Genomic DNA, 144,179 nt, shown 5'->3' on the forward strand with positions numbered 1-144,179 from the left:
GTTTGTTATTTTATAGGACTCTGTAAAGTATCTCTTCAATAGTTTGATTGGCATAGCATTAAAACTTTAAGTTAACTTTGGTAGTGTTGTCATTTGTATCATATAGGCATGGCCCAACCAAGAGCATTGAATATTCCTCTAGCTATTTAAATTGTTCTTTATTTCTTTAAGGAGGCCTTTGCAATTTTGTTGTTGTTCAGTTGTTTTCAGTGGTGTCCAACTCTCTGTAACCACATTTGGGCTTTTCTTCGTGGAGATACTGGAGTGGTTTGCCATTTCCTTCTCCAGCTCATTTACAGATGAAAAAAAAAAAAAAAAACAAGGCAAACTGGGATAAGTGACTTGCCCAGGCTCATACAGCTGGTGAGTGTCTATGAACAGATTTGAACTCAGGAAGATGAGTCTTCCTGACTCCAGGCCCATTGCTCTATCCACCATGTCATCTACCTGCCCATATTTTAACACTGAATCTATAAAAATAGTGTATGTGCTTTGGTAGATTGACATCCTCCCTAAATATTTTATATATTTTGTAGTTATTTTAAATGTTATCCCCTTTCTATTATTGCCTCTTGGATTTTCTTCTTTTTATTATTATTATATAGAAATGATGTTGATTTTGTAGCCCGAAACTTAGCTGAAGCTATTGTCTCAATTAGTATCTTTGCTGGTGCTCTAAGACTTTCTCAGTAAAACATCATCATCAACAAATAGGGATGGTTTTATCTCTGCTTCTTTAACTTTTTTTCCCCATCTTATTCCTATTGCTTACATTTCCAGAATTGTATCTAATAATAGTAGAGAAAGTGAGCATCTTTGCTTTACTCCTGTACTTAGTAAGAAAACTCTAGTCTATCCCCATTGCATATGATGTCTGTTTTTAGTTTTAGAAAGAAACTTTTTATGACATTGAAAAGGTCCCCTTGTGTCTACATTTTGTAGAGTTTTTAGCATAAGTGAATGTTGTATTTTATCAAAGACTTTTTCTGCCTCTATTGAACTAGATAATCATGTGGTTTGGGATGTTTTTGTTTTTAACATGATTATGATACTTGTTTTCCTAATACTGAACCATCCTTGCATCCTCAATATAAATCCAACTTGGTCATAATGAATAATTCCTTGAATGAATTGTTGCAGTCTATTTACAAGGATTTTATTTAAATCTTTTAAATATTTATTAATAATGTGGGTATAGTTCTCCTCCTGGTCTTATCCTTCCCTTGTTTAGACACTGGGACTATATTATCTCATAATAGAAGTTTAATAGAGTGCTTTCTTTCTCAATTTTTAAGACTAATTTGTGTAATATTGGTACTAACTTATTTAAAAGTTGAATAGAATTCTCCTGTGAATCCATCTGGACCAGGAAGTTTTTTTCTTTGGTAGTTCTATTTCTTTTTCTGGATTATGTAAGATCTCTATTGATCTGTGAATCTAGATATTTTATATTTTTAAAGATATTCTCTAATTCGTTTGTGTTCTCAGTTTTGTTAGTATATAACTGTTTCGATGTTTCGATCATTCTTTTTTGCTTCTTCTGATTTTGTGATGATTTCACGTGATTCATTAGTGATTTTCTCTATCTGATTTTTGCTCTCTTATTTTTAGTCAGGTTGGCTAAAGTTTTACCACCTTTGTTAGTCCTTGTAAAGAACCAGCTTTTAGTTTTGTCTACCATTTCTATAATCTTTATGGTTTCTTGCTTATCTATAATCTCTATTACCTTCATTGCTACTAGTCAAGCATTTAAAGCATAACAAATATAACACAAAACTTTTTAAAATGTTTGTTTTTCTTCCCTATTTTTCAGCTAGTCCTTTACGGAGTCACAAGGACACCACATACAGAAGCCATACATAAATACCATTTACAGAATGGCATCACATAGATACTTACCATATATAGAATCTATGCAAGAGTGACACAAAATCAGGAAATAGCCTACATCAAATAAATGAATTGAATACATTCTGCTGGGCTCTAGGGAGGAGGGGGAAGAGTGAATTAGTACTGTTTTTCTTTGCCTGTGGTTCATGCTTCATTGATTCTTTTGTGGCACAGCCGTTTTCCCTGACCTATCTATGACTAAACCAGCTGCTATTCTTGGAGGTACATACAGCGTGCTCATCTCTACAATGCCTGTCACAGTTCTGTTGTATCTCCTGGGGGCAAAAAAAAAATGCCTAACAAGTATTGCTCTCTTTTAGAAATTATAAAATGCTTAAATAATTTTTTTTGTGTCTTCTCCCTCATTTTATTTATTTTATAGGTTTTTGATGTTTTATTGATGTCTTTGGTTTTTACTTCATAATCATTTCTGGGGGTAGTGGGAAGGCCTTTTTTCTCCACTCTCAACCAAATCCTCAATGAAGAAAAAATAGTCCATATAGTGACTGCATAAGAAGATAATGCATAAAGCATTCTGCCCTGATAATTCAGTGCCTATTATCTCCTATTTACTTCATGTTTTGTAGGTACTTATATAAATATGTTATGTACTTATATATAACACTTATATAATTACTTATATAATAATAGCTATCATTTATATATAGTGTTTTAAGGTACTTTGCCTATGTTACCTCATTTGATCCTCAATAACCTCAACAACCCTGGAAAGAAGGTACTATTATCCCCGTTTAACAGATGAGAAAATTGAGGCTGAGAGGTCAAGTCACTTACACAGAGTCACAGACCTAAGAAAGGTCTAAGGCAGAACATGAACTCATTTCCTGACTTTCAGTACAACCCTTCATCCACCGTGCTACTTACCTTATATGGGAATATATTATTTCTGCCGATTGAAAATAAGCTTCTTGAGGGCAGGTACTATTTGTCATTTTGGGCTTTTTTGTCTTTCTAGTCTCAGCATGCTCACCTCTACAATGCCTGTCACAATTCTATTCTATCTCTTGGAGCAAAAAAATACCTATTGTGCCTACCATATAGGCTCAATATATACTTGCCGATTGATTGATTCCTGTAAGGAGGTATGTTTATCTGTTTCCTGGGTTTCTTTGGAGGTTTTTCCCCCATCTTTGGTTTTTTGGGAGGTTACTCAGTGTTTTATTTCATTTTATTGATATTTTATGACATTCATAAATTACAAATTTTTCAGTCATTCTCCAATTGATAGGTACCTAAACTTAGTTTCCAGTTCTTGGCTACTACAAAGAGCCCAGCTAGGAATATTTTCCCCTTCTGGATTGTAGCAGCGGGGCTTGCATAACTCAATGAACTATGAGCTACACTGTGCAGGGTTACCCAAGATAGGTCAGAGTGTAGAGTTCGGACAAAAGGTGATCCACTGGAGAGGCAGCTGGCAAACTACTCTCGTATCTGTGCCAAGAAAACCCCATGGCCAGTAGTAAAATGCTTATAGAAGGGCCTGGAGTTCTTTGGTCCATAGGGTCATGAAGAATGCAACACAGCTGAACAACTAAAAAGTGACAAATGAATATTTTGGGCCTTGGTTTGTCTTTCATTTCCTGGAGGCCAATAGTAGGATCTCTGGGTGAAAGAGAATGGACAATTTAGTGGAGGCCTGCACAACCTAAGGCCCACAGGTTGCTTGCGGCCCACCAATCAATTTTGGGTGGCCTGCTAAAAATTAGAGTTGCCACTATGCACTATGCATTTGTCATGTGTACCCGTGACTACCAAACCTTGTCAGTCTGTCTCAAATCTAATCTAACTGCTGCCCAAAGTTTAGCCTATTTTAATTTTGGCCCCTACTTACTGCCACATTGTGTAAGTCTGGTTTTCTTTTCTTGCATAATTTCACACTGATATCAAGCAATACTGGATGAATTTATGAGTCTAGCAACAGTATGTTAGTGTGCCTAACTCTACATAGCACCTCCAACATTGACTATTCCCTTTTTTTGTCAACTTCACCAATTTGCAAAAGGGAGAAGGGAATAAGCATTTATAAAGCACCTTTACAATTGTTCTTTAGAAAACTTTGTTCATGTCCCTTGACCCCTTACCTATTGAAGAATGCTATATATTTACTTCAATTCCGTGCCTATCTTACATAGTGAACTTTTATCAGTAATATATGATGCAAATAGATTTCCCAATAGGTATCTCTTTAGTTTTCATTGATTCCCTCAGTGCAAAAAGGGTTTAATTTTATGCAATCAAAACTGTCTAGTTTGCCTTTTATGATCTCCTCTATCCCTTGTTTGGTTAAGAACTCTCCCCTTCAGCATTGTTGCAAAAGATATTTCCACTTATTTTATTTCTTTAAAAGATAATGACCTTTTACATTCAAGTCATGTACCTACTAGTTTTTTTGTAGCATGTGATTTAAGACATTGATCTAAACCTAATTTCTGCTAAACTGTTATTCAACTTTCTCAGAAATTCTTGTCAAAAAGGCTACCTCTCCCTCCCAATCCCCAGTAATTTTGTCCCCACAAAAGGTGGGTGGAAAATGCAGGTGGGCAAATACAGGCTTCTTGTAAGGAGAAACTTCCAAACCATTAGAGCTGCCTCAGGAAGGAGCGGGCTCTCCCTTGTCAAAGGTCTTCAAGTAGAGGTGATCATTTGGAAGGATATTGTAAAGGATATCTTTGTTCAGATATATATTGGACTAACTGGCCTCTGGGCTCCCTTCCAACTCAGATATAAGTGAAAAGAATTTGTTCTTCAGTCATGAACACTCTTCATGACCTCATTTGGGGTTTTCTTGACAAAGATACTGGAGTGTTTTGCCATTTCCTTCTCCAGTTTATTTTACAGATGAGGAAACAGGCATACAGGGTTAAGTGGCTTGCCCAGAGTCACACAGCTAGTGAACATCTGAAGCCACATTTGAACTCATCTTCCTGTCTCCAGGCCTGGAGCTCTATCCACTGCACTACCTACCTACCCAGTGCTTCCTCTACTACACCACTCAGCCGTCTCTGGCATAAGTATTATCCCTATTTTATAGATTATAATGGACTGCAAACTCAAGAAGTCAATGGTATTTTGTGGCCAAAAAACCCAACGTGTTCTTAGAGCACATCCAAAGAGGCTTGGTGTCCTTCATGAAGAAAGTGATTATATTCTGCCTTGGCAGTCAGGCAAACCATATTTGGAGTATTGTATTTTGGGAAAGGACACTGGGAGGAGGGTGAGCAGGATGGAGAAGAGCCAAGGTGATGTCACATGGAGATCAGTTGAATGAATTGGACATTTACCCTGGAGAATACCTAGAAAGGGCTCTGTGGATGTATCTGAAGGGTCATCTTGTGTAAAAGGGATTAGCCTCATTTGTTTAGCCCAGGCAAGTAAAACTAGAAACAACGGGTAGAAGTTGCATATAGACCAACTTAGGTTTGATGTAAGGAAATGCTTCCAAAAGATTACAGCCATTCCAAAGGGGGAGACTCTGATTCACCCCTTCCACCCACAGATCATCAGATAAAGGTTGGATGACCACTTCGAGGAAATTCGTAGAAAAGAATCTTGGTCAAATGCAGGTTGAACAAGATGGCCTGAGGTCCTGTGACATAAGTAACCCATTATACCTCACCATTCAGAAGCGATGCTACTGTGTCGGTGCTATGGAACTGGATTACTCAATTACTGGTCCATAATATTAAGTCAACAAGCATTTATTAAGCCCTTACTCATTATGTCAGGCCTTGAGCTGAGGAAGACCTGGGAGTATAAATACAAGACAGTCCCTGGCTTCAGGGACCTTACGTTCTAATGGAGGGAGAAAACACATAAAAGGAAGCTGAAAAATCCAGGGGGATGGGAGGAGGCAGGTACACTTGGGGTAGGAGTGAATAGCAGACAAAGTTCAGAGAGTGAAGAGTGAAACCTGGAGAGAAATAAAGGCTGAGTGACCTTTTTAGTGACCACATCTAGCAGCCACGAGGTTTAATACTTTTTTTTCTAAAACACCATTTAAAAGTGTCCTGAGGAGAAAAAAGGTATGAAACTTATTTTGGTATAAAGGGATTAAAGACTGTTTAATAGAGACAAGTTCAGTTACTTGAAGCCTTTCCCAACTCCTGCCCCTATCCCCCAGCTGCTAGGGCAGCCCCCTCCTCAAATTACCTTCTATTTTTAAATATGTATGTATATATGTACATGTTGTTTCCCCTAATAAAGTGTAAGCTCTTTGAAAGCAGGGCCTTTTTTTTTTGTCTTTGAATATCCAGTACCTAGCACACTGCCTGGAGCATAGTAAGGGACTGGACCTGTAGAACTTCCTCTACCACTAAACGCTGGCACCTTTGGAACTAACTTAAGAGTCAAGAGACTTGCCTGGATGTTAAATGACTTGACCAGGGTCACACAGCTAGTAAATGTCAGAGGTGGCATTTGGACTTGGATCTTTCTGGTTGGAGGTAGACTGTGAGCTCCTTGAGAGCAATGCTTGTCTTGGGCCTGTCCTTGTATGCTTAGCACAGTGCCTGGCACATCAGAGCTTAAAGATTGATTATAAAATGGAGTCTAGAGAAACAAATGAAAATACTATGCTGCCTTTTTTAATGATAACAAAAACTGTAAAGTGAGAGTCTAAATGTAAAATGGTTAACTCCTCAATGGTTATTCATGCAGCATATGAACAGAATGGAATATTATTACACCTTGAGAAGTTACAAATAAGACGAGTTCAGAGAAACACAGGGGCATTTGAATTAAGAATCAGGAGAAAAATGTACAACTGAAAAGAAGCCAACTACTATATACACAACAATAATAATAGCTAACTTTTACATAATGCTTACTACATGGGCCAGGTACTACACTAAGGGCTTTACAATTAAAGATAATTGTAATTTGATCCTCACAACTCTGGGAGGTAGGTGTTTGTTATTATCCCCATGAGGAAGCTGAGGCAAACAGGTTGAGTGACACAATTACTAAGTGTCTGAATTGATTTAAACTCAGGTCTTCTGGACTCTGGGCCAAGTTCTAAGATGCTCTATCCACTATGCCAACTACTAAACTATAACCAAAAGGAGAATGTTTGAAAAAAAAATTATGGAAAATGATTAATCCTGGTTCAAAAGAACAGATGGAACAACACATTTTTGTCCTCTTGGTCAAGAGATGGGGCACTAAGGGGGCAGAATATTGCATATGCAGTTATGTTCTCTCTATATCCCTAGGTTTTGCTATTTGTTACAAGGTGGGGAGAAAGGAACTGGTACATTGGGAAATGACTAGTGTAGAAAACCAAGGAGCATCATTTAAAAAGGAGTTTTTTTAAAGAAAAAAGTTGGCTAAGTATTTCCTCTCTAGTCATTAGATTTAGACTATATTCTAGACATTTGATCCCACTTCACCTTTTAGATAGTGAAGATTCTAACCAATGACATTTGACATTTCTTTGTTCTTGTTGCTATTGGCCTTGCTGGTATCCTCCATTCTAGAATAGGAGATAATCTAATTTCTATCTAATAATCTATTTCTCTCCAACCGGGCAGCAGGAAACACATGTGTAATGCTGACTCACAAAGAGGTACTGTCATTCCAGGTGAAGGTTGAGGGTGGTCCTGGTTAAGGGAGCAGATTTTGGCATCCTTCCCCTGCTACACCTGAAGAGTCTCCCTTATCAAGCACTGCAATAAGCTTCAGATGTTTCCTTTCTCCTTAATTCATGTACATAGGTCAGCTCTTCCTTCGAAGAGTGAGCATGGGATTGTAGATAGACTGGATTGCTCAGAATCATAAAACTAGCCTGGGGACCAACTCCTACATCAAGTCCACACCTCAGCCTGGTTTCTTAGGATCAGAGGTTCTGCCATATCTTAACTTTGTATTTCATTACCTCCACCCTCCAGCTCGGGGCTGAGCAAATGGATTTCCAAATTTCTAGTCCCTAATCTTTGGGCAAGTTTAAGGATGGAGAGGGAGGGAGAGAAGGAAGGAGAAGGGAGAAAAATAATTTTGGATCATGGAAAAATTTTGGAAGATGGTGGGAGGTTAGTTTCACTCCAGAGCAGTTTGGGATCATCTCACTTATATTTCTGCATTTCTTTAAGACACCCAGTGTCTTAAAACCAAACTTCACCTACTTTGCAATTTGGGCCTTTACAACCTGTATGAAATTGACTTAAATTTCAACAGTATAAAAATGAGCCTATGAACAGTCTATCTGGCATATAGTAGGCCCTTAATACTTGTTGAATCAAATGTCATATTCTTCCTAAAATTCAGGTACCTAACTAATGCTTCTGTAACATTACTAATGTTTCTAATGTGTTTCTGTAAAGCCCAGAGAGGCTTGAAGAATTTTAGCTCCAAGAGAAGAACTGTCAAGTCTGGTATTCCAGCACAGGATAATCAGTGCTTCTTAAAATAATAACAGTAACAGTAATAACAACAAAACACATTTTTTCAAATGAAAATCAGATATATTTGACAGTATACTTTATTTGCAACTGCAAAATATACAAATTTCTGAAAGGCATACCCTGTTTACAAGCTAGCAGAGTTTTATCCCAGGTGATTATTTAAGACAAACATAAAGCACACCTAATAAGTCACAAGCTTAGAAACCCCCCCCCCAACCCCTCCAAACATCTCTCTCTCACCTGGCGCCATCATACATATTAAATAAATAAATAGCACTTTGCTATCAAAATAATATTAAAAAAATAAATTTCAAGTATTACAAATAAAAACAGTATCATGGATGTGGTTCAATCAGTTTCTCCCCCTTCTTAATTCTTAAAAAGAGTTCTGCCACTGTCAAGATAGAATGGGGGGAAATAGCTGTGTCCCCCAAACAAATATACAAAGTTCAGAAAAACTGGTTCCAGTGGAACACGGTAAAAATAAAAGTCAGTAGTCCCAGCAAGACCTCCTCCACTGTGTGTTAAGCACACCCGTTAATGAAATGTTTCAGTGTAGTTCAGGCTACTATTACTACCAGGCTTCTAAAGTAAGTAGCATCATCTCCAGGATCTCTGGATGTATTCAAGCCTCCTCACTCTGCCCAAATTAAAATCTTCTGGTTAGGTAAAACTAGATTGTTGTTTAAAATTTTAAGAAGAGAGAAAATAACACTACAGATAGAGACCCTTACGATGAAATAATTAAACAAAATTCTATTCTTGGCCCTTTTTTTGTCCATTAAAAACAGAAATGAGTCCAAGAAAGCAGATTACCAGCAAACCTATAATAAAAAACAAAGTGAATCCAAAACTATATGGTTCACATATAAACATGCACTTGTGCCTGCTTACACATCCACAAGGAGAGGTGGGTGGGTGGCTGACATGACTCAGGGTGGTTAAAAAAAAGGGGTGGGGGGAGATCTTAGGCTTATGACAATCTATGCATATGTCTACTTGTCAACGGGCTGCCAATAAACATGTCTTTGCAGGGTCTCGTATGAGCTCCACGCATCCCCACTGATAGAGTTTTTTGGTGACTGAGGAACAATTCTGAGCACACACGAACTAAACTTTCCATTATCTTTTGCCTCTTTTTATATCCCCAGTGCTGAACAGAGTGAATGGCACAGAGTAAGTGCTTAAGAAACGTTTACCGATTAAAGTATGAGGCACTGTGGTCTGTCGCTTCCTCTGCCCACCCATTTTTACCTCCTTCCTGAAGCAGAATGCATTCCCCATACAGTCTCCTCTTTCTCTGTTCCCACTTGCGGCACATTGGGCAAAGAGGAAATGCCATTTGAAAAGTCTTCCCCACCACCCCCTACACTCCAAACAGCATAGGCTCTATCATGACAGAGATGTCAAACTTCTATAGCCATCCCCATCTCTTCTGTCCTCGGCACCTAGCCCAATGCTAGACACACAGCAGATGCTCGATGAAGACTGAACTGAAACCAGGCAGTCTTCTTCCTCATACTAGCTATTCTGTCCAGCCTGAAAGAGAGGGTGATGAGAAGAGAATCCTAGGGAGAGGATCTCTTCTGACCCTAACCTTCCAGAGTCAGTCGTCTACTTTAGAACAAGCAGACAACAGCCAGCTGGTTTTATACCAAGCCAGTCTCAAATCAGTACTATACAACTCTTTGGGAAACAAGCCTTGCCCTGCAGATGTTTCCTAACCCTGTCGGTATTTCCAGTTCCTCATGCTTCCTTCACAATCTGACATAGCTCCTATGATGCAGACTCAAAGTCCAACTTCCATGGCACAAATTTCTCATCCTACTTCTTCCAGAAAAGGTGCAAATATAAGCAGTTCAAACAGAAAGGTATCTTGCTAAACTCAGAAAAACATCCCTCCTGTGCAAGGGGTGATGGGTGTCCATCCTCACATTTGGCTTACAGAAAAGAACAGAGACTCTGAATGAAAACATATACATGGAGAGTAATGTCCTTGCTTTAGTCAAGGCAGATTTCTGACTCAGGAATTCCTGAAGAGGTCTACTTCTCCAAATGCAGATTTTGATTGGGTACACCACCTCCAAGCCATTATTTGCTAGTTCCACTTCTAATGAAGTATTGTCTTCAGAGGCCAAGACAAAAAAAGCAGATGGTTTCTTTAGGAGGCCAGCCATCTTGGATTTTCTTGTAACCTTAAGAAATTCAGACCTGCCATTCTGAAACATCTCCTGGTTAAGGCAGAAAGGGGGAAAAGCAGAGACATTCTCTTCTCAGCTAATTTTCCCTTCCCCACACTTCCAAAGTCTATTCATAAAGGTTGCCATAGATATCCACTGAAAATGAAGAATGGGATGATGAGAAAAAATAGGAAAGAAGTAAAATGAAAAACGGTGGGTTCTTTTACATTAGGAGAGCTATACACTGCCTTTAAGTCACCACAACATGGCTGGATGATCAGAGTCAAGAGTACTGAATTTTCATTTGATAAGCCCCGCCCTCACCCCAACAGTTTATGGAAGAAGCAGCTGGGATTATCTGGGCCTCAGGTTAAATGGAGGAGCACAAGCCAAGCTTCAGAAATGGCAACGGAATGCAACTGGTTTCATTTGTTTCAGATTTCCAGGAAGAGTCAAGATTGGTTCTGTGAGTTATTCAGGTTCTGTTTTGAAGGGGAAGAGAAAAGAAAGAATTAGTTTATTTCCACTCAAGCCCCTATAAAGCAAGACTCATTATCATGCAGGTGAGACCCCTCCCACACACAGAAAAAAAAATAGCCCTGTAGAGCATCAGTAGGCAAAGTGGGCCCAAATAGGCCAGGGCATCCCAGGGAGCCCATGTAAATTTATTATCAAAAGTCAAAAAAGTAGTAGAGTTACCCAAGGACACATATGCTTTAAAAACAAACAAAAAGAAAAAGAAAAGAAACACACACAAGGCCTTTCTTCTGGCCATAAGAGAAAAGGAAAAGGCAGGAAAAGTCATGAAGCTTAGAGGATAAAACCAAACAGTTAAAAATATATTAGAAAAGATCCTCTGGAGGGAGTGTGCCTGTCCACAGACTGGTTGCTCCAAAGGAAAATTTCTCCCCTTGTGTCATTTAGTGGTTCCAAAGCTATGCTGACAATTTGGTTGGGAGGAGCACTAGAATGTTAAAATACCCATAATAATCTGTAACAGGCTTAGAATATAGGGTAAAATTCTATGGATTTAGGTGTGAATGCCCAAAATGGAAGGCTATGTCCTGGGTGAGAGGAGATGGAAGAAAAATGCAGAAAGTCAGCGACAATGCCAGGAGGGAGATTTCAGGAGGCATTTCAACTAGGGCCCCAAATCACTAGGGCTCACTTTATCAATTTTGACTAGGATGGTCTTGACCCTAGTCAAGAAGCACCACTGCCACACACAAACCTCAAAAACAAAAAACAACACAGCAGCCACAGATCGGGGTAGACTGCTAAACCCTATGGACCTTTTCTCAGAATATTTCTAAATATATAAAATAAAATATATAGGATTACAAAAGAAATCAACTACACTCAAATATATCAAACTGTTTTTTAAGACAAGCTCACAGCCCCCAGGTTAATTTAGGGTTAGATGCTTACTATAGATTCTTTCCCACCATTTAGCATGAGTCACGTCAACCTAGTCAATCTAATTCTTTTCCAAAGGGTCTCAAAAACAAAACAAAATAATTAACAAAAGAAACAAACCACAAGACTACTCCTTAAGATGCTTGGTCTCTTTCCACTCAGGTTGTTTTGGGGTTTTTTTAAGGAGTGTGTGGGGGCAAGGGAAGAAGGTGATGAGGAAAGTACATACATTTATGGCAGGTATGACTTTGAGCCTGCCTTAGTGGTCAAACAAAAAAACAAAACCAGAATCCTAAAGATCACAGTTTTCTTAGTTTCATATATGGATCACCTTCCAATCTACTAGTCCTATACAGAAGCAAAGTGACTTCGTATTCTACTGTCCTGAGACTTAAATGATTCTTTCCTCAACCCTAAGACAAAACCTGGACTGAGTAGGCTGTCTTGGCAAGCCTCAGGTGACCTAAGCAAAAGAATCCCTGGAAGGTATGGTCAGTTCTGGGGACAACTTAAGAGTTTGAGCCTTTTATGCTAAGCCTAAGAATACAAGATGCCATGGATCTCAATCCAAGGAAGCAAGACAGCCTTCCCAAAGACAGGGATTAAGACGAAAACTCCCAAGTCCACTTTGTAAATCTGCCAAGAACTGTAACACCTGTTTTCTGGAGTTTGGGATTTGGCCCTTGGGTAGACAAAGTTTAATTTATAAATCTGTGCCAAGACAAGACCATAACATTCAAAGCTGAAAAGTCACGGGAAACAAAAAACTTAAGGTCCAGAAAAATGAAGGTGATTTTACGAAGGTCATATAGATTTGGTTACTTCCAAAGCATCACTCTGGGGAGGGAGGGGTAAAGGGGAATGGTCCAGATGCCTCTTGTATGAGCCTAGAACTCTGCATCTTAAGAGGCAAAGCTACTGTAGTCCTCTCATAAACCAGGTCCCTAAAACAAACAAGGCCTTGTGGAAAGCATTACACGTACAATGATACTCCAGGAAGCCACCAAGCATAGGGGACACACACACACACACACACACACACACACACACACACACACACACACACACACCACTTATGATATACTTCCACAGAACACACTGAGAAAAGAAGGGACAGAAGGACCGGAGGGAAATGGTGGAGAAGCTCTCCATACAACACTACCCCAAACAGCTGCATCACGTTCCTTTGGAACAGCTAATCCTAACACAAGCCAAGATGCTGCCACTCAAGGATGCCAGGGAAGGAGAAAAGGGGGGTATACTGAGCCATGTTTCTCTATTCAAATGTTAGTAAGGAGAACATGTGACAGACAATCTGTCTTTTAAACTTAGGGTAGGGGCACAGGAAGGAAAAATAGAATGGGAAGAAAATGATCTTTTAGACTATTTCCTTTTGTAAAGCATATTGGAAATTTTAAAATACCAGCAGAGATTATAAATAAGTGTCAGAGGTGAGACTCTGTATACAATGTATACAATGCATAAGTCCTATTTGTAAGGCCCAGACACAAAGCTTAGCTAAAATAGTTCCTACCATCATGGAGGTTATTGTTTAAAGGGAGGTAAAACGGAAACATTGTGGCCTAAGCACAAATAAACTGAGCCTAGATCACAAATACTATATGTAGCGGACCCTCCTCCTTTTAAGAAGGAAGGAAGAAATGATCTACTGTTCTAAGTTTCAGGCAGAAATCTTAATCCCTTTTTAATTTTGCATATTCAACAAAGTGACCTGACTCATTAAATAAGGGAATAGGCAAGGAAGAGTCAGGTGGCCATATAGGTTGCCACTGAAATACTGAACTTCCCAGGGTCTGCTACTAGAACCTGCCTGACAGATAGCCAAGAAAAAGGAGGTTAACACAAAAGGTTAAACGCTCATGGAAGTGGTTAATTTGCTATTTTCACACAGAAATGGGCCTTTTAAAAGAATCACACAACATGCTTGATGAAACAGCAGCAATGGAAAACCTAAAGTCGATTCCTTAACTACTAAAGCTTACAGATTCTGAAAGAAGGCAATGTGGACAGATGCGTAGGTTGGGAATCATTCCCCAACACCCAACACCCAGGTGGTGTTCAATATTATCACCAAGAGCAAACAGAAACCCAAGAGACCAACTAGGAAAGGGAAGATCAAGAGCAGCCAATAGGAAAGCGATGGCGGTAACAGAGGCAGCTTTATGATAAAGAAAATCATAAATTGATAAAGAAAATAACTTGAATCCTAAGATGCTCCAACTTTTCCAAAAGCCTTTCTTCTCTTCTCTCCCCAAATCCCCCCACCCACAGGCCTTACTTAGTATGAGGCTCACAAGTCACAGACTCCAAACTGTATAGCACCCAAAAGAAGGGAGAACAGGGGGAATGGGAGGAGGGAAAAAGGGATTATAAATAGCTCAGAGAAAAATACTTACAAACAGGCTTTCCCTAGTAAAGGCTGCAGAGAGAAGAAAAGTAGAGAGAAAGGTCAGTAGAAAAAGAAGGGAAAGACACAAAAACAGCATTTGAAATCAGGAATTAGTGTCATCATGGCAAACTCTATTGCTACCAGGATAGCCTGTGCCTTCAAGTTTAGCCTGCTGATCGCTAGCAATTCCAAATACTACACAACTAGACAATGTCCTTTAAAAAACCAAAAAGGCCAGGCATGACCCTATGGGCTTCTAGCAAACTGCTTGAGTTTGGGATTTCTGAGCTGCAATAGAGAGAAAGAAAGATGTCAGTCAAGTGCCTGCACTAAATATGAGACAGGCATGGTGAGCCATTGTAAGCAGGCTGCCTAAGGAGGGATCAACCAGCAGCCCAGGTCAATGGGGTGGGTTAAAGTTTCTCTGGTGCTGACTGGTACTGGAATGGGGCCAGACGGGAAGACTGAGCCTCCCCTCCACCTCTCCCCAAAAAGCTATAGTACCAAATCTAAATCTGAAGGGGAAGTGGAAGAAAGTGCACATTGCATCATCTGTACTTTATAACATACATCTAAGGCATATCCCTGACAGTCTTGTTCCCTCTCCAAGTCCTATAAATCATTTTCACAGGAATGCCAAATATCATACATTTTATTTTAAAAAAAGAAAGTTTTGTAAAAAAAAAAAAGTTGAGATTATAACGGGGTAGAACCAGGGAGCTTGATGAAGGCTAATGCTGGGAGTGATCTGTAGCTAACAAAGCAAAAATTCAACTCAAAATGTGAGCCATTCAAATATAAACCTTGTTCTCAATCACAGATTTAGAAAATGTTGGGTGCTTTTGAAGACTGGCTTAACTCTTGGCAGGGGAGGAAAATAAGAAAGGGCTGAGCTCAGAAGGAAGGGGATGGTGGTTCTAGATGGTAAGACTGGCGCTACCTACATTTACAGGGAGAGATTCACAATGGGTTTTCAAATGGCTTTAAGAGGCTGTCTTTTAGGGAAGGAGAAAAAAAAATTTTCAGCCCCTAGCTGAAACGCATGGCCCTCACCCCCATCACCCTCCGTCCCTTATAGCTAACAGTCAGAAGTCAATGACAGGGTTAGTTTGGTAAGCCAGTTACTGATTCACTAGCTACTACTGATTCACTAGCAAGTGGGGCTTCTGCTACCACAATAAAGTCTACCACTCACCGTTGCCCCAAAAAGGTGGCCTTGGTCAGTGATTCCAAATGCTTTCCTCAGCCATACCTCAGGCAGACACACCCAGGACAGAGAAGGAAAGACCAGCACTAAATGGGATTTGGCCAGTCAGCAAAGCACAAAATACCTTTTAGGCTAATGTCCTCTGGTCAGATGAGGCCCTCCTGGGAGGTGTTCCATATTTCAACCACAGGTCCATTATAGAACCAGCAACCATGTAACCCTAACCTCTCCAGGAGTGAAGAGTACAAAATGCACTAATTCCTTGCTTTCTTCCTGCTCTGCCTGACTCTGCCAAGTAAAGGAACTTGCATGGAAAGCAGGTGTCTATACAGTTCTATCAGCACCAAATGAGAGGATGCTACCACGCTACTCCAGAGGATCGTGCACAAAGGACTTCTGTGTTCTCCCCTTAAAAAGGGGTTACAGAAAGGCATATTAGAAAGAAGATAATAGCTGAATCTCAATAGGGCTGTTGTCTTCTCTATGCAATAGTATTAGAAAGTGACAGGAGAAAAGAGTCAACTAACTTGTGTGGATACCTCCCGGGACAGGCAGCTGGGCAGGGAAGTAGAAGAAGAAGCCACGTGTTCCTCAAAGCTGTTGATGCGAGGCTTTTTGGTGGGCTCAGGGCTGGCTAGTGGGGTAACACTATTGCGTCTCATGAGCGGGTTAGGTCCCTTCTTTGCTTCCTAATCAAGACAAAGACAAAAGAGATAAGGCGATAGTTATGGGGGTAGATTGAAGGGAGGAAGGGACAGGGTGGGGAAGGAAGCAATAGTAAAAAAAAAAGTTTGTAGTTTCTAGACCTTGATCAACCATAATAATATTAATAATGATGATGATGATAGCTAACATTAATTTACATAGCACTTAGTATGTGCCAGGCTCATCCCCTTTGATCCCCAAAACAACCTGGGAGGTAAGTGCTATTATCATCCCCATGTTAAAGTTGAGGCAAACAGAGGTCAAGTGACTTGCCCAGGGTCATACTGCTAGTAAGAATCTGAGGCTGGATTTGAACTCAGGTCTTCCTGATTACAGGCCCCATATTCTATCCACAGCACCACTGAGCCGCTGATTACACAGCAAGTCACCAAGAAAAAAAAGGCTAGAGTTATCCCAGGTAAAAATCAGAGAAATACAGTAGTAAGAGGGAAAAAATATTTTCTTTAGCCTCCCAGCAACCAACTAGGGATGCTGGAAATCCAGCGTCAAGGAATCTTTCCCACCAGGACATGAGAGGGTTGACTATGGTACTGATGATTTTGTCGGTAGAGGTAGAAGTCAGCCAGCCAGGACCAACAGTGCAAGTTATATATGTTAACCTTAGAACCAGCTGAAGAAGTTCCTGACAGAAAGGACGGAATTTCCATCCATAAGACTTTTTTTTTAAAAAACAGAGCTAGACCCTACTTATATTTGGGATGGTTTAGGTTCTGGCTTGGGGTCAGGAGTCAGTTTCAGGCCTGAGTCATCATCACCCAAAACCAGGAACTTGTCCTTCAACCTAACTGGACCTAGGAACCTCAACAGGGACCCGATAAAACATCTGGTGAATGGCTCTTGAGGCCATACTACTGCAGATATTTTTCTTTCTGCTCAGTCATGGGCCCAGGCCAAGCTCTTCATTTAAGAATGTGGTAGGATGGCTTTTCCAGCATCTAATTTTATTCAGACCCAGCTACGTTAAATTCCCCACTGTACACCAGGAAGTGTTTTGAACAAACACCTCAAGCTAAGGTCCTAAGACGAGATTCCTCCTCAGGGGTAGGTCTGTTATGAGGAATAATGCCATTAGGGTGCCCTGCTGGGAAAGAGGAATCTAAAATCATATCCCTGGCAAAAGGATATTATATATTGATAGAGACTGGACCTGTAATTTCAAGGGGCCAATCTCTACCAGTGCAGAGTATAAACCATTTTTGCAACTTCTGAATTTAGAAATTTGCTTTAGAAGGTTAGTAGTTCAGTAATTTGCCTCCAATCCCACAGCCAGTATATACATTATATACAAGTAAACTGAGGACTTCTTGTGACCAGTTCTCTTTATCCTCCGTAACACACTGTCTCTAGACAGAGAAACTTACATAAAAGTGGGTTCAAACTTTCAAGTTAGTCCCAATCTGATTTCTCCTGTCAGAGACCCAACCTAATTGGTTTCAAATCTCAATGAAGCAGAAATCAGCCAAGTCCCAGAGTACACAGACTTGGAGACTAATGGTTTTGGAAAAGTTTCTCTCCATTCTCTACAACTTTTTTTCTATTCCTAGTCATTCTACACCTAAGTCCAAATTCTGATTACCAATGTTGATTCAACCAATGAATTCTAAAACCTAGTATTGCAATCTATCTGAAGAAACAGAAGAAAGAAGATAATGGGAAGTTATTTTAATTCTCAGGTCAGGTGTTATCAACAGGGAGGTAAAAATAAAATGTGAAAAGATTGTGAGATCATGACACAGATGGGGTTGGGGGCGGGGCAAAGATGATAAGTCTATACCCAAGAAAAAAGAGAGGGCAAAAAGCCACCTGAGCCTCTTTCAAACAAAAAGTTACCACAAGAGCCAACTCAAGTGTACATTAACGCTGAATACACAAACCAACAATGATGACTTTATTTGGAGTTATTTAATGTTGACTAGTCCCTTCCCACTCCATAAAAGTCCACTGCAACTGCCCCTAGAAAAGTCCTTTGCTTCCCAAACCAACTCTCCTGGGCTGAAGCCAGAGGCATCAAGGTAGGTACTCACATCTGACCTTTCCCGGTGTGTGTTTACTGCTTCCACATTCAAATAAATAGATTCCACTCGGCAACCTAAGGGATAGGGAAATAAAATGTTTAAAAGAACACAGGTTCAGCTAATTAGGAATGCCCCCCCCCCCGCCCCACTAAAAGTGTAAGGTATAGGGTGCAAGGTCTTCTGACCATTGGGAAGCCACTTACCATATGCCACAGGTGTCAATTTCAACACTGTGTGGAGGGGACATTTCAAATACGGCATTTCATCTGAGGAGAGGAAAACAAACATGATCATCATGGCGCCATATACAATAGGCCTTAAAATAAGACATCTCAAAGACCTACTCTCCCTACAGCAGAGAAGGGCCTAAAAGTCACAGAAAACTCTTGTGAGACGGACGATGTTGGAGACTCAGCCAAAACTCCAGTAACAACTCTCCAGATGGCTTTACGATATGACAAAGTACTGGAGACCACTTGTTCTCCATATATACACGGCCAAGGAGTTCACAGAAAGCAACTTTGCTGAACTCAAAAAGGTATAGGAAAAACATGTACTACATAAAAGGTTTAAACATAGAGCTTCCTACAGGAGAGGAACTAAGTGCATATGGGCATCATGAGGGCACATGGGCTAGTAGTTAGGACACTGGGATTCTGAATTACAAAATACAAACACCACTGTCTTGAAACTGCTGGATGCCAATGTCAAAAATAATACTTCCCATCCCCACGTAAAAGGAAAAAAAAAAGGAAATACCTGCACTCTTATCCAGAAAATAGGCCAAAAGGCAACGCATGACAGCTTGGTGGCAAATCACCAATACGTTCTCCTGTCTCTCCAACTCCATGATCACTGGCTCCAAGCGCTGAACTAGGTCTTGGTAAGACTGCAAGACAAAAGGGATATATATTAAGAGAAGCTTCATCCAAGGCAAGGACATCAGAACAACTGCATCTATAAATGTTAGGGGGCTAAATCATACACTATGAGGAGAAAGCATGAATGAAATGAACATTTGTCAGGGTGATGTAGAAGGAATTCTTATTCAGGTAGGATCTCTTGAGGTCTCAATTCTCATGGTCAAGGTTAAGCCTCTGGGCCTGTCACAAACGGGTGAGGGGGAAAGGGGAAGAGAAGCTAATCCCTTTCCAGAATTAAGTAAAAAATGGCTTTCTAGAAAAGGCAAGTTGCTTGGGTATCATTAAAAATTTGGTGTGGCTATTTTCTATAGGAGTACACTAGCTATCATTTTTGGTTAGCCTCTTTTCTCTGTACTGGAGGATCCCACCTGTCACTTCCAGGAATAAAAGGCATGCCAGGTTGTTGTCCAATCTGGCATCTGTAGCATCAAATGAGACAGGTGGGAATAATCTGTTCTTATTCAGGTTAAATAGGATATCCACAGTAATGGATCAGTTAGAATCTGGGGTTTATACTAGGTGGGTCATTTCCTCTCATTTCCTCCCAGGTACTGCCACATGTTGGGCTCCACGGTTGAAGGGAAAATGTCCACAGACTTTCCCCAATGCAGAATGATCTGAGACAGAATTTGTCTCCGAGGAACCTAGACCAACTCCTTCTCTCCACTTTTGGAGGAGGGGAGGGGATGGGACTTGTATTTTCATTAGTGAAGGGACATTCCATGTGGAAACTCCCTTCCTGGATGCAGATCTGTAATGTATTGTTTTAGGGAGCTGCTTGGAGAACTGAAAGGTTTGGAAAGGAGGCAATATAAAAATCAAATCTAAGTGGAAAAGTTTTTTAAAAAAATCAAAATCTTGAGACAAATTGTGAAAGTTATGTTTTATATGATTAATTGCACTTGATCATTTTCTCTATCAGCCAGATTTTTCTCCATCAATTTTGCTCAAAATGGGAGAAATCCATCCACTGAAACTTTCCTTCAGCCCATTCGGAGGACACAAGGACAGCAAACCTATCTCTCCCTTTAAGTTCCATATCCTTGTGTTTGGTCTAAGCTCCTATAATCATACTATCTTATTATATGCAAAGTACAGACTGAAATACCCAAAACGAGCTTTGCTCTGAGCCTGATCCAAGGCCCAGTGAGCACATCTAGCTACACACTGTACATCATAGCATTCAAAAAACAGTTGGTGAATGAGGGAATGAATGCATATTAAGAAAGGCGGTTTGCCAAAAAAAGGCGACCCAGGTATTTTCAAGGAGAAAGCCACGCCCCAATAAATATACCTCTCCAGTAGGGTAGCGGTAATAATATTTGTCCTGATCACGGAGAGCATATTCCTCAGGATAAGTCTCCTTGATTTCCTCATAGGTCATCTCTTCACAGACTCCCTGGAGAAAAACAATCAGATGTCACATACACAGCCACAAAAAGGCACCACTATGAAACTATCAGGGCCAAGTTTGTAGGCCAAAGCTGAGATGACTTGTTAGAACATCTCAAGATTACTTGTATGGATACATGCCCTCCTCGCTTGCCCTCTTTCTAACCGAGCTAAATTAAGAACGCCCTTCGAATGCAGAAAAATGGGGGGGAAAATTCTCACGATCTCCCAGATAGAATGTGACTGGGTTAGATTATTGTGGTGCAGGAAATGATGAGCTGATAGATTTAGGAAAAAGAAGCAAAGAAATGGAGAGTTTTGAAAATTATAGTATTTATTACAGAGGTCTTCTTAAAAATGGAAATTTACTGCTTTACTACTGAATCCTCTCATGTTCTGCTGCGTACATGGCAATGTTTTTCCTTTTCTCATTTTGTAAAAGAAAGAAAACACCCTTCTCCACTAGATCTAACCGCAACGGCCAAACAAATACACTTACAGCATCAATTTCATTGAGGGCCTTCCACTGTTCATAAGGTAGCTTAAGGGCTTCTGCTGTCTGGATGGTCCTTTTAAGCTGACTGGTCCATACCTTAAGGTCCTTCAAATTCTGCTCCTCAAGGAACTTGCACAGGGCAACGGAGAACTGAAATTTTTCAAGGAGCAACATGGAGAGCTTGGACACTGGAGCACGGCACTACTTTCCAACCTCGAGAAGCTGAAAATTCACCTTTCATAGTCTGCCACCCAGCACTGCCTCTCATGGGTGTGGCTAACCAAAGAACCAGAGCCCCAGAGTCAGGGCACACCCCTAGCACACACACCTTGTGCTCCTCAGCCCCAGAAATCTATTGCTTCCCTGTCTCTCATACACAGTGTAGGAAAATTCACCATCCCACCTACCCCTATCAGACTATATGACTAGCTCCCTTAAAGGAGAAGCATGCCCACTCTCCTCTTGGCTCCTACCTTCTTCCCCCGGACAGACAAGCCAGAGTCACCACCAATCCTCCCTAGGATGTTGTACTCGCTCTCCCCATGGCGACATAAGTAGATGGTCCGGGGCTGGACGTGGATGTTCATCAGGTAATAGACTATCCTGCTCTGGATGTAATCTTGGACTCGGTTTACCAGGAATCGTCGGCCAACATCAAGCACCTTGATCAGTGACAGATCCCTGCGTAGAAACCCAAACCACGAGGAGAATGAACCAAAGCAGGATTATGTATCAACATCTCAATCTCCTGTAAAAAGCCTTTTCAATGTGTGAATTTGTTATGAGGTAGGTTTTTTTGCCTGTGGCAGGGCAAGAGCTGAGAACTAATGATACTACTATTTTTAAAATAGAAGAAAAGCAAATCAATAAATCGTTTAAGGGGTCAGGAGATTCAAAAGGGCAAAACACAAATATCCAATGTTAGAATTATAATATTAAATTTAAAGCCCATCCTATTCAATTATCAATATTAACATTAAGTTTAACAATAACAATAATCACATTAAATTTAAAATGTAAGAAAAACAAAGCTATAAACAGTGAATGAATGAATAAAGTATTTGTTAAGCACTTGGTATATGCAAAAAGAACTCACCAATCTCTGCTCTCAAAGAACTAATACTCTAACAGAAGACAGACAACACATATGGGATGTTTTAGTTGCAAGTCAAATGGAAAGTTCGCATGGTGTTTAGGGTTCTACTATGATGTCATTTCCACTGATGCTGAGCCATGACTGTGCTAAGGACTTTTGGTGACAATAACTTTCTTTTCCAGGTCTTTGGTAACTATGGCTATAGAATCTGTACGGGCGGTTGTTGGTCTCTGCATCTGTATCCCTGTCACTACAGGGATGGCTCCCCGGGATGATGGCAGGGAGGGCTGGCCTAAGAGCAGGCCCAATAGGTCTCAGGGTTCTTACGCTGGCCAACAATTACTGCCAGTGGTTACTGAGGAAGGTGGGCTCCTTCTCCACAATGATTTCTTCCCTCAGTGATGGCTGTGGGGAATGGGCTGGCAGCAGGTTTGGAGGCTCTTAGGCTGTCTCCATCAGGGGCTGAGAAGAGATAGTGGCAGTCTGACTTGCCTGGATATACTGCTTCCCTCTTTCCCCCAAGGGTATCTTGCTTCACTTTGGCTGGGCTGCCTGCCCCATGAATGGCAGTTAGGGGAGATTATTCAATCTTTTTGTTCTTCTTAGTATATGGAAATATTCATGTTGGTGTTTTTATAAAATTCTTTCTTGAGGGAATTCAAGAATTAGGCTGTAAGTTCCTTGAGAACAGAGGAATTCTTTTATTCTATTTTTTAACATGGGCACTATAGTGTTATGTACCCTGTTCCTTCAGAGAAGGAGTAAAATCACAGTGACACTACTACTTCTATGAAATGAGCAACAGCTTCTCTCAGAAGAATTACAATTGCCAGTTACTAAAAGGCAATGAAAATATACTCACAGAGTGGGTGATGATGATAGGAGGAAGCATATGACCAATTTTGACTTTTATATCACAAGGACACATGACTAAAAAGTCGAGGTGAGACACTGATGTAGTAAGAGCAAGGAATAGATATAAATCAACGCACAGCCCGAGTGTTTTACCCATGAAACATTAGAGGAAGCCTTCCCATACATTGGATAGCTATTCTATGGGGGATTTATGGAAATGTATAGGCAAAAATCATGCAGGAGTAAAAAAGTTTTGTTATGCACTAGTGGAGAGATGAACGCAAATCCATCACAGTATGGGTCCTATGTCCTTGCTCATATAAGAAACCCTGCTCCCTTTTCAGATCCCAAATGTGCCGCATGATGGCTATTTCTCTCTCAACACCCTCATTTAGCTAAAACAGTGGCCAGGATAACCCCAAAAGCCCAAGAGGTCTGAGCCTGGCATGTTGCAGACATCAATCCCAGAGTTCCCAAGTCCAAACAAAGACACTGTTTAATACAGGCAGAATACAGACAGGCTTCTCCTTTCAAGGGAACTAAGATATAGTCTAAGGTTTTAGAATTAATAATTATGCTAAGAATAACATGCCTTAAGATCATCGCACACAGAAGTAAATATCAAGATGGGGCTATTTCAAGGAGAATGAGAATTTCCTTGGGTTACCTATCATCGTTATCTGGGTCAAGAGGCTGGTAGTTGACTTGATAGCAATCAATTCTCTTCATGAAGTCCTCGACGGCTTCTGCTGAGCTGCAATCTCTATAATCGGGGCTGGAGAGTTTAACTTCCTGCAACAACACAAAAAAAGCAGCTGATGAGTCATACAGAAAGGCTTTCGGTTCAGATTAATCAGGATTTGGGGCTCTCAATAGGGGAAAGCGCAGAAGGCCTCGGGATAAAAAAAAGATTATCCTAATACCCAGTGTTGAAAAAAAATTGGGTAGAGAGTCAGAAAGTGAATATAAAGAGGGTGAGGGCACTGAGGGTAGGACGACGGACAGGTGGCTGGAGGGCACATCTTCCACATAGCCCTTACTGAAGATCGGAAAAGGCATCCAGAGATTCAGTAATGACCACGTATGGATGCCTCTGATGATTTAACGTTTCATTATGAACTCAGTGGCTAAGTCACCAGACAGTCTGACCCTCCAGTTAACTTAATAAGTATGTACTGTGTGCCTACTATGTGCCCAGAACTAATAAGCAGGCTACTAAAAGGAAGTAATTCAGGAGGCACCCCCGGCCCCTGCCTCTGAGTCCCATTTCCTTCTCCTATCCCACAAACAAAGCCTAGTGTTGTTCACTCTGTAAGTTATTCTGACAATGAATACCCAAGTTTGTGGGTCACTGAGCTCATCTGCCTGCTTCCTTCTGTTTATCACCAAGGCAAGATAAAGGAGAAAAGTGAGAAACTCAACCAGTAACACCCTATTTCTTAACTATATTACTGATTAAAACTTGCTAAGTGAAAAAATTTAAATAAATGGCCAAAATAAGACTAGGATGACCAAAGGATTTATGTAAATACTGCCTTCTTTTCATCATCAACTTCAAAGGAAAGTAACATCAACTTCAATGAAAGTAAAAGATGCTCCTCAAAATTTGGTCCAGTTTTCCTCCTATTTCCACTTTACAAATATCTCACTCTGGCTATGTGATACTTTTATATTAAGAGCACCTCAGTCATGGCTGACTCATCATGACCCTTTTTTGGAGGTTTTCTTGGCAAAGATACTAGAGTGGTTTGCCATTTCCTTCTCCAGCTCATTTTACAGATGAGAAAACTGAGGTTAAAAAGAATTAATTAAGTGACTTGTCCAGGGTCACACAGCTAGTAATGTCTAAGGCCAGATTTGAACTTAGCGAGATGAACAGTCTTGGAGCCAGGAAGTCAATTAAAAAGGCATATATTTAGCATCTAAAATGTGCCAGGCACTGTACATGGGTTCAATGTCTTGCCTCTGATACATTCTGGCTATGTGACCCAGGGCAAGTCACTCTGTTCTCCAGGAAACTCCTTAAGACAATAAGCTGCCAAAAAAAAAAAAAAAAAGGTCTGGCCTGCAATGGTAGAGGGAGCCGCTCGCTAAATCAGTGACTCAATCACTAAATCAATGTACCTTTTGTAAAGGTAGAGAAACAGAGTGGTATGGGTGCCATCTTGTTATTACGCCCAAAATATGCTGATAGCTGACTGAATGATTTAATGAATGAAAAATAAATCCTGAGTTTATAAACAATACAGAAAAGATGATTCATTACTTAAAAGCTACTGAAACTTGGCTCTATTTCCAGGTGGAACTTCAAAGGATAAGAACAAGGAAATTCAGTGAAACTCTTGATTTAAATTACTACGCCACAAACCTTATGGTTTCCACTCTTTCCTTTCATTAACAATCCACCATAGAAGTTCCCAGGCTTTTTTTGACTGAATAGCTTAGTAATGGACCCCTTTTCTCAGAATAATGTCTTTTATGTTCACAATTTTTTAAAAAATACTACAAAAGAAACCAATTGTACAGAAATATGAGGTATGAAAATGTTTTTTAAAAAACCTAAGTTCACAGACCCCAGGTTAAGAACCCCTGTTCTATGAGATAGCAGTTTATAAGTAACTGCTCTCACTTTTAGGGATACCTCCAGGTCTACTTTCTAACAAGAAGGCCAATATCAGTTCCTTCATCTGGGATGGAGGGTCTATTGTGACTCCTTTATTTGGTGCCATCAGTATAACAAATACTATCACATCGAAATTGAAAGAGTCCAGTGGATTACTCATTTCATTTCCACTTATCTACTACAGTATTTTTCCCCAAGCAGAAAGTGTGGAAGAAGTTTCACTATACGTGATGTACTTGAGGGGAGACAGTTTAACTGGATCTCACAATCTCATGTGAACCTGACATTGAATCTGAATCCTACAAAACATGGCATGGATATACATGTGAGCATGTTTCTGTTACCTGAGATTTTAACTGTAAATACATTAGATCATTCTCACTCCCTCTGAGGGCTATTCTATTAATTTGTTGTTGTTCAGTTGTTTTCAATCGTGTCCTTCAGTAGGGGATTCTGTGGCCCGTTTGGGGTTTTCTTGGCAAAGATACTGGAATGGTTTGCCATTTTCCTCTCCAGCTCATTTTATAGATGAAGAAACGGAGACAAACAGGGTTAAGTGATTTGCCCAGGGCCACATAGCTAAGTGTCTGAGGCCAGATTTGAGCTCAGGTCTTCCTGATTCTAGGCCTGGTGCTCTATCCACTTTACCACCTAGGTTACAGATTGCTTAACTGATGCATGAATCCTGCCTACAATCCCCAGGAGACTTGCTTATTTGAACCACTCCTCTCCCCAGGGCTCCTTTAAGACACTCTCCTCTGGAAGCTCCTCTTAAAGTATTCTGGTCTGAAACAGGCCTGCCACACATGTCTTTCTCTGAAAGTCAAAGAATCTTGCCTCCCAGCACTGGGGCAAACTTTCTGCTCTTACCATAATGTTGGAGGCGACTACAGAAGGGTCATCACACACAGACTCGATGAAAAACACCTAGGGGGGAAAAAAACCTGAATGTAAATGTAAACAATCAGGGATGCTATCAATCAATCAAGAAACACTTATTAAGCACCAACTATGTGCCTTCCAGGCACCATGTGTTAGATGGTAGGGATACGATACAAAAACAAAACCGTCCCTGCCTTCATGGAGCGTTGTAAGGAAACAACGTGTACATTAACACACACAAGGTAATTTTAGTAGAGGGGAGGCATGAGCTGGGGAGAAGGGATCAGGAAAGGTCTCATATAGAAGGTGGTACTAGAGTTAGGCTTGGAAGGAAGTTACAGATTCGAAGAGGTTCATCCTCTCCTCTCCCATCTCAGAACTCCCAACTCACTCACAGGGTGAACACTTCCATAGAAATGTTCATTCAATAAGGCGTTCTGATAAACAGCCCCATGGGGAAACTGTAGATTAAGTTAAGCTGGGTTTAGACCTGACAATCAAGAGAGCCTCCAGGCTTTATTACCCCCACGCTTCTAGGTCATATGGTGAGAGGTATGGGCTCACCTTAAAGTCATTTTCTTTTGCAAAATCAAGGATCATATCTCTTCTCTCTTTTGTGGTATTGGTAGCATCAAAAACCTGTATGTACGTTTAAAGGAGAGAAAAGAACATTTTTTTATCATTTTTCATTATTTCACTATATCTACTCCTGACTAGCTTTTCTAGACAAAATCATAAGCTAATAACTCCCAGCAGGAAGCTTCATATCCCAAGACAGCCCGCTTCTTTGGGTTTTATTCATCACTCAGATATTTTCACTCAAAAGACAACCTGAATCTCAGCTAAGAATGCAAATTGGTTCTCTATGCTCAATCTGTGAAATGCAATTTTTATTTCTTCTGCACAAACACAGTTCTGAAAGCAGATATACTTGGAGAATGAAAGGCTAAACCTTCAAGGGAACTAGAAGATATACTCTAAGGTTTTAGAATTAACAATAATAGGTGAGTGTTCCTGTGAGCACTACACGCTTGTAATAAAATGCCTTCCTCTGCAAAAAAAAAAAAAAAAAAAAGAATTAACAATAATTATGCTAACAATAACATGCCTTAAGATCATCTTAGGCTGGGGAACCTGTGGCCTGGAGGCCATGTGGCCCTCTAGGTCCTCAAGTGCAGCCCTCTGACTGAATTCAAACTTCATTGTGAACACTAAGCTGAGAGGTCCAACCTGTTCTTGAGGTTTCAAATCCTGTAAGCAGGTGAAGCAATTAACTTCATTTGGTGTTCAAGATATTCCAATTTTTGCTCATCCTTAAATGTCAAGTACAAATGCCAACATGAAGAGGTTATCCCTCAATAAGCATTTATTAAGCACCCACTATGCGTCAAGCACTGTGCTAGGTACTTTATAAATATAATCTCAATTTAATCTTTTGCAACCACTCTGAATAAGTTGAGGCAAACAGAAATTAAGTGACTTACCCAAGGTCACACAGCTATTGTCTGAGGCCAGATTTGAACTCCACTGAGGCTGTCATTCTCTGTATATGAACACCTATGGTCTTGTTGACCATCGACAAGCAGTACACTACCACTTCCCTGCTACCTGATCCCTGACCTGCTGACTCTGCCTGAGACACTGCACAGTTCTTTCCATCTAGTCCTCCAAAGGGTAAAGATGAAGCAAACTGCTTTAACCTTAGGGGAACCTCTGACGATGAACAAAACAAAACACCTTTCTGGGACTCAAGCCTGTGAGGAAATACCCTCCAAGCCTGGGATCAGAGACAGGAAAACCGCGGTCTCAACTTACTGCAATCTGACCGCCTTCTTCTTTCAGATACAGCTGGACATCTTTCAAGGCAGCTATCGCGCATTGTCTGCAAGACACAAGAACACAGAAGGTGAACATCACAAGGTGGTCTTGCCCAGATACTCCTGAGCACCTCCTCCCTGCCTCTATTCCTAGGACTTCTGTTTCTGGGTTAAAATGAAAGCTTCAAATGAAAAGTAAAGCACTCTACAAATATCACCTCATTTGATCCTCATAACAGCCACAGGAGGGAGGTGCTATTGCTGATCCATTTTACAGATGAGGAAACTGAGGCAGGGGTTAAGTGACTTTCCCAAGATCACACAACTAGTAAATGTCTGAGGCTACATTTCAACTTGGGTCTTCTTGATTCCAAGTCTACTGCTCTGCCCACTGCACCACCTAACTGCCTAGCTATGCCCAATGAACGGGAAATAGCTACAAAGTATGGTACAGAATGCAATGGAATATTACTGGGGCATAAGAAGCTACAAATATGAAGACTACAGAAAAGCAGGTGACTGATGTAAAGTGATAAGGAGAAACAAGGCCCAGAATAAATTCATAGGTGTATTTCTGAAGTCCCCAAGACCAAAATGCTTTATTTAATAGCACTTATTCTAGGACTGTCCACCCTGACAAAAAGGGAGATAAATAAAAAGGGAGATAATATGAGAAAGTAGCTCTAAAGAATTCTTGACCGTTCCCTGGACAAAACAAAGACCCCATGCAAAATTATCCTTATACAAATCCCAACCCAGGTTTTGACAATCACCTCTTTGTGGGTTTTTTTTTAATTTAGCAAATGAAAATACATGCATTTTTCCAAATATAAAACATGAATGGAATATAAGTTACAAATTTCTACCCATCAGTTATCTAAGGTTCATTAACAGAGGAAAATCTGGATGACAGGTATTAAAAGTTGTGACCCAGGGGCAGCTAGGTGGCGTGGTAAATAGAGCACTGGCACTGGAGTCAGGAGGACCTGAGTTCAAATCCGGTCTCAGATACTTGACACACTAGCTGTGTGACCTTGGGCAAATCATTGCCTTGCCTTCCCCCCTCCAAAAAATAAAATAGAATGAAGAAGTTGTGACCCAGAGAGGATGCATGATTTGAGGAATATCACCACCGGTTTCGTGGTCCTTGATCCTCCCCTTTAGACTTCAGGCCAAAAGAGCCATTGCATTCCACTTTTTCTCCATCCCCTTAAACAAACAGGATGATGAAAATAAGACCCAGGAGGATGGTTTGAAGGAAATGCCCTAAAGGAGAAACCCAGATGAAGAGAACAGTTCAAGCGGAGGAGGGGAGACAAAATACATTTACTCCCCAACTTACTTCCGAACTTTCATGGCCTCTTCGTTGTCAGGATGAAAGAAACTATAAGAACTGAATGCCTTCACGGTTTCCCGGCGGTACTCCCCGACATTGAAAACTACAAAATAGGGAAAAGGGACAAGAACATCAGAGAAAACAGAAAGGCTCCAACACACAGAGGAGGTAGGGTAAATAATTTGTGAAGGCACAGAATTGAAACATACATCCTCTCCCAGCCCCCTACCCCTGCAATCTCCATCCATTCCTGTGAAAGGAAAGATTCCAACCAGAATCCTATGACCATTTTATCTAGTCAACCCTGACTGTACATAGAGTGATAAGACTTGGTGGACATGCCTTCACACTGGCTACTCCCCATGCCTGGAAGATATTTTCGTTATCTTAGAATCTCCATTTTCTGCAAATACACAACATAAGGGTCACATGAAGACTTTCCTGATTCCCCTGGCTTCTAGTACCTTATCCTCCCCAAATTAGCTCATATTGATTTTGTAACTTCCCACATATGTACATATTGTCCCTCCTAACAGGATATAAGCACCTGTGTTTCATTCTCTGTATATGCTCCAGTCCCAACCACAGAACCTTATGGAGAATATTTACTGACTGATTACCCAATACCATCATCAACTGAGACCTCCCACAGTCAAGGATGTGAAAAGACAAAGGTGTGGTCACACAACCATGATCCCACATACAGGGGTAGAGTCCCAGAGAAGTAAAAAACATCCAGAGAAAATCTGGAAATGACGGATGTGGAGCAGCCTAATAAACAGAAGATGCAGGTTCACGTCCCACTCTGACATATAATGGCTGTGTGACGCTGGGAGATTCACTGAATCTCTTAACATTCCAGGGAATTCTAAAATTTTATTTCGCAAAACAGGCATCTCTCTATATATATATCTAAGACATATATAACCCAGGCCCTACCTACTACATAAACCTGATACTTCCCATTCCTCGCCCCTAGCTGTGAGTACACTCTCCTATATTAAATTACTTTGGATATATACTGTGTAAAGGTTGGATCCCCCAGGAATGGGGAATCTTTGAGGCAGGGGCTCCCCAGCATCTTGCACAAAGTAGGTAATAAATGTCTGAGGAGTTTTACTTTCAAAGCATTTTATAGATATTCTCATTTATGCCTGGGAGGTAACACAGGCATCACGATGCCCAGTTTATAAAGAGGAAACCTCAGAAATGTTAAGTGAATTGCCCATGGTCACATAACTTGTAAGTATCACGAGCAGAATAAGGAGGACCCAGGCCTTTCTGAACTCCACCAACTCCCCCACAGCTGCTGCTAGTCAGCAGTAAAACCTTCAGCAAGTTTGATCCCTCCCCGCCAAGTTAAACCCAGTCTTACCTTTTGTGGGGACACCAATCCAGTTGAGGTAGCGTGTCAACTTCTTGGACATGTAAGTCTTTCCCCTAGCTGGGAGTCCAACCATGACAATCACCGTAGGGGAATTGGTCAGCTGAGGTCCACAGGCTGAAATAAGGAAGAAGACCATAAATCTACACCTGAATCTCCTAATCAAATCAGCACAGTTGCAGATGTACACAGCTGCACAGCTTAATGCAAAGACCCTTCCAGATAAAATTTTTGTTTACCCCGCCATACTTGAATGGCACAACTCTACGCCCCTAGTTGTCCCAAGAGAAAAGAACACCCAGAAAGTGTGAAAGCCGCAAGTTTGGAAAGTTGCTCAAAATTCAGCGTTAACATTTTATTTATCCTGATTCCCTCCCCCTTGATTATTTCAAATTTAACCTATATATAGTATCGTGTAATTGTACATAGTTGTAATGTCTCCCCATTAGACTGAACTCCCTGTCTTTTACTTTTTTTTAATCTCCTGAGCTTTGCACAGTGCCTGGCATATAACAGGCCTTTAATAAATGTTTATTGAACAACTAATGTGATTTCTAACAATTAATAGCTAAGATACCACTCGAAGTTTCTTAAAGACATAACTAGGAGTGCAAGGGACCAGATGCCTCCCTGCCTAATCTCAGGTTCATTAGATAAACATTTATTCACTCATTCTCTACATTCCAGGCACATGCTAAAACTCTGGGGATATGAAGAGGTAAAAGATATTCCCTGCCCTCAAGAAGCTTATAATCTTTTCCACCCGAGACAATCCAGGTTAAGTGACTTGTCCAGGATCATACAGCTAGTAAGAGTCTGAGGCCACATTTGAACTCTGGTCCTGATTTTACTTTGACTTAGCTGCACCCTAAGGAGTTTTAGCTAACATAAAGACGTGAAAAGGGCAGGAAACCTTAGTACTCTTTATCCCTTAACCCTCTACTATGCAGGACATCAAAAGCCAGGTAGCCCTGGTCACTAGGATAAGCTTCCTCCCATGGCTTTGCTTCACTTTCAGTCTTTGTATCCTCAGAACAGCGCCAGGCAAATAGTAGGTTCTTAATTAATGCTTGTTGATTGGTGATGACTGAAGGGGAGGGCCTATTCCCTGACACTGAAGAGGAAGGTTAAGTAAACCAAAAGAAATGCTTTCTTCCAATTTTACAATCAATCAAAAAAAAGTTTTTGTGCCAGACACTGTGCTAAGCATGAACAGGGATACAAAGAGACAGTCTTGCCCTCAAGGAGCCTACAATCTAATGAATGTCCCTTATATTCATGAGCTAGTTCTCAATGGAAGCAAAGGCAAGCAGCCAGAAAGATCCCAAACCAAGGAGGAGAGGCCTGGTCCTCAAATGAGCTGACTGGCTGGCGAGAGTCTCACCTCAGCTATGCCTTAGCAACTACAGAAAATCTATTCATGTTAAAAGGAGCAGCTGCCAAAATGCACAGGTTGCTATAAGGCCTGCTTAGCCTCCCCCTTCAATCTTTACTATTAAGTTTTACTGCTCCATCCAGATGGACTTTAATATGCAGTTCTAAGGTGTCTAAGTGTCAGAATGGAGATACAAACAGCCTAACAGGCACCAAACAGGCACCTTGTTTCCGGGCCAAGGAAAGGAGCAACCTTTCATTTATACTGGGCATCTCAATTCCATCTAAATATGGTAGTGCCTGTTTTAATAGGCTGAGATCAAGTGTTTCCAACACCCACTTAGCTATTCTCAGACTTGCTTTCTAGTTCTTTAAGGGGTCAAAGTGCTAACCAATGGGCCAGCAGAGGAACCAGGTCACTGGAGAAAAGAGCTGATTAGTAAGTATCTCTGTTGGAATTTCACAGCACGGACCTCTTAACAAATCATTTAACCCAGAATCACAGGACCTTCAAGTTAGAGCTAGTGTGTACTAGGGGGTGTACTAGATGGTGTACTAGACTTGGCACTGGGTTTGAACACCACTTCTATCATTAAAGTAGCATGACTGTGGTCAAGTCACTCAACCTTTCTGAGTCTCAGTTTCCCCACCTGAAAAATACACAAAGAATAACTTTAAAAATTTTTTACAACTATTACAAAATAATTGATTTTTCTTGTAATTTTTTGTGCATTTTATCTTATGCATATAAAACCATTATTCTGGAAAGGGGACCATAGGTTTTACTACACTACTAAAGTGGTTCACAATGCAAAAATGGTTAAAAGCACCTCTGCCCCAAGGGTTATTTTACTGTGATGATCAAATGAGATAAAGTATTCAGAATGCTTTATAAGCCTTAAAGTATTATACGAATGTCAGGTACCCATTATATGTTTTGGCCACTGATTAACCAGAGAACTGGCATCCAGTGACTTGGTTGAGGTCTGTGGCCAAATTTGTAGTTACTAAGTCCCAGGTCCTGGTTCCAAACACAAAAGCAATGCTTTATCATCCCTTACTAGATATGGCCACCAGGCAATAAGTATCCTCTTTGAGGAGATCAACTGGCATTTAAAGATATGCCCAGAGATACACATAGGCACACATGTGAGAATTCTCTCTGCCCCACCTAAGGACAGAATGATCAAAATGGAGACCTAGACTTTCTACTATTCAACTAATCTCAAAAATAAATCTCTGGAATCATACTCCAAAAGGGAAAATTAAACCTTCCAGGAGAAGGAAACAATACTAAATTTCAAACCCAGGTGGACCCCTATTCCCTCATCAGTGCCAATGCTAAAGGCAATTTTCCATCACCACAAAAACATGTCATTATATTTTATATATATATATATATATATATATATATATATATGTATAATTTGAGGAGTTAGGCTTGTTGCTTCTTTGGAAGGTTTTAAGCTACAGAGAATATTATTTAATAATAATAACTAATGTTTCTATAGCACTGTGCTAAGTGTTTTACGATTATCTCATTTGATCATCACAACAACCCTGGGAGGTAGGGGCTATTAAGACAGTGCTGTGTAGTGGCAAGAGCTCTGCATTTGGTGGGGTCACCAACTGGACCATCACACATCCTAGTGTGACTCCTTGTTGCATAAATACTGAGTGGAACGGTGGTTAGATTAAAATCTAATCACTAAATGATCTCTCTAAGGTCCTGTCCATCTCTAAATCTATGAACCTATGTATGATCTTGTAAATTTGGTTTCTTCTATATGAAGAGTCCAAATAGTTTGCCAAACATTTGAGACAGCAGCCATTTGTCACTACCTCCCCACTTCATTCCCTAGACCAGGGGAATTCTTAACCTGGGATTTATGAACTTATTTTAATATTTTGATAATTAAACACATACAATTATAAACACATGTAATTTCTTTTGTAATCCTCTGCATTTTATTTTATATTTATTTTGTGCTTTTAAAAACACTTAAATGTCCAAACAGTAAACACACAAAATATTAAGTGTATAAAACTGGTCAAAAAACATTTAAATGCATAAAATGCACAAGATTACAAAGGAAACCACACATAAAAACATGCCTATGTATGTATATATAAATGCACAAAATATGTAGGGTTACAAAAAAAACCAATTACATAATGTGTGTATGTATGCACATACAGTATAATGTATTCTGAGAATACATTTATGCATTTAATGCTTGGTACATTAGGCTTCATCCACTACCAAAGGCATTTGACACAAAAAAACCCACCGTTCTGGTTTGACTTCTGGAAGAACAGAGGAAACTTCCTTTTCCTATTTCCTGATCTTCTACACACCTTACATCACCATCACCTCACATTCTCCTACCACACATTTAAACTGGGTTCTCAAACTCCCCTTGCCTCAATTTCTCTTCTTTCATCATTCTTTAACAACTGGACAGCTGAGGCATCTCTCTTGTCCATCTCCCTTCCCCTTTCCCTCTTTAGGGAGCCCTCAATTTCCTGTGACCTCAGAACTGATGACAGGCTGTGACAAACAACAAGTGTAATCATCTCTCCTCTGGGTTATTATCCTCCTCCCCGTCGCCTCCAAATTCCTCTTCCTTCTCCAACAGACAACTGAAGCCTGGTAACCATTTAGTCTAACAGACTAAACACCTTTACTTCCAGGTAAATGGATGCTAACCTCGAAAAAAAAAAAAAAAGGGTTCACACAGGGCCCCCAAGCCAGGGCAAGCAGGAAAGGCAATGGATCACTCAGTGATTGTTTAATGGAATCTAACTGCTTAATCCTATCATGATCACAGTAACCAAGAGAAACAGTTCAAAGTTAGGGAGTGGCAAAAATGAAAGCTAAAGTGAAAAACCTACCTGCCTTAACCTCGCTGGTATGTAATCACCCCCCTCAGCAGTCTATGGAAAACAGGTAAGTCTCCTGCCTAGGCCCTTATCATAATGGAATGCAGGAAACACCAGGTAAGAACAGCCAAGTAGGAATAAAACAGGTGATGGAAGGTTACTGCTGGGCATCCAGATTTCATTGTATCAAATCCCTAAGTATAAAAAGACCCTGGATCAGAGCAGTGAATGGTCCATCCAAACCCAGAGTTCAGTCTCTGACAGCAACAGTGGGGGGATGTGTTGTAAGGGAACAAATTATGGCATAGTAGAGTCAGAAGGCTTGGGTTTCCATTTTAGCGCTGGCTCTATTCTTTATAAGCTATTCATAGGATCACAACTCTAACCCTGGAGGTAACTTCAGGGGTCATCCAGTCCAACCTGCTGATTTTTACAGTCAAGAAAACTGAAACCTGTTAGGCAACCTTGGACCGAAAGTTCAATTTTCCTCACAATTCTCAATTTTTCTCATCTGTAAAATGGGGGGCAGGGGGAGGGACCTGTTTTGCTTGCCTGAGAAGACTGATATGATGATCTAAGAAGAAAAGAAAGCATTTTTTTAAATGGAGAGATACCATTATTGTGGTAGCTGTCCTGCAATGCCACCCTCAAAGTCTAGGAATAAGCCCATGAACTCTGCTAACGTGGCTTCAGTAGTAGTCCTTTTCTATATAATATTTGTTGCTGTTCAGCCGTTTTCAGTCGTGTCCAACTCTTTGTGGCCCCATTTGGGGTTTTCTTGGCATAGATATTTGGAGGGGTTTGTTATTTCTTTCTCTAACTCATTTTACAAATGAAGAAACTGAGGCAAACAAGGTTAAATAACTTGCCCAAGGTCACACGGCTAGGATCAGGCCAGATCTAAACCCAGGAAGATAAGTCTTCCTGACTCCAGGCCTGGCACTCTACCCGCTGCACCATCAAACTGCCCCTTCTCTATAATAAAGGGACACTAAATCTCAAAAGACTCAGTCTCATTTTTCTCCTATTGGATGCTATTATCAGTATTAGTTTTGCCCTCTGCAAATGAAGAAACTGAGGCTCAGAAGTTAAGTGACTATGAAGGCAACATTTGAATCTAGGCCTTCCTGATCGCCAGACCACCACTGTTATATCATTATGTCCTGTAATCCTATAAAGACCCTATAAAGAACACAGTGGGAGCTAGGATGGGTCTTCATAAAAGATAGCAGTTACCAAATATAGTTCCCTCAATTATCTATCACCTCTAAACATTTGTGCCTAGACATTTGTTTCTCTGAAAAAATAAAAAAATTAAAGGCTTGAACACTACCCAGTACACCACACATTTCACTCTAAATTACAGGTGCCTCTGAGACAGAGGGAGGAGACCCATGACTAGACCATGGCCCCTTATTCAAAAGAAATAAGCAAAGTTAAGCCATGAGGAAATGGGAATACTTTAATATGGTGTATTTTTAAAGAAATCTGCAATCAAGAGGGGATACAGGTACACATTTCGGTGAAAACCAAGGGGGGGGGCACAGCAAAAAACGGAAGACTTGTTCAGTGACCACTACAGATCCAACAAAAAAGATGTGTTCAGGAAACAGATCACAAGCCTGGCTGGCACAGAGATCATATACTGGTAGCAAGGGACTTCAATCATGTAACTATGTGTTGAGCCCTCTTTTTCCCAAAACAGAAAAGATAATAATCTCTTGATTTCCTTCCATGATAATTTCATCCTTCAAAAAAAGGTAAACCAAGCAACATGGGCAACTTTTATTATGGACCTGACACCACCAAGGAGCAACTTCTTTTTAGAGTTGAAAAGTCAGGAGCTTTGCAAGCTAGTGATCACTCCCCACCATGGAATTTGTGATGGAGAAGAGAAAAGCTGAGAATAGTCTAACATGCACCCTAGATTTGGGGAGAGACTTCAGAAGGTTCAGAGGAAGGTTAAATAGGAACACATTCCAAAGATGTTATCCCAAGAGGGATAAGGAAGTTCTGAACAATGAAATTCTATAGACACAAGAGAGGAGAGGAAAATGGGAGTTCTCCAAAGAGATAGATATGTCTACATACCACTAACCAATGTGGAAATCACTAACCCAATTTGAGATTTCTTTTTTCATGTGGAAGCAAGGGAAGGTAATAGAATAGAGGATGAACACAAAAGCTAGACCTGATGCCATAAAGGGTACCAAAAGTAAACATTCAGAAGATGAGGCTGGTGAGGAAAGCTAGGGATAATTTTTTTTAAATGGTGGGTGGGTGGGCAGTGTTAAAAATTATACTAGAGGAAAAAAAGAGGCAGCATGTGTAGATGCTGAGCTGGGGTTGGAGCCATGAAGACCCCAATTCAATTCCCAATACACACTGGCTGTAAATTCCTAACTGTTGATTTCAGTCGTGTCTGACTTTTCATGACCCCTTTGGGGGTTTTCTTGGCAAAGATACTAGAGTAGTTTGCTATTTCCTTCTCCACCTCTTTTTTACAGGTAAGGAAACAGAGGCAAACAGCGTGAAGTGATTTGCCCAGGGTCACATAGCCCTTAAGTGTCTGAGGCCAGATCTGAACTCAGGAAGACGAGTCTTCTTGACTCCAGGCCCAGTGTCCTACCCACCTTGCCACCTAGCTGCCTTGTAAATTTCTAGGTGAGTTAATTAATCTCAAGATCCCAAACAATTCTCTAAGACTTAAATTGAGCAAAGTTGACTTGTCAATTTCCATAGACAGAGGACTTCTCAAACCAATGTTATTAAAGGCCCAATCCCTATCCTATGGAGATAAAAAAGGGAATCAGAAAAGGGAGAATACTGATGCTTATAAAGGAGAAAAGATAAAACCATTCAACCTTTATTTTCTTTATTGTGGTTTTTCTTCCCCTATCAAGGAAACTGATCTTTGGACTGTATAAAGCATAACAAAAATAGCTAATAGTTTATACCCAAGATAAGGTATCTGCCCTTCAAGTTCTAGTCATCCATTACAAATGAAAGAATTGGTGGATGTGATTGCTGAACTATAGTCAGTGACCTCTGAAAGACACCCAATATAAGAGGTACCAAAGGAAGATATCCAAATTTTCCACAAAAAAAATTAAATTCAAGAGTGTATTCTACACTCTTTGTAGATTTCAACTGATTTCAATTCCTGGCCAAATTCTAAAGCTCAGCACTAAGTGACATTAATATGGTGGGCAAGGGAATGGGCAAACTCCAGCAGGCGGCCAACAGAGCAGAATGGGATTGATTGGCCTGTGAGTAGCCCCTATACTTGCAGGGTCAGCAAGCCAAAGGGATTTTTCTTTTTTAAAATAAAAAACACAATTAGAGCTACACAAGAAGCCAGTGAACTCCCCCTATCACTTAAGGTCTTCAATCAAAGGGTGGGTTGACTCAGATTACAGGTTGGGCTAAGTTGCTAGCTTTTAAAGTCTATTCCATCTCTGGCTCAATTGTCTGGAATGTTGTGGAGGGGATTCTTGCTCAGGTATGGCTAGAATGCCCTGGATCAGTGGAGTCAAACTCAATCCTGGAAGTGTAATGATTTAGAAAATTAAAAATTAACAAATTGTGTTCATTTTGTTAAACATTTCCCTCCCCCCACCTTTTTTGGTTCAGTCACATCCAACTCTTTGTGACCCCATTTGGGATTTTCTTGGCTGACACTGAAGTGGTTTGATATTTCCTTCTCCAGCTCATTTGACAGAGGAGGAAACGGAGGCAAACAGTGTAAAAGTGACTTGCCCAGGGTCAGCCAGCCAGGAAGCTTCTGAGGCCAGTCTTGATGAGTCTTCCTGACTCCAAGACTGGCACTCTATCCACTTGGCCACCTAGCTGCGCCCATTTACGTGCCAGCTTTATGTGCCCATTTTATATGCCCAAATGTGCCCTAGCTGCGCATTTCCCAATTAAAACTTTAATCTGTTTCTGGGAGCACTGGTTGCCAGCCAACTTTGAGAATTTTATATTTCTATGTAATTATGAGCTATTATTGTATATGTTTTCCCCATACATTTCTGTGTGTTTATGCACATCCCTGATATTCCCAACCCTCTCCCTAATTCTGATAAATTCTGGGGTCAGTCTTTTATTATGCCATCCCATATTTAGAGATAGGGAAAAAAATTAATCAACATTTATGAACTGCCTATTACATGTCAGGCACTGTGCTAAGTGCTCGGTATATAAAAGAGTTTTAGTCCCTGTTCTCAAGGAGGTTACAATCTAAACCTGGAACATGCAAATATATTCAAAGCAAACTATAAACGCGATAAAGAGGAGATAATTAACAGAAGGCCGGCACTGGAAATTAAGAGGGATTAGGGAAGCCTTCCTTTAGGTGAGATTTTAGTCGGGGCTAAAGCAGCCAGACAGTCTAGACGGGGAGGTAAAGAGTTCCAGGCAAGACAGGCAGGAGTGATACCTGTGAGAAAAAGGACAAGTTGGCTGAATTCTAGAGCTCCAAAATTCGTGTGAGCCCCGTTCCGAAGCATCTTAAAAGCCAAATGGGGGAGAACACGATATACAAGGACAGTAAGTCCTCCTTTTCTGTGTCACACAAATGAGGCTCTTTTGATATTTTGCCTGTGAAGAGATATTAAGCTAGGTGACGGGCAAAGATAAGTAAATTAAAGGGCTCGGAGAGATAATTTGAGATCTCGAATTTATGAAGCTGCACACTCCCAAGAGATTTCAAAGGGAAAGGGAAAGACAATCCATCTGCTTTCAAGAATGCCCCTCCTCAGCGGCACTGCACGCTGGCTTCCCCGGTGCTTTGAATGCCTAAGAATGCAATTGAGCTTTAAGAGATATTTTCTCTTCGTGTGAGACGTGCAGGTCCATGGAAGTGTAATGGTGACCCAAATAAAAAAAAAATGACTCGCACTCTCCAAAACTCAAACAATTCAAGGAGTTATTCCGTCAATGCTGAAAAGACCCTTAGAATTCTTCCGTGAACCCCAATATGAATATATCCACCTTTCTATAGGTACTGCATTATTCAAATGCCCCATAGAGTCAATGAAAAAAATTTAAAAATACACTTTTATGCCCGAAACTGCCCTTTCCCAACTGAGAGCTTTAGAATCTGGCTTTATTCGAAATGGAGAAAATGTATTCCAAATTACACTGGAAAGTTTCCACAGACACTCAATTACACTAGATACTTAAGTCTAAGACCAAGGTTCTCTCGAGCCTAAGCAATGCAGAGGCTAATTTAAAATACAAACCCTATCATCTATCTGACTACAGAATATAAATGCCACTCCCAGGCAGGAACCTAGTTCTCTAGAGACTAGCAGGTAACAAAAGGACTCATCACCTGCTGCAGCAATCAAATTTTTGTCCCCACCAAACTATCTGCAGCTATGAAAGCCAGAAAGGAAACATAAGATTAAATACAAGGAATTGTATTCTAACGTTCTTAAAGAAGCACCTTCCCCCACCCCACCCACTCTAGAATGGATTGCCAAGTGATCAAATCCCTTAGGGTGAGAATAAAGGCAAAGCAAAGTTTCCATCTCCAAGATGGTCAGTTATTAAGTGCAAGGCACTGTAAGCTAAGAAGTAAAGAACGGGACCCGATTTCACAATTACTAGACCCCCACTTAAAGCCAAACCTGAGGTGGGAAGCATGAAACTAGAAGGCAGGACAAGAATGCATCAGATACCATCTACAAGTGCCTGGGTGCTCTTTCCTTTCGGAGCTGACCGAGCAGAAGATACGCCTGGACATCTTACAAGATGAGATATCTGAGGAGAACATAGTCCAAGAAACCCAGGAATATCTCCCAAACTCTGAAATGCTTTGGACCCCATTAAAGAACAGAAGACGCTGTAAAGCGTTTACAATTACAGTGAGAATGAGGAAGATGTATTTGCTTTATGGAAAAAAAGTACTAGAAAAGTCAGCTTTATTTGTCTGGTGGATTCAAGCCACTCTCTTTAGTATTCAGGAACAGGTCCTGACGGTGACCTAACTAATGAGAGGATATGTACCAGTTGATTTTAATCATTCTGAATTGACTCTAAGATGTGTATCTCTTCAAACGAATCTGGGAAAGGGGAGAAGGGTATTATTAAAGTGGAAGGAACACTGCAAAGGAGAATAGAGTATTGCAAAGGGGAAGGGGGTATTGCAGAGCGGAGCAGGGTACCGCAGAGGGGAGGAGGGAGTGCAAGTACATTTTGGAATAAGGGTTAAAAACGAGACACAGGAGAGAGCCCTATTCCAAAGCCGGCGGGTCCCCAGGGAGCTGCCGCGCTCCCCCCGCCCCTCGGTTCAGGATTTCGGCTTTTTCTAGCTCTCCCACGTCCATGCAAGCCCGCCCTCGGTAGGCAGCTCGGCGGCCCCGCTCCTCCAGTGGCGCTATGCGCTCGCGTGATGCGCCTTGCATCAGCTACCAGCTGAGCGGGGGTGGGGTGAGGGCAGAGCCCGAGCCCGGCAAAGTCACGAGACCTTTTTCGGGCCCCAGCTGTACAATCAAGTTCAAAGTAGGGCCAGATTAAGTCAGACCCTGCGAGGAGGAGGCGGCGGCACCAGAGGGGCATGGACAAGCGCGCTCCAGCTTTGCCTGTACGTGACCACCAGCCCCGGGCAAAGAGAAAGCCGGCATCGGCCTCTTCCGAAAGATCCTGCTCTCCGGGTTTTCCTCTCGTCCTCGCTTTTCTGAATGAGCCGCAGGGTTGGACACGCCCGCGACGCCCCCTTTCCCGCCCGGGAGGCGCACGTGGAGGGGAACTAGCTTTAACCCCCACCCCCTACGCCTCCCAGCTATCTTCCCTCCTCCCGCTGGAATTTCCCTCCTCCATCCCTCCCTCTACAGACACACACCCAGGCGCAGCGGAGACGCTGGGCTCCAGCCTAGGACGGTATCAGGTTGCGCCAACCCTCTCCGCCCTCTCCGTCGCCCCCCACGGAGAGAGGAGGAGCAGCCGCTGCAGTCAGAGCTCTGCCCGGATGCAACGAATCTAACCCCTGCCCTTTCGCCGCAGGCGAGGCACCCCCCCCCCCCCAACCCGATACCCCTCCTCCATCCTCCCGGAGCACCTAGGACCAAAGCTACCGCTGGCTCCGGAGTCGGAAAGGAGCTTGACCACCTGCCGCTCTCGAACTACGGGAACCCCTCCCCCCAAAGCCCTCCTCCAGTGGACTCCTCCTTCCACACTCCAACTCCCCACCCGCAACAGATCCCGGGACCACCCGAGCAGCAGCCCGCCTCGAACACAAAAGCGTGCTTCTCCCGTCGCAGTCACACAATGGCTCTTTCCAAAGGGTTCACGTTTAAACAAACCAAGACACAAAGGCTGAGAGGCGTACGTACACGCCGTAGGTCCCTCCCATCCCCCTGGGGGCTAGAATTCCCGCACCTCGGTACCTACGTCTTGGCAGCGAAGGACGGTGATCGATAGGAATCCATATCTTTTGCACCCGACTCTGAGTCAGCTCCATGGGCATCTTCACTGCGAGGTTTCGGTGTGGCACCACCCCTTCCCTGTCCAAACTCACTAAATTTACAGGTCAAATTTGAAATCAAAAGACCTCACAAGACAAAGCGGGAAGAGGGGGTGGAGGATGCGTACCGGTAGATACAACCACACTCTTTGATCTTTAAAAACAACCCCCAAAAAAGTCTTGCAAAACACGAGTCTTGCAACGCGTAGGCAAAAATTCTAAACCTGAGCTTTCTTCCCAGATCTCAGACTAATTAATCGTCCCCACCCTCGGAGCGGCTGCACGAGCAACGCTGAGTTAGGGGGCTGCCCCGTGGCTCTGGTGACGGATGCTACAAAGGCTTCGCGAGGTTCCAAGATGACTGTGAGCAAACCAGCTGTCCCCACCCGACCTTTTTGCCTGAAGACGCACGCCTGCAAGCGAGCTTTCAGTGCCAGAGAATGTCAGCCTGCCGAGTCTCTCCTTTTCGTTTCTCTCTCTGGTACTGCACTGATGCCTCGCCGACTGAGGCTATTTCTAAGACTTGACGCCGGCCGGCATCCACGCCCACCGACCGCCCCTGGGCGGGGAGAACATTCTTTCTGTCCAGGCTAGGGAGGAGAGAAGAAAAAAAAAAAAAGGGTAGTGAAGGAGGGAGGAGAGCGTTCAGCTGCTGCCCCCTCCCGGCTGCCCAGTTACTCTCCCGGCCTATTTCACCCCCACTCACCCTGGTTTATTAAATGAAAAATAAAATAAGGTGCCCCATAGGTCCACCCCTCCCCCTCTTGCTATCAGAAAGGTACACAATCTAGCCACCTCTTTTTGTAATTTCCCATCACCTTCCTTCCCCAAATGGCAACTGACATCGCAGCCCTTGTAAAAATGAATGCGGCTTCCTAGCAATCAAAGTTAGTAACTGGGGTAGGGAGAGACTTTGGTAATTTCAACAGACTAATCTCTGTAAGGTGAGTCATGGATGCGAGAATGTAGAATGAGAAAGATTACGCTTCTTTAAAGACGAATGGAAGTTTTCTATGTTATGCTAAATGTGTGCGATGATTTAAGGGGAATGCGAAAAGCGATCACTCCTCTCCCCACAGACCCCGTCCCCCAAGAAACCATTTAGCCCCTTTCCTACCAAGCTCTGGGGCCCTACTTGAAGATTCTCATCTCAGATGTTACCTATGCCCCAAACCTTAAGTCTTGCTAGTGAGGGTACCGGGCTGATGCGATCATCATGATCCCCAATCCCACCCCTACCCCATCTTCCTATTCCTTATCCCAGTCGCCTCCCGGATTCTAGCGGCTTTGAGACTACCCTCCCCATCCCTTCAGGTCACAATGACACTGGAACCTTGGCGAAGAACTCACAAAGTGGGTAGTGGGTAGAGGGTGGGTGCTGAGCAGAAAGGAAAAGTGACAAGGCCCCTCGAAGGAATTTGTTAATGAAATGAGAATTGGGAACACAGCTTTGGCATTTCGTCTCATTTGGAATGAATTCTCCATACGTTACAATTATACACCCTTCAGAAACTTTACAATTAGATTATCAGTAGAACGTAAATACTTTGAGGGCTTTTTGCATTCTGAAGACTTAGTACATTGTCTTGCAGTTAGCGCTTAGTTAATACTTAATAAATTTAATTTTCAAATTACTGACTTTATTAAAAAACCACATGTACCATATATGTATATCCCTTTTCTACAACAGTGCAAAGCAGTATTGGCAATAGTTTATCGATATGAGGGCCATATAAATATTATCAATAATTTTCATAATTTTATATAAATAATTTTCATAATATTGGTTACATCTCAAAATATATCGACGTTGATAGAAGTGAAACAACCTGATATAAAACAAAGCTGTTTACATCAATCAAACAGGGAGGGTAAAGAATCACAGAAACTGCTTCACGAAGCTGGAATTTCAGACAGAAAAGTATGCGCTGCTGCTTCCACACGTCCGACACGTCCCGCATGACTCCACTGGGAAGTCACTCTCCCTCCCTTGGCTTGCCAGTTTCTCTCCAGCGCCCCATCCGCCGCTGGAGGCATCAGTTGGTCCAGATGTCTCCCTAGCGTCTGCTCCGCCCCGCCTGACTTCCTTAGACCCTCTCCTCCCCGGGCTCCCACCTTCACCTCGGCAAGCGGGAGCCACCTGGCTGGCTAACCAGTCTTTTCCCTTGGCTGTACCTAACACTCCTTCTCTATGTCCTTTTACTAGTTTCCTGTGTAGCCGCCTCTGTTCAGAAACCTGAATCCAACATTGGACTCGTTTTTAATGCATTTCAAACAAATACTGCTGAATATACCCCAGGACCCTAGAGGAAAGTCCCACTCCAACAGAGCCAAATTGTAAAAGGGCGGAGAGTGAAACACAAGGCAAGCTTTTATGTGTATTCGATTAGATAGTTCGCCCGTGGGGGCCAGAGGGTAGTTGATTGGGAGGGAGAGGAATTTAAGTGCTTCGGGGCTTTAAATCAAATCAATCGCTCAAAGACCTACTCCACATTCCTTTCTAAAACTAGATAACGGACTAAGCAAGACCAGGGTTCAAATCGCATTTACTAGTTGTGGGTCCCTAGGTAAGTCATTCAACCTCTCTGCCTCCGTTTCCTCGTCTGTAAAATGAGATTCGGCTCTAACTCTATTTTGCTTTGATTCCCTCATTTTACATAAGGGGAAACAGACCAAAAGAGGTCATGTGACTTTCCCAACATCATCTCACTAGTTCCATGGCAGAACCAGGCTCAAACCAAGTTCACAGGTTCGTAGCACGAAAGTTGGAAGGACCGTCAAAGGTCATCTGAGTCCAATCTCCTCATTTTTCATATATGAAACCTGAGGATGGTTAAGTGATGTGCCTAAAGAGGCCGCTAGGTGGCGCAGTGGCTAGAAGGCCTTTAGTCAGGAGAATTTAAGTTAATTTTACCTTAGGAGGTGATATGGAAGGTGGGTGGGAATGGTGCATTGGTAATTAAGATAGGCTTTTAGCACTTATTCAATCAAGTGCCCTTGAAGAGTTTGGCCTTTATTTCCTTGATTAAATTAGGAGTCCTTGATGACCTCCTTGCCTCAAGGGAAAGCCTAATTTACCCTCCCTATTTCTTCCCCCCTTCCCAAACACACACTTTGGAGACCACTGTTCTAGAAAACAAAATGATAGTTTAAGATATGAATATTCCTTGGTAGATAGACCTGGTGGGTCAGCTTTCCAATTAGAAAGGAAACTCAAATTTCATGTAAAAAACAGAATGAAACAGTAGAAGGAATATTGGATTTGGAGTCCAACCAACAGGCTTTGAAATCCTAGTTCTTCTATTTACTATGTGACTTTAGGCAGTTAACTTAATTTCTCAGTTGCCCATCTGTAAAATAAGCAGCTGTAATTTTTTAGGCAGCATGGCATAGGGAAGTCCTGGACTTGTAATCAGTCAGACCTGGGTACAAAGCCCACCTCCCATGCTTTATCTATGAAGCTGGGCAATCTCTTCACTTCTCAGTTTCCTCATCTGTAAAACTACAGGGTTATACTAGATGGCCTCTAAGATCCCTTTCAATTCTTATCTATGACCTATTATGGTCATAATAGCAGTTGATGTGATTTCAAAGTATGCCTAGGCAGTGAGTTTGAAAGACAAATTGGGTCAAGAGATGTTCTGTGCTTTTAAGTCAATATTTAACCCATGCAGGTTATTTATAGCTCACCAACATATATTCTATATATATGTACTTAAAGACTATTTAGGTATTTTTACAGCCATTCTTAGCACAGACACACCATAAGCAACCTAAAAATGTCATTCCTACAAATTCTTTAGAGGTTTGGAAAACAGTCAACAGTAAGCCCCAAAAGAAAAACCAACAGCCCTCAAACAGTATAAACAAAGGGACCACATGAACATGTCAAAGATCAAAGGGAAAGATGTAAAGGGGAGTGAGTAGACTTTCATAGGTGAGACATTTATGGAGACAGAAATGATGATGAGGGCGCAGCAAACAGCCTGTTGATAAACAGAGAGCCTATGTTGGGGAAGAAAGTACAGGCACTTTTTACATGAAAGAATTACAGAAGAAATAAGAATCCCATTAACAGAGCAGGAAAACAATCATCCAAACTAGCAGCTGTGGGCAGAACAAGAGTTTTTTTCTAGCCAAAAGGTGGGGGTAGCCTGGAAATGTTAACAGTTGGGTTAAGCATATGACCTCCAGTACTACCTCCAGGGTTTGTGTCACTCTACTGAGAGATAGATGAAAATGTTTACCTAACACTCCCCAGCAGTCCCTTCCTCCATAACACCATATCCAATTTCATTGTACCATTGTCATATTCCCTAGAGCTGCAAATCAAAATAGGAGGTAAGACTTACAGAAATATATTACCCCAAATAAACGGTACCCCTAACTGAAGGTGCCATTTTTGAACAGACAATAATAAGAGATCTACACAATACACCCTGGAGAAGAGTAAATACCAAAATCTCTCTGAAGTTGAATATCTACATTAGTTTGGGCAAAAAAAAATTATTGAGGTAAAGCTTGGATATGCATTTGTGTTGTAACAGGTTATGGCAAACCTGTTGGTGGGGAGGAGCCCTTCGGCTTCATTAGAAGGGGCATTATTAGAGGGCAAAGAATGGACACTTGGAGTGCCCATGGATGTGCCAATCACCAGGGCTCCACACCCTGCCAACATGAAAGCTGCTTTTAACTCCCTGTACGTGTATACATGTACATGATGTGACATCAACTATCTGAGGATTCCTGGATTCCTTTATGGAGTGTCTCTACATCGGAAGGAGCCACTGGCAGGTGAATCCCACTTAAGACAAACCCTCAGCATGCGTTCCTGTGTAAGCATCACCTCAGCACCAGCACCACTGAAAAAAAAGACAGACCAAAACATACCGTTCCATTTCACTAGTGGAGGAGTGAGGAGATCAAGAGTCTAGGTCTACTGATGCCTGGCTGGAAAAGACAGTACATTTTTAGAGGGAAAATGGTATTCTTGAAAGATGATGAAAACCCACATAGACTATTATTTCTACAAGGTACAGATAAGGAATAGATTAAAGGATTTTCAAGGTACCTTGGCAATGAATGCAGCAGATATAATATAGGTGGGATATTTTGGAGTCTTTTGAAAGTCAGTGCCCCTTTCCACAAGGCTTCTAGGGAACCCAAGAATATGCCAGGTCTGGGCTGGATCCATTTCAGCTATTAGCTACACAAACTTGCATCAAGATAACTATTTATGTGCTGGCTATAAAATAAAATATTTCTGTGCTATATTCAAATCTTCCCCCCTGGAATTTTGCAAAGCTGGGAATACTGAGAATTACATTATTTAGATCTGAAGAGCACCTTGCTCTCCATCAGTTTCAAAAGCAGGAAAGAAGATGGCATGGACTTGAATAGGGAACAGATATGGAATTGCTCAGCTGCCTTTATTTTCATATAATTGGATGTGATCCTGTGTGACTGCCTTATCCTGTACAGCAACAAGCCTTACTGGGCTTTCACTGAGTCACTGTGCAACTATAGCAAAGTCACCTGGGCAGCATAGTTTCTAGAAGAGGGATTTTACAAGGATATACCAGGGTATTCCTGAAGAAATAAACTCAGAGCACTGTTCTTAAACCTTTTCTGTCATGGATCCTTTGGGCGGTCTGGAGGCCTGCTCAGAATAATATTTTAAATAAATGAAGGAAATGCTAAAATTTTAGTTAGAGGTTAATGAAAATAAAAACACAATTACTTTCCCATTCAAGTTCACAGACCCTACAGAGAAGTAATGAGGGTTTTCTGAACTGGGAACAGCTGACAGCAGGCGACAGAAAATTAGAGCTTCTGGGCAAATCTGTACAGTGACCTGGGTTTGTTGTACCAAGTGTGTATCACATCAAGGCCCTGTTTATCTCCAATGCCAGGTGCCCAGGGTCTGCATGGAGATCACGTGTTCAGTACCTCAAGAGAAAGATATACCTGTGACCAAAGAACCTTTTCCTAAAGCAGCTGCCTTTGGTGGGAATTATGCTTCAACTTCAAACATGGCAGTGATCAGTCAATTTTATGACTCTGTATGTAGCTGGTGGACACGATCTCTCCCACTAAACCTGATACAAAGCCAGAAACTGTATTAAAGAATAGGTGAACCTGGTGTAGGCTCCAAAGGAGCACATAAAGAAGGATCCTGTGTTCCTAGTGGACAAGGAAGCATATTACCAAGGACACACAATTTTTGCCTTTGATTTGTCTCCAGACCACAAATGTTTAGACCATTATATGCCTATTAAAACAGGGAACCTTGAGGGCAAGGAAACACTTTGCCAAAGGCATCATTCCCACTTCTAAGATAATTGTGTATGGAGTGTTTGGCAATGTTATGGAAATTAACTGGAAGTTCAATGAGTTCTTCTCCTACATAGTGATATGGTGGATACATTACAGCTTTTCAATCACTGTATCAAACCATCCTCATGCACAAAGCAGCTTCTGGGATGTTTGTCACTATGACTCCCAGCCAATAAAGCGGTTACTCTGAAGACACTTGGGGTTGATGTTTAACAGCCATTTCTGCACCAAACCTGAGTTTTGAGGATATCTGCTTCACTGAAGACACCAAGTGGGAATTTTTTCGACATTTCCAGGCACTCACCAGAATCCCACCTTACTGTTCCTAAATCTGATCACCTTCCTTGAGAAAAGTGCTGAAAAACGTTTCAGCAAAAGAGACATCTCCAAGGCGGCTTAGTAACCTGTTGTTTCCTTCGTGTGTTTTAATTCAAACCGCTTGGGGTTATCCTTCAACTATGTTGTAAACATATAATCTGAAGATGTTAGTCAACATAACAGGGTGATTGTGATGATATTTGTAAATAAAGCACTGTATCCTAGAGACCCGATGGCCCTCAGATCAGCTTTCTTAAACCCTCCTTACACTTGAATCTTTTGTCAAGATTTTCATTAGTATCAACTATCAACTGAAAATAAATTTATGTACACATAGTTTCTTATACAAATCTCTTTCTTCTTTGTTGAATATTAACATCAACAAACACCAAAAAATGTTAAAATATGTATTAGTGTTTGTTGATGCTTAACTTCACAACAGGACAAAGACAAAAACAGGAACTGTGGTTTCACTGATATGGGGCAGAGGTGACAAACACTTGACCCACAATAATTCCCAGTGGGGTCAGGACCAGATTAAAATGTAATTGGTAAATATTTAACAAAGTAAAATAAAAACAAAATAGAACATAAGTAATGTTAATATGTGGTTAATATGCAGCCTGGAGAGATCTTTATGCATGGTTTATTGGCCCCCTGTTTCTATTTGAGTTAGACACTACTGCCATAGGAAGCCCACCATGAGAAATTCTCACTTACTGGCACCTTCTGGGTACCTAGAGAAATGGTGTCAAACTTAAATAGAAATGGATCCCTGCAGTACACATAACTGACTTAGAAAACCACAAATCAACATTACTTTATTGTGTTGTATTTTTACTTATTTTGATAAACAATCCTCAACTACCTTTTAATTCGATTCTGTGCACTCGGGAGTTTTGTGGGACCCTTGTAATTCAGCCCCAGGACTGTGAGCTTGACCCTAGAGCGTTAAGAGTTTAAATGACCCACCTAAGATCACACAGCTATTATCTGTCCAATAAACCACTTGAACTCAAGTCTTCTTGGCCTCTCAACTAGCTTTCTAAGCACCACACAACTCTGTCTCTCAAGTTTACAAGCCAAAACAGGAAAATTTAAACAAATTTTTAATGATATTATGTATCAGCAATTTTTTTCTCACTCTGAATTCAATCCCAAACCACACTCATACTTTCATCTCACCCCCAAATCAAATAAACAGAGCATGATTCTTGTGTGAAGAAAATCTTTACAATTCAAGCCAAACTTATCTCTTGAGTTTTTTGGGTTTTTTTTTTCCAGAAATCGTGCACATCCTCAGGTGTGGTCAGCACCTTCCTTTTCAAGGATGGTAAGATAGTCACTTGGTGGTAGAGATTCTCCATTCTGGTCACTCTGAGGGGATGTGATTTTCAGATGACTCAGTTGTGACCTAGGAGGGGTAGGCATTTCCAATGAGGACTCTACTAGGCCCCACAGGGAAAGAGGGAGAGGAGGAGGCAGAAGAAAAAGGGGGGAGGGAGGGGGAAAGGAAAGTATAGAAAGAGTTAGACAGAGAGGAGGGAAGAGAAAGAAAGGGGAAAGGCAGCGAAAATGTATTATGTGCTTACTAAGTGGCCAACTATATGTTAAATGGTGTTAGGGATGCAAATACAAGCACAGTATGAAAACACAAATACAAGCAGTACTTGCTCTTAAGGAGTTTATATTCTATTTTTTTAAGGCAATCTATATATAAAAGGGTTCTGGAAAGCAAGGGGGAATTCATTAGCAAGGTGTGGAAATGGTTGGAAAGTGCGTTGGAGGACTGGTTCTGGGCAAGGCAAGGTAAAAGCTCCCCTATTAAAGCTAGGGGACCCAGGAGTGGAGTCCAAGGCTGCAGTGAGGACAGACAAGTAGTATAAAGCTCCTTAACTATTTAAAGTATAGAAGGTCCAACTTCAGGGCAAATAAACTGGAAGGGTAGATGGAAGGGATCTTAATTTTTTTCCTACCTCCAGCTAAATCAGGTGCCACCATTCCCCACCCATACATGCTGTCACAACAAAACAACCCCAGGTTAGCCCAATGATAGATGACCTGATATAAGCTCTAATAATACCTCATCTGCTCCCAACTCACCAGGATGTGAACATAACTTTCCATCAGTGGATTAGAGAATAATCAGGAGATATTTGCTTATTAGACCCAAACTATCATTATTTGCTCTACCAAAGTTACAGGGTAAAGTGAATTAGAACCTGCTCCAGACAGAAACTAGCCCCTCTATTCCTCTACTAGCCCTCCAAATAAAATGGTAATGCTTTTTTAAAAATTTATTTAAAAAAATAATGACCTCAGCAGAGGCTGACTACTGCTTCTACTGGGCCCAACTGTTTGAAAAAAAAAAATGAAAAATTAGTTAAATTGTTCTTCTACAAATGCCAGGTCACTTCTTTTGAAGACAAAGACAGAAATGTCCAGTTGCTTGGGAAGTCATTGTCCCAGACTAGCCATGGATATAGTGACCCCCAAAAAATGACCCAAGGCTTATCAAACCCTCTCAGCCAAGCCTGATTCCCTATGCCCCAGTTCATCTGAGTCATTTTTTTCATCTGAGTCAGCAGCTGTCCTGTTGAGCTTCTTGTTTTAAAAAGACACTCTTAAGCTTGAACCAGAATTCATAAACTTGTCCATTTCACATTCCTGGTCTAATCTCCTAACAGGCTAATCATCTGCATTGATTGTTACTGTCTCCCCACCCTGCTCCCTACCTATTCAGCCAACAGAAATAGTACTTCTTTACTTCTGTGGCACATTTTTGGCTGCTTTTCTGATGAGGTAGTTAGGATTTTGCTTTCCCAAACTCATTAATAGGCAAATTCAGGACCAAAGGGAGGACAATGAGGAGCAAAGGAGTCAGCCTACAACTAAGGGAAAATTTTCATATGTTCCCAGCACCTTTGCTACCTGCAAATTCATAGAACCAAAATCTGCATGAGATATGAACCTAGGAGATGCAGAATAATAGGGCTCACGTCGTGTCTTTATTGGAAGATGACTTAGGAACACTAATATTTTCAGGACAAACTAAAAGAAAAACCCTCCTGGCTCCAGCCTCAGAGCTGTCTTGGCCTGCTGCTGTAAGCACTTGTCACTGTCTTTTTCTGCTTCATTGAAAAAAGAAGGAGAAGGCAGGGAAGGATCTACTTCTCATTTCTCTGACAATTCTCTCATTCCCTTTGGTTGCTCTCTGATGGGCATGAGCAGGACCACAAATGCTCTCCCAAGAAGAACCACGGGCTCCAGAGAACACCCAGAGAGGCTAATGGGCCTCAAATTTTTATTGCGTTCATGTTCATGTAGCCTGGAGGGAAAGGCCCAATCAACTATCAATAAACAATATGGTGTGAGGGAGGATCAAGGACTGACTCCAAGTTCTGTCACTAGCTACCTATGTGACCTTCCATGGGTTATTTCATATCTGTAGTCAACCATTTCTTGGGTACTTGTATAAGATATCTATTATTTCCCATTGGAAACATGGTCTAAGGAGAGCACAAACTGTTAATAACAATGGGGGGAATCATCAGGGAAAATAGGCAAATTTAAACAAATTCAGAATACATCACAAGTTGGGGGAAATAGCTAAAAGAAATAAAATTCAAAATTGGTAAGAATTCAGGGTAAAGAATACTCTATTGTATTATTGGCAGGACTTTAAATTCGTACTTGTTTCTGGGTGAGCAATATGGCAATATACAATAAGAGTTCAAAATACATCCCACTCTTTGACTCAGCAATATTATTAGGACTATATATAACCTAAAGTTGGGGTTTCTAACTTTTTTATATAATGCACCCCCCCTTGGCAGTCTGGTAAAGCCAAGGGACCCATTCTCAGAAGAAAGGTTTTAAATGTATTAAATAAAATAAAATACAGAGGTTAACCAGAGAAACCCAACTTTATTGAAATAATAAAAAATTTTAAATATTTTTTAAAAATTCATGGATCCCAGATTAAGAACCTTAGTCCTAAAGGGCATTTTAGTTTTAAATTTAAATTTTAAATTTAATATTAAATTTAAATTTTAAATATTTTTTAAAAAAACTAATTCATGGATCCCAGATTAAGAACTTTAGTCCTAAAAGATATCTAAAAAGAGAGAAAAAAAAGACCCCAGTGTAAGGGAATCTAATTCACTTGCTGAGCATACAGGGAGAATGTAACTGTGTTTGGAATTTTAATTGTATTTTCCTCTGGAGCATACAGACATGCCTATTGACACCTAGTTGAGAAGATTTAGGTATCTTCTTTGGTATCATAGAATAGAGAAGATTCATTGGTTGGTCCCCAAGTAGAAGAGATTTAAGGAGATGAAGTCAATCTTCTGAGGTGCCAGGGCACATGTCCACACCCTCCAAGAGAAAATATAAAAAAGGCTGACTCATCAAGATTCCACTGATCAACATGTACGAAAATATTCATAGCTCCTTTATTTGTAATAGCAACAACTCCCTATCAGTAAAGATCAAGGAGTGGCTGGATATGCAATGGTTTCTCAATATAATAGAATACTATTGTGTAAGGAAAAAAAATGGCCAATGTGGAAAATGCAAAGACATATACAAAGTGAAGCTAGCAGGGTTAGAATAACATCCACCTTGACAAAGACTACATAAAAGTAGTATCATCAAACACAGGTCATGTCAGACTAACCTCATTTCCTTTTTGACATGATTTCTTAACTAGTAAATTAGGAGAATATCACTAGTACAATTTTCCTAGATTTTAGCCAAGTTTTTATTTTTAAAAAAAGTGTCTCATATGTAGAGATGTAAATGAAAGGGTAACACATTTAGATGGATTCATAAATGGCTGGACGTGTAGATTCAAAAAAGTAGTTACTAATAGTGCAACGTCAATGCGGCAGAAGATCTCCAGTGGAGTACTACAGAGACCTATGGCTGGCCCTATGCATTATCCACTTTTTTAATCAAATGACTTAAGGCAGATGTGCCATGCTCATCAAAATTTCAGACACAAGGCTCAGAAGAATGGCTAACACACAGCATCACAGAGTCAGGATCCAAAAACATCTTAAAGAATGAGAACATTGGGCTAAATATAATATGACAGAATTCAGCAGGGATAAATGTAAAGTCTTATACTTGGTTACAAAAAAAAATAAACTTTAGCGGTACAAAATGGAGAAGGTATAGATAGATAGCAGTACTGAAAAAAAGCTGGAGGTTTTAGTGGACACAGGTTTAATGTGAGTCAGTACTATTACATGGCAGCCAAAAAAAAAAAGATAACATAATCTGTTTTCTGCTATTTGTGGATGTAATGAAGCCGGTCACTCAAAGGAGCTCCTACATTAACACATTTGTTAAGATAGACAAGAAGCAATAGTATTAACTCTGTTCAACAATAAAAGCCAAAAATCAGTATCAAGGGTGGCTTTAGAGAGATAGGCTCACCCAGTATTTTCACCACTGTCATGGAGAATGTCCCATGTGAGTCTGATGAGGGTACAGTCTCTGGGAACCCCCTTGAACTCTCCTTGATCTTCCCACTTGATCTGGCTAGTTTCCACCCTTGATCTTGTCAAAGTGTCATATATGCCCAAATCTGCTACCCTTAAACTAGCCTATCCCTACGTTGTCTTGTTATCTCCTTCAGCTACTTCCCACCTTTAATCCCATTCTCTTGGTTCCTGGACTCTTCCTCAAGACCCTCCCTAAACCCCTCCTCCCATCATCCCAGGACCACCCTAGCTCCCTCCTACAATCTTTGTGTGTATAAGTCTCATCCTGTCTCCATGAAGGTTCTCAGATTCAATCTAGCTCAGTTCAGACTGAGTCTGGCCCACTTGTGAAAACTGGCATCACAAAGGTTGGGATTTCTTAAGACAACTCATTGTGGTAAACCCTTAATAAACTTTGTCATTTCCCTTGGCTGAGAAGGCTTGAGTCATTCTTTCGGTAGGACCTGGCGTGTCATAGTTTTGGGGTCTCGAGCACCCCTCAACCCCAAACCTCATCAAGTCCAAACAGAACAGGGGATGCTTCTTTTTCCTTGGCAAGGTTTTCTTGATACTCTCATTTATGGATGAGATTCTGCTGCTTGAACCAAACGAAGAAATTCTAAAAGATCTTAATGAGAGATCTGTGGATATTCCCAAGAGATGTAGGCCTCCAAGTGTGTTAGTTAGACTATACAGAGAAGATTTAAGGAAAGGCAAGAATGAGAAGGTATATATGGATAGCAATCTGAAGCAGTGGAATAAGTACACATACTGAGGGGATTTGAGGTCCTTTGGTATTACTTGCCCACATGAAACTAAAAGAGAGTAATAAAAATAGGACAGGGTGAAAACTTGATTCCTTGATAGACAACTATAAGCTTTGGTCTTCAAAACTCTCCCGATATTTTAAAAAATTAGTAAAAAGAAGCAGGATGGAGAATCAGGTTGAGATGCTATCCCTATCCCCTGACAGAAAAGTGTGTCTGCTCTAATTTTTTATAGACACCCACACAAAATTAGTAGAGGGAACTACCAAAAGCAGATAAACCTGGAAGTGCCAAGAAATCAGTTGTCAACTGGTATAAAATAAATAAAGATTCGTTTAGGCTTGGGGAGCTCCCATCACTGGTAGAAGGGATCAGAAGCAGATGGTAGATGTTTCAAACTAACCCAGTGCTACCCTTACCATGGCATCTATTCTAGAGACATCAGCACTGTGTCAAAGGGTAGCTAAATTTGATTACAGCCCATGCAATACTGAAAAGATAGACATTTGCTGGCTACAATCCCTTGGACAGCTCAGGCTGTCTGATCACCAGTGAAATAGAGAGAATACTGCCACTAGGCCAAGAGTCATCGTGAGCAAAGGCCTGGAGGAGCAGAAGGGGGCCAGTAGTCCAGATGGACCTGTGTCATCTCTCCAAAGGAATGAGTGACTAAGACTATTTAAGGGAAAACCAGTTACAAGGAAGGATATGGATAACCTAGGCTTAGATTCCAATTTCTTATCTAAGGTATAGATTATAAAGCTTTATAGATTAACTGTATCTAAATCTTCCTGATTTCATGCAGTTCAAAAGGGAAAAACAGTGAAATCTAAAAGGGAGAGAGCAGTCCTACAGAGTATGTTGTAATCCCAGCCCTGTGACCCTGGATGAATCACCAGAACTAAACTATCTTATCTGTAAAACAAGGGGATAGATGACCCGTGAAGTGGTAGTCCATTCTACTGGACAGCCTGCTGGATTTAGTCAGGTTCAAATCCTGCCTCTGACGTTAGATGAGTAACATGAATTAATTACTTAAACTCCCTGAGCCTCAATTCCTCATGTGTAAAAATAGGGCTAATAATACCTCTACCATTCACCTCACAAGGTTGTAGTGAGGTATTCATTTCATTGTATACAGACTCAGATGGGTGTGCATTTTTTCCCTGATTAGGATCGTAGGTCCTTGAAGGCAGGGACAATTTCACTTTCCTCTTTGTATCTCTAAGGATTAATACAAGGCCTCTCACTTAGTAAGGGCTTAATAAATGCTTGTTGAATGATTGATTGATCATTAAAGCTCTTAAAAACTCTAAAGTGGTTGTCATTTAGTAGCACTGGTAGTAGTAGTGGTCATACTGACATTGTCCCAGCTCTGAAAATTCTTTGATTTTTGAATGCTCCCACATGAATATGAAAAGGGACCTAGATGGATCAACTGCATTCACAGTTATGCAGCCACCCACAGGGCACCCCACAACACTGACAAGAACCTGTGTCTGTCAGGAATAGCCTTTTAAAAATTAGTTTTATTGATTTATTTTGTTTTTGCATCACCTACATGTCATAAATAATCTTTTTCCCTTTCTCCTTCAGAGAGTCAGCTTATATAACAAAAAATTTAAAAGGGGGGGGAGAGAGAAGGATGCTGGGGGACAGGGGGAGTTTAATAAAACTAGCCAAAATATTGAAAAAGTCTGACATTTTATATTATGTTCCAAATCCATAGACCCCCACTGCTACAAAGAAACAGCAGGAGGAACCTTCTCATATCTGGTCCTTGGATCCAAACTTAGTCGTTACAATTTTTCAGCATTCAATTTCAAACAATGCTGCTGTTGTTCTTTACACTTCCATTTCCATCACTGTAATCATTTTATGTACTGTTTCCCTAGTTCTGCATATTTCACTTTATAACAGTTTATATAAATCTTCCCTGTGCTTCTCTGTCTTCATCATATTTATTATTTACTATAGAACAGTAATATTTCATCACATTCATGCACTGTGACCTGTTTAATCATCATCCAATCAATGGACAATTCCACTGTTTCTCGGTTTTTTGTTTTGTTTTTGTTTTTTTCCTACTAGAAGAAGTGCTACTAAAAACATTTTGGTGTATATATATATACATATATATATATATATATATATATATATATATATATATATATATATATATATATATGAGAGTCTCTCTGCTTGTCATTGATCTTGTTGGGGTATACCTCATAGTGGAATCTGAGTCAAAGAAAATGGGTATTTAGATATTTGGGGGTTTTGTTCTTGTTGTTGTTTTGGTTTTTGTTGTGTCATCTTTCAGTTGTGTCCAACTATTTGTGACTCCATTTAGGATTTTCTTGGCAAAGATACTAGAATGGTTTTCCATTTCCTTCTCTATCTCATTTTACAGATGAGGAAACTGAGGCAAACAAGGCTAAGTGACTTGCCCAGGGTCATATAGCTAGTAAGTATCTGAGGACAGACTGGAACTCAGGAAGATGAGTTCTCCTGATCCCAGGACTGGCACTCTATCTCCACTGTGCCACCTAGCTGCCCAAGTCACTTTCTTTATACAATGCCAAAATGCCTCCTAAAGTAGTTGGATCAATTCACCATTCCACCAATAATGTATTATCTCTCTTTCTACAACCCCTGTAGCATCGACCATTCCCATCTTTTGTCACCTTTTTCAATTTGTGGGATGTGATACAACCTTAAGGCTGTCTTAATTCGCATCTCTCTTATCATTAGTGATTTGGAGCATTCTCTATTGTAAATAATTGGCAATTCTTTTGAGAACTGTTTGTTCCTCTTGTTTGGCCCCTTAACTATTGAGGAATGAGCTTTGCTCTTATATATTCCTGTTAGGTGCTTATATATCTTGTATATCGGACTATCATCATCGATATTTGATACAATGATTGTTTCCCAGTCCACTGCTTCTTTTCATATCCTATTCACATTGTGTTCATGTGAAAGCTTTTTAGTTTCCTATCATCCAAATGATCTACTTCACCTTTTGTAATTACCTCTATCCCAGCTAAGTGGATGAGGAGAGTGTTAGTCTTAAAGCAAAGAAGACCTGAGTTGAAATCCTGCCTCAGACACTAAGTTACCTAGAAGTTATTTAACCTCTTTCAGCCTCAGCTTTCTCATCTGTAAAAGGAGAGGGGTTTGACTCATTAGCCTCTAATCATCCAACTATATCAACAACATAATTGCCTATCTCTAAATCTATGATTATATGATCTTTGTTTGGTTAAGAATTCAACCCTTAGCCATGGTTGTCAAAGGTACTAGGCCAGCTTCTTTATTTTTTTAAATATGTTTTTATTTATTTCATTATATATTTCTCAATTACATGTATAAAAATTTTAACATTTGTTTTTTAAAATTTTGAGTTCCAAATTCTCTCCCAACTTCCTACCCCTCCTCCACCCCTTGAGAAGGCAAAGCAATATGATATTGTGTGAAGCCATGCAAAACATGTTTTTCACATTAGTCATACTGCAAAGAAAACACACACACACACACACACACACACACACACACACACACAAACCAAGAAAAATAAAGAAAATTTTAAAAAGTCAGCTTCAATCTATACTCAGAGTTCATTAGTACTGGACTAGTTTCTTAAAGGTTCTAAATGAGCCAGTGACAGAAAGGTCTGGGACAGAAAGGTCTGGGACAGAAAGGTTTAGGACAGAAAGTTCCAGCTGAGAAACACTTATCTTTGTTGATTTAGTATAATCCAGGCCATGTTGTATCTTAGATTTCTTACCCAAGAAGACTACAACATGCAGGAACAAAGAAGACCTAGGAGGTGTTGGGAAATTTTTGAGTCAAGGTTATGGTGAGGACCAGGAAGTGCTAACTAGATCTGGGTTTTTTTAGTTCAAAATGATACCTCCTGCTAAATATAAGAAAAGGCCTATCTATTGAGAAAGTGGGGAACAGGCCCTATGTTGCAAGCCTTGATTATGAGATAGAATGTGACCGATATTCAGTGGTGTAACTCTCTGATGAACCACTAAGAATTGGCACATATCTCTTCTTTTACTCCTTCCCTACCACCAAGATGCATGCATGCCTGCATGCATATGCATATGCATGTGTGTGTGTGTGTGTGTGTGTGTGTGTGTGTGTGTGTGTGTCTAAGTATGGCAATAACAACAAAAAATCAAAATCTAGGACATTTACTTGTATTCCTTAAAAGAAGACAGAAGACTCTTTTTAAGAAAGGCTCTGACGGATAATAGTTTTATCTTTACTTAAAAAAAAAAAAACTAACAAAACCATGGTGTGATATGGTTGCTTAAAAAAAAAAGCTGATGCAATTTCAGGCTCTTCATTAGAAGTATTAGTGTTGAAATGACGGGAAATGAAAGACCTCCCATTCTCTAGGGTGGTCAGAGCCTATCTAGAACACAATTTTAAGATGAATTCTGACCAATCTTCTAGGAGAGGGGACGACCAGGATGGTGAGCAGTATGTAAAACACTTCATAAGAGGAACTTTTAAGAAGCTGGGGATGCTGGGTGGAAAAGAGACTAGAAGTTTTCTGTTCCCTGAAAACGTACGATCACTCTGTGCCTTTCCTCATGCTGTAACCTCTACCTAAGCTGCCTTGCCTGGCTTTCCTCCCAACAAGGCTCCCCAGAACTGCCATCCTCACTGAAGCCTTTGCTGATCCCTCCAACCAGGTGGGATCCCTCTGCTCCTCTGAGCCCCCTCGGCACTGCGTCAGTCTCCATTATGGCATTGATATACTACATAACATAACAAAAATAGTTATTTGTGCACTTGTCTTACTCCTCCTACTAGAATGTCATAATTCTGAGCACAGAAGCTATGTCTACTCATCTTTGTGTCCCTTGAAGGGACGCAGGGATGGGACAAAGGGGTAGAAGATAGTTGGTGGCAAACTGAGGCTGTGATCACTGGTGCTGGCCAACAATAGAGAGGAAGTCACAGAGGCTAGTACTGGAAGGGCCTTAAAGATCAGGCCAACCCCCTCATTTTATAGATGAAGACACTGAAGACCAGAGAGGCAAAGTGGTGTGATGGGAAAGAACATTAAAATGAGAACCAAAATGTCTAGGTTTAAATCTTAGCTTTGGGGTAAGTCATTTTATTTCTAAAGGTCCAGCGTCATAAAATAATTTTTCTGGTTTAGCTCTAATGCTGCCATTTCTTTAGGACAGCATCACATCCCTACCTAGAACATGGTAGAATGTAGCTGAGCCATCAAACTTTAGCACCAGTGATTAAGTGGTTAGCGATAAAAGAATTTCTGGCTCATCTTTATTACTTCTATTTACTTAAAACAAGCCATGTCAAGTAACTAGGTATAGCTCTGGTATTAATGGTTATTCTGTAAATTCCAGCTATATCCCTAGTGTTTACTAGCCAGTTTATTATTTTCTGTCATGAAGATCTTCCCCTTCTTCTATCTATTCCTCGATGTGTAAATTTTTACCTTCCCCTTCCACACTATATCAAATTTCATTGTTCCCATCCTGCCTATGTAACTAAGACCTATACAAGGTTTCTGGAAACTGCTGCTCTGAGCCCACATGGGTCTATGCTTTAAGCACATAATAAACCAGTTATTAAATGTTAATAAGCATGATTGGCAGCAGTACCTATCAACAAATCCATGCACAATTTTTACATCACCAATTTTCTCATCTATAAAACAAGGGGATTAGAACAGGTGATTTTTTAAGGTCCTTTTCAACCCTAAAATTCTACTATGATATAATGGTCAACAAGCTAATTAAGGGCAGCACAAGAATTAAAACCCCTGTCCTAGACCACGGCCCTATCCATTACAGTAGTAGTAAGCTACATCACTGAATTATTCAGGCAGAAGCTGAAAGCCTACCTGTTGGATATACCGCAGAGGCAATTACCACTTCAGACTAGCTAGCTGGTACCAACTCTAAGATTCTATGGAAACCTGAATTAGAATCTTAGAGCTGCCACTATTCTGTGATTCTATTATAGGATATTGGGCAACCTTGAGCAAATCATTTCACTTCTCTGAGCTCCATTTTACAGAATTACATAACCCCAGAACTGAAAAGGTCATCAGAGATCATTGATCTGCTGGCCTCTTACCTACTTCCTACAAAATGGTCGTCTCCCCATACTCAAAAAACCTACCAATTCCAACATCATCCTCTGTCTCCCCTCCACTTCTTGAGAAAGCCATCTATCATCTAAGAACCTATTTTCTCTCCTCCTCTCTTTTAAATCCTCTTAAGTCTGGTTTCCAAACTCATCATTCAACAGAAACTGATCTCTCCAAAGTTAGCAATGATCTCCTAGTTGCCAAATCTAATGGCCTTTCCTCAATCCCCATCCCTCTTGATCTTTCTGAAGAGTTTTATATTGCTGATCACCTTCTGCTCCTGTCCTCGCTAGTTTTTCATGGCATTTCTCTCTGCTGGTCCTTCTACTTGTCAGCCTCTCTTGAAGAGTTTATCATCTGTGTAATGCCCACTATCGACAGGTGTCCCCAAAGAGTTTGCTATGATTCCTCCTCCTCTTTTCACTCCATATTACCCCATTTGGCGATCTCATCAGCAACTCAGGTTCAATTATCACCTCCCTGGAGATTATTCCCACGCCTATGTCTCCAGCCTTAGCTTTCTGAGCTACAATCCTGTTTTTACTAACTACCTTTTGGACATCTCAAACTGGATGTCCCATATTTTATATACATTCAGTATATTCAAAACAGAACTCATTTTCTCTTCCTAAAAATCATCCCTTCTTCTAACCTTCCTTATTACTGATGAGGTATCATCACCATACCCCTAGTCAGCCAGATTCCTTGTCTTTATCCTGGCAGAATGTCTCCACGCCTGGAATATTATGCTCTCTCAACCCTTGCCTCAATTTCCTTGGCTTTCTTCAAAATTCAGCTCAAATCATGCTTTCTGCAAAAAGCCTTTCTCTGTCCCCCCCAGTTGCTAATGCCTTCTACTCTTATATAATTTGTATGGACCTAATTGTTTGTGTCATTTCCTCGATAAGAATGTGAGTCCCTTGGTTTTTGCCTTTCTTTGTATCTCCAAGGCTGAGCAAATTGCTTGGCACATAGTAAGTACTTAATAAATGCTTGTTGACTACATACCAGAAGCCAATGATAAAGGACACTGGCTCCTATATCCTCACCAGTTCTCAAGAATAGGACCTACAGCAGCCACAGCAAATCCAGTTCCATTTAACGTCCCTCAGTTTCCTCATCTGTAAATTCAGCTGGAGAAGGAAATGGCAAATCACTCTGGTATCTTTCCAAAAAAACCAAACCAAACCAAACCAAAAAAAAAACCCTAACAAACCCAAATGGGGTCACAAAGAGTCAGACAAGAAACGACTGAGCCACAACAAAATGTAACAGACTTTTCAGAAGCCCCCTGTGCCCTGCCGGCTCACTGAACACAGACCCTTACCAGGAGTTAATCAGATTTATCCTCAGGGCCAACAGGGATTTCAGCTCCAGTCACCTGCCTGTTGAACCCTGAAATTCCTTTAACAAAAAATAAACCCTTTCATGCCACAATTAGAAACAAAAAGCTTAGAAAACAAAGGCTAGAAGAAGAAAATAAGCTCCAAGTAATCTGCACTAAAATATAATCACTCAGTCAACAAATGAAAAGACAGGTATTGCTCCCCTTTCTGTTTTTGATTGGGGATGGGGGGTGAGGCTGTTGGGAAGGAAGATGTAAGAAGAGTAAGGGATTAACGGCCCCTGAAAAGGGAGAGTGGGAGGAGGAAGGGCTGACGCTAAGGAAAAGGTGCAGAAAGAGGAGAAAGAGATTGGAAATTTTAAGCTTATCGTCACCGTAAAGCTTTGTGCTCTCGCATGGATATCCACAAAATATTCACTATAGGATCTATGATTTTTCCACCACAGGAAATCCTTGATAGGGGAAGTATACCTCCAGCAGAGAGAAGTCAAATGATTTGCCCAGAGTCAAACTGAGGGCAGCCATGATGCCTCTACAGCGACAAAACAGTAAAAGTAAGAGTAGTCATATAAGTCAGGAAGACCTGTGTTCAAATCTAGTCTCAGATACTAGCTGGGTGACCCCGGGCAAGTCACTTAAAAAATAAAAAATCACCACCTGCCTCAGTTTCGTCATCTGTAAAATGGGATCATAATAGCACCTTCTCCTCCCCAGCCCCTTTGTTGTGAAGATCAAATTAGATAATATCTCTAAGGCATTTTACAAACCTTAAACTGCTATATAAATGCTAAATATTATAAGGAAGACAGAACATACAAAATATTATAGTTTGCAAAAGTTTTCATATATCATCATCATCATCATCACAGTTCACATTAGTGGATCCTTTGTGGAGGACTTCCAGAAAGATAAGCAAGAATTACCCAAGATGAGAAGAAGAAATAAACACTCCAACAAAAGTATCCAAGTGAGGGAAGGAAGGAATAAATATCTGTTAAACATCGACTGCATACCAGGCATTGCGCTAAGTGCTTTATAAACATTGTCTCATTTGATGGGAAATATGGTCCAGTGAAAAGTGTGCCGGAACGGGAGTCAAGACAGATGGGACTTTGAATTCCACTTCTAATATGCCCTGTAAAGACAAGAGCAATTTCCAACCTATCTGAAACCTCAATGTCCTCACATTATTTATTTTTTGGGGGGGGTAGGTGAACTTTTTTTTTTTTTTTTAGTTTACAACACACAGTTCTACATAATTTTGAGTTCCAGATTTTCTCCCCTCCCTCCCAGTTCCCTCCCCAAGACGGCATGGAGTCTCCTATAACTACCACATATAACTTCGTATTGAATTAATTTATACACTAGTCAAGTTGCGGAGAAGAATTATGAGCAATGGAATGAACCGCCTCACGTTATTTAGACATAATGATTCCTATCATTTGTTGTGAGGACCAAGAGAGTGATGTGTAAGTGAATTAAATGTCACTTCTTATTTGGGATAAGGAGATCTGGGAGAATACCCCAGCCAGCTACTGACTGTGTGATTTTGTGTAACTCATTTCTCTATGAGTCTTAATTTTTCTTATTGGTAAAAGAAGAGTTGGATCAGATAACTGGTGAGCTCCTTTGAGTTTGTGATCCTATAAACTCTTCTTCGGGTAGGATTTATTAATTTAGGTATTGCTATATAATAGTTCACAAGCTATGAAAGGGTGCGTATGGCATTTCAGCCAAGTATGCATGGAGCAGTGTGGCATGCTGGATAAAGAGCTGGCCTCAAAACCAGAGCAAGGATCAAGTTCTCCCTCAGATGTGCAAGGGGAGTGGGGCATGAGGCGAATCATTTAACTTCTCAGTACCCTAGGCAAAGTGACAAACGCGTTGCAATCTGCATTGGTGGAAGTGGTTTCCGTTGCAAGTGCTTCCTATGTGGATGAAATCACAGGTCCTGCCCACACTCCCTCACCCCAAAGAACAAGCTGTTCCTAACCCAAATCATAAACTCTTCGTATTTAACGAAAGGGCTCAGTATTACAAGAATTCAAACTACACTTCAAGGTGGTGATCATCAAAGTTATTTGGTACCAGTTCAACAGTAGAAAATGGCACCATAAATGACACCAAGTAGGTAAACAAGACTCAGAAGCAAATGAACATAGAGGCCTGGTATTAGATAAACATAAGGACAACAATTAGGGGTAAGGACTCTCTATTCAATGAAAAATGCTAGAAAAAAATTGGAACCGTGTGTAGCAGAAATTAGGTTTAGATAGTCACTTTACAATATATGCAACAATAACCAGCAAATGAATACATGATCTAAATATAAAAGGTCACATTCTAAAAAAAATTAGACAATGAAGGAAGTACCTTTAACAGCTATGGAGGGGAAGGATGTTCTTAGCTAAGCAAGATATAGAGGTAATCACAGAAAATAAAGTAGACAATTTTAATTACACCAAATTGAAAGCTTATGCACAGACAAATCAACGCAGCTTGACTATGAAGAGAAATAGTTACTTGGGGAAAAACTTTGCAGCAAATATCTCTGACAAATGTTCACCAGCCTAGATACACAGGGAATTGGTACAAATACAAAAACAAGGGGGCAGCTAGGTGGCACACTGAGTAGAGTACCAGCCCTGGAGTCAGGAAGACCTGAGTTCAAATCTGGCATCAGACACTTGACACTTCCTAGCTGTGTGACCTTGGGCAAGTCACTTAACCCCAACTTCCTTGCCTTCCCCCTTCAAAAAAAAAAACCCTAATATAAAAACAAGAGCCATTCTAGACACTCCCTAGTGGACAAGTGGTCAAAGGATATGAACAGGCAGTTTTTGAAAGAAGAAATGCAAGTTTGTGGCAACTAAAAGAAAGAATATTCCAAATCACAAATCAAAAGCGAAATTAAAATTTAAACAATTTTACCTCACACTCAACAGTGTGGCAAAGATGACAAAAGACAAAAATGGTAAATGTGGAGAGACTATAAGAAGGTAGGTACACTAATAACGCACTATTAATGGAGCTGTGATTTGGTCCAACCACACAAGAAATTGATTTGTAATTTTCCTTTAAAACTAACTAAAATGTTCATACACTTTAACCAGATATCCTACTACTAGACATCTACTCTGACAGAGATCAAAGACAGAAGGGTCCTATCGTACCCCAAAATATTCCTGGCAATACTTTTTGTGGTAGCAAAGAATTGGAAATGAAATAAGTGACTACTGATTGGGGAATAGTTAAATAAATTGTAGGCCACAAATGTACTGAGCCATTGCTGCACTGTGAGAAATTACAAAGAATTCAGATAAGTATGGGAAGACTGGACAGAACCATGAGAACAATTTACAGAATGACCACAATATTATAAAGGAAAACATAACTGAAAGATTTCAGAACTCTGATCAATGCAGAACTAATTATGAATTCAGTCAGCAAGCATGTACTATATAAATGCTAGTAATTATAATTTTAATATCATATGTGACATTAATTATAACTATATTATATAATTATAATGCTTATAAAATTAATCATATAATATCACACTAGCATTCATACAGTAAATGCTATTGACTGAATTCACAATTGGTCACTGCATTGATCAAAGTTTTGAAGTATCATTAATATTATTATTAGTCTACTATGTGCCATACATTATGCTAAGCTCTGGGGTTACAAAGAGAGGCAATCTTTGAAGAGTAGATAAGATATGAATGAGCACCAAAGACTATAGAGGCATATGGTCTTTTCCCTGGTCAAATGACATATGAAATATTATCTTCAGTTCTGAAGAACAGTAATAAGCTGGAGGGTAGCCGGAGGAAAACAACCAAGGGGATAGCCCATGAGATCATGCTATACAAAGATCTCTTGAAGGAGCTGGGGACTAGTACCACGCAAAGAGCATTTACTTTGGAGTCAAAAGATGGGTTCAAATACTCACTTTCGATACTAACTACCTATGTGACCTTGGGCAGGTAATGATTTTACTGAACGGCAGTGATGGAAGACAGAAGGTAAAGCAGAGGTTAATTGTGACATCCATTACCATCAAGCTATGCAGTCCTATCCACTTCTGGGAAATATCAATCAAACTATGAACTATCTGCCAGGTAGGTATAAATAAGCCAACTGGGTGGCACAGTGGATAGAGTTCTGGACCTGGAGTCAAGATGACCTAAGTTCAAATCTGGCTTCAGACACTAACTAGCTGTGTGATCCTGGGCAAGTCACTTAACCTCTGTTTGCCTTAATTTGTTCATCTGTAAAATAGGGATAATAACAGTAACTGCCTTACAAGGTTGTCGTGAGGACCAAATGAGATAATAATTGTAGGCACATAATGAGTGCTATGTAAATGTTAGCTATTCTTGCCATAGGTTTTGTCTGATTACTCTTCATTTCTGCTCAGAGTAGGTGTTTTGTTGATCAGGTATAATGGTCCTTAGCCCACAGCTTTGCAAAATAAACTAAAAAAGAATACACTTAACTATCATTTGATTGCCTCAAGTAGACTTGTCTCTCATCTGCTTTCAACCTGGTTCTCTAGTACCATGGATTTCCAAAGAATTCACTGCTATGTTGTCCGTAACATCAGAAAGGGGTTGATTAGACCCTATCTTCCTGTTGGTGATTTCCCCACCTTTATCCTTCAGTACTATGACCTTAGTTAGGTCTACCATTAGGGATCTAATCCTTTATGGACACGAGTAAGAATGGTCTTTTCCCCTTCTTTATCTGTTGTCTCCTTACTTACCCTATTTTGGGAGACTTTCTGACTTTCCTCCCCACATGTCCCCTCCAAATCCTCCATAGAAACAATTGATGGCAACATCGCAGCATGAAGAAAAGGGGAGAAAAATATATCCTCTGGTTCTCCAAAGGCTTGCTGATGCTAGAGATCTGATCTGAGTGATAAGTATTTTTTTAATCCTTTAATTAGATATGGCACAAAGCAAAAGGAATTGCTAAATAAAAAGGTGATCTAGGAGACACTGAGCAAAGAACAAGCCTGGCCTTTTGTAAACAGCTTAAGAAACTCAGCAGGCACACTGCTCCTTAACAGTCAAAATTCTCTAATCACGCTCAGGTTTTGGCAAAGCTTCCATTTACTTTAGACTCATCAGCTGTTCCTCCCCAAAACCTCCAGAGTCAGTGATAAGGCATTATTCAACGTGGAGCAGGAGGAAACTAGGGCATAAGTAAATCACTTCCCAAGAGCTTCAAAACTGGGATAGTCAGGAACGATAGCTAGCATTTATTAAGCAAAACGCTTTATACTTACAGTCTTACTTAATCCTTACAACAATGTGAGACAGGTGCTACTAACGTCTTCATCTCACAGTTGAGGAAAATGAGGCTGAGGCAGACAGAAGTTGTTAAGCTAGCAGAGATCTGAGGTCATACTTGAACTCGAGTTTTCCTGACCCCAGGTCCCGCTCTACCCACTGCAACACCTGGCTGCACCCTTTATCACCTGGGTGACCCAGAAAGACCACCTGAGAGTTGTGCATGCAGAGCAGGGCAGCACACTCTGGAATCCTACATCTACCCCCAATCCCTGCCCGCCCCCCACACACACACACCTCATACTTCCTTGCTGTTGCCCGAAATTTAACATGAGATCTTACAAGTTCTGGGCCCTGGATCAGTATTTGCAACCAACCAGTTACCAAACCTAAATCTGTCCCCTTCTCACTGTTCACACAAAGACCGCCCTAGTCCAGGCCCTTACCTACTCTCCCTGGGACTAGGGCAACAGCCTTCAAATAATTCTCCCTGCCTGCAGCCCCATCCCCTGTCTGACCCATCCTCCCCACAGCTGCCAAAGGGACATTCCTGAAGCATTAGCTGGTCCATGTCCCTCCTAAGAAGCTCCCTCCTGCCTCCAGGATAAAACAGCTTATCAGCATTCTAAGCGCTTCACAATCAGGCTCCGAACCACTTTCCTAGGTTTGTTGCCTAAAATGCTCCTTCATGCATTCTACACTCTAGCCAGACTATCCTGTTTGCTGTTCCCTATACATGACATTCAGTCTCCCATATCTGTGCCTTTACATAGACCGTCTCATCCCCCAATCCACCCCCAATACCTAGGATGGACTCCTTCCTCATCTTTGCCTCATAAGAGTCCATCCAGGTTTAAAGTTCAGGTCAAGTGATATCTTCCACAGAAAGCTTATCTTACACTCTCAAGTTACTTGTGCCCCCTTTCTAAACTCCTTTATGTAAATCTTCTACAACCTAGTCTTTCCCAACCCCTCTTCATTCTAGTGCTTTCCCTCTTTTAATTATTTCCTACTTATCCTGTGTTAATTATTTCCTGTATTATCCTTGCTCATGCATATTTATTTGCTAATTATTGCCCTTAGATGGTAAGCTCCTTGAGGGCAAGGACTGTCTTTGCCTCTTTTTGTATCCTGGGAAGTGCCTGGTACATAATTTTCTATGTACATGTTCCCTCCCAACAATAGAATGTAAGCTCCTAGAGGGAAAGTCCTGCTCTATATTTTTCTTTGTATTAGCATTGCCCAGTACAGGACCAGGGCTGTAATAAATTCTTGTTGATTTGGATTTAATCATGTCACCTCCCATAGCTACCAAGTCTTCTCTCTTTCCAGCTGAACATGCCTAGTTCCCTCAGCCCATCTTAGAAGAGCGTGCTTTCTGGTCCCCTCATTATACTGGTTTTCCTCCATACAGAGATGTTTGTCAATGCCCTTTTAAAGTGCTATACTCAGAACCAATCACAGTGATCTGGGTGTTTCTGGTTTGTTAACCATGTTCGATTCAATAAGTATTTTATTCAGGGCCTGCTAGCTGCAAAGTACTGAGTTAGGTACTGAAGATAGTCAAAATGGAAAACACTCCTGCGGCTTACCTTCTACTGAAATAAATAGTAATAATAACTCATACTTACATAGGAGTTCTTAAAGTATTTTTTTGAATAAATGGTGTCATTTGAACTTCATAACAACCCTTAAGTAATTTAATAGATGGAGAAGCTTGAGGCCCAGAGTAGGTAGTGACTTGCCCATGGAAAACAGATGCAGGTTAATTTCTGGTACCATTTTAAGCAGTATAATGCAGTGGAACATTTTACTTGGGAGAAATACGGAAATAGAGAAGGTATCAGGGAGTAAGTGATCATCCACTCTACTGGAAGTTAGGCCACGGGAATAGTGAAGATGTCATGATACTGGTACATTTGAGAAGGGCTGGTAAAAACCTTTCTAACCCCTCCAGTCTAACCCAGTTAAAAACAAACAAGCCAAAACAACGACAACAACTCAAAATACCTACTGATGGTGTCCAAGTTTTCTGCAATTACAGATAGATATAAATACCATCAAAGCAATCCTTGCTTTGCGGTGAAGTAAGAGGCCCCTTTCCATCAGATTTATAAATTATTATATGTATCACATCATGTCATAATATATTACATATGATTTGTTATAAATTATTTTATAGATATCAAAAGATAAGGCCTCTTTCTAAAATTTTGTTCTGAAGGATCCCAGAATATAAACATAAAGCCCAGTGTCCAGAATTCCTTTCCTTCCCACCAAATTAAAGCTCAGATTTCAGAGAAAGTAGTACAATGAGTTAAAAAAAAAATCCCCTTACTTTGAGGCTCTTCCCAGCCCCATGTTACCTATAGTCAACAACCAGTTTCCTGTAATAATACCAGGTCAACAGTCCCATATCACTAGGCACTTGTCCAACAGAAAGCAAGCTAAGGGAGACATCCAGGACACAGTTTCCTATTTCCAAACACTCATGTTTTCTTGGCTAAGTGACTTCAGGTGGCCCTAAGCCAGTAGCTCCCAGTAAATCACTCAGGAATGGTAATCCTAACCCCACCAAGTTGATCTAGGGCTGAATGTTCTCTGCTTTTATGATCTGTCGTTGGGAGTGTCATGGACCACAGAGTCTAGAATAGGGTTTGTTTATTATTGATAACTTTTTCTAAGAACGAATGAACAACATAAGAAAGCCAACTGGCTTGTTTGGTTATTTGGGGGAGAGATAGGGAGCTGATTCAAGTTTTTCTAGCAAACATGGCTGGGTCATCGGGGGAAGGGAAAGGAAGGCAATAAGTAATCATACAGCCCTACCACATACCAGGCACTGGGCTAAATACTTTCCTGCTATCTCATTTGATCCTCACAACAAGGTAGGCAAAGTAGGCGCTATTATCAGCCCCATTTTAGAGGTGAGCAAACAAAGACCTCATATAACAACAGAGGCCTCAGGAAAGGCCTCCTGTAACAACAGGTAGCAAGCACTTTAGCGGAGCTCTGAAGAAAGCTAAGGATTCTCAGATTATAGCTTACACATGGAAGATTAAAGTGATTTGCCCAACACGACAATAGCAGGTCTGTGGCAATGCTAGAGACTAGACCCAGGGCTTTCGTTCTCCCACCAGACTACTTCCCTTTGGCACTAAGCCTCCTCTTGATCTAAGATGCCAATAAACAATAACAAGGAAAACGCTTTTTTCTTTAAGTTCCTCTGATGACATCAAAGCATTTTGCTCCGCCTGGCTGGCTCAACCAAGCTCAATCAACCTCTCTGATGAAAGCTTTGGAAGCTGCGTGGATCAAGAAGCATGTGTAAGAATCACATAACATTACCGAGTAGGAAGAAACCCTGGCATCACTCTCGGATGAGCCCAAACCAAGAGCTTCTTTGCTATCTCCAGTGTAATGCTAGGGTATTCCCAGGGAAAATCCCATACCTTTTCTTATCACTCGGTTGTCACTCTATTTTTCTCTCTTATGACTAAGCCTCTGAATGGAACCCAGAAACAAAAAAGGGAGGAAAATCATAATCATTTGCTTTATCTTATGATCAATCATGGTGCAGAAGGAAAGAATGACTAATCTGGAGTCAGGAAATTCCTAACTATATCTATCCATTATCCATTTTACAGATCTATTTTATATCCTCTACATTTCCCAATGTTATCCCTCACTCTTGCCACTCCTATAGAGCTGTCCGTATGACAAAAAAAGAAAAAGTAAAGAGAAACGGGGAAAGTTTAGCAAAGTTTTAAAAATATAAAAATAATCTAGTATTATATGTAGTCTCCTTACCCACGGTCTTCCACCTCTATAAAGATGTAAGGGAGATGTCTTCTCATATCTCTTCCTTCGGGCTAAGCATGGTCATTATAATTATTAAAGCATTAAATTCTGATTGCTTTCTTGTTATATCCATTTCAGTTTTTGTAGTCATTATATATATTGTTAACCTAGTTCTGTTTACTTTACTTTGCATCATTTCATGTAAGTCTTTCCATTCTTCTCTTATTTAGCGTTTCTTACAGTATAATAGTATTTCATTATATTCACATACCACAACTTGTTTGTTGTTGTTGTTCAGTCATGTCAGACTCTCCGTGACCCCATTTGGGGTTTTCTTGGCAAAGACCCTGGAGTGATCTGCTATTTCCTTCTCCAGCTCATTTTACAGATGAGAAAACTGAGGCAAAAAGGGTTAAGTGACTTGCTCAGGGTCACACAGCTAGTAAGTGTCTGGGCCTGATTTACACTTAGGAAGATGAGACTTCCTGATTCTAAGCCCAACACTCTATCTACTGTGCTACCTAGCTGCCTTTACCTAGTTCATGGGCACCCACTTCTAGTGAAAATTCAGAGAAGTCTTAGAATCAGAGAATTGAGAACTGAAAGGGATCTCAGAAGCCATCCAGCCAATGAGACCAGAATCCTCTACATGTACAGTATGTACATCCTGTACATACTCTCAGAGTTCATTTATGCGTTGGTTGGTTTTGCTGAAATTTCTTTTTCTCTAAACTTTTTTTGTTGTTATAAGGAATGGCTCACTGTGGTCATATAGGGAATATATTCAGAAATGAAAATGATAAAAACAAAAGCTTTGTGTAAAAAAAATTTATGTAAAAAGAAGTTATTAAATTCAACCACCAACCAAAGCATGAATTCCATCCAGGAGGCTAGTGGGTAGAGCGCTGAACCTGGAGTCAGGAAGGTACAAATTCGAATCCCACCTCAGACACTTGCTGGTTCTCTGACTCTGGGCAAGTCACTTAATCTCTGTTTGCCTGTTTCCTCAACTGCAAAAAGGGGCTAATAATACTACCTACCTCCCAGGATTGTTGTTAGGATCAAATGAGATGATATTCGTAAAGCACTTGGCACAGCACCTGGCGCACAGTAAGCACTATGTAAATATTGTTGTTATTATTATTATTTCAAATGGTTTGATCACTCCGCTGGTAAGCAGCAGAACCGGAATTCAAAACCCAAGTACCGGTGCTTTGAATCTTGTGCTGTTCCTGCAGGCTGTTGCTGACCTAAGAACATAGTTGTGGAAACCAGCACCATTTTGTCACAAAGAAAATTTCCTCTCTAATTTGCTACTTGAGAACTCCTCAAAATGAAGATGCCTCAAATCTCTCAAAACTTCCTTAGCAGGTAATGAATTTTGCCAGTTAATTATCAGCATAATAATACCCTTCATTAAGTCAGAACAATGATGAGAGGTTAGTCACGCTTAAAGAAAAATTTAAATTAAAAGAATTTAGTTTTGTTAGTTTCAAGAAGTGTATTTTCTAGTAAATATTTTTTGGCGAAATGTTTAGTCAAGGTCAATCAATTCCATATTAATAACTGGATCTAGGTGCATGTCCCCGAATTTCTCTGCCGGCTTCACGTTTTCCATGGGGTAAATGAGGATACATTTTTCAATGCGCTCAAGGAGCATCAAACTCATTCTTGCGCGTTACAGACCAAACCTTAGCCAAGGTCAGTCTACTCTTCTGCTAAGCAGTCCTAAGAACAGAGGGACACATTGTGTGACTTGGGTCACAACCCCCCTCAACACTGCTTTCATTTCCTACATAATGGACTTGCTATATTCCTAACATGAACACCTGTACCAGAGGGCAATCTGTGGAGGGATATACAATTCAGTTTCTCTGGGCTCCCTCACGTTTGCACACTCTATTGACTCTTAGGTCAATCACGGCTACCTACTTCTTTCCCTAAAATAAAGATTCCATTATTTCGGAGACCTTGGTGCTCAGGCCTTGTTCTAAGTTCTATTAAAATCTTATTGGGTCACCTCCCACCGAACCACTCATCCGCCGTCTCCATTTGCCTATTTGCAACATTAATTGCATAAGATTTTTTAATTGATCCAAACCTTTTAGATTATTAAATAAAAAGTGTTGTTAAAATCAAAAGAAATGGACCTGATAATTGTGTATACTTACTATCCTGTAGCTATAATACCTCCTAATGGGCAGAATTTATACACCTAAAGAAATCTTTTTCATTAGTCATAATAACAGATAGATTATTTGCAGAATTCCATTAGAAGCCCATGTAGACTTTTTTTTTCTTTTAAGGATTTCCTCCTCCTATCCACTGCCAGTCTTCTCCACCTCCCTAACTTTTCTGGATGAAGCTGACAGACATCACTCAGCAGTCACCTGCTAAAAGCCTGGCTAGAGAGAAGGCAGTGCACCTGGGTAAAAGAAATTACAAATTCTCCATGTAGAAAGGGACCAAACCCATCACATGATTTGGAGCTGAAAGGGACCTGAGAAGTCATGTGCTGTAACACAGATAGTCCATAAGATAAAATTTTCCATCTAGATAGGTTAAGTAATTTGCCCAAGGCCGCACAGGTGGCACTGTTGTAACTTTAATTCGGGTCCTTTGGCTTTAAATCCAGGGCCTTTTCTAATATGAATGTCATATAAAACATCGTAGTGGTTGAAAGGGACCCTAAAGATTATCTAGTCCAATCTACTCATTTTATAGGTGAGGAAACTGAGTCCCAAGGGGATTTAGAGACTTACCCAAGGTCACACAGCTGGTAAACAGCAGACCGGGGATTTGACAAGATCCTCTGACTCCAGATCCAGTCCTCTTTACACTGATGAATACCTGTTATGTCGGACTCTTCATGACCCCGTGGACCATGCTGTCCATGGAGTTTTCTTGGCAAAAATACTGGAGTAGTTTGCCATTTCCTTCTCCAGTAGATAAGGCAAATGAAGATTAAGTGACTTGCCCAGGGTCATATAACTAGTAAATATCTAAGGCTGGATTTGAACTCAGGTCTTTCTGATTCCACACTCAGTGCTCTATCCATTGAGCCACCTAGTTGCCCCCCCTACTGAATACTGCCATCCCTAAAATGTATTCATCCACTCTTCACATGAAGACTCCCAGTGCTCAGTATACCTTCTCCTCAAATAAGAGTGGTACAGGAAAAAAATGGGAAAAGAAATGAGAGTTTTGCAAGAAAATTATGAAAAGACAATTAACAGCTTGGTGAAAGAGGTACAAAACCACAAACAAGACACTCCATGTCTTGACTCCCGACGTTTTCTCTAGTTGTCCCGAATGCCTAGAACACTTTCCCTCCTCTGCTCTGACTACTGACCTCCCTGGATTCCTTTAAGTACCAATCAGAATCACATCTTTTACTGGAAGCTTCTTAATTCCAGTGCCTTCCATCAGTTAATTATTTTTTTTATCCTGTATAAAGACTACTTGTATATATTTGTTTGCATGCTGTCTCCCCCACTAGATTGTAAAGTTCTTGAGGGCAGGAACTGTCTTTTGGCTCTTTTTTTTTTATTTCCAGTGCTTGGCATAGTGCTTGACACATAGTAGGAGCTTAATAAAATGTTTATTAATTGATTAGTGCTTGAAAAGGATTATTTCCCTTGCCTTTGACAATATGGTACTGCTTGATATTCCTTTTAATTTAATATTATCAGTGTAAAAATTTTGAGGGCAGAAGATATGTGTGTGTGTATGTAAAACTATATACACGTACAATCACATGTATATATACAATACATATCACATATGCATAATATAAATTTTTACACTGACATACTCACAGATACATAGACAGATAAACAGACTGACAGACAGACAGTAAAACTGGATTCAAGACTACAATAATGCTGAATAGTAGAAGCAAGAAGAGAGATTGGTTTTGTGATAAATTCCAACAACAGAATTGCATCCCTTTAATTTAAGGCTTTAGTCCTAGGCAAATGTAAAATGCCCCTGGGCACTTTATCTGTTATCAGTTACTTATTCCCCACTGTGAATGAAATTATTTGTAGGCAGGTATGGGGCCTCTGCTGTACTTGGCATTATTTGAAAGAAATTTATCACCAGTTGATAGGTTAAGTAACATCATTTGGTTTAAGGGTCCAGGCCAGTCAACCTTCATTTGCCTCCCAGCTGTGCTTCTGACTATGAGGGTTTTAACACTATGAGGATACCACAGCTGCAGTTTCACCCTGGAACTTCCTTCAATGTCTTAGTTCTCACTTTGGAACATCCCTGTCCTGTGCCAGCCCCTTCTCCCCTAAGTGAGTTCCCTGCTGATGCCTCTATTTTGGGGAAGGGTCCAGGCCAATCAACCTTCTTCATTAACCTCCCTTCCAGTCTTCAACTCTGTATCTCTCCCAACTCTTTTTCAGCTCCCTTTCCCCATTATAGATAGATAGATAGATAGATAGATAGATAGATAGATAGATAGATAGATAGATAGGCAGACAGTTAGATATAGATATAGATATTGATATTTAAGTTGCTTGAAGACAGGAACTGTATTTTGGAGGGGTGTCTATTTGTACTCCCCGGATTTATCACTGTCTGACATACATTAAGCACTTAATAAGTGCTTGTTGCCTTGCTACCTTGGCTAGGTCACAAAGCTTAATGTCCCAAAGGCTCTTAGGGTAAGGCTGGGGCCTGGGTCTGTGATTTAATTGATATAGGGAAATCTTTATGAAGAAACTCCCTCTACTAATGCAGGCCAGGGCCCCTTCTCTACAACCCCACTGCTCTGGACACTCAAGTTTACACTGAAGGGCCAAGGAGGTGGGTAAATTATGTTTGCCCTTCGTTTTCAAAGAGGATCATGACATCAGGGTTGACTTTGATTTGAGGGAGGGCTGTGCAAGGTCACCAGCCTCACTTTCTCCTCCAGAGCCATCTGGATCCAGTGTCCTGATATTCACCAGGAGGACTGGAGATGACCCCGGATGCAATGGGAGACCCTGGCCCTTTCAGGCTAAGGCCTTTTCAGGTATACTCACTTAGAGTGAGGTAACGCACATTCAGTGAAGAGGCCTCTTTAAGAAGTAAGTCAAGTCATTGCCCCTTTAATTAGAAAAAAAGAAAAAAAATTAAGCTGGGAGGGGAAGACCCTCAGGGTTGCTGTTCCAAAGAGAAACAGTTACCACTAACATGTCCTCAAGAAGCCACAATTGGTCTAGCCTGGACAGTGTAACATCTCTATTAACTTAGAAATAAGGGTATTTCTGAGGCTCTAAAATCTTGGAAATATAAGGGATGTTTGAGATTATTGATTTCAAAATCCCCTTCAACGCAGGGAAGAATTGTCTCTCCCATGTGAAAGGAGGAATAGACTAGATATCTCCATCGTCCTTTCTAGCTCCAACATCCTGTGCTAAGTTTTTAGGAGGAGAAATGAAGGTGAAAAAAAAAAACATTCATTAAGTACCTATTACATGGTGCTAAGTGCTTTACAATTATTGACTCATTTAATCAGCACAACAATCTGGGAAAGTAGATTCTATCATTATCCCCATTTTACTGCTGTGCAAACTGAAGCTTATCAGCTTCAGGGCTATCAGGGTAAGTGACTTGCCCAGGTCACAGGCTAGTAAGCATCTGAGGTCTTCCTGACTCTAGACCCACCACTCTATCCACTGTGCTACCCAGCTGCCTACGGGAGCGACCATAAGCATATGCATTTAAGTGTACATAAATAAAGAACTTTAGATACTGACAAGGGGTGTGTCTCCCCTAAATTTTCCAGGCCAGTCCCCCTGAGCTCCCCCAAACCTCATCCCCCAGTTCCTCACATGATATGATTTATCAAGTCATTGTCTTTGTCACCATCTTATAGACTCTCCAGTTTGTTTTGTATCTCCAAACAAGGGCCACAAGAGAGTGGATTCCATGCCAGGGCAGAACTAGGGCTCCAATTCAGCCCAGATACCCAAGACCTTACCAATTCACTTATGCTTAGGCTGAAGTTTGGGGGGGGGGGGCAGAATCATAGACTCATAACACCATAGATGTAGTGACAGAAACAATTTTTGAGATCTTCTAGTCTACCTGGGTTCCCCAGATAAAGAAACTCAAGCCCAGAGAAGTTATATGTTTTGCCCAAGGTCACATAATTCATATAGAGCTGGAATTCAAGTCCAGTCCTTGGGTTTCAAATTCAGCATTCTTTCTACTGTCCTACAATAGCCTCAAGTGCTGTCCTCAAAAAGTAGCAAAAATTTAAGGTCCCCTCCTAAGATTATTTTTAACCTTAATACATACCTATCATCTACCTCCTCTCTTTGAAGGGAAGGAGGAATGCTTCAGCATCAGTCACAAAAGTCACTGACCTTCACATCCATCACTTTCAATCAGTTTTCTGAAATCTTTCATTGTTTTTTTCTTGTGAATAACTGTGGTCATCAAGTAAATTGCTTTTCTTTGTTCTGCTTACTTCAGGCTGTATCAGTTCAAACAAGTCTTCTCAAGTTTCTCTGAATAATTCAGTCATTCTTATAGGTCAAAAATATTCCATTACATTCATTTGCCACGATTTGTTCAGCCTTTGTTCAGCCCACTAGGTGGGCACCCATTTTTCTTGTAGTTTTTTACAATATATGGGGGTTTCTCTCCTGTCTTTGGTCTCCTTGAGGTAAGGGCACCTATAGTTTAATGACTCGATACAACTACAGTCAACTAGATGGTACCTACAGTGGACCTGGAGTTGGGAAGATCTGAATTCAAATCTTGCCTCAGACTCTCGTGAGCTGTGGGTGACTCTGGGCAAGTCACTTTAAAGCCTGTCTCCATCTCCTCATCTGTGAAATCAGGATAATAATAATAGGTACCTACCTCACAGAGCTGTTGTGAGGAGACAGTGAGGCAATATATGCAAAGAACTACATAAATGTCAGATAATTCCAAAATGTTTCTCATATGAGGTGACCAATTCACAGTTCCACCAACAGAACATTATTAGCATATCCTCCTACAGCCCTTCCCCTACCTCATCCTTTCTTATCTTTGCCAATCTGAATCTGAAATTGTTTTCATCTGTATTTCTCTTAGTAATTTTGTGCATTCTTTCATACAGTGGTCAAGAATTTTCAGGTCTTCTATGGAAAACTGCGGGTTCCTTTGATCACTTAACAATTGGGCAATGACTTTTTTTTCTTATACTGCATACTGTATCAATTACCTACCCATTTTAGATATGAGACTTTCCTCAGAGATGATGCTGCAATTTTTTTTCTCTTCTTGTGAAATCCTCAGAACCCAAACACACTGTGATGGCCCTCCTTAAACTTCTTTTTCCCCTTCTCCCTCCCCTCCCTTCCTTCCTTCTCCCCTCACCCCTACGCCACATACCTAAACATCTCCACCCAACAACCTGTCTCAACTATTTTCCCCACAGTTTACAAGGTCAGCCACTCCTAGGACTTCTCGAAAAGAATTTCGAGACAGAAAACAAAAACATCCCCCTCCCTCTCCTCACCCTCTCCAATTCTGTTAAAGCTGAGCACGAGTTTTTGGTCCCCGCTGCAGCAGCCAAAGCATGCCCCTTTCATGCGCATAAGGAAGAAGACGGCTCGTACAGGCCTAAAGAAGGAGGGTGGGGTGGGGTGGTGTGGAGGGGAACCCAGGCAGCTGCAGCTGCTGCTCCTACACAGCTCCACCCAGCCCCATGTGAACGGAGCATGGCCAGGCTGTGGGCAGTGGCTGGAGCTAGCTCGTGCTGCGCACCTAGAGACCAATCCCAAAGCAGGGAGCCCGGCTTCCCGTCCTCTGCCTTCCTCTCTCCTCCTCCCCTTCCCCTCCGTGTCCCCCTCCAGGAAAACACTCAGTCGTCCTTCCTTCAAGATAAACAGGGTCATGAGAACAGAGGAGGGGATAGCACCCCTAGCTAAATAAAGAGCTTTATGAAAACAAATCATCATCTTCATGTAGCCCAAAGGATGAAAATAACACCCTGCCACCAAAACATCAGAGTGCCTGAAGGTTTACATTAGAATGCCAGCTTCTTGGGGGTAGACAATCTTGCCCTTCTATTTGATGAGAAGTATTTTTGCACACAGTAGGCGCTCAATAGCAGGCCATACTCATTCATATTTCATGTCATTTGTTCCTCACATCAACCCTATGTAACAGACATTATTATGCCCATTTCACAAATAAGGAAACCAAGGATGAGAAAATTTAAGTCAATGAACCAGGATCACACAGCTAGTAACTATGGGAGGGCAGATTTGACTGCAACACCAGCTTTGTACCCAGGGCACCAACTTCTTTACATCAGCCTATTCCTATATGCTGGGCTCAGGTGAGTAGGAAATATTTATTTGGTCCCATAGTGTGTTCTCCCTCCCGGAATATAAGGCTGAGTGTTTTATGTTTCCCAGATTTGTTCATGCCTGCTTCTGAGTCCTGAGTATCATATGAGTTTTCTGTGGTGGGTGAAATAAATGAGTTCAAATCTGGCCTCTGACACTAATTAGCTGTGTCACCTTGGGCAAGTCACTTAACCCTGTTTGCCTCAGTTTCCTCATCTGTAAAATGAGCCGGAGAAAGAAACGGTGAACAACTCCAGTATCTTTGCCAAGAAAACCTCAAACAGACATGACTGAAAATGAATGAACAACAAACCGCAGAGAGAGCCGACTTCCCCTTCCTCCTGCTCTTAGTCCTCTGTGGTAAGTAGTCTAGCGGACTGCCCTGTGGGGAGGGCTGTGGCCCCATCTGCCAGGGGCAAGTTTCAATAACTCAATAATCTCAAGCAGTTAGTCTCCTCCACAGGCCACCCTTCTTTACCAGTATTTGAGTTGTCCCAAGGGGAAGGAGGCTATTATTTGAATTATTCCCAGGTTCACTGACTGACTATCCATCTTCTCTAAACCCTAGGGTTTTGCGTTTAAGCTCTGTCCCCTTACCCTACCCAAATTCCTCACAATAAAAATCTGCTGACAGGATGAATGTAAGCAAGCAACTAATGCTTCTGTCCTGTTGCCCAATTATAGGAGATCCTCAGTTGGGTCAAATGTCTCACTAGGGAAAAAACCAAACAAAGCACTTAAGTTTCTCCTCTGTGCTAAGTACTTTACAAACACGTTCTCATTTGATTCTCACAACAATCTTGTGAAGCAGATGCTATGATCACCATGCCCATTTTACATTTGAGTTAATTAAGACAGATAGAGGTTAAGTTGTGTATCTAGAGTCACGCAGCTAATAAGTATCTGAGGCCATATTTGAACTCAGGTCTTCCTGACTCCAGCCAAAGGTTCTATCCATGGTACCACCGAGCTGCCTCCAACCCCACTAGAGGTTTTGTTTACCTCTCCCTGTTTGTACATTTCCAGTCGCAGCTAAATAGTTGTTTTATTTTTTATATAATCTTTGTGCAATTTCTGAGGTCAAATGAATTGGTCCTTTCCACTGTGTTGTTAGTTTTGTCCAATTTTGAATAACTAGTCTTTCCTGTATTGGTTTTTAATCCTGGACTCATCTTTCTAGGTTTGCCTCTTATGTGTTTCAGTCTCCTTTGCTGATTCATCATCCATATCATGCCTAATAACTGTGGGTCTTCCCCAAAGTTCTGTCCTGGACCCTCTTTGGTCCTTTCTCATTTGGTGGCCTCAACAGCTCTCATGGGTTTAATATTGTCATATGAGGGACAGCTAGGTGACACGGTGGATTAGAGAGCCTAGAATCAGGAAGACCTAGATTCAAATCTGGCCTCAGACACTTACTAGTAGTGTGGACCTGAGCAAGTCACTTAACCCTGTTTGCTTCAGTTTGCTCATCTGTAAAATGAGCTGGAGAAGGAAATGACAAAACACTACAGTATCTCTGCCAAGAAAACCTGAAATGTAGGTCATGAAGTCAGACAAGATCAAACAAAAAATTCTTAGGATTCAATACATATATATTATATGTAAATATAATGTAAATATGTAAATAACCTTTCACTCATCAAACTTTGAAAGTTTCTGAAGGTCTTTCATGAGACACATGGAAATAACCCTGTCTCCCGAGGATATTAGAATACCAAAAATGAGACTTTCTACTTGTTGCAGACATTCACCTTCTGCTTTATCCAGTGGGTCCTTAAATAGCACTTTTGAAATGTACTTGGTTTCTCCTGTGCAAAGTCAACATTTCCAAACTTTCCTTTTCCCAAAGGACAACAAATTTCCTAGTCACCAGTTGCCCTCTGCCTTTTTTTTTAATTTCCCAGCTGAGAGGCCTGGCCACCTCTCCCTTTCCAAGAGGCCTTTCGGATCCTGGTGTGTGAGATTACTCATTGTTTTGGTGCTAATCAGTGGCCTGGAGAGAGGATGAATTACAGGTGTTGTCTCTATGAATTACAGCTATCCAATAATTACTGTGGCTGTTGATTCCGAACTGGTGACGTCCTTTCATGCATGGGAAGGAATTTGCAGAGGATGTGAGAAACAGAAGATTCACTAAATAGTTTCCTTATCTACAAAATGAGGGACTTGGCTTGGATAATGTGTAAAGATCTATTCTATCCCTTAACGTGCTGGGATTCCATGATTCTGTAATCTAGATCTAAGCTTAATTGATAATATGTAATCTTGGGAACATGATCATTCCTGTTACTTTAATTCACAATAGTCAAAGTTGGGGCTGGCATCCTTAGATTATGGTCTACTGTCTGCAGAGTTCTTTATATAGGACTTTGACTGGCCCCCACTTAATAGTATTTTTTTCCAATTATTTGTGTATTAATTGGATTAATTAATTCAATTAATTGGATTCCAATAATTTCCAATTCCAATTTTTCCAGTTCCCAGATCTCAATTTGTCTGAGGCCACACCTATTCAATGACTAAGGGCTCTGCAAGAATTGAGACAAAAGATAGCCTAATTTACCATCACAATACTATCAGCCTGGGAAGGGAAGTTCAGAGTTTCTGGCCAGAACAGTGTAAGGGCAAGCAAAGTGGGACTTTTTACTGTTTTTTCTTTTGGAGTGCTTCTCAGAACTAAGCAATTGAATGCCTTTGATTGAGTCTTGCTTTTGTTTGTAGGAAGGCCCACACTCTTTTGCTAATTAAGTCACCAGAGGCGTGAAACCCTCAAAAGATGTGAAGCCCTGGAGAGGTGTGAAGTGCTCTGACCCTGAAGAAGTGTATCTATACTCTGAGGTTAGCATTTTGTTTGGGGGCTCACTCATTGAAAGAGTGTTGGTGTAGAGACTCTGGATAGCCATTAAGGAGTCCCCCCTCACCCCACTGCTGCTTTGAAAACCCAGATGTTGGTGCTTCTCTCTCTGGTAAGTGTGGTCAGACACCTAGAAGCCCGGTCTGCTGATTTGTTCTGTTTATATAATTTCTGCTTGTAATTTCTGTTTGTATTTTCGCTGAAGTTCTGGATGCTGACTTTTTTCCCCTGAACTAAGTGAATGATATTTGTATTTTTGATTAAAGTTAGATTGTAAACCCCTGTAAGTTGCTTTCCCTAGGAAAGCAGATCAAATGACCTGTGCCAGCAGCCCTCCCGTGTGCTGGTGTTATTGGTCTTACACAGCTACAGTAGCGGCAAGTAGCATTGTTGTTACAAACAGAAAACTATGTAAAGATGGTTTTTAACACTCACTTTTATAAGATTTTGAGTCCCCAATTTTTTCTCCCCCCTCCCCAACACTACATGCAATCTGATATAGGCTATGCAGGAATATAAGACTTTGAGAGGGTATAAATCATTTTATACATATCTAACTTCAACCTAACAATAACTCTGTGAGGTACTAAAGTTGTTATTATTATGATTCTCATATTACAAATGAGGAAACTGAGGCCCAGAGAAATTAAGTAATGAGTATGAACATATAGCTACTAATTAGAAAAGGCAGGATTTGAACCTGACTTCAAGGATCATAGAGGTGGGATTTGAACCCAGGTCTTCTGGACTCCACTACACCACATTGCCTTTTGTTATTCAATTTCCTCCTGGCCAGACTGTAATGCATAGTGCACTGCAGAGAGGCAAGAGGATTTCAACAGACTGAAGTCAGGGCCAGAGGAAGGCTCTTCCATCTCCAGAAACATTAAAGATGCTACTATTCCTCCCCACCTCAGATAATCTTTAAAGGTCAAAAACTGATGTAAGAGATAAGAACCTTCCTAAAGAAAAACTAAAAAGGAACTGGATGTGATTCTACCCAACAAATTTGGTTCATGAATCTAGGCCTTCCTTCTCCAAACCTACTTTTTGGTTTCTAAAGTTTTTTAAGTGAATTCATGATTTAAAATAGGCAGACAGCCAAGGCATGAATGGGGCTTAAATCAAAATTTTTATTCTTTCTGTCATGGTTACGAGAAGAGAACAGCCCTTTACATTTCTTTTCAGGATCCAGACATCCCACCCAGGGCAAAAATAAACAGATGAAAGGAAGGCACCTAGAGCTAAAAGAGTGTCATAAAATGTTATGCTTCAACAGAAAGCACAAAGAAAGACTGGACCACTTGGGTACATTTGTTTCTCACTGCCAGAGACACAGGAATGCAGAAAGTCATTATGGGCATGATGAGGTCAGGGAACGATATATGTTGAGGTTTAGGGGTGCTCGAGACCCCAAAATACCCATGCCCCGGGGTCCTGCTCGAATGAATTCCACTCAAGCCTTCTTACAGCCAAAGAAAAACAAAGTTTATTAAAGATTCGCCATATTGGGTAGAGTCTTAGGAAATCTCACCATTGGTGATGCTACTTTTCACAAATGGGGCAGATTCAATCTACTGAGCTAGATTAAATCTGAGCTGTACAGAAAGCCTATGGGAGGGATCTAGGGTGGTCCTGGGGTGATGGGAGGAGGGGCTTAGGGAGGGTCTAGAGGAGAAGTCTAAGGAGGATCTTGATGGGACAGGGGGTATGGTCAGACTCCAGGAACCAGGAGAACTGGATTAAGGGTGGGAAGTAGCTACCTGGAGATGACAGACAATAGAGGGCTAGGGTAACAGACTTGGGTACAGATATTTTGATAGGATCAAGGGTGGGAAATGGCCAGAAGGCAATCTGGGCATGAAAAGCCAGATCAAGTGGGAAGATACAGGGTGAGGTAAAAATGGGTTCCCATAGACCAAACCCCATCAGGACCACCAGAGACAGCCAGGCCCACTGGCACATTATGAAAGGGGGAAGGGTTCATCTTGAATAAGAGCTGACTCCATGCCCCACTTTTGAGCATTCAGGAATTTGCTAGATTAGAACCCCAGAGAACTCCATATTTGACTATAGATCTGTAGCTGCATCCACCAAGAGTTGCTGGTTTGCTGGTCAAGCCATGGAGTGACCATGTCCCATTTCTCCTTCTATCACTGTGATATTGGAGCAGGGGAAGGGAATAGGCGACAGGTTTCCTTTCCCAACTTCTTTGCCAAAGTAATCTGGGAGAGCATAGGTTCCTTTGAAAAGAGACCAAACCAAGGCTGCTTTCCTTGGGAGGAATGAACATATGAACTCAGTCATCAAAAACCACTATTAATCAATAAACATTTAGTAAGTGCCTACTATGTGCCAGTCACTGTGTTGTTTATGCTGGAGATACAATGAGAGGCAAAAGACAGTCCCTGCTCTCTTGCAAGGAGTTGGTTGTTCCTCCTTCATTCCCCAAGAGGATCAAAGATGAGGGTGATAACCTCTTGACTTGCATGTAAACTAGACTGGAGTGAGGCAGAGCCCAGCAAAGTCATCAGCCCCCCTCTCTCTTGACTTTTGTCCAGATGACTGGAGATGGCCCAGGATGCAGTAGATGACCTTGGCCTTTCTAAATTAAAGTCTTTCCCAGATCTCAATTTGTCTGAGGCCACACCTATCCAATGACTAAGGATTTGTTAAGAATTGAGACAAAAGATAGCCTAATTTACCATCACAATAATATCAGTCTGGGAAGGGAAGTTCAGAGTTTCTGGCCAGAACAGAAAACAATTGCTATTTACACTCAAAAGCTAAACAAAGAGCCACAGAGGCTTGGGCTAGAAGAGACGCTTGGCCATTCCAATGAGAGCCAGAATGATTTGGGTTTAAAGGCATAGTGGAGAAGCTCCATTTGAAACACAATGAGCTTTTTTAAAGTTTGTTTTTTCAGAGCTATATTTCAAGATATCATAAATGAAAGTGAGGAGAAAGTAAGGCTGGTAACCTTGCACAGCCCTCCCTCACTCAAATCAAAGTCACCTGCAATTCATGTCATCATTTCCCTGATGTCATGGTCCTCTTCAAAAATGAAGGACAAACACAAAATGAAAACTTTACAAGACAAAGTAAATTGTCCCAGCTTTTTGAAAAACAAAGATAAGTAAACAAAATATATGAAAATTTAAAAGAATTTTTAAAAATCTAGCCTCCAAGCCCCAAAATATCTTACAAAATAGAACTGACCAAGAATTATATTCCTGTGGACAGAGGAGAGAGGGAATGATGAAGGTGCAGTCTCTGGGAACCCTCTTGAACTCTCCTTGAATCTTCCCACTTGATCTGGCTAGTTTCCACCTTTGATCTTGTCAAAGTGTCTATGCCCAAATCTGTCACCCTTAAACTAGCCTAGGCCCTCCATTGTCTGCCTAGTTTCCACCTTTGATCTTGTCAAAGTGTCTATGCCCAAATCTGTTACCCTTAAACTAGCCTAGACCTACATTGTCTTGTTATCTCCTGGTAGCCTTCAGCTACTTCCCACCCTTAATCCCATTCTCTTGGTTTCTGGAGTCTGACCTCATCCCAGTCCCACCAAGCTCCTCCTTGGACTCTTCCTCAAGACCCTCCCTAAACCCCTCCTCCTATCACCCCAGGACCACTGTAGATCCCTCCTACCATCTTTGTGTATATAAGTCTCATCCTGTCTCCATCCTGTCACACTCAATCTAGCTCAGCTCAGATTGAGTCTGGCCTGCTTGTGAAAACAGGCATCACAAAGGGTGAGATGTCTTAAGACAACCCATTATGGCAAACCCTCAATAAACTGTTTTTTTCTTTGGCTGAGAAGGCTTGGTGAATTGTTTAGGTAGGACCATGTGTGTTGGTATTTTGGGGTCTTGAGCACCCCTAAACCTATGGTTCCCTACCATCATCATTTTTGTTTAACCTCATCACTAGGGATAGATAACTTCTTTTTTGTTGTTGTTTTCAACTCTTTTTTTGTCCACTGGGAACATGAAAACACCTGGAGAATGCTTATTAAATTAGCAAATGAAAAATACAGTTGATTTGGGAAGGGGGAGGGCAGAGATAGCTAACAAATTGGATGACAGGATTATGAAATATTTTGATAGCTATGACAATGGGTCAAATCGAATAAGAAATTTAATAAGGGAAAATAGAAAATCCTATACTTGGGTTCAAAAAATCAACCTCACAAGTACAAGATACAGAAAGAGCAGCAAGACTACATTGGTGAGGGAGATTCTTAACGGTCTACACTGTCAGTATGAGTCAAATTATCAATAACCACCCCAAAATACTTTTCTAACAATTAGAGCTCTCCCAAAGGGGAATCAGATGGGTTCTTGTTCCCTAGAGAGCCTTAAGCTAAGGCAGGAGGACCACCTCTTTCTTGGTTGCTGTTGAAGAGGTAGACGATCTCTAAGGTTCCTTCTAGTCTCTTGTGACCCCTGATTGGGGTCAAGGTTTTATATCTCCTTGCTAGGTGGGGAGCAGCGATAAGTGAAATAACCCTTATGTATGGCTTTGTATGACATCAAACAATTATTGTCACACACCAGAAGGTAACTTCTTAACAATCAGCCTAATAAGTATAGGAAACAGTCCTTTTTCTGTCTTTAGAGAGGGCCCTGAGGACCCTTGGTGGACAACAACCCTTAATCAGATAGAGCAAGGCTAAATTTGACCTGAAGGTCAAAGACCAAAAGAGACAACTACCTTGGGCAATCTTATTAAAGGTCCTTTTCTACCAAGGATCCCCAAGGCCATCCCTAAGGTTAAAACAAAAACAAACAAAACCAGAAAGGAATAGTTTCCCTGTGCCCAGGAGAATTTAAGCATAAGCAAGCAGAGCAACCTTTTCCTAGTATGATCAATTTAATATACACTTTTAAAATTCATGTTTTCACATGTGGCTTGCTTTCTGTTCTTCTCTGAATAGTGAAATGTTGAAGTCCGTCAATAATTATATTCAATTTTTTTTTAAATTGAGTGTGGTTTTTATTTTTTTAATTTTTAAACAGTATTTTATTTTTTTCCAATTATACATAAAGATTAAAATATTTTAAAAATAAGCATATATTTGGCTGTACTGTAGAGTCTGACAATGTTTACTGGCATATCTCCCCAAAAGTATGTGTTTAGGACAGCAGAGCCTCTCACTTAGTCCCCCAGGTAACCAATGGCTGGCATTTGTGAGAGGGCTGGCCATTGTTTCTGTCTGCTCTGTGATTGAGAAACAGTTTTTTTTCTTGACCCAAGCCCAACTTGGAATGAAAGAGGTCCAGCTGTGTCCTGACCAAGTCACAATAAGGAGACAAGGAGGTCTAGGTGACCTCACAGGCCATTCCCACTGTGTCTGAGCCTTTATCATCCCTTCAGGATCCATAACAACCCTACAGGAGCTGTCAGAGAGAGTCATAGTAATTGATCCCTTTCACAGCTTCCCTAGTCCTTGAAAGCAAAATAGACTTCAGGAGTTTTCAGCAGTAGTAAGGGGAACCAAGGAATACCATATCTGGTCACACTTGTAACAGGAAAAAAAAATTCTTCTTTTGTTTGTCTGTGTCTTAATTTGGCTCAACCACAAAAGTGGGTGAGGAGGAGGAAAGAAGAGTTTTAAAAAAAGAAGAAAAGAGGGAGATGGAAAAAAACAGAGAGAGGAAGATAAAAGGGAAAGAAAAATGTGGCAGATGCAAACAGCTGCAAGACTGACCAGCCAGTCCAGAGGACCGATGTCGAAGACTGCTACATAGCCTTTGACAGAAAGGCTAGGGACTCTGGGTGCAGAATGAGGTGCTTTTTCAACATGGTCATTGCCAGATTTTATTTTGCTTGCCTATGCTTTAATGTTACAAAGAGATTTCTTTTTCTTTTTTTTTTTTACTTTTTTTTTCCTTTTTGAGGGCGGAAGGCAGGGCAATTGGGGTTAAGTGACTTGCCCAAGGTCACACAGCTAGTAGGTGTGTCAAGCGTCTGAGGCTGGATTTGAACTCAGGTCCTCCTGAGTCCAGGGCCAGCGCTCTACTCACTGCACCACCTAGCTGCCCCTTCTTTTTCTTTTTTAATGGAGGGAGGGGAATGGAAAGGAAAATAAATTTCTGTCCATTAAAAAAAATAATTTTTTAAAAAAGAACAGCTTACAAGGGGAGGGTGCTGACGTTCACAATCAAGAATGGGAAGGACGAAATATGAAATTATAAGAGGAAGAAGGGAATAAAGAAGTCTGTGAAACGGAAGGGAAAGTCCTTGGGAAAAGGAAGGGACAGATGGAAGAAAACAACAAAGAGGGGGAAAAAGTCAGAGATTTTAGAGACTCAGAAAAAGACTAGAAACTCAAAGATGAGGAATCCTAACAGCCAGTCACTCTGTGTGTGTGACCTTAGAGGAGTCCCTAACCTTCTCTGTGCTACTATTTCCTCCTCAGAAACCTGGGGAGTAAGGGAAGGGGAGGGGGGTGTCACCAAACTGAACTAATTCATTCAGTGCAACAAAATTTATTGGCTCTACAAAAACTTAATGCCTGTCCTTTCAGGGCTTACCCTTTCATAGGAGGGGGAATGATACCTGAACAAATAACTATAATTTGAAGACAAACATGGTAAGGAAATGAAAGAAATGTAAACAAAGTACTGAACAAGGAGTGTGGAGGAAAGGCCTGTTGCGAAGAATTAACACAAAATTGTATCCAGGTTGTCTCAAAAGTCTTTGTGCAGTTTTGAGCTTTAATAGCCTGTAGCTTAAAACTGCACAAGGACTTTGTATAAAAGTGAAAGGATGATTGAGAATCAAATACCTCAAGTTACTCCAATACTATAATGTATCAGTATTGTCATAGATGTGACTGTTCCCTCCAATGATGTAAATTGTGATCCATCCACACTAGCCTATCATTTGAAATTCCTATTTGTGTTTTCTTAGAAATCTGGCACAAGGGGGCTTACCACAACTACTGGGGAGGTGCTGCTGAAGGTCCCTGGCACAGCCCAAGTGGCCCCCAACTCCTCAGCCACCTATTGTGCTGCCCAGGACACAGGGACACTCCCAGTCTCTAGGTTTTCGGGTTCCAAATTACTCAGAGGCAGAGACCCCCCGAGACCACTTTAATGAGAAAGGAAAAGAGGAGAAGGATCGGAGGAGGCCAGACACTAGAGCCTAGGGCCAGAAACACACTGAGGCTCGGGACACTAGTCCTTGAACGCAGGCAGCAGATGAGTATATGGCCCTTGATGCCTCCTCAGCATAGCCTTGGCAAAGGGGTCCCTACTCAGGAGACAGAGCAAGGGAGGGAGGCAGGGACAGGGGCTGGAATGTAAGTCTGGAAGCCTCCTTTGGGTGGGGTCTCTTTTGTGTGTGTGTAAAGACTATTTTATGGAGAACTCACACAGCAGTCATTCACACGGTAATCAGAAGAAATGATACAAATATAATATCAGACACTTAATAGCTGTGTGACCCTGGGCAAGTCACGTAATCCTATTTCCTTCAGTTTCCTCATTTGCAAAATGAGCTGGAGAAGGAATGGCAAACCACTCTAGTACCTTTGCCAAGAAAACGCCAAATGGGGTCACAGAGTCAAAATGTGGAGGGTTAAGGGAGACGAGGTCCAGGAACCCCAAGACTGGAGTTCCCAGATGGGGTTGTTGAGGGGGAGTACGCCTCAAGGGCCCAAGTACTGGAGAGGGTTGGGGCTATCCGGAATGAATTCACGATCTCAAGCATTCTTTAAGTCAAGGTGGCAAAGATTTATCATGCTTTACAGCGGGCAAGAGTTCTTAGGGAACCTGCAACCTTATAGGGATGCAGGAAAAGTTTTTATATGAGATTTGCAGGTGAAACATGTCAATTTGGTGTTTTGGGGTAGGATTAGGTAGTGGTTAAGGGGTGGTCAGTTCTTAAAGGAATAAGCACTTTTTGTATCTACTGCACAAGTATCTTCCCCAGAGTTCACTGGGAAATAGCCCAAGATGGCGGGGCGGGGGGGGAGGTGCAGCAACTTGGAGGGGTAGCTTTTGCCTTGAAACATCACTAAGTCAACTAATGGTCAGGTCTGACTGGAAATATCCAGGCTGCTTCTATCAAATGTCTTGTTAGGCAAGATGAATTTAAGAGAGTATACATATGTCTGAGTCTAGCATGCACAAGATAGGCCAGTGAGTAGTGAATATCTTTATGACCCAGTACATGGTCAGTTCAGCACATACACAGGGAGTCGGACCAATAAATTCTACAGGTACAGCTGGCCGCAGTATCAGGAGGAGAAATAAGTATTATGCTAGGGCATGCTGCCCTGCTTTGCTAGAGAGAAACTGTTAGGGATAGTGTTTTGAGGCTAGGGAGAGATGTGATTTTAGAATTGGATGTGGTTTTGGAATTGGGGTCCAGGTACAGGCACCCAAGCAGAGGCTAAGGAGAAACGTTAGGATTAGGGTCCAAGCACAAGCACCCAAGCAACCCATCAAGACCTGACTGAAACAAAATAATAGCAATAATATATGAAAGAAAGATTTCATGACAGAACTGAGTTTAACTCTTATTTTAATATTATAAAGAGAATTCTTGAGACATTTTGCTACCCTGAGAGAGCTGAACAACCCTGAATTTTCAGGGTTGAGGAGAAATCATCAGTTGCAGTTGATAGTTAGAGGTGACTGGCTGTGACAAGTGCTGAAGTATTGTTTGTTAAACTGGTTATAAATTATATAGCCAGTAATATTTATTTTAGCAAATAAGACTAGAGGGGTTGATAATAACTGAAAGAGGTAAAAAAACCCTAAGAGAAAAAAAGATTTCTCCAGTCTGTTCTGTAAACTGGAGTCAAACTCCAGATCTAATGGACTAATTGCTAATTCATAAAAAAATTATGCCATTTCTATTAATATATGAAGAAATATCAGAACATAGCTCGGTTGCCATAGAATCCAGGATGAGAATTAACAAGGTAATGAATCAAGTAGCTGGGTGAAGGGTGAAGGTTTTGGTCTGGACCAACTACTGTGGTCTACCTAGTAGAAACAGCATGGAGTGGTGGAGACCTGGATTCAGATCCCACCCATTTACTAGCTACATGACCCTGGGAAAGTCACTTAAACTTTCTGGTCTTTTCCTCATCCGTAAAATGAGGGAATTAGACATGTTAGCTTCTATGCATCCTTAGAGCTTGTTTTAACAACCCAGCTAGCAGCTTCTGTGGGGGCGTAAGATGCACCCAGGACGCTGCCAGGACGCTGGAAAAGCACAGGTTCTTTTTATCTGCTTAAACAAGGAAAGCACGATGAAGGGGTTGACCAGCTTACTTTAATCCAGCATTCAGTTAGCATACAGATAACAATCATTTAGTTCGGGGGAAAACGCCAGCATTCAGTTAGCATTCAGTTAGTTCAGGGGAGCATACAGACAAGCATCAAGAGACAGACCAAATACAGATTCATTGACTTACTTCAGGGGAAAAAACCAGCACCCTGAGGTTCAAAACATTCATTTAGTTCGGGGGAAAAAACAAACCAGCATCCCGAACCTCAAAACCAAAATACAAACAAATTACAAATATCAACAGACAGACCCAACACAATTCATAGTTACCAACATCTGGGCTCGGCCCGAGAGCAAGGGCTGGCCCAGAGTCACACTTGCTTGCCGCTGCTCCCACACCAACCGGAAGAGGAAAGAGAGAGCTTCAAGCTGTCCTCTCCCCTCTTACAGAGTTTTTGACATCATCAAGCACCGCCTGAATGACCAGGGCTGACTGGTTCTTGACTTGGCCCCTCCCCCTAGCGTAGACCAGGTTCTGGAGCTAACACCTCCCCTCAGCCAGCCCCATGACTCATCACACAGGAAGTTGTCTGCTTCCTGGAATGCTCTTTGGGCTTCCTGCCCTGGAAGAGCAAGCCACAGTGTCCAGAGGCTCAATGAGGTAAGCTGAGTCATTCAAAGAAAACAAAGGCCATTCTGGTTACAGAGCTCTAAATCTATGATCAAAGAACACACAACCAGGGTGTTCTACAACAAAACCTTACTATCGGTATAACTATTAAAACATGCTCTGCTGTAGAATATTGCTCATAAAAGACTGCCTGTTCACTTCTTATACCTTCATTAAGGATGCCTTTGATGGGCAAATTGATGGTTTTGGGTATCTTAAGAATAGACTTATAAGTATGAATTCCTAATGAAAAACAATCAATCTTCCTCATTCATTAGACACTTCTGAACCACCTATGTCTTTCATTTTATTGCTTAAGAAAGTAAGATTATATGGGGAAAGGCAGTGCCTAACTCTTTCCCCAAATCAAATTGGATTGAGATGGAATCAAGGCCTATTAAACTATGGGATAATTAATATTTTTATTAGGTAAAATCAGTGCAAATGGTGGGAAGGTATGTGGAAGGGACAGTGGGTATAACGATTTGATTCCAATGAAGTGTATATATAAGGGACTGTACAATATAAGGGTGGAAAGGTAGACTGAAGTCATATTTCGATGGGTCTGAATGTCAGGTTAAGTTTAGACTTCAAAGGCTATGAAAGTCACTAAAACAACATAGAATCATAGAATTTAGAGCTAGAACAGAACTTACATATAATCTAGTCCAGGGGTTCTTAATCTTTGTGGGGGGTTATCATAGACTCCTTTGGAAGTCTGATAAAATCTATAGACTCCTCAGAATAATGTTTTGAAAAGTGTAAAATAAAATATATAAGATTATAAAGGAAATAAATTATTTTGAAACAAGGTTATGAAAATATTTTTTAACAACAAGTTCATGAATCCCAGGCTAAGAACCCCTAATCTAGCTGAACTACCAATCAAGTCCCACATGTAATACTTTCAGAAGATTAGTCTTAGGACGAGATGCCAAATGGTGTACAGTTACCACCCTTCAGCTTGACCAGCAGAGCCCATCAAAGGTTATGATAGAATGAGTTTCTTGGTAGTAATTAAACCCTCCCTCCACAGTTTGGGGTTCTCTTAGGGTGAGGGGGAGGTGCAACAGAGAAGTTCCTACACAACTGAGGGTCAGAACCTTGAATGAGCCAACATCGGAACCTTACAGATAGATGAGTCGAGGAATCAAAAGGGCCAGAGACAGAAGGTGGCATCCGAAGCAAAAACAGAATCAGTACCCAAGGTGGGGGACACCCCAGCTGTCTTCAAGAATTTGAAGCCTTGTCTTGTTTTTTTGTTTTGGGGTTTTTTGTTTTGAGGCAATCTGGGTTAAGTGACTTGCCCAGGGTCACAAAGCTAGTACATGTCTGAGGTCAGATTTGAATTCTGGCCCTTCTGGCTCCAGAGCCAGTACTCTATTTACTTCACCACCTAGCTGCCCCTGAAGGTTTGTCTTGTAGAAGAGGGATTCCTTGTCTTGTTTGGCCCAAGGGGCCAAACCAGGAGCAAAAAGTACAAGTTGCAAATAGGCCAATTTAGGCTTGATGCTAGTACAAAAAATTCCTAAGAATTAAAGCTGTCCAAGAGTGTAATGACAGACCTCCAGAGGTGACAGGCTCCTCTCCATCTTGGAGCTCTTCAAGCAGAGGATGTACCATCATTTGCTGGGTAGGTTACAAAGTAGATTTTCATCTAAGTGGGGCAGTAGATAGAGTGCAGGGCCCAGAGTCAGGAAGATTCATAGTCTTGAGCTCAAATTTGGCCTCAGAACTTACTAATAGTGTGGTCCTAAGAAAGTCACTTAACCCTGTTTGGCTCAGTTTCTTCATCTGTAAAATGAGCTGGAAAAGGAAATGGCAAACCACTCCAGTATCTTTGCCAAGAAAACCCCAAATGGGGTCATGAAGAGTCAGGTACAACTGAAACAACTACAATAAAATAGGTTGGACCAGCTGGCTGCCAACTCTCAAATTCTATTATTCTTAGATTCTGTAATATGTACTAGGAATCACAAAGGTTGAGAGAGGAGCTAATGCCACGCAAGGTTTAGGGATTTAGACTGTAAAGGTTTCTTAATGAGCAAAGCACCCAACCTCTGAGAATGGATATTCACCCTGACCACATTAATTTGGTGTGTTCAGGTGACCGAGCTAGATGAAAAGTCACCTTGGCACACTCATTTTGCCCGTGGGCATCTATGTGCTCGTCTGCCCAGCCAGCTGGCCGTCCACTCCAACTTTCCATGATGTCTGTTCCGCTGGAGAGCTCACAACCCCACACACCTCATTGTTCTCCATGGCAACCACAGATAGATAGATCGGCAAGGGGGAGAGACTGGAAAGAGGGAGGCCAGTTAGGGGACTATTGCAGTAGTTCAGGTGGGAGAAAATGATGGAACAAAGTAGTGGCATGGGGAAAGGAGAGGAGGGATTTAAGAAATAATAGAAGAACCATCAAGACTTGATGACTGACAGAAAGTGGGTAGGGAAGAAAAGAGGAGTAAAAGGGCCCCAGCAGAATGGCCTACTTAGAGTACTAATCCTCTGGTTTAACAACAACAATAAACTTTAATAACTCGCTTAATAGCTTAAAATGACACTAAGACTTTTGGAACACCTTGAATTAAAAAGCAGACAGGCATGGAAGAGGTAAAAGAATACAGGCAGATGTCTGGAGAAAGACAGGAGATCAGCGTTCTAGCCTAGAAACATGTAGCAACCTTTACTAAATCATAGGTTCACATATTTAGGTCTGGAAGGGAACTTCTAACTCATCTTATACACACCCTTTATTGTAAAGATAAGGAAACCCAGGACTGAAGAATTTATTAGTAATAATAATTAGCATTTATATAGCAGGAGAGCTAGGTGGAAAAAGCGATGGACTTGGAATCAGAAAGACTCGTCTTCCTGAGTTCAAATCCAGCCTCAGACACTTACTGGCTATGTGACCCCAAGTCACTTAACCCTATTTGCCTCAGTTTCCTCTTCTGCAAAATGAGCTGAAGAAGGAAATAGCAAACCATTCTAATATCTTTGCCAAGAAAACCCCAAATGGAGTCATGAAGAGCTGGACACTACTGAACAACAACAATTTACAATGCAAGCTATGTTACTATATTACAAATATTTTCTCATTTGATCCTGACAACAATTCTGGGAAGTAGGTGTTTTATGATCCCCATTTTACTGTTGAAGAAACTGAGGCACTTGGGGATTAAGTGACCTGCCCAAAGTCCCAAAGCTACTAAGTGTCCAAGGCTAAATCTGAACTCATGCCTTCTGACTCCGAGCCCAGGGCTCTATCCACTATGCCACCCAGCTGCCAGTGACTCGAGGCTCAGCTTGAGCCACTAGCTGCCCCGCTTCCCTGAGTATGACTCCACTCGTAAATGTTAAAAGATCTAGAGGAAGGCTTGAATAGACTGAGTAGACCCTCCATAGAGGACTTATAGGAATATATGGACAAGAAGACGTGGACAGTTTGTGATCTCCACTGACTGACAGAATGCACTGATGAACTTCCTACTAATAACAGCTAGAGTTTATATGGCTATTTAAAGTTTGCAAAGCACTTTACAAATATTATATGTAGTAGGCACTGAGGCCAACTCAATGACTACTGCCTTTCCTGGAAATGCCATTTTCATTAGAAGTCCCAGCCACACTGACTCCCTCATGACTCCAAACAGGCCTAAGACACTACGTTCTACGCATAAAAGATGCCACGCAAAGACAATGGCCAGAGAATCAAAGAATCTAAGATTTAGAATGTGCCTAATAGGTCATCTTGTCCTACCTGGACCTAAATGAAAATCTCCCCTTATACTGCGGTTTTTGTCATGTGGTCTTTGACCGCAAACCTCTACTGGGGGAAGAACCCACCACACCGTTGACGGAAGTCCATTCTACCTATTTTGGGGTTCAAAAAATCAAATTCAAACTTCAGTTGTGTCAATTAACTTCTCTTAGAAAACTTTTTGGCCTGAATAATAGGAAAAAATATTCCTCAGAAGCTTTCAAAAGAAAGGTAGAAGGAAGTTTTAAGTAATTTTTTTCATTAGCACAGTGCCTGGCAAATAGGAAGTATTTAATAAATGTTTACTGACTTGTAAAAAAAAAAAAACCAAATCCACAAGTATAAATGTAATGGTAAGAAGGGTGGGACTTTTTACTGTTTTCTCTTTTGGAATGCTAAGGCAATGAAGTGCCTTTTAATAAGTCTTGCCTTTGAATCCTGCAGGTAAAGTGGAATCTTTTGTTTTTTGTTTTGGAGGGCTTCTTAGCCCTGAGGCAATCCTATGTCTTTGAGTCTTGTTTTTGTTTGAACCAAGAGTCATTGATTGGAAAATAGCAAACCATTCTAATATCTTTGCCAAGAAAACCCCAAATGGAGTATATGATATGGTGCTAGTGAGTTAAGATCTTTCTCACACCCCTTTTTGCTAAGTAGGCACTGAGCCCTCAGGGCCTTAAGCAGGGTATATGAGCTCTGAGGTTGGCGTTTCCTTTTGGGGGTACGCTCATGTAGCCATAATGGCTTTTGTTTTCTTTGAATGGCTCAGCTTGCCTCATTGAGCCTCTGGACACTGTGGCTTGCTCTTCCGGGGCAGGAGGCCCGGGGAGCATGCCGGGAGGCAGACGGCTTCCTGTGTGGGGAGTCATGGGGCTGGCTGAGGGGAGGTGTTAGCTCCAGAACCTGGTCTACCCTAGGGGGAGGAGCCAACTCAGGAACCAATCGGCCCTGGTCATTTGGGCGGAGCTTGATGATGTCAGAAACCCTATAAGAGGGGAGAGGACAGCTTGAAGATTCTTCCTCTCTTTCCTTTTCCGGTTGGAGCCAGAGGCAGTTACAGAGGCAGTTACGACAGTTACGTCAGTTTCAGCCACAGACACAGCTGAGGCAGGAGCTGCCAGTAGCAGAGCTGATCTACGGGAGGAAGCTGAACAAAGACTTCAGTCCAGTGGGTAATCTTATTACCATCAAGGGGGAAACATGATTTTGCTTTACGCAATCATGTTTCTCTGTAGCCTCCTGGTTACTCTTTCAAGGCGTACCTATTGGGCCTGGAAGATTATGACCAACATATCAAAATGGGGCTTCTGGTTCATGGGTTGGTTACTGTGGAGCCTAAATAAATGTTTTGATTCTTCTGCCTTCTACTTTGAGAGTTTCTTCTATCCGGCGATTCCGAACCTTTCAGACATGTTTATGATCTTCTTTGAGATTATAAACTCTGCCCTCTTATTACAGCTCATTGGAAGAGTGTTGGTGATTTGGCCAGACTAGACTCTGGGTAGCCGTAGGATCCCCTGCTTTGAAAACCTAGATGTTGGTGCCTCTCTTTCTGGTAACTGTGTAGGTAATGTCCTGGTCAGACAGCTAGAGGTCTGTCTGTTGATTTCTGTGTGTTATTTGCTCACTTTATATAATTTCTGCTTGTAACTTCTGTTTGTGTTTTCTCTGAAGTTCAGGATGCTGACTTTTTCCTCTAAACTAAGTGAACAATATATGTAGGTTTAATTAAAGTGAGATTGTAAACCCCTTAAAATTGCTTTCCTTAGAAAAAAGCATATCAAACAACGTATGCTAGTAGCCCTCCTGTGTGCTGTTGCTGTTGGTCTTACGCCCCCACTGAGCTGCTAGCAACATTGTTGTTACAATAAGATGGAGAGAAATGTTTAGACAGGAGTCTTGTCTGTCTAAACAGACCACAAGCCTGTCAGGAGGAGTAAGTCATATGATGTGCCAAAAAAGTGAATGAGATCTTGGGTCCTTCTTAAGAGGGGACACAGTATCTAGAAATAAAGAGGTGATAGGTACTCTGTCCTGGTCAGGCCACATCAGGAGTATTGGGTTTACTTTAGGGCATCACAGTCTAAGAAAGAGTTTTTAAGCTGGAAAGCATCCAGAAGACAGGCAACCAGAACAGTCAGAGGCTTAGAACCATGCCCTATGAGGCTCCACTGAAGGATCTGGGAACGTTTAGCCTGGAAAAGAGAAGACTCAGGTGAGTCTTCACTATAGTTGTCTTTAACTATTTGAAAAGTTTTTTTTTTTTCAATGTCACCTCTCTATTTAAAAAAAAATTATTTTATTTTTAATTTAGGAAATAAAACAAGCATTTCTATTACATAATAGAATAAAAAAAGATGATGCACATGAATCTGCAAATCTATTAAGTACAATTTGTTATTCCTTTTCAATATATAATAAATTTATCATGTAAATTTCTTTTTTCCTCTTCCCTCCCCATAATTTCCACCCTAGAGATGGCTACCATTAGATACAAATATGTAAGTATATGTAAAATCATTCTACAGAGAGGTTAAACTTGTTCCTTTTGGCCCCAGGAAGTAGGACCAGGAATAACAGGTGTAAATTGCAAAAAGACCAATCTAGGCTCGATCTAAGGCAAACCATCCAAAGAATTAGAGCTGTCACAAAGGGTAATGGGTAGCCTCAGGACCTTTTTTCATTCAAAGGCCGGATTTACCATTAGTTGGGCATATTATAGTGGGAATTCTTCCTGAGTCAAACTAGATAGTCACTGAGGTCCCTTCTAACTCTAAAATTCTGGGCTTCTGTGAAGTGGATGAAGAAGATATATTACCCAAATGGTGTCAATTTAGCTAGATGGACATCACTATCACCATGGGCAGGCACTGTTGATTAATTAAAAGAACAGTGAAGTAGAGCATTTGGGAAATTGCACATAACTTCCAAAAATTCCAAGATGCTCCTTGACAAAAAACCTACTTTCTTAATACCAATATTCTCTTGGTATTGCCATAGGACTAAGAATCATTGAATACCAAGATCTCTAAAAAATCAGAATTATAGGCAGCCCAAGGGGTAAAAGAAATGTTGGATATAAATCAATAACAATATACAGGGTGTCCCAGAAGTCTTCCTATAATTATAAGGATCTTAACACACCCTCTACTACTAATGGTGATGTGTATGGAAGTAAAAGACATAAGTAGAATAGAAAATATAATCAAGACATATAAATGGAAGAGGAAGTGGGCCAGTTACGTACTCAAAAGTAAAAGATTCTTAACTTAGCCAGCCTGGGGTAGAACTGCTACATCAGAAATGTTAAAGGACTTAGAAGAAGGCCTTGGTACACTGAAGAGACCCTCCACGGATGATTTATGGGAAGATATGGACAAGAAGAGGTGGATAGTATGTGATCTCCACTGGCAGAGAGTATACATTTATGAAATGACTACCAGTAATAGCTAGCATTCATATAGCTATTTAAGGTTTGCAAAGCACTTTATAAATATTATTTTAACTAGGTGCTATTATTATCTCCTTCTGACAGATGAGGAAACTGAGGCAGAAGTAAAGTGACTTTCCAAAAGTCACATATCGAGTAGTATCTGTAGCCACATTTAAACTCTAGTCTTCCAGCCTGGCTATATCTTCCCACTAGCAGCCTAATACTCTAAACATAAATTTATCATAGATGATGAGTGAAGGCCCCAGTGAATTGCTAGGTGTGACCTCAAATTCACCTACTACCTAACCTCAATCTCCTTAGCTTTACTTGTCTCTCTGTCCTCTCACCAGGCTAGGTCTTTCTCTGCCTCCCCCTGTATCAGTAAGGCAGAATTCATGACTTCAAAGATAACCATGAATATGCCTGAATGGTCCAGAATTGCAGGATATAAGGAATTCTCTAAGTATAAGGCAGAGGAGTTAAAGTATTTATTGAAACTCAAAAGTAGCAGACCCATAGACCAGTGTCCCCAATCCAACATCCTGGCAAGAGCCTTCCAAGACCAGTATGCCCATTTCACAATAGTGACCAGGAAGCCACAGAAAAACATTATGGCAGCAAGCCAAGCCATACTGGTGCTTCCCTCCCCCAATGCCAGGGTCCTCCAGCAAGAAGACCACCCACTGGCCTCAAGCCCCTGCTCAGCACTCTCCAGTCTCCACAAGTGTTAGTCCTGCCTTTTTGTAGCACCTGCCGCCACTATCGTCACCACTTTTGCCAGCAATCTCCAAGCTGTGTTCCAGCCAGCTGACTGCTTCCTCTCTCTTTCAGCTCTTTACTGCTCTCACCAACTGCCTCTTAGCTCTGCTCCAACCTTCAGCAAGCTCCTCCCACCACAGGCTTCCATTGGCTCCAGTCCTAGCCACTCCCCCCAGGACCCTGAGAGCCCCGCCCCTGAAACCCACTCAAATGGGCAGGAAAGCTCTCCCCATTCACTGCCTTTACACCCCGCTTCTTCCCTCTCTTCACAATCCTCAGAAGTATACAATATGGAACCACAGCATCCTTTTTAACATATGTAGTACTTCAATAAAGTTTGTTCAATACTTCAGTATTAATGTGACCCTAGGGCCCACGGAATATTTAAAGGAAGCCTTCTAGTATCAGGTATACCTATCATGAGAGAATTCATTGGAAGACAGGGCTAAGACTTGAATGGGATGAAGTCATGGATGGGTTGCAATGTGTGGCACAAGAGGAAGTTCCTACATTAGTGACTTCATAGAGCCACTGCTACACTGAAGTTCTTAATTTTAAAAGCAGGTGTGCTCAATATTTTCCATTTCTCTCTATAAGAAGCCCTCTTTGCCCATGAAACCATTCCTATGATGTTTGTTTTTGTTATTCATTTGTTTCAGTCAGTTGTGTCTGACTCTTTGTGAGCCCATTCGGGGTTTTCTTGGCAAACGCACTGTAGTGATTTGCCATTTCCTTCTCCAGCTCATTTGACACATGAGGAAACTGAGGCAAACAGGGTTAAGTGACGGGCCCAGGGTCACACAGCTAGTAAGTATCTGAGGGACGATTTGAATTCATGAAGATGAGTCTTCCTGACTCCAGGTTAGTGTGCTACCCAGCTGCTCCCTCCTTTCATGTAGCTCTTAAATATTTTTCCCCCTCTGGTTCTATGACCCTTAAATGGAAAAGAGGTCCACAGTAACCTATGAGAAGTTTCATCCTTTGTCCTTAGAAGCTGTTATATAAATTTTAATTATATCAGATCTTTCTAGGGCAAAGGTAGTTTGACTGATAAGGATTTACTCTCTCTTCCATTTCAGTGCATTACTTTTCCCAAAGGAGTACCTTTGGCCTGTCTTACATTTAATGCAATTTAGATTTCACAAGAGTAGGTCAATAATTCTTTAAATAATAATAATAATAACTTACATTTGATAGCACCAAGTAATAAAATCAGTCTTAACCCACTACTGACTATGCCTCAGCCAATTACAATATAGCAGACAGAGCCCAGGATTCTGAGTTAGGAAATCTGAGCTCCCATCTTAGTTCTTCCACTTACCAGCTGTGTGAATATGGACAAATCAACTACCTTCTCTGAGTCTGTTTTCTTATCTTTAAAACTTACATCGTATTGCAAGATTTGCAAAGCATTTTACATGTCATATCATTTTAACCAACAATTTTCAAAAATTCTCTCTGAAAAACAATAATTTAATGCCTTAAGTCAGTATGGTTAGCTTGTTTTCAGTCGTGTCCATCTCTTTGTGACCCCATTTGGGGTTTTCTTGGCAAAGATACTGGAATGGTTTGCCATTTCCTTCTCCAGCTCATTTGACAGATGAGGAAACTGAGGTAAACAGGGTTAACTGACTTGCCTGGGGTCACACAGCTAGTAAGTGTCTGAGGCCATCTTGACTCCAGGCCTGGAACTCTGAGCACTATCCACAGCACCACCAACTCCCCTTGAATCTTCCCACTAGATGAGGCTTTTGCCTTGAAGCCATAAGCCTTTCATTATTGCTAGGCCCAAATCTCTAGGTTAGGTTAGGTTAGGTTATTCTAACCTAGCCTAGCCCTCCATTGTCTGGCTAGTTTCCACCTTTGATCTTGTCAAAGTATCTATGCCCAGATCCTTTACCCTTAAACTAGCCTAGCCCTACATTGTTATCTCCAGGTAGCCTTTAGCTACTTCCCACCCTTAATCCCATTCTCTTGGTTTCTGGAGTCTGACCTCATCCCAGTCCCATCAAGCTCCTCCTTAGACTCCTTCCCAAGACCCTCCCTAAACCTCTCCTCCCATCACCCCAGCACCACCCTAGATCCCTCCTACAATCTTTGTGTACGTAAGTTTCATCTTGCCTCCATCAAAGTGCTCAGATTCAGTAGACTGAATCTGGCCCGCTTGTGAAAACAAGCATCACAAAGGGTGAGATTTCTTAAGACAACCCGTTATGGCGAATCTTTAATAAACTTTGTCTTTTTCCTTGGCTGAGAAAGCTTGAGTCAAATTCTTTCTGCAGGACCCGGTGTGTCGGTATTTTGGTGTCTCAAGCACCCCTCAACCCCAAACCTCATCACCACCTAGAAACCTACAGACTCCTTTCAAAATAACATTTCCAATCCCAGTGCTCTATCCACTTAGGTCCCTGGGAATAGAGGTGGGGGACAGGAGAGGTTGGGAGGAGATGTAAACAGAAACAGCTTGAATGACCGATGAGTCCATTATAAGAATTTACAGAATTTATATAATTTCAGAGGTAGGACTTCAAAGCCCATCTAATCTAAACAATGGCTAAAAAAAAAAATCCCCTCCCCAACACAGCAAGTGATCATTCAGTTTGAGGCTGCCCATTACACTTTCAGATCACACCAATTGCTAGTTAGCTTTGTCTTACAATAAAGCCTAAATTCGACCTTTGGCAACTTCCACATATTACTCTTAATTTTGCCCTCTAAGGCTAAACCCCAGTTCACAATCTATCCTTCGAATAGCTGCCAAACTGATGTTACAAAAACAACTCATCTGACCATCCCACATCCCTTATCAGAAATCTCTAGTAGCTTCCTATTGCCTCCAGCCTAGGATTAAAAGCCCTCTCTTAATGGGCCCTACCAATCTTTCCGGTCATATTCTTAAGACTCTCTTAATGCACTCTCATTTGATTGCCAAAGGGGCTCAAGATACACAACCCCTCTCTTAGAAGGCTTCCCAGACTCATCTCTGTGCGGGTCCTAGTGTGGGAAGGAAGAGGAAGATGCAAAAGGCTTTCACTACCTAATCTTGTCACTACATCTCCATTTCCATTATCCTCTAAACGATAAAAACATTGCCTATCTAATCCCTCCAGATTATCCCCCAGTAGACCTTGTGATATCTTCAGTCCTCTCTTAGCTTTCAAAGTTCCACCCTGACCCCTGACCCACATCACTTTTGACCTGTTTATAACAGTTCGCATTCATAAAGAACTTTGAAGCTTACTAAGTAATTCCTGACAACTTCTGTTAGGTATGCAAAGAAAATATGATTATCCCCATTTTAAAGATAAGAAAACTGAGACTCAGAGAAGGTAGTTGATTTGCCCGTATTCACACAGCTGGTAAGACGAAGAACTAGGATGGGAGCTCAGATTTCCTAACTCCAAATCCTGGGTTCTGTCTGCTATGTGATAATTGGCTGAGGCATAGTCAGTAGTGGGTTAAGACCGATTTTATTATTTGGTGCTATCAAATGAACCCTAGCATCTGGGCCTATTCCCACAGCGGTTATTTTTTTCCCTGGAACCTGACCCCATCCCATCAGCTCTTTCCAAAGGCCAAAAACAGATATCCCATCACCTCCTTCCTTTTCAGGCCATCCATTCACTGTCTGCTTCCTGCTTAAGAGATGATTCCCTTTTTCAGCTCACTTTCAAGAATAGAGAAGACAGATAGACAATGATCCCAAAGAGTAATCCACACCTCTGGGATTCCTTCTTCAGACTGCCCAAATTCCCTTGCATGACTCAGTACTCAAGGAGCCCCAGGCCTCCACCCAAGGAGAAATGTACCTTTACAATAACAAGACGCCTTCATCATAGGATAAAAATAAGAGGTATCATTTCCCCTAAGGGTTAAGGAGTCATCAATATAGATACAACCAAGTTGCTCCAGCTTGGTGAAGAGGGGAGCTAAATGGAAGGGGAAGCAAAGGTACAATCTATGTGACCCAGGCGAATCTCTAGGCCTCCATTTCTAGCTCTAGCAATTTATGATTCATCCTCACCAGGAAATAGTAATTTCGAAGTGAACCAAAGACATGTGGTTCTTTCTGATATTCACAGGCCAAGGAAGAAAGATGTCTGGTTGATTTTACTGCCTGTTGGCTGAGAGGTTAGTCATTTCCCCCAAACTACTGAGGTCTAAATGTACTCTGGAACCCATGCTCTTAAGAGGTAACAATACCCAAGATAGTGTTGGGCCAGGACACCAAACTTATGATGCTAATTTCCCTTAGCTGTCCCCCTAAGGAGAGTTTAAATTGAGCCAGAAAAATGCCTTATAGTGTCTTTTTTTTTCTTTTTGGGGGGGCTTTTGGGACAAAGTGATTTACCCGGGGTCACACAGATAGTGTCAGAGGTCAAATTTGAACTCAAACCCTCCTGACTCCAGGGCTGGTGTTCTACCCACTGTGCCACCTAGCTGCGCTTCTTATGAAGCCTTGAGAAAGAGAAGCCTGTGATGCTTCATGGTTGTTTACCAAGCATGCAATCCATCAGCTTCTTTTAGTTAGACAGTTGTGCCCTGAGGGACCTAATTATTCACTGATAAAACTTAGTCAATAAGCATTCAATATGTATTTATTACAGGGGTCCTCAGCCCTTTGGCAGTCTGGTGAAACCTATGAACTTCTTTTCTGAATAATGTTTTTAAATGCTTAAAAATATGCAGGATTACAAAGGAAACCAATTATGTTGAAATGCAGCCGTCAAAGTTGTTGTTTAAATACAAGTGAACAAATCCCCAGTTAAGAACCCTTGTTATATTCCAGGTACTATGATAGCAACTAGGGGTACAAAGAAAGGCAAAAATATGGTCCCTGCCCTCAAAGAGCTCACATTCAAAGGGAGAGAATACGCTACTAACTGTGTAGATAGAAAATAGCAAAGAGGTGATGGAAACTTATCTTAGAGTGAATAGGGAAGAGTAGAAGAGGAAGGACCAAAAAAAACATCCTAGGGAAGGTGAGATTTGAGTCGGGTCTTGTCATCTGGAATCAAGAGTAACCACTGCATTTAATCTGAGCTTGGCTTTGATTTTCTATTGTTTTATTTACATTTTTCCAGTTATTACGAATATTTCTCTGGTTCTGTCTCCTTTGCTCTCCTTCAGTCCACACAACTCTTTCATGTTTCTCTGAATCCCTCCCCCATAGTTCTACAACTTTTTGTCCTCTGAGGTTACTTAGCCATATCACCATTAAGTGCTCAATCCCTTTTCATTAAAAATGTTTTATCGATGCCTTTTGTTTTTATATCAGTCAATTCCAAATATATACCCCCATACATGAGGCCTCTCTCATAACAAATAAAATTAGTTAAGTAAAACCAACTTGATACAGTGACCAAATCTGAGTGTATGAACCATTCTACGCACCTGTTGTCCTTCACTTCTCAACCAAGAGGAGGAGGGCGCTACCTCATCTTTTCTCGAGAGCCAAGGTTAAATCATTACAACTACTCAGAGTTTGGCTTCATTTTAATGTTCTTTTCCATTTACACTACTGCATGACCACGAGTTCATAACCTGGAATCTATGATCTTTTTCAAAATATATCTTGATAACTATATTTCAATATAATTGGTTTCATGTGTATTTTGTACATTTAAAAATATTATTTTGAGAAAGTGTCTATAGCAGGGGTGGGGAACCTGTGGCCTCGAGGCCACACGTGGTCCTTTAGGTCCTCAAGTACAGGACTTTGACTGAATCCATACTTCACAGAACAAATCCCCTTAAAAAAAGGATTTGTTCAGTAAAACTTGGACTCAGTCAAAAGGCTATGCCCAAAGACCTAGAAGGTCACATGCGGCCTGGGGGCCAAAGGTTCTTCACTCCTGGTCTACAGGCTTCATAGGAATGCTAAGGTGGTCCACGATACAAAAACAAGGTTAGCCAGGTGGCACTGTGCATAGAATAGAGAGAGTTGCCAGGTCTGGAGTCACGAAGACTCATCTTCCTGAGTTCAAATCTGGCCTCAGTCACTTACTAGCTGTGTGACTCTGGGCAAGTCACTTAATCTTGTTTGCCTCAGTTTCCTCATCTGTAAAATCAGGTGGAGAAGGAAACAGCAAATCACTCCAGTATCTTTGCCAAGAAATTCTCAAATGGGGTCACAAAGAGTTAGAAATGACTAAAAAATGACTCAACAACTTACGAAGGGGAGGGGAAGGAAATAAGCATTTATATAGTGCCTACTATGTGCCTGGCACTATGCTAAACACTTTACAAATAATAAGGAGAATAGCTAACATTAACATAGTGCCTACTATGTGCCTGGTACTATGCTAAACACTTTACAAATAATAATAAGAATAGCTAACATTAATATAGTGCCTATTATGTGCCTGGCACTATGCTAAACACTTTACAAATAATAATAAGAATAGCTAACATTAATATAGTGCCTACTATGTGTCAGCCGCTGTGCTAAGTACTTTCCAATTATTATCTCATTTGATCCTCACAACAACATTAGGAGGTAGGTGCCATTATTATCCCCATTTTACAGTTGAGAAAATTGAGGCAAACATAGGTCAAGTGACTTGCCCAAGGTCACACAACTAGAAAGTGTCTTGAGCTGGATTTGAACTCATCTTCCTGATGCCATATCCAGCACCCTATGTACTGCAGCACTTAGCTGCCAGAGTGACTTTATATATGGTCATGGTGATTCTGCATTCTTTACTGTGGATCAGTTCAAACATCTTTCCATGTTTCTCTGAATTCCTAAAATTCATTATTTCGTACAGTGCAATAATATTCAATTACACTTATATATTATAATTTGTTCAGTCATTCCCCAATCTGTGAATGCCAGCTTTCCAGGTTGCTATGAACATCTGGAATCCTTTTTCTGTCTGTGACCTCCTTGGGGTACATGCTTAATAGTGGGATCACTGGCCTAAAAGAGTATGAACAGTTTCATGACTTTTTGTACATAATTCTATGTTGTTTTCAAGAACGGTCAGACCAGTTCATAGCTTCACTAGCAATATGTGACAGTGCCTGGTTTTCTGAAGCCCCTTCTCCTACCCAATGTCTCTTTAATGCAGTCATCAGTGACCCAATTAAACCAACTTTAGCGAAGCAATTGATTCAGTCCTATTATCCAGACCTGCTGCTGCCTGGGTCATGTTGTATGCCTCTGGCCAAATCCTAGTCATCATCTGTTTGTTTGTTTTTTTCCAAAGGTCTTTCTTCTAATGAACAGCTACTACCTGACCCTGTTTAGTTTCTCAGATCACACTACCAATAACTACAGAATTTCAGAGGTGAACTAGATCCTTAGAAGTCATCTCATCCAACTGCTGATACCTGAAGCATGAATTTTCTTGCCAACATTCTCGATAAGGGATCATTCCACCTCTGTCTGAAGATCCTCAGTGACAGGGGAATCACTGCCTCTCAAAGCAGTCAGTTCACTTTGAGTCAACTCTGATTATAAAGAAAGGCTTCCCTGTGTTGAGCCAAAATTTGCCTCCATGTAATTTTTACCTTTTGGTCTTAGTTCTGCCCTCTGGGGCCAAGAAGAACCATAGAATTATAAATTTAGAACTAGAAGGGCTTTGGAGGCCATTGAGTATATGCCTTAATTTTACAGATGAAGAAAAAAAGGCAAGGAGAAGTTAAGTGACGTCCAATTTGGACACGTCTTCCTGGCTATAATTCCTCTGTAATATAACAGCATTCAAATATTTGAAGACAATTAATGTCCATTTATTCATCCGTCCTGGTCATCCTTCAATGGAACTTGACATAGTATTCCAGATGCAGTCTTAATGCAAAATAGGACTATTAACTTGTACTGAATCTGTGATTTCACCAGTGTAAGGAAATTCTTGGGAGGAAACTCTTTGTGCCAATGCAGATTACTCTCCAATTTCAGTTTTAGAGACCCGCCTAGGCAGTGTTTCTGAAACCGTGGGTCACAACCCCATCCAGGATTGTGAAAAATTTAGCAACAGTAAAGATTTCTGAATGCACAATGGGCAAAATTTAATTCAAAATCAAACCCATTAATGAATTTGAGGTGCTTCTGGCAGCACTTGCATGTACTGTATCTTGTAACTTCACTGCAGCCTTGGTTTTGAACACGAAGCATGTATACTTTGCACTGAGCGTGCCCTCAGGCCATGCAAAGCCAATGAATGCTGCCAAACCAGAAAAGGGGTCCTAAGTGGAAAAAAGTTGAAGAAGCCCTGGCCTAGAATACTGAGAGATTAAGTGATTTACATGGAGTCCCATAAGTAGTATGTATCAAAAGCAGGACTTGCAACCAAGTGCTTCAGATGCTAAGTCCAGTTTATTATTAAATAAATTGTTCATTAATTAAATGTATTGTTAAACTAATAACTTTATAAAAACATTATAGCATATAATAAATATATTAACTATATTAAACATATTGTTTCTATTTCGAAACAAAAGTGTACATGTTTATTTTTTATTAATTAAAATAATTTAAATAAAATTTATTATTAATAAAAAGCCAATGATTGCAACTAGTTTCTTCATAAGCGCTTAAGCAAATTAGTTCATTAAGTTATTATAAAGAAAAGATTACTAAATGTATTTACATTGGACATTGTGATCACTGTCATTAATATAAATTCATTAGCAACCAAACATTTGCTAATAAATTAATCAACCCCTGGAATTAATTCCCATCCCTAGAATTTCAAAAGGGTAGGGCAGTACCTAGTGCTGACTTCTTCACAAATGACACATACAGAAATCTATAAGCTGAGGTTAAAAGCCTACAGAGAAAACCTGTGTCATGTGAAAATTTTCTTTTGATTTAGAATTAATTTTTTGGTAGAGTTTTAGAGAAAAGAGGAATTGGATGGGGAAACCCTCTGAGAAACTACTTTCCACAAACCTTCATCCTTGGAGAGCTTGGATCCCTTGGTGATCCTGGCAAATTTTATTACAGGGACAAAGTCTTTAAAGAGCAAAGTTTGATATGTTGAGAATTCTTTTTGCCACCTGAAGCTAACTTGGCCAAGTGTCCAAGAGCTAAAAAACCTGACGAGGGCAGTAAGTCATAGAGTAGCTAGTAACTTAGTGAACTTCTGGAATTCTCCTCTGTCTCATTATATTCTGCTTTGAATCACACTTATTTCTCTACATATAAAATCCATTCATTAAACTGCCAACTCTTTGGGGGTAAGAATAATGAGTTTTTTTCATCTTGGAATGCCAGACAAACTCTGAGACCTCTCCTCCTTTGAAGGTTCCTCTATCCATCTGTATCATCATTAGCTATTCAATCACCTTTTCATTTAAAATAAGCATTTAATGTTTAACATGATTGTACATGTATGACCTATATCAAATCGCTTGCTATCTTGGGGAGGGGAGAGGGAAGGAAGGGAAGGAGAAAAAAAATGCTACCACTTGACTCCCTTCCATGAGGGAGCCATAATTGATGCAATGGGCAAGTCACTGGGGGGAGGGGAAAGTTGATGCCAAGGAGAACAGCTGGGCGAAAGTGATGTTTTAGAAAGTTGAATCCCTCAGCTCTATACAGAAGGGAAGGGATGAGACCAGAGTCCAATGATGCTCTTAATCTAAAGCCTCTATTATACAAATTCAGCCTTTATAGGCAGGTGGAGTGCTAATGGAGGTAACATCCCTGTCCTTAGAAATCATACTGTTGACACTGTCGTAGACGTACCCCTCCATGTCACAGACACGTCATACACATATTACACAAGTACTCTTTTCTCTTCTGGTTTTTAATGCAACTCTTACAAAGATACTGAAGAATGCAACGAGTGTCCTGCATCTCACCTGCCCATAATGGACACTGCTGCACTTAAGTCATGGAAGAACCGTGGGTGACAGGGTTGGCTGAGTTAATTTTCATAGACTCTTAAACCTAGGAGGGAATCTCAAGAGGTCAACTAGCAGGTGTAATGCTCCCCTGCCACTTAGAGAGATTGTTGTCTATCCTATTTGCAAAGCTATCTAAGGAAAAAAGGCTCTGCAATTTTGTATACAATCTAAGTTCTACAGTTATCTTTGGTTATCTAATTCCCTCATTCATCATCTTTTAGGACTGCTGTTTAGTCATTTCAGTCAGAGCCAACTCTCCTGTGATCCCATTTGGGGTTTTCTTGGCAAAGATACTGGAGTGGTTTGCCATTTCCTTCTCCAGATCATCTGACAGATGAGGAAACTGAGGCAAGCAGACACACTTGCCCAAGGTCACACAGCTAATAAGCTAGATTTGAACTTGGGTCCTCTAAACTCCAAGCTGCCTGCTCCATCCACTGTGACACGTAGCTGCATCTGGGAGCACAGATCCAGCCTAAATCTTTTCTATTTGAAATTAAGCTTTATCTCCATGTAGCATCCATCAGGCTAAAACCCTACATGATAACTAAAGGTTGGGATCAGTGAAGACCCTTTTTTCTTTCCCCAAGAAAAACCCACCTTAACAACTCCTATATGCTAAAGAACAGGATAGCACCCAGGATTTAATTTATTATTATTCGTAACTTTCATTTACAACAGAGGTTCCTAACATGGGGTTATGAACTTTAAAAAAATAAATTATTTAAATATAATTAATTTCTTTTATAATTCTAAATTTTAAATTTATAATTCTAAATACACACAAATGCATAATTTCCTTTTGTATTTTTTATGCATTCGGAGAAGAGGCCCACAAGCTTCACCAGACTGCCTAAGGGGTCTATGACATGAAAAAGGTTAAGAACACTCAATTTATACAGGGTTTTACAGTTCCCAAGGCACTTTCTTCACAACATCCTTTAAGGTAGGTAACACAATTATAATTATCCCCATTTGACAGATGCTGAAACTGAGACACAGAGAGGTGATAGGACTTGTTCATACAAGGCTAACAAGTGATAGAGGTGGAATGTGAGCTCACCTCTCCAGAATCTAAGAAGGGTATTTAATCTACTACACCCCATCAGCTTTTGCCTAAAGAACCTGTTTCTATTGGCAAGACGTCATGGTCAATTGAACAGTACCATCCTAAATCTATCACATATCGTTTCATCTTTACTTGCTGTCATAGTCCAATCAATGACCTCAATAATGCTGCATCTTAGGGGATACATTCAGAAAAACCTGGGAAGACTTGTATGAACTGATACATAGTGAAGAAAGCAGAACTATGAGAACTGGGGCAGCGGGGGGGGGGGGGGGGGGGGGGGGGGAGCGAGCCAAGATGGCAGCTGGAAAGCAGGCATTTGTTTCAGCTCTCCCCCAAATCCCTCTAAACACCTGTAAAAATGGCTCTGAACAAATTCTAGAGCTACAAAACCCATGAAATAGCAGAGGGAAACATCTCCAGCCCAGGAGAGCCTGGATGGTCGCCAGGAAGGGTCTATCCCATGGTGCTGAGAGTGAAGGGCAGCCCAGCATGGGCCAAGTTGGGACAGATCCAGGGTCAGCCAGCTGGAACAGGCCTTGGGGCCATGAAACAGTGAGCTGTGGCAGTTACCAGACTTCTCAATCCACAAATGCCAAACAGCAGGTTGGGGGAAACTGGGGGATTGAGTTCAGAGGCGTCCAGCCACCAGCCGTAGGGGTGGAAGAGGTGGTACAGTGGTGGCGGGTAGCAGCAACAGGAAGCCCCTGAGGCTGCTTCCAGAACTCCAACGTCAGCTGCTTCCCAAGTTCCTGGCTCACACGATGGGATGAATCTAGCAGCAGATCAGAGCGGGAGTGCAAGGAGTACTTTGTGGGCACAAAGGCAGATTCTCTTGCTGTGCTCTGCTTGGATCTGTATTGAGGTCCTGGTTGGCGGTTCTTGGGGGAGGAGGAGCGCTGCTGGGACAGAGCCTGGGGTGATGGTGGAGTAGAAGTAGCTCTGAAAACAGCAGTGCTTGGACCCTAAAGCTTGGGACAAAGTACTCTCTACTCTACAAGCAGTCATATCCTGACAAAAAGTTCAAGGGTCAAGTAGTTGGCTGGGAACATGAACAGGCAGCGAAAACAAACTCAGACTCAAATGCAGACTCAAACTCAAACTCTAGATTGCTTTTTTGGTGACAAAGAAGATCAAAACATACAGCCAGAAGAAGTCAACAAAGTCAAAGAGTCTACATCAAAAGCTTCCAAGAAAAATATGAATTGGTCTCAGGCCATGGAAGAGCTCAAAAAGGATTTGGAATAGCAAGTAAGAGAAGTAGAGGAAAAATTGGGAAGAATAATGAGAGTGATGCAGGAAAACCATGAAAAACAAGTCAATGACTTGCTAAAGGAGACCCAAAAAAATACTGAAGAAAATAACACCTTAAGAAAAGGAGGTCCAAAAGACCACTGAAGAAAATACCACCTTAAAAATTAGACTGGAGCAGGTGGAAGCTAGTGACTTTATGAGAAATCAAGATATTATAAAACAGAACCAAAGGAATGAAAAAATGGAAGACAATGTGAAATATCTCATTGGAAAAACCACTGACCTGGAGAATAGATCCAAGAGAGAGAGTTTAAAAAATACTGGACTACCTGAAAGCCATGATCAAAAAAATAGCCTGGAAATCATCTTTCAAGAAATTATCAAGGAAAACTTCCCTGATATTCTAGAACCAGAGGGTAAAATAGACATTGAAAGAATCTACCGATCACCTCCTGAAAAAGATCCCCAAAAGAAAACTCCTAGGAAAATTGTCGCCAAATCCCAGAGTTTCCAGATCAAGGAGAAAATATTGCAAGCAGCCAGAAAGATACAATTTGAATACTGTGGAAACATAATAAGAATAACACAAGATCTAGCAGCTTCTACATTAAGGAATCAAAGGGCTTGGAATATGATACTCTGGAGGTCAAAGGAGCTAGGATTAAAACCAAGAATCACCTACCTGGCAAAACTGAGTATAATGCTCCACGGCAAAATATGGACTTTCAATAAAATACAGGACTTTCAAGCTTTCTCAATGAAAAGACCACAGCTGAATAGAAAATTTGACTTTCAAATACAAGAATCAAGAGAAGCATGAAAAGGTAAACAAGAAAGAGAATTCATAAGGGACTTACTAAAGTTGAACTGTTATGTTTACATTCCTACATGGAAAGCTGATGTGTGTAATTCATGAGACCTTTCTCAGTATTAGGGGCATTGAAGGGAATACAGACAGAGGGCACACGGTGAGTTGAATATGAAGGGATGATATCTTAAAAAATGAAATAAATTTAAGGGGTGAGAGAGGAATATATTGACAGAGGGAGAAATGAAGAGATAGAATTGGGTAAATTATTTCACATAAAAGTGGCAAGAAGAAGTAGTTCTGTTGGAAGGGAAAAGGGGGCAAGTGAGGGGGAATGAGTGAATCATACTCCATTGGATCCAACTTGAGGAGGGAATAACATACACACTCAACTGGGTATCTTACTCCACAGGAAAGTAAGGGGAAGGGGAAAAAAAGGGGGGGATGATAGAAGGGAGGGCACATAGGGGGAGGAGGTAATCAAAAGCAAACACCTTTGAAAAGGGACAGGGTCAAGGGAGAAAATTGAATAAAGGGGGACAGGATAGGATGGAAGGAAATACAGTTAGTCTTTCACAGCATGAGTATTGTGGAAGTGTTTTGCATAATGATACATGTGTGATCTATGTTGACTAGCTTGCCTTCCTAGGGAGGGTGGGTGGGAAGGGAAGAGGGGAGAGAATTTGGAATGCAAAGTTTTAAAAGCAGATGCTTAAAAAAATTTTTAAAAAGTTGTTTTTTGCATGCAGCTGGGAAACAAAACATATAGGGAATGGGAAATAGAAATCTATCCTGCCCTACAAGAGAGTAAGGGGAAAGGAGATGGGAGGGGAGTGGAGTGAAAGGGGGGAGGGCTAACTGGGGAACGAGGCAATCAGAATATATGCCATCTTGGAATGGGCGGGAGGGTAGAAATGGGGAGAAAATTTGTAGCTCAAAATCATGTGGAAATCAATGTTGAAAACTAAAATATTAAATAAAAATTAAATTAAAAAATAAGTAGGAGAACTATTATACAGTAACAGCAATATTGTAAACATAATCAACTTTGAAAGACTTATTAACTCAGATCAACACAATGACCAACCACAATTCTATGCTTTCCACAAGGAAGTATGCTACCTATTTCCCATACAGACCTGATGGACTAAGAGTACAGACTGAGGCCATGTGGCCTTAAAGCCTCAGGTTTCCCTCTCCTAGACCGAAGTATATTTCCTTCTGTTTCTTTCTTTTTCTTACTTTTTTGGGGCATGGGGGAAGGTAGCTAATATAGAAATTTGTTTTGCTTAGTTATGCATATTCGTAAGGGGTTTTGTTTCTCTTACCTTCTTAGTGGTTAGGGGAGAAAGGGGAGATATTTGAAACTAAAGATAAAATTAAATTGAACTTAAAATTTTTAGATTAAATAAAGTAAAATAGAACATTGAAAGAAATCAGTACTTTATCATAAGCTTGGAGGTATCTGAAAAATAGAATACAAGTACTTTTGGTTGGGAGCAGTTAGGTGGTGGAGTGGATAAAATGCCAGAGCTGGAGTCAGGAAGACTCATCATTTGTGAGTTCAAATCAGACCTCAAACACTTCCTAGCTATGTGACCCTGGGCAAGTCACTTAACCCAGTTTGCTTCAGTTTCCTCATCTGTAAAATGAGCTGAAGAAGAAAATTGCAAACCACTTTAGTATCTCCGCCAAGAAAACCCCAAATGGGGTCACGAAGAGTTGAACGCGACTGAAACAACTCAGCAACGACAACAACAAAAACCACCTTTGGCTGGCACACAAGAATCAAACATTAAGTTTGTGACACACATTTTTCTGAGTCACTATCAGTACAAAGGTACCAGGTTATATGTGCCAAAAGATATTGGTGCTTGGCATTACGGCAGGGATGACCTCTACTCTACATACAGAAATTGAGAACAGCGGAGATAAAAATCACTCGTCCTGAGTTCTGAAGCAAGTCACTATCAATGACAAGAATATAGACCCCACTGCTATCCTCTCCATATTCTGTCACAGTACTCTCAGAGGGGCTGATAAAAACCAAAATTCCTGCTATGTTGGTAGTCAGTTTCCAGCTCAAAACTTGCTGTGTATCCTGCATTTCTGGCATTCACAAAGAGGCTGTGATCAGAGAGAGAAGTCAGTCAAAAAATATTTATTAAGTGCTTACCATGTGCCAGATAGTGTGCTAAGAACTGGGCAAAAAGACGCAAAAGATGGTCCCTGTTGTCAGTAGCATGGGGTGGTGGAAAGAGCACTCAATATCAGACTTGAAATCAGAAGACTCGTGTTTCAGTCCCAGATCCACTACTTTTTAGATGTATGACTTTTCCATTGTCCTCAAGCCTCAATCCTGCTTCTGTGAAATGGGGATAAATAATACCCACTCTACCTACCTCACAGGGGAGTTGTAAGGATCCAGTGAAATAAGGTATACAGAAGCATCTTATAAACTATAAAGCTCTAAAAAAAGGGCATTGGTTATAAATTATACTTTGATACTTGCATCCCAGGCCATCTATGACTCTGGGAGACCGAGGCTGACAACTTTGTGCAACTCTGCCTCACTTGAATGAAATTCACTCACGAATCAAGACACCATTGGTCCTCTGAAAAAATGAAGGACGAATAACAATTATACTTCAATACTTACCTGTGGCTTTGTCAGTTCTTGTAAAATAGGCGACAACTTCCATGACACCTTAGGAGAGAGGTGACAGTGATCACTGTTGGAGGAGGAGTTTCTGAGGCTGAAAAATTCATCCCCAAGAGGTCACTCTGCGGATGAACCTCTCTGAACATGGCTCAGCCGATCACCAGGCCCAGAGATGCGTGCATCTCAGCATCAGAGCGGCATGCAAGTGACCCTGAATTACTCAATACATGTATATAAATATATTTACATAGCTTACAAATACTGCTAATTTATTATTACCTTGGTATTTCAACGGACATGTTGGAGTACTGGAGATCGCATCCAGGGAAGTACTCTCTCTAGGGGGGCAAGGTAAAATCCATGCCTCCTCATCCTGAGCATCTCACGCTCACGTCCCTTGAAGTCAAGGACTATCCTAATTTATTGTTTTTTGTGTCCCCAGTCTTTAGCCCAGTACCTGACATGTAGTAGGTTTTTATTTCATCGATTCATTGGCCCTTGTTCATTCATTGATGTCCTCCCATAATTCCTCCACAGGGAGTGTCTACCCAATATGCTGAGAGACTTGATTTCATGAACTTGTTTTCTTAGTATTTTAATAACTTTTGTTGTTGTTGACTTGTGACTGACTCTTTGTGACCCCATTTGGGGCTTTCTTGGCAAAGATATTGGAGTGGTTTGCATTTCCTTCTCCGGCTCATTTTGCAGACGCGGGAACTGAGGCAAACAGGGTAAAGTGACTTGCCCAGAGTCACACGGGTAAGAAGTATCTCAGGCCAGATTTGAACTCAGCTGTTCCTGACTCCAGCCCTGTGCTCTACCCACTGCGCCACCTAGCTGCTCTTTAATAACTGTAGTTCCATATGTGTGGGATACAAGATTGTTTGTGAAAGCTTCCCATGAATAAATCAAGCAAGGTAATACTCAGATAGTACAAATTTAGTTAGGATGGAGACCTCACTAGGCCTAAGTTTCGTTTTCCTGTAAATCATATGATTTCGGGGAAATCAGGTGGTCTCCCCCTCTCCCCCTCCCGTAGCCTACTCGCATGCCGTCATCTTAACATTGAGATTTCCCTATAAGGTAATTCTGTAGTTTCTGTGCTAGTATTGGATAAACTTACTCTGGGGTAGGTTGTGAGGCCACCTGTCCCAGCAAATAGGGACAGGGGTCCAGCCTCTAGGGGTGGAATTTCTTAGAATTGTTTGTACAAGGTTATATATCCCCTTGCTTGCCTTCTCCCCCTTGCCTCTCTGCACTACCATCCCACCCTGGTAGTGGGAGATGCCCAATTCTCGCGAGACATGATCAAATAAAGCTTCTGTTTTGTTTCTACCTTGAGAAAACCGAGACACTTCTGTTTTTGTTTATTTTGAGCCTGTGGTTTGTCCCACACACATACAATCAGTCTCCTTTGTCATACCATAGCTTTTATTTTATGCATTTAAAATATTTCCCAAGAAAGGGTCCATAGGCTCCACTGGACTTCCAAAGGGGTGCATCAAACAAACAAACAAACAAACAAACAAAAAGGTTTAGATAGACTCTCTGCTCTAGACCTCTTGATGCTGCATGGATGCCAATGGATCACCTGTTAACCTTCTTGCATACATGATGGCCTTGCTCTTTTTCCAGTCTAAAAATATTACATCCCTGAATCGCTTCCTGATACTTCTCCTTTTGGTGATTCTTTGTTGGTAATATGTTGCAACTCTGCACGGCCTTATAATAATCATTATTATTATTATTATTATTATTATTTTTAGTGATGATGATATAGGATACTACAGAGACACCACCCTATGACTTAAGGGATTCAAATGATGACAGTTGTCAAAACTATTGGACGGTGCCCTGGATGTTCTACTAAGCTGAAAGTGGTAACAAGGAAATTTGAACAGAGATGGCTTCTGCCCTTCTGGAGTCTGAACCTTGAGGCACACAGCGATGATGCTGCCACATGTCAAAAGCCTTCATCCGTTCCGACATGTGAAAGAACTCCAAATGAGACAAAGAATGATGTGCTGGAAGGGAAAGCTGACCCCAAGTTGTCATCAGCGATGGGTAGGGGATAACTGAGGCACCCCAAAGGGCAATGATTAGATGACTCAGCCCTGGAGGGTAAGAGAAGAACAAAACCCTGCCCCTGCCTTTTGGTTCCCACTCCTACTCACGATGGAACATTCTCATCTTCTCTTCCGCTCTGAAACACAAAGTAGCAAATAACTGTCTCATCCTCTTCCAGAGGTGGCTCGATTTCAGAGAAAAGCAGGAGAAACCATTCTCGTCTGACTGGTTGTTGAGCTCATAAAGGCCCCGTGGAAATAAATATAATGGGTAAGAGCCAAGAGACTCCACAATGCAACTTGGAAGGCTTGGCAATGGCCGTGGATTGAAAGAGAACATGATCCATGGAATACAGATAAGTCTGGAAACTGTGAGCCTGTTCATTCTTTCTAATTTCATGACTGATGCTCAGCAATTAAAGAATTAGGACACGAATAGCCAGGACATACACAATGTTTATATTGCATGAAAGAGTTTTAGCCGGAGAAGCTAGATTAATTCTTGAGTAATCATCATTCACAAGAGCCCAAGTGATTCCCAACCACAACAAACACTGGATGGGGAGAGCACCACCTTTCTATTTCAGTTGCAGACTCTCCCCAAACCAAAAAAACCAAAGCAAGTCTTCCCCACAGCTGGTGGGGTTTGCTGACGGCCACTCCCACCAGTTTCTGCAGCAGCCTGGCTGAGGCAGAAGAGACTTTGTGTGTGCCAGTACCGGTTTTGTTTCTGCTAATGATTTTGCTCCATCTCTTCCCCTGCTAGGCTGGCTTCTCGCCTTCGCCACATGCAAAACGAGGGCCCACGTGGAAGTGGCCTACCTTCATCCTAGGGAGGGAAGGATGGTAGTGGGGGGAGGAGACCCTCGAGGGCACAACATAAGGAAGAAAAAAGGGGACTGAACGAAATTGGGTCAGAAAGGTCTCTTTTACTGCGGAGATCCCGCTCAAACTGAAACCAGAGTTTGTTGCATACTACCTTGCTAAGCCAGGGTCACCCAGACCTGGCTAGCCCCACGATATGCCCTACGCACACAGCTCTTTCAGACAAGTGCACTTAGTGAAACACTGAAATCTCAATCTATACAAAGCTCCCAATACCATCCCACTCTTTACAAGGTTACCTCGAAAACTCCAGCTCAGTGAAATCCCTGAAAGATTCCGTATCCCCTCTTTTATCTGCAACCCTAAAAGTCTCCAAGATTGGCAAGAACTACACTCTGAGCTCAGAGCCGCACCTTCTGATTCCCAAGACAACCGAAACGACATAAATCTGTCCCATTTGTGGAGGCAGGGCTGGACAGTAGGCAGGCAGAATATGGACCTATGGAAGCATCTTCCGCCTCAAAGAATTGGAGTAGGGAAGGAGGTGGTGGACAAGCTAGGCAAACAGGCAGCCAGAAAAAGCAGGTGAAAGTCCCTAGAATGGAACTAAGCAGCAAGTCGAAATCTCTGATCTTAGCCTAAGAACTTCATGCTGATGTGAACCAGGCAGGCAGCTGCCTCAGCAAACCCATGCAAAGCCACTGCAGCATCGTCGCTTCCTTCCTTCATTAACAACCTAGAGAGGTGGGGAGGGGAGGTTGGGGAGAATGCGCGGGTCTGCCTAACTCCACCCCCGAGCCAGTCCCGCCTTCTTCCCGTTGCCTAGGGGTATTTTGAGCCGGGATGCAAACCGAGCCCCGCAACAAGTTTGGAAGAGAGCTCTGCCTACCTTTCCTGAAGGGCATCTCGCCACAGCGAGGAAGCTAAGTCCCGGGAGGATGCAGAAATGGCCAAGGCTTCCAAAGGATGACGAAGGCGCCTGCAGCGCCGGGACGAATCCTTCTGCGCGTCCCGGGCACCGGGATGGTGGAAGTCTAAGTCTCCAGGAGCCAACCTTGGACTCCACGGCCAGTGCGGGAACCCGACGCCTGCGGAGGCAGCTGCGGGAGGAAGGGAAATGGACATATTTGGTCATCGCCGGCTGGCGTCATTGGCGAGCGAGGCAGGAACTGCTGGGAACCAGGAAACCCTGATAATCCGGGAGGTTGCTACTTTCGGAAATTGTAACCCTTCCTCTCCCGGGACTAAAGGCCGACTTGGGGAGGGAGGGAGGGAGAGAAGGCGGGGGGGGGGGGGGTTGGGGTGGAGGGGCTGAAACAGCCAAGGTTTTGGCCCCCGGGGAGCTGCGCGCACGGTTTCCATTCATTAACCTCCTCTACCGCCTCTGGACGCGAGTGAAAAACTGCTTCCCCATCAACCCCCCCCACCCCACTGGACTCGGGGACGAGATGCTCCTAGAGCCCAAGTGGGTGCTGCGCAGGGAAAGCGAGGGAAAACGGAGCCAGACCTGGGAAAGCAATTGCCCAGTGCTTGTTTTGTGGGTGCCTGCTCAGGAGGCTCTTTCTGAATGATTTTATTGCAAAGTCCGGTGCAAAAAGAAACAGAAACAGAGGCAATAGAAACAGCAAGGACCTAGACTGAGGAAGTCAAAGACAAGGGAAAACGAAAACGAGGAGAATGCAAGCGATTTCTTTTAAAAATTTGCGAACCTGGAGGCAAATTATAGGCGGTGGAAGATCTTTCTGGCCATCTCCCTCCCTCCCCGCCCCCAACCTTCTCAGGCTCATACCGTCCCTCAAATTCACCCGGTATACATTTTGTAGGTACAAAGAAATGTCTATGTTGTCTCCCCCTTTAGAATCTAAACTAATTGAGGAACAGAGACCGGGAGTTTTTTGTTGTTGTTGTTTTGGGGGGGGGGGGGAGTTGACTTTATCTCCACACATAAGTGATTAAGATGTTCTTGTTGACTTACTGATTGACTACCTGCTGCAGGGTGATACGCTGAAAGAGGAGTTGGACTGAATCCAGAGACTTCATTTCTGGACCCCACCCATCTTTTGCTAACTGGTGTGACCAAGGTTTAATCAGTTTCTTGACAACTTAAAATCTGCTAGGACCACTACTTTTTAAGCTCTGAATATTCAACTAGCTCCAAATCCATCTAACTGTATAAGAATCTAGCCCACACCTGTCCGTCTTTCTCAACAGAATATCGTGAGAGACTTTATCAACCGACTTGCTAAAATGTGGGTAAGCCATAAGCTACAGAAACTAGCTTGGTCTCCAGTTTAGTAACCTCAAGAAAGAAAGGATGGTTTGCCATGATCCATTTCATAGGATCATATATTTAGCACTTGAGAGAACTTAGGACAGTTAATCTAATCCTCTCATTTTTACCAACGAGGAAGGGGAGCCCAAGGAAATTAAGAGGCAGGATTAGAATTTAAGACCTCTGATTCCAAATTTTTATGTTAATTACCGTTTCATCTATTAATTCATTTTTCCTTGCAGGTTCTGTTCAATGCAAAGCAATTTCATAACCAGACTAATTACTATATATCAAAGCATGATGACGCAAACAGAATATAAAATAACCTCAATTGGGTAACTGCTTCCAAAACACAACAGAAAGGAACCTCTCCTCTTTTCACAACCACAGAAGATTGTGACATTATATTGGGATGTTCTGGCGGGATACTAAGGATGGCAAACATTCTTTGTTTTGTTAAGAAGTTGATTTCCCAATAGATAAATGGTCAAAGGATATGAACAGGCAGTTTTCCAAGGAAGAAATCTAAACTATCAAAGAAGTGCTCCAAATGACAAATAGAAAAATGTAAATTAAAGCAATTCAGTTTCCCTCTCATACCCATCAGTTTGACAAAGATGACCTAAGAACAAAGTAACAAATGTTGAAGGGTTTAAGGGAAAACAGGCATAGAGATGCACTATTGGTGGGGTCTAAACATTCTGGAAAGCAATTTCAAATTATGTTCCTCCATATCCCAAAACTGTGCAATAATAATACCAGGCCTATACCCCAGAAGAAATCAAAGAAAGAGGAAAAGGGCGCATGTGCTCAAAAAATATTTATAGAAAATCTTTTTGCAGTGGCAAAGAACAGGAAACAAAAGGGAGGCCCATCAAATGAAGAATGGCTGAACAGATTGCAGTACATTAATGTAATGAAATTATATTAAGGAGGGGAATCTAGGTGGCATAGTGAGTAGAGTACCGGCCCTGGAGTCAGGAGGACCTGAGTTCAAATCCAGCCTCAGACACTTGACACACTTACTAGCTGTGTGACCTTGGGCAAGTCACTTAACCCCAATTGCCCTACCTTCCCTCTTCTAAAAATAAAAAAGAAATTATATTAAGCCATAAGACATAATGAAAGGGATGGTTTCAGAGAAGTCTGGGAAGACTTATATGAAGTGATTCAGAGTAAAGTGAATAGAAACAAGAAAACAATTTATACAGTAACAACAATGTAAAGAAAAGCAACATTGAAAAACTTAAGAATTCATATCAATATAAATGACTCTCCATGTTTCCAGAATATCAATGAAAAGTATGCCAACAACCTCCTGACAGAGAAGTAATGGATTCAAGGTACAGAATGAGAAACGCATTTTTGGACATGACCAATATGGGAATTTATTTTGCTTTGCTATGCATATTTGTTACAAGGGGTTTTTTCTCTTCTGTTCTTTTCAATGAGAGGAGTAGGAAAGGGGACTAATAGGTGTCCTTCCATCCCTCAAATGAGAAGAGAACAGAAGGAATCTGTGACAAGCAGGACAGCTTTGAAAGTTACCTACTGAACTGATTATATATTTAAAGGAAAGGCAAGCTCTGCACAGAGGCACACAGTTTCTTTTACAATCTCCTTGTCTTCTATTTGTGTATATGGAAACATTTTGTTGTTCATTAATTTCAGAATAAAAAAATTTAAATGACTGGAAGAAAAGAAGGTGGAATAGTATGGTCATATTGGATACCTCAAATCTAAGTAACAGTGTGTGAACACATGAACTAATAACGTGAGTGGGTATTTCTTTTCAAAATTTCAGCATTGAAACATTAGTAAAATATTTTCTTTCCTGAATAAAGTCAAATTTAGGCCTAGTTCCAGACTCTATCTAGCTATTCCAAATCACAAAGATTTTTCTAAAAATCTTTTCTAGAAAGTACAAAAGAGGTCTTGTGAAATTAGAATGACGGACATTCAGGGAAGCTCCCAGTCCTTAGATTCTATTTACTCAGTTTACCCTGCTTTTTGGCTTTTCTATGCTTGCCTCTTAATTAAATTTTTTATTAATATATTTTGTTTTTACATCACTTACATATCCCAACATATCCCTATTCCCCTCCTGGGGAGCCATCTCTTTAAGGAAAGAATAAAGAAATAAAAAAGTTGAGCCAAACTAGCCAACACACTAAAAAAAAAGTGACATTATATATAGTATTATCACACCCAGTCCCCCACCTTCTTTCACTCTTCATTTTAAGATTTTGGGATAAAACTTTAAAATGGATAACCTCTAAGTTATTTCAGCAGGTGAAAAAAAGAAAATGAAGCATTTGAAAGTCACTCAAGAAGATGTGAACTTAAAAACCTCATTAGCACATAAGCTATGACTTAAGATCTCAGTGACCCCAGGAATTCTCTAAAACTAAAAATTGCAGAACAATTGTTGACAGGCTTCCAAATATCCCCCAAATGAAATCTGACATTTTGTTGGATGAGCATGTAAAGGGAATATCTCTCTTTTAACAGGACATTATGTAAGCCAGGTACACTAATTAAACATGCTTTTAAGAATGGTTCCCATCCAATTTTGTTCTGGCACATTTCCTTTAACCTAAATTCCCAAGCCCCGGAGTAAATAATTCAGTTCTTATGATACCTTAACATTTTTAAAGGCATTTATAATTAACAGGTATTCAAAGTTGTACTGTACATGAAGAATTTACTACAAAAGCTCCTTCCACTGTGCGTCTTCGGAGAAACACATAAGCTTTTCATTATTTTATGGACATAGAGATTCAATGAACCAAAGGGAAAACCAGATCTCTATTCTGTAACCTTTTCTCTTTGCTAAGTCCAAATAAAACCTACCCTTTTTTGCAAAATGCAGTTTCTTGTTGTCCATATTTACTAAGGCATAGATAGTGGTTCTTAACTTTTTGTAATGAAACATTTTGTTTTAAACTTAGTGTAGAACATCAGTGCAACCCACTAAACTTGCTTAGTGACCATTTACGCTGAAATTTATTTCAGTGTATAGAGCATCATACTAACATTTTTCAGTCACTCTTGCTAGGTCCCCTTCAGGATTCTCTGTCCATTCACTCTCATTCACTTTTATAGGGTTAGATTTAGCATGCATTCCATTCTTCTGGTTCTTTTTTTGCTTTTTTTTCTTTCATTTTGCATTATCTCACAAAGGTCTTTCCAGCTCATTTTATATTCCTTATTCTTTTTAGTCTTACTGATATTAGTGAATTCTGTTGCAATAATATACTAGAATTTTTTAAACTATTCATGTTGCACAGTAGAGAGAGCACAGAGGATCTTGGGTTCAAATCCTGCTTCAGTCTGTCCTTAGTTTCTTCATTAGTAAAATGAGGGTGATTGATTGATGGAGTCTACAATGTTATCCAGCTTTAAATCAATGATCTAGACTTTTATGTTGATTGAAGGCATTTTTGCAATGATATATGATGCTAATATGAAAATCCCTGAAGAAGTAACCTGTTTTGGTTTCGATAACACTATCTGGATAAGCAAATTTATAACACAAACTAAGCAATTTTGGACATTGTCTCTCTTCAGTCTTGTATTTGACATTCCACTGGCCTCCAACACCATTTAACTCTGATTCAATCCTCCAGATTCTTTTCGAATCAAATTTGGGGAAAGAAGCCTGCAATATCCCCCAGATCAGATTTATGGCAATAAAAAGATAAGACAGAATTACATAGATCTGGTAAAGATGTTTCCACTTTTTGGATTTTATTTTGTTCCTTGATATATGAATGATTATGGAAAAGATCCAGGATGTGAGGAGCTATAAGCACAAGACTGAGATCCAGTCCATTTAGATAAGCCAGGGGTTCAGAAATTTGAATTTGGCTTTGTGTGATTTTATAGTAGGCACATATTTGGCACAGGACCTTTGGGAATTAGGTGGAATGGATATTCACCTTTAAAACAAGCCTCTGTAAGCTCCTACCCAAGTCAAGCCAACAAGTGCTTATTAACCTCCAACTATAGACCAGGCACTGTGCTAAGTGCTAGAAAGGCAAAAATAGTTCCTGTCCTCAAGGAGCTTACATTCCAGTAGGGGAATATAACATGTAAACAACTATGTACAAACAAGATATATGCATATAAATTAGAGGTAATTTCACAGGGAAGGTACTAGCATTAAGGGGGATTAGTAAAGACTTCCTATAGAAGGTAGAATTTTAGCTGAGCCTTGAAGGAAGCCAGGGTAGTCAGGAAAGGGAGAGAAGAGGCAGAGAATTTCAGACGTGGGGGAAGGCATGGAATTAGGCAACGGGAGTGTCTTGTGTGAAGAACAGCAAGAAGCTCAGTATCATCGGATCAAAGAGTACACAAAGGAAAGTGAGGAGACTGGAAAGGTGAGAGATTATGAAGGAGTTTAAAAGTCGGAGATTTTTAAACGACCCTGTAGTTGAGAGGGAGCCACTGGAGTTTACTGAGTGGGAGGGAGGAGGGTGTGTGTGACATGGCCAGACCTGAGCTTTAAGATCACTTTGACAGCTGAGTGAAGATTGAACCAGAACAGAGAGTGGCTTTAGGTAAGGAGACCAATCAGAAGGCCATTGCAACAGTCCAAGTGTATAGTGATGAAGGAATTAAGGATCTAATAATGGTTAAGGTTAAATATGGGAATTAGGGTCAGAGAAAGTCAAAGTTCAAGAAACAGTTGATACAAGCTGGAAAGGAGGAGAAAGGTCTTGCAATAAGCTGGATTTGCAAATGCATGAAACATACAGCAGGAGATCTACCTTGTCCATCAGCACTGCTCAGACAGCTCTGCAATGGAAGCAAGGAGACTTTGATTTCTAGTTCTGGTTATATGGCCCAGGGTAGAAAGATGGGTTCCAGAGCAGTAGGGAGGGAGTAGGACTTAGAAGAGATTGCTTGGCAGAACAAAGGAGGAATTTCATGGAATATTAAGTGTTAGAAGGGACCTTAAAGATCATCTAATTCAGTTCCCCCTCCCCAATTTTATACATGAAGGAAAAAGGTGTCATCCAATTCAAGGTCCTATCCTGAATTCACACTAGGTATCTCTCTAGAAGCTCATTTTGCCTTTCATTCTGCTGCTTGCTCTAAGCGAGAAATTGAATTCAAGTATTTATTTATTAAGCATCTTTTATTTTCCAAGGCACTGTCTAGGTCTGAGATTTTAACCTGGGGTGTGTGAATTTGGGTTGTTTAAAAAATATTCTGAGAACTGTATTTTAATATAATTGGTTTCCTTTGCATTCCTGTCTTGTGCATTTAAGAACATTATTCTGAGAAGGGTTTACCAGGCTGCCAAAGAGGACGATTATACCAAAAAAAAGACTAAGAACCTCTGCTCTAGGTGCTAGGCAGACAAAGACAAACTATTTCTGATGCCCACCTCCAGCCAAATGTCTGTCTCACTGTCTCAGCTTCCTCCTATAACCGTCCACAACAGGGCCCTCCCTCTTCCTGCTTGTAGTACCAATAGAGGGCCTAGAATCTGTGTGAAATCTAAGCCACCTGGTCTCTGACCACTGCTCATCTTTCTCCCCACTAGTGACAATTTCACCTTGATATCCAAGGAAGTAAGGAAAATCTTACATATCAAGTCCTAATATAAGGGCAGGGATTTGTCTTCTTTCATTGCATCCCCAGCACTTAGCCCAGGAGTCATTGCCACTGGACCCAGATGGCTCTGGAGGAGAGAGTGAGGCTAGTGACTTTCTCACTTAAATCCAGTTCACTTGCAAGTCATGACATCATCTCCCTGATGTCATGATTGAAGGACAAACAATGGGCACCTAGCCTAGGGCCTGGCACATAATAAATGCCAATAAATGCTCATTGAATGCCTGACCTCCAATAAGTTTATTCTTATGATGAATATATGATCCTCATCTATGCCAAATGGGTCCCTATTCTCAGATACCTTTCACTCTTATCTTGCTTACTAGGTTGCTGTATTATCTCTTAGGTACATTAGACTTTTTACATTAGTGTTAAGGGCAGCTAGGTGGCATAGTAGATAGAGTGCTGGGCCTGGAGTCTGGAAGATTCTTCCTGAGTTCAAATCTGGCCTCGGATACTGGCTAGCTGTGAGACCCTGGGCGAGTCACTTAGCCCTGTTAGCCTCAGTTTCCTTATCTGTAAAATGAGCTGGAGAAAGAAAAGGCAAACCACTCCAGTAGCTTTGCGAAAATAAACTCAAATGGGGTCATGAAGAGTTGGACAGGACTGAATAACATCAGTGTTAGTGATTTAGATCAGTGCTTCTTAAACTTTTTCCATTCCTGACCACTTTTTGCCCAAGAAATTTTTACATGACCCCAGGTAGATAGGTATATAAAATAAGCATACAAATCAAACAATTAATAATATGATAATAAATCATAAAGAAATTTATTTTAAAACAATTCTTTGGTGTATATATATGCATATATATATACATACACACACACACACATAATTTTACACTTATTAAAGGTAATAGTCTCAAATCTGAGCCAAGGCGTTTCTGGCAGTGTTTGTTGGTGTTGCGTGGCGTGGCGGCATGCAGAGTACCAAGTATACATGCTATGTGTTCAGAACCAAGGCTGCAGTGAAGTCACTCAATGCAACATGGGCAAGTGCTGCCCAAAACACCTCAGATTCATTATTTGTTTGATTTTGCATTAATTTTGGTCATTTGGTGTTCAGAAACCTTTTACTACTATTAATTTTTCACAATCCCTACATTCAGTTACACAACCCCATATGGGGTCAAGACACACATTTTAGGAAACACTGCTTTAGATTTCCTAATAATCCAGTGCGGGGGGCAGGGTGGAGGAGCAAGATAAGGTCATTTTTTTCTTTAACAAAGAAAAAGTTCCCTTAACAAGTAAAAGCATTCAAATATATCAATAGGAACAAAAGAAAACCAAGCAAAATTAGAAAAAGGAGAGATTGCAAATGGCTATATGTCATATATACATTTATTTACATATCTATATCCAACACATATATAACTTTTATGGTTACCCCCATCAAAAAGGGAGCATTTTAATTTTAATCCACTCTGGTTATCTTGATTTGGTGATCCATTTTTATCCTTCTTTTCTATGTCTTTAACATAGATGTGTCACTGATGGAGTCAGGGAGGTTGGCTGGAACCAAGTAAAGAGGTTTCTGTACTGACTGAAACCATTCACACACTCTGATTTTAGTTGGTCTTTAATTAGAGAGTTGTAATCAACATGCACATTTTTCATTTTATCCTGTTTTCTTCATGCTACATAACTCCATATGTCTTCTCATGTTTCTCTGAATTCTCCATATTTGTAATTTTTCATGTGTAATAATATTCCATTATAGTAATATGCCACAAAAATTTGTTCAGCTAGTCACTAATGCCTGAAAACTGGTGAATTTCTCTTCAAGATTTCTTGCCCTCTCTCCCTTCCTATGCTCACTGGAATGATCACCAAAGGCTTTTGGTTTCTAATGTTGAACCGTTTGATAGTGCTGAGGATTTTGGCATCAAGAACTTTCTTTCCCAGGTCTTTAGTAGTTATCACTACGGAGCAAATGTGGAAGGGGGAGGAGGTTAGGTAAAGCATCTCTGGAGGCAGCAGCCAAGTCAAATCTATGCAAAGTTGCTCTTCCGGATGATGGCTCCCCGGGCTTAGCTGGTACAGTAGGAAGGCTAATAGGCTGGAGGGCATTGATGTTTCTGGGACTCTTGGTCTGTCTCCGCCAGAGTCTGAAGAGGTGGTGATGAAGGCTGGCTTAGTAGTTCTACCTGACTGGCACATACAACCTCTTATTTCTCTCTCAAAGCACCTTGATACTTCAGTGAGGGCAAATTGGTTGGCATTAAGTACTGGTGGTGGCAGGGATGGCAGGCCCCTCTGCCTAAGAGTGGCTCCTTTTAAAGATGGGCATGGGGGACAGGTTGGAAGTAGAATTATAGAATGGGGAGGTGAAATTACTCATCTCATGTGCAGATTATGGATCCAGCTACACAGTATCTGGGTCAGGAAGGGGGCACCCTCAATAGAGGCAGCCCTTCATGGCAGAAAAAATTAATTTTGTTTCAAGACCTTCAACTGTGAATGCCATTGCAGAAAAAGCCATCGTTACAATGATGCATTTTAGAACATATTACTTACTAGTTCTGATAACGAGAGGAATGGGCTGCTGTAGTCTAGCAGAGATGCCCCACCCCCATCTCCACGGAGAGATGAATCCAGAGAGGTCAGAGAGAGACTAGTTTGCGATGTGTTGCTGGAGAACGGGAGACAAAGGTCACAAAGTCTCTCAGAATTCTCTAGCTAGTACAACGTTGGCTATTTTTCATAGAACAGAAGGGCTACTGGGTGAGGTTAAAATTGTTTATTTAGCAATGTTCCTCAAACCCTTTCTGTATGAGGAAGAGATCTGGTGAGATTTACCTCAGCCCAGGAGTATAAGACCTCAAAAATAAAATGCATTTCTAACTATAAGTTAGAAAATAGTGGAATCAAGAGATAGAGGGTAGGGCAAGGGAGGAAGTTAACAATTCATGACCCTGGACAAGTCACTTACCCCTGTTTGCCTCAGTTTCTTCACCTGAAAAAAGAGTTGGAGAAGGAAATAACAAATCACTCCAGTATCTTTGCCAAGAAAATCCCAAATGGGGTCACAAAGAATCAGACACAACTGAAAAATGAACATAACAAAATCAGGAGATAGATCTGATGTTATCCTGGCCTTCTAGACCTTTTGATGTGTGTTTGTCCTTCATTTTCAAAGGGGACCATAGCATCAGGGAAATGATGACATGACTTGCACTTGACTTTGAGTGAGGGAAGGCTGTGCAAGGTCACCAGCCTCAGTTTCTCCTCCACAGCCATCTGGGTCCAGTGGCCTGAAATTTACCAGGATGAATGGGGATGGGCCAGGATGCATTGGGAAACCCTGGCCCTTTTAGGCTAAGATCCTTTCAGGTACTCACTGTGAGTGAGGTATTGCCCATTCAGTGAATAGGCCTCTTTAAGAAGTTAATCAAGAGATGGCCCCTTTAATCAAAAACTCAAAAAAAAAAAATCAACCTGGGAGGGGAAGACTCTCAGGGTTCCTGGACAAAAGAGAAACAGCTACTAGACCTTCCGATGAAATCTAGATGAAGGGAAGAACTTTTCAGACACTGGGGAGGGGTGACTGGGAAAATTGCACAAAGCTTCATGGCCACTGGCTGAGAATGCTGACTGAAGATTAGCTTTCTGTGTTGCTAGGGACTGCCATGTTAGACTCACAGACTGATGAAGCAGCAAGTGTCCAGGAAATGTTTGTTGAAAAGAATTGCAAGTATTATTTCATAGTACCCAAGTTTAACTGGGTCCTCATCATTGCATAGCAATACCTTCATTCATCTCTGATAGACTTTCCATTACTAATCCACACAGCAACTGCCCCCAACTTTTCTCCTTCCTTTTCTGTGTTTTAGGAATAATAATAAGCTAGATAATGGAAAGCAAAGTTTTCTCATATGTTTAATATACAGAATCACACAACATTTGAGAGCATTAAGGCACTTCGGTAGCTGTCTAGTGCAACCTAATTATCCAGCCCAGAGAATGAGATGGTCTACCTTGCTAGGGGCAATCCCTCTTTCCACTGATGCTGTCAATCTATCCATCTCCCTGTAAGTTGAAGCTTATTTGTTTGTTGTGGTTGTTGCTCTGTCATTCCAGTCATCTCTGACTTTTTGTGACCCTGTTTGGGGTTTTCTTGGCAAGGATACTAGAGTGGTTTGCCATTTCCTTCTCCAGCTCGTTTGACTTGCCAGCTCAGTGACTTGCCTCTCTTGCTTAGGCTTCCCTTAAACAGGTATCACAGGATCTTAGGCTTACTCACCTAGAACAGCAAGGGACCCCACAGGCCATCTAATCCAATATCATCTTATAGATAAGGAAAAACAGCCCTAGGGAGGTTGTGAATGACTAGCAATTTACGGTTACATCATAAATTTCTACATGGGATTCAGTCCAGAAGAAATTGCTGTTACACGAAGAGGTACATTGCAATAATTAATGGAAATTACCAGAAAAGCCATATAAGAGAGAAGAAAAAGAAAAGAGAAAGCCAGAAATGAGGGCTCATAAATCTAAGTTAACTTTACCTTTAATTGTCTCCTACCAAGAGCAATGGGTCAGTAAAATTACATTACCTCTTTAAGTCCATCTCCCTTATCAGACTGAATGGTGTTGCATACTAAGGAAAACTTTTGATATACTGCCCATTTTACTGCCTTGCTCGTCTCAGGCAAGTGAGGGGAATCCTCCCTACTCCTTATTCCATGCACTCTTGTAAATATTGAAATAAAACCTCACTTTTTCTGGGAGGTATTTTTTTTTTGCCATCATTCCATTTTAAGTTACAGTTAATCACATCCAAGGAAATCTATGCAAGTCTATTCTTTCAGCACCAGCCCAGTTCATCCCCACTCCCAAAGACTCTACTGCAGTAAGCTTTCCAATTGGTCCCTCAGCCTCAAATGATTTTCCTAAAGTGCAGCTCAGACACCTCCAGCGGCTCCCTACACATCTGGTATAAAAGACAATCTCCTCCATTTGGTATTGAAATGCTCACAATCTGGCTCCAGCCTACCTTTCTGACTTTATTATGTGCTACTCGCCTTCATAACGCCTCCAGTACAGCTAAGCTGGCCCATTTTGTGCTCAGGTGAGACCCTCCATCACCCTTCTCTGTGCCTTCCTACAGCTGTCTCCCATGCCTGGAATACACTTCCTTCTCCCCCCTGTCAGTCTGGGTCCACTGTTGTTCTTCAGTCGTTCAGTCAAGTCCTGACTCTGTGACCCCTGTGGGCCATAGCGTGTCAATACTGCCCATGGGGTTTTCGTGGCAAAGATACTAGAGTGGTTTACTAATTCCTTCTCCAGTGGATTAAGGCAAACAGAAGTTAAGTGACTTGCCCAGGGTCACACAGCTAGTAAGTGTCTGAAGCCAAATTTGAACTGAGGTCTTCCTGACTTCAGGCCCAGTGTTCTATCCATTGAGCCCTCAAAGCCTAGCTCAAGGGCTACTTCTGATAGGGGGCCTTTCTCCACCTGGTAGATCCATCCATCCCAGTTGTTTTATATACTTTATACATATTTTTGTATTTACAGCTGTACATATTGTTTCTACTGATAGCATGTAACCTCTCTGAGAGTAAGGAGTTTGATGTTTGTCTTTGTATGCCCAGCTAACTCAGTGTCTAGCATATATAGTAGGTTCTTAAGGTAAGAGGAAGTCAATGAAGTTTACTTGGGGGGGGTGTCAGAATAACATGGTCAACCTCACACTTTAGGAAGATCACTTTGAAAGCTGAACGGAGAACAGACTGGAGTTGGGGAGACTTGAGACATGAAGACCATCTACCAGGCTATTGCAATGATCCAGGCATAAAGATTGCCACCAAGGTGGTGGCTATGTAAGTAGAGAAAGAGGACTAGACGTTTTTAATCTATTAATTTACAGAAATCTACATGATTCCTTACCATCTTTTTTTAGCATTCTTTTTTTAAATTTTTAAATTTTTGAGTTCCAAATTCTCTCCCTCCTTCCAGCCCCTCCTCACTTGAGAAGGCAAGCAATACAATACCCATCACACATGTGAAGTCACGCAAAACATTTTCATATTAACCATGTTGCCAAAAAACCCAACCCACACACCTCACAATCTTTTGATGGTGTTATCCTCCAATATCTAGGCTTAGACAGTCTACTAAAATCTTTTAATTTAAAATATCATAAATGGTTAGCAGAACTAAATTCAGTCAGGCATCTGACTCATTTTAATCAAGATGTTTTGTAAGCTCTCTCACTGAAACTCTGCTTTTGTCCTGGATTGCGCTTTTATCAGAGGCTCCTTATTCTCTCTCCGAAGGATTAACTATCACCATACAAAGGCAGAGAGAAGATGATGGCTGCCATCATGGTGCAGGCTGTCATCGCCTTGACTACTTTGCAAGGGCCAGCTCGTTGGTTTCCCTGCCTCAGGTCCCTCCTCACTCCAGTCATCCTGCACTCAGATGTCAAATTGATCTTTCTCAAACACAGGTCTGATGATGTTCCCCAACTTCCTCCCCCCAATCCCTTTCAAGAAACTTCAGTGTTTCTCTATCACCTCCAGGACCAAATATAAAATTCTCTGGCATTTGGAGCAGCTAGGTGGCACAGTGAGTAGAGCGTTGGCTCTGGAGTCAGGGGGACCTAAGTTCAAATCTGGTCCCAGACACTTGACACATGTACTAGCTGTGTGACATTGGGCAAGTCACTTAACCCCAATTGCCCTCCCCCCACCCCAAAAAAATTCTCTGGCATTTAAATCCCTTTCTAACCTGGTTCATAGGTACTCTGGAGCTTGTTTGATGAGAGTTGATTTTTAAATGTTCAGCATATTTACTTGGAAATAGAATATGCTACCAATTGGGGCTTGATTTATTATTTTGTTGATTGTATATATTTAAGAAAATTATGGAGGAAATATTAATGCAACTTAAAAGTGTGTCCAGCATTTTTGGAATTGGTAGTTAAAACATTTACAATATATCTCTGACCTTACTCCCATGTACCCAATAACACTGGCCTACTTGCTTTTCTTTGCCCATCACACCCCATCTCTCAATTCCATTAATTTTCTTTTTTTGTTGTTGTTGTTGTTTTCTTTAATTCCATTAATTTTCACTGGTTGTCCCCAATCCCTGGAATTCTCTTTCTCCTCATCTTTACCTTCAGGCTTTCTTGGCTTCCTTCAAGTCTCAGCTAAAGAAAGTCCCATCTTGTGTAAGGAGCCTTTTCCAGTCCTCCTTAATGTAAGTTCCTTCCCTCTGAGATTATCTCCAATTTATCCTGTAAATATTTTTCTTGTTTATGGTTTTCAGGATGTCTGCCCCAGTAGACTGTGAGCACCTTGAGAGCGGGGACTGCCGTTGGTTTGTTTTTAACCTTTCTTTATATGCTATGTTTATCACTACTTGTACAGTACCTAGCACATAGTAGGTACTTAATAAATGCTTGTTGGCTGACTGATTGACTAGCAGTTCCCTTGTATCTTAAATCTTGTAAAAAAAAAAAAAGAGAGATTATATATTATAAAACATCACCTGTGAGTATACATTTAAGCAAATATAGACAGACAGACAAAGCATTTCATATATGAGTTGTGAGACACATATATACAGATTTTGAATTGGGCACACCAACTTTTAAAGCACCAATCTGCTAGCTCTCTTGAAACCATGCCAGGCATAGTACATTCCTTTACTCTCTCCTCAATTCATTTAGGAGATAGGTAATAGGAGAAGGGTGATAGTCTCTGAATTCTTTTACCTACTCTATGATTTAAGCATTTGTAATTATATTTTTAGTTCAATCAACCTTGCTAGAATTTGTGCCTTCTACTCAACTGTCTCAGATGCAGATTGGACTCCTACAACTAATTATTCTGCAGCCGGGTTGAGATCTTTACCAACTGCTATTTAAACCACCCAACCCCATCCATTCTAATTCTATTCCCTATTAAGATAGCCAAGTTTCTACCACTTTAGTTTGTTCCCTTCTCCTCCACAGGAAACATTTCTTGCCCCATACAAGGGGGATAGATGTTGAACTACTTGGCAAAATAAAATAAAAGGAAAACAAGTGCAAGGGTTTCTCCAACCTGGGATTCACACACTGTACACTCAATATGCAATCTACACTACCATTTTCCCTGAGACTGACATCTTTAACTAAGGCAGTTGAGTCTGTTCCTAATTACCTGCCCATCTCCCACCTCTGTGATACCAATTATGTTAGGATTGGGATTTCAAGGAACAGAGATATTTCCGTACCTACCCTATGCTAACTATAGGGTTTACTGAGCAAAGTATAAACCATATATACAAAATCATACAAGAATACAAAGTATGGTTAACAAACAGGATGAACTAGACATTTTAATGACCTCTAAAGTATCACTGAAACTAGATGGGATGAGACCTATGACTGGAATTTGGTGCTGTACAGGTATAACCTATTCAAAATAAATGAAACAGATAGAGGGGAGGCAAGGTAGCACTGAATATTAAGAATATAAACTCACGTGAGGAAATTCAGGAACCAAAGCGGAAAAGAATGATGGACAGCATCTGAATAATGATCAATGGAGGCAGAAATAGAAATATGTTTATCAGTAATATACTAAAGACCACCAGATGAAAAGAGGAAATTGAAGAGGTCAGGAAATATTACAAGCCTGACGAAAAGATGTGGTAGTATAGTGATATAAAAATTCAATTACCTGGGCATCTGCCAGAGTTTTCTATTTACCAAAAGAGGGGTACCAAACAGTTTCTTGGCTTGACTTACTGATTCCATATTTCAAAAGCTTGTGAAATTCTATTTTCAACCTGATTTTCAGGTGGGAACTACAGGGAGTACATGTTTGCTAGAAAGGTCATGAAGATTGGAAAATGTGACAGGTATCATGAATTTCGAGAGTTTAGACTTCAAAAGGTTGAAATAAAGATAGCTAGGATTCCATGCATTAAAATTCTAAAGAAGTCAAATTTCTCTGATAAGGGTTTGGTATCTGAGATACACAAACACTTGGGGAGGGGAGGGAAGGAAGATGTGTATGTAGGAACAAAAGCCATTCCCCAATAGATAAGTAGTTAAAAGACAGGAACAAATAGTACTTAAAAGAATTGTAAACTATTAACAACCATATAAAAGAATGTTCCAAATCACTAATAAAGAGAAACAAAAATCAAAACAACCCTGAGAATTCACCTTATACTATACAAATTAGCAAAAATGAGAACAGTCACTATTTCGAGGGTTGTGGAATTATGGGGGACGAGCATGGTTAGAAGGGTTGAAGGGAATAACGGTTTGTTAGTGGGAGGTAGATGGTGCTGTGGATAGAGCACTGTATCTGGAGTCAGAAAGACCTGAGTTCAAATTTGGCCTTAGACACTGACTAGCTGTGTGACCCTGGGCAAGTCACTTCACCCTATTTGCCTCAGTCTCCTCATATGTAAAATGAATTAGAGAAGGAAATGGCAAACCACTCCAGTATCTTTGCCAAGGAAACCCCAAATGGGGTCACAAAGAGTTAGATATAACTGGAACAACTGAACAGCAACAAAGAGCTTTTTATATGCCAGACACTATGCTTGTTAAGAATAGATTCCCTTCTTTACAGGTATGAAAGGTTTTTTTTTTATTGGAGGGGATTATTATTTTCAATTTGGGCATTCTAATTCTTGGATGCGGAATCACCTTCCATTTTCCAAAGTTTAAAAGCAGGATGATACCTTCAGATTTTGAGGAAGAGGGTAAAAAAGAAAAAAAAAAGGGCAAAGAAGGTAACAAGGAGCAGAAGCAAAAGGAAGAAAAAGAAGAGGAAAAGAAGTCTGACATAAAAAAGTCTGTAGGGAAATGGCACAAATTTGTAAAGAGTTTTCTCAGATCGATAAGACTTCAAAGGATATAAAGGTGGTTTGTCAAAAGAAGAAACAACTATCAACAACCATTAGAAAATGTGATCAAAACCAGTAATAATTAGAAAACTTTACATTAAAACTCTAGGATACCACCTTCTATCCATCAGACTGGCAACGAAAGTAAAAGGTGACAAAATTCTGCGTTGGCAGGGATATAGGAAAACAGGCACCCTAATTTATTGCAAGTGAAGTTGTGGGTTGATCTGACTGTTTTAAAAAGCAACACAGTATTGTCCAATAAATGTTACAATAAAATATCCATACTTTTTGACCCAGCAATTCCACTTGTAGCTTTTACTTGTAGCACTTCCACTAATGAAGTTAGTGAGAGGAAAATAAGACCCATTTTTACAAACATTCATAGCAGCGCTATTTGTAAGAGCAAAAGACTGGAAGCAAAGTGGCCAGCAATTGGAGAATGGCTAACTAAATTGTGAGACATAAATGGAATGGAATGCCTGTTCAATATAGAATGACAAATGTGAAGAATTCAAAGAAATACGGGAAGACTAGGAATTTATACTGAATGAAAAGAGCAGAACCAAAAGCTCAAGGATTACAACTACTGAAAGGACAATAGCAAACAGTAACAAAATTCATGATAAAGAAAATGCACAGGATTGATGCTACCTTTTAAAGTTAGTTGTATGTAGCTTTTGTTTCTTTTACCAATTAAGAAATGACATATGCCTGCAGTTTGCATGTACAATCATTGGGCAACCATATTTTAAATACTTTTCCTAATTTTTAAGGGTTTTTTTTGGGGGGGGTGTCATTTTTATTTTTGTTTTGCTTTATGCATGTTTGTTTTTTGTTTGGGAGTTGGTTATTGTATGTGGGTTTTTGGTTGTCCCAATTTTGCTTGTATTCATTTTTTTGATCTTGTTCTCATATTTGAACATGTATATCTATTGCTAGAAGTTTAAATAAAAATTCAGTAAAATTTTTAAAAATCATCTGGTACAATGCCTTCATTTTACAGATGAGAAACATCTATAAGATGTATTTGTGCCATTTATAGGAAGATAGAAAGAAATTTTAGAACTGGAAGATACCTCAGAGATCCAACCTCCTTGGCACTATACTGTATTTATGTATCATTTTGTATTTGTGTATATATGCTATTAAAGCTTAGAACTGCACTAAGATTTTAAAAATCCTTTGTAGAAAGGGTGGTGGAGGGGGAGAGAGAGATCATTTTCATAGAGCAAAGATGGACCATGATTTATACAACTAGGATCAGATTGGTTAGGGAAAAGGTACCTTGAATAAACTAGGGCTAGGGGAGATTTTTCTAACAGACAGGAGCCCTATACACAAAGCCTCATACCTCCCCATTCCTCTGACACAAAAGGTCTGACAGCCAGGTACATCCTATGAACGTCTAAAATTGTTCTGAAGGGAAGGCACACCAAATCTGTTTGTGCCTGTTTGAGTCCTTGACTGTTGTAGAACTTAATGGACTAGTTCCCCACCCCCCTTTTTTTTTTGCAAGATGATTTTTTTAGATCCTGTTTTCTTAGCGGATTTGATTACAGAGATTCATCCTGCCTATGGAAGACAGCAGTGATAGCTCAAACTTGTTGGAGAAGAGGACTTTACTTCTAACTTTGTAATATATATCAGTTAAATTAACCTAGCATTTTATCATGTAAAGTAGACAACACCAAGTATAAGACCTTGGTTTTGCCCTTAAGGAACCTACACAAAGGATAGGAAGTCACAGATAACACCCAAAACAACCAACAATTCAAAACATTATCTACAGTAATTAAAAACTGAATTATGTGGTTTGGCCTGTAAGGGCTGTGGAATCTCAGATAAGAGAACAATCTTCAGCAAGAGCTGGGGCATGTTTCCCCCACAGTTGGGGAACAGGCTTGTCCAACATGGTGCAACATCACATATTCCTTAGGGTCAGTTTCAATGGACACTATAGTTAATCAGTTAAGTTTAGGACTGCAAGGTTGGTTTCCCCATGCCTAACCTACTCACCACACCTCAGAATCCTTGACTTCCTCCACTTACTAGCTTGACATGGAAAGGGAAGAATGAAAGCAGCCAGAAGGAGGGTGGGTGGAAAGAGTCTGCTGACAGAGAACTGGCCTGAATTAGGCCCCCTGATGCCAGAGGTGAGACTTACCTCTCTTGTACATGGTTGCAGGACTACATTGCCAAAAATTGTATTTGGGAGAGACTTCTAAACAATGGTGCTTTATAAATAATTGTACTTTGAATATTCAAAAATAAATAAAGTCCATCAAAAAACATTGATCTTAATTGAATCTCTTTCCAACACAGCCAGCAGCTTCAAGGGGCGCTCTTAAAAGAAAAACAGCTTGAAGGTGAAAGATTCTGCATTTGCAGCTATGTCTTGGTCACACACATTGCCAGAGATAATGATGATGGCAATACTAACAACTAGCATTTACGTAGCAACTTACAGATCCGGTCTCATTTTATCCTCTCAACAACCTGGGAGCTACTGCTATCTTCATTTTATAGATGAGGAAACTAAGGCAAGCTAAGATGAAGTGATGGGCCCAGGGTCACATATCTGGTAAGTATATGAGGCTGGATTAGAATTCATGTCTTCCTGATTCCAGGTCCAGCATCCTATTCACTGAGCCATCTACAAGATCAGCCTTAAAGAAGCTGCCTAAGAGACATCGAGCACATGGAAGAACAGGTACGCCTGTGGTGAAGCAAGAGTGAAGGAGGGCAGATGGACAGCCTATGGACCGCAAAGACCAAGAGAAGAGTCTGTAGTCGTTGGCTAGCCCTCCTACAAAGGATTTGTAGCAGAATAACACAGGATGGGAAGACGTGGGGACGGGCTGAGATCTGCAGATGTGGTTAGACTGCCCACATCAGTGAGATTAGAGTCCCTGAAGTCCCAAAGAAGACTGTGCAACTGCAGTCACTTCAGGATTCGTTTTATCCTGGCAACAACCCTGTAAGGTAGGTACTAAAGATATCAGTATGCCTGGTTTACAGATGAAGAAACTGAGGCTGTGAGGGGTGAGGTGGTTCTTCTGTGTTCACATAGCTATGGAGTGCGGGAGGTGAGATTCAAAGCTAGGTTTTTCCTAATTCCAAATATATCCTTGTGATCACTACCAGCCGCTCTCACTTTAAACCACATCAAATCTGCTTTATCTTTCTTCACAGAGTCTGAGACCTAGAAAAATATGGTAATTTGATTATACCAAGTGAGGAACTAATGAAATGAGTTGAAGGGAAACCAAGAATAATCCAATTGTTGAGGTTTAGGGGTGTTTGGTTCCCCACAATACCAACACACCGGACCGGGTCCTGCCCAAATGAATTCGACCCAAGCCTTCTTTCCGTCAAAGAAAAAAGAGTTTATTAAAAAAACGCCATATTGGCCAGACTCTTAAGAAATCTCAGCATTGGCTAGACTCTTAAGGAATATGAGTACTTGTATCACTAATGCCAGCGGGCCAGATTGAATCTGAGCACCTTCATGGAGGCAAGATGGATCTTATATACAGAAAGACAGTGGGAGGGATCTAGGGGTGGTCAAGTAGTCTGGAGTGATAGGAGGATCTTGAGGAGTCTAAGGAGCATCTTGATGGGACTGGGTGACTCCAGGAATCAAGAGAATGGGATTAAGGGTGGGAGGTAGCTGAAGGAGGGCTGGTCTGGGTTTAAGGGTAACAGAGCTTTGGGCCTAGAGATAATGAAAGGCTCATGGCCTCAGGGGAATGCCATATCATGTGGCAAGATTCAAGGAGAGTTCTAGGGGGTTCCCAGAGCCTATACCCCATTACAGTCATAGGCAAGGGACAAATTTGCCTGTTTAAGGTGTGAAGGAAGAGAGAGGAGGTGGGAATGATATATACCTACTAACAGCCATTAAAATCTTCTAATCACAATGATTTTATCCCTACAAACAAAAGAATGATTTTCTTTTCCTGAAGGTTTAACATTTTTGCCATTTTTACTTATAAAAGTATTTTTTTTACATCTTCAAATTCCCAAGACCTTGGACTCTTCTCTGTCTTCCTTGCCTAATAATAATAATAAAACTTACATTTATACATCATTTTAGGATTGGGCAAATCACTTTCACCTTATCTCATTTATTTCTCACAATGCTTTTGTGAAGTCCCTAGATCTCTAAGGCTCAAAGTAGCTAAGTCACTGGGCAAAGGTCACAGCTTCTAAGTAGCAGAGCTAGGCCTCAAACACAGGCCTTCTGACCATTTTGCTAGGCCCTTCTTCCCACACCTACCAAAAAAAAAGAAAAAAAGGATACCAGAAATGCTATTTCAATTCTGGCTTTAGGCCATGGAGAGGGATGCCTACAGTTTCCTTTCAATGGCTTTTCAGTGTTGCCCACACCACTGTCATTGCAAGTTAATCCCACTCACTGAAGGGAAATCGTGAATAGCTCAAAGAATGAATCATTTCCAGAACATCTTAGCTACTGCCTAGAATAGAGCTTTGTTTCCAATATGAAGGTTTGCAGGGTTAAATGGGAAGAACCAAAGGTGGCAAAAAGCACCAACCTACAAAATATATAAAAAAAGAAAAATACCTTAAAAACAGGAGGTCAGAACAAGTGGGAAGTGATAAGTGACCTAACCTACAGAACAAAGGAGCCAGAAACAGAACAATTTCCTGAAAGTGGTTTAGACACATAGAAAGGCAGAACAATTGTGAAGGAGTGGACATAAGTGATCTTCGCTTATCCCTTGTCAACTTTAAAAATATATATTTTATTGATGCTTTCCTAATCATTTCCTGATATACCCTGTCCCCAAATGAACCTACTTAAGAAAAAGTCAAGCAAAATTGATCTGCAACGTTATCACATCTGACATCATATGTAACATTTTGCAACCATAGCCTCACTACCTCTTTATTTTGAGGAGAGATGTCCACCCTCCACTTTCATAAATTCAGTTAGTAATTCAGCAAACATTTATTAAACACTTATGATAACAGCTAGCATTTATATGGTGCTTTAGGGTTTGCACAAAGCTTTACATGTTAATGCATTTGATCTCAGCAATGAATTTGTGGGGTAGGTGCTATTCTTATTCCCATTTTATAGATGAGGAAATTGAGACAGAGAAGTTAAGTGACTTTTGTAAGGTCACAGAAGAAGCACTTGAAAGTATTTGTCTGAGGAAATCTTTGAAAACTCAGGTCTTCCTGACTCTCTGTCCCAGGCTCCATCCTAGGTACAAGTTAGCTGCCATACTAAGCGCTGGAGATAAAAAAGCAAAAACATGGTCCCTGCCCTCAAGAAGTGGGGAAGTCAAGTAAATAATTAGGTATTTACAAACTATATGGAGAAGATGGAGGGAAATCTGAGAGGGGGAGGTCCCAGCAACTAGGGAGACAGGGAAGAGCCTGCAGAAGGTGGGACCTGAGCTGAGTCTCAAGGAAGCCAGGAAATCAAAGGGTGGGATAAGAGGGTAGAATATTCTAGGCAAAGGCACAGAGAAAGATGATGGGATGTCATGTTTGAGGAACTAAAAGCAGGTCAGTGTAGCTGGATCATAGAGGGAGTACGTGCAGAAGAGCAAAGTGTATGAAGACTGGAAAAATAGGAAAAGGCTAGGTTATGATGTACTTCAAATACCAAGCAGAGAAGTTGGCTGGTCCTAAAGGTAAAAGGGAGCCAGTGGGGGCTCAATGAATGGGGGACAGGGAAGGGTTAACAAGGGCAGACATGCACTTTAGAAAAATGGCAGTTGAATGGGAGATTGATTGGAGTGGGGAGAGACTTAAGACAGGAGACCAGATAGAAAATTATTGCAATAGTCCAGAGGGCACAGGCTAGAATTATAACAGTGTAGAGAAGGGACATATCCAAGAGATGTTATGGAGGTAGAAATGATAAGATTTGGCAAAAGACTAGATACGTGAAGTGAATGTGAGTGAGGGAAGAAGAGAATGATGATGTCTCTCCACAGTGGTAGGAAAAGCACCGGACCTGAAGTCAAAAGGACCCGAGTTCAAAGCCGGCCTCAGACACTTACTGGCTATATGACCCTGGGCAAGTCACTTAACCCTGCCTTGCCCCAAAAAATTTTTATAGGGAAGCTGAGAAGAGGAGAGGCTTTGGGGAAAAGGATAATACGTTGTTTTGGACATGTTGCCTATAGGACATCCAGTCTGAGATGTCCAAGAGGCATGATGAGCACCTAGGGCTACAGATACAGAGATATGGGAACTACCTATGTAGAGACAATTTAATTCAAAGGGAACTGGTTAGATCACCAAGTAAGATGGTATATGGAGTAAAAAAAAGATTCACGGTACAGCCCAGGGGACACCCAGGGTTAGTGGGTATGACCAGAACCAGCAAAGGTGAGAAGCACTAAGACAGGAACAGAAACAGGAGAGAGAAATGTCACAAACACTTGTGAGGAGATGGCATCTAAGTAAAAGAGGTAATCAACAACTGTGTCATGCTGCAGAGGGGACAAGAGAATGAGTATTGAGAAAAAGGCCA

General features: G+C 41.0%; 1 protein-coding gene across 6 annotated transcripts; it reads right to left on the reverse strand.

Moving 5' to 3' along the window:
- Window positions 1-8,347: 8,347 nt before the first annotated feature.
- On the reverse strand, window positions 8,348-121,002 carry PFKFB3 (6-phosphofructo-2-kinase/fructose-2,6-biphosphatase 3). 6 transcript variants are annotated; one of them, XM_036759350.1, is made up of 16 exons: window positions 42,720-43,309; window positions 31,059-31,184; window positions 29,690-29,786; window positions 28,346-28,412; window positions 27,095-27,169; window positions 26,519-26,575; window positions 23,693-23,817; window positions 21,548-21,755; window positions 21,078-21,224; window positions 20,481-20,585; window positions 19,023-19,152; window positions 18,467-18,529; window positions 18,273-18,337; window positions 16,050-16,211; window positions 14,323-14,345; window positions 8,348-10,971 (listed from the first exon to the last, which is right to left on the reverse strand). In XM_036759350.1, exons 1-16 carry the CDS (start codon window positions 42,793-42,795, stop codon window positions 10,965-10,967), a joined length of 1,533 nt encoding a protein of 510 aa, XP_036615245.1. In that variant the 5' UTR covers window positions 42,796-43,309; the 3' UTR covers window positions 8,348-10,964. The 6 variants fall into 6 exon arrangements, with proteins under 6 accessions (XP_036615245.1, XP_036615243.1, XP_036615246.1 ...); XM_036759348.1 differs by having other exon boundaries at window positions 42,708-43,264; XM_036759351.1 differs by lacking the exons at window positions 14,323-14,345; window positions 42,720-43,309 and adding an exon at window positions 120,792-121,002.
- Between the last annotated feature and the right edge of the window lie 23,177 nt (window positions 121,003-144,179).

The sequence above is a fragment of the Trichosurus vulpecula genome, chromosome 5 (genome assembly GCF_011100635.1).
Source record: "Trichosurus vulpecula isolate mTriVul1 chromosome 5, mTriVul1.pri, whole genome shotgun sequence".
NCBI classification, from domain to species: Eukaryota; Metazoa; Chordata; class Mammalia; order Diprotodontia; family Phalangeridae; genus Trichosurus; species Trichosurus vulpecula.

What these genes read in the sequence shown, in the direction of transcription:
- PFKFB3 (XM_036759347.1), bottom strand. Translation starts at nt 42,795, where the DNA reads ATGCCCATGGAGCTGACTCAGAGTCGGGTGCAAAAGATATGGATTCCT. An exon ending in CCCTCAATGAAATTGATGCT is followed by an intron (nt 20,586 to 21,077) that starts GTAAGTGTATTT and finishes GTTTTTCTCCAG; the next exon opens with GGAGTCTGTGAAGAGATGAC. An exon ending in TTTTCTGGATAAGAGTGCAG is followed by an intron (nt 18,530 to 19,022) that starts GTATTTCCTTTT and finishes TCCTCTCCTCAG; the next exon opens with ATGAAATGCCGTATTTGAAA.